General features: G+C 40.6%; 3 protein-coding genes across 4 annotated transcripts; all 3 read left to right on the top strand.

Annotated features, from left to right (window-relative positions):
- Positions 1–9532: 9532 nt before the first annotated feature.
- IL18RAP (interleukin 18 receptor accessory protein) lies at positions 9533–34077 on the top strand. Of its 2 annotated transcripts, XM_055328698.1 has the most exons (10): positions 9533–9687; positions 11576–11894; positions 11991–12177; positions 19853–20003; positions 24788–24853; positions 26507–26630; positions 28472–28623; positions 29768–29905; positions 32568–32741; positions 33423–34077. In XM_055328698.1, the coding sequence occupies exons 1-10, from the start codon at positions 9615–9617 to the stop codon at positions 33785–33787; spliced, it is 1749 nt and encodes a 582-aa protein (XP_055184673.1). In that variant the 5' UTR covers positions 9533–9614; the 3' UTR covers positions 33788–34077. The 2 variants fall into 2 exon arrangements, with proteins under 2 accessions (XP_055184673.1, XP_055184674.1); XM_055328699.1 differs by lacking the exon at positions 29768–29905.
- Positions 34078–57038: 22961 nt separating this feature from the next.
- On the top strand, positions 57039–124133 carry SLC9A4 (solute carrier family 9 member A4). Its single transcript, XM_055328759.1, has 12 exons — positions 57039–57294; positions 63627–64090; positions 89825–90084; positions 91411–91628; positions 94281–94483; positions 95056–95142; positions 98536–98606; positions 105605–105766; positions 110900–110996; positions 115964–116095; positions 117263–117350; positions 123778–124133. The coding sequence occupies exons 1-12, from the start codon at positions 57039–57041 to the stop codon at positions 124131–124133; spliced, it is 2394 nt and encodes a 797-aa protein (XP_055184734.1).
- LOC129511766 (dynactin subunit 2-like) lies at positions 101186–102396 on the top strand. The gene is given in 2 exon segments (XM_055328760.1): positions 101186–101999; positions 102002–102396. Coding segments are annotated over 2 exon segments (1209 nt in total).
- Positions 124134–127528: the final 3395 nt, after the last annotated feature.

The raw sequence follows: 127528 nt of genomic DNA, 5'->3' as shown, positions 1-127528 counted from the left end.
CTTCTGCTTATGTCTCTGCCTCTCTCTGTGTGTCTCTCATGAATAAATAAGTAAAATCTTAAAAAAAAAAGCTGTGGTAGATATTGCTGAAAATTTTTAAAAACCTGAGATTAGATTTTCAGTGTGAGAAAGAGATTTACTTTTTATAGAACTTAAAATTTTGTGGGCTAGTTGGGTGGCTAAAGTAAAAAAATTACTAGTTTAATGTTTTATGTGTAAAAAGATACAGTTTAGGGAAATTTTATTGCTATCATCAGAGTCTCTAATACATAGACTGATTTTGCTTTTATATTATGTATGCTATAAAATGTATTGAGTGTATTTTGTATTAGATGTGTTAAATATATGCTTTAAAAGACATTTAAACCATTGGTCTAGTGCCCTTAATTTTGAGATGTTTCTTGATGCCTTTGTCACTTACGTGAAGATTCCACTTTCTCACTCTCAACATAGATTCCCACCTGTTTTAATAAGGTATGAGTCATTCAAAACAGACTCCTATATCTATCTTCTTCTGCTTTTTTTTAAATGTCAGATTCTTTGTATCTACCTTCTTGTTGTACCTTCCAACCAGGAGCACAAGGAGATTTTCCTCCTACAAAGCCATGAAACCACTCAATACCCAGCACAAGTACTAGTTCTTCACAAGCCAATGCCTTAATGCATGTGGATATTTTTAAGTTTAAGACAAACAGTTCCAACCAGGACCAACAAATAACTGTTACTGATAGAATAACAGCATTCTCTTCTGTGGATTCAGATGACCTTAAACTGTGGGGTCCCTTTCAGAGAATCAGTAAACAGCCCGCTCTGTGAGATGTATAAAATATTCCATGTACATTTATTATGTACTGAAAATGTTTATTAAAATAAAGTTATATTCTCTTAAAGGAAAGAGAGAGCTTATTACCCACATAGTTCAAACACAGGAGCCTGAAATGTGCTAAGTCCAGGGACTTGACCCAGGTCACACAACTAGCTAGTCAGATGGGGGCAGAGAGATGTATTGTCTCTTCTCTTGGGAGTTGCCTTTTGGACAGTGAGTCTTGAGAGAAGTTTTTGGAGGGTGCAGGCACTTTCCTGGGACGGCCCCTTATACTAGAGGTGTCTAGAGCAGAGCCTGCCAAGAAGAAGGATGGCTGCCTAGGACTAGCTCAGAGGAGGAAAAGGAGTATCAAGGATCTTCAGCCTTTCTTCTAGGTTACTACGGTAAGGATGGAGGGTGGGTATGGGAAATAGCACCCAAGACCTCCACAGGATGAAAACGTACACTTGACTGGAGCATGTCCACTATGGCATCTGCCAAGATACAGGGAGTTAGACCTCTGATGGGTACTAGGAGCTCACACTATATTGATGCCAATGGGTTGGCCAGTTGGTCAGTGAGGTGCAGAGAGGATGAGCTTCCCTGCAGCTATCAACATACTTGTCTGAAGCAAGGACAATGACAAAACCAGTGCCCAAGATCAAGTCAATTTGTAGCTTTAAATACTAGGAGGAAATAACTGAAGTGCAGCTCCGAGGAAGGAGACTCAGCCTCTGGGGGAGGCCATCTTTCTGAGCAGAGGCTACTCTGTGAGGGGAGCTCAGGAGCAATGGAGGGCTCTTCAAAGAGTAAGGAAGCCACAGATCTAACAGGAAGCAGTGTGTATGAGCTGTGGGCAGGCTACAGGGTCCTTCCTGCATGCTACACCGGTAATGATCATAGGGCAGGGGACTCCGAGACCAACATCTGTATTTCTGTGTCAAGTTTGTGATGATAAGCTTTTCTCTCTTTACAGCCTATCTTGCAGTTGCTCATATACACCCAAGAGGTGTGATTTATGTTATACCCATTTATACATCAAGATATACAAGCTGATGTGTGTGCTTAATAATTAGTGGTGAACATGTTAAGGATAGACTTCCAGATTGTGTTTTGAATGTCCTGGGGCTCCTCGTGGTGCCTTAGGGACCACCTTGGGCAGTGGGATGGAGTGAGTGGGAACACAGGGACTGCGCCCAGTCTTCTTCCCCCTGCCAGTTCCTTCCAGATGCCTCAATTAGAGCAACACTGCTTTTATATATTTTTATGTTGAGGTTCCACACAGCAACTGTATTTAACAAAACAAAATACCGCTGAGTAGGTCATGGTTTAGATCAAATGAACATAATCCTCTCTAGCTAGCTGAAACAGAAACAGTTCTAGACCTGTTTAGAGAGGGAAAGAAACAGATCCTGGGCTAATCTTCCAAAGCCACACAAAAAAACTGGATTACCAAAGGAGCTGCTGATCCTACCACAGACACGAAGAAATCTGTGGAATCAGGAAGCTCCTGCTGTAGCTGCCAGCTCCTGAGCTAGTCTGGCATTGAAGTTGAGGGAAAGCCCCATACCGTGGAATTGTCAAAGGGTGAAAAAGCCAATTGTTTCTGGATACCTAGGTCTACCAGGAGTCAACATAGTTATTAATTAGCTTTATCCCACAATAAAATAGCCTCAGAATAATTTATAATACTGACATAGCCATCTATATTTTGCTTACTGAAAACAATCCAAGATTTTTGGGGGTGGTACTATTTTATACCTTGAGAATATCCCATTAGAATATAATAAAGTCAAGCTCTTGCATTCTGGAGTCATGTGACATTAGTCCTCTTGATGTAGTTTTGTCAACTCAATAAATAGTTAAGTTTCTTTGATTCTGATTTTTAGGAATTGCTTCTTAAAATTTTGTTTTGTTTTATTATAACGTAATAATGGCCTTCAAGAGCAAATCTGTAAAATAAAAGCAAAGTCAATATGCCCTTCCATTTTTATTATAAAGATACATTCATATTTAAATCCTCTCACTTCTTACAGATAAACAGTAGTGTATTACATACAATTTTTCTACCTTGCTTTCCCATTTCATAATACATTCAGAGATCATTTCCCATTTGCGTGTGGTGCCACTTCTCATTCTTTCTTACAGATACATGACACATGATTTGTGACTGTACAAGTTTATTCAACCAGTCTCAAATGTTTCCAGTCTTTTGCAATTTTACATTATGTTATAAAGAATAGTCTTATGCATACATTTTCTCAAATTTTGGCTAGAATATTTTGGGGATAGATTTCTAGATGTCGCATCTCTGAGTCAGAGAGTAATGCATATGTACTTTGGCTTAATATTGCCTTTTCATAGGGCTTAGGGCTTGTCCTTTTGCATTCCCATTAGCAATGTAAGGAATACCTACCCTTAGCTTTTGCCAGTTTTTCTGTAAAGATATTGATCTTTTTCATCTCTGTTGTTAGAAGATTTTTACATATAAGCTATTAAGACACTGCAATGTAAGTTGCAATGTAAGTTGCAAATATTTTGTTTTCCTGATCTATCACTTGTATTTCTGATTTGCATTGGTATTTATCCATTTCCTGATTATAGAGGAATTTACCCATTCTTCCAATACTTGTATATATTCACTCTTTAACATTTAAATATTTAATCCAAGTCACAAAATCAACAGGGATTCAAGGACAGGGAAAATAGACCCTATTTCTGGACATGTGAGGCAGAATACACATGAGGGGAACAGAGGAATTGATGGCCACCATTTTGGGAGACTATCCCCACAAAGCCTACATTGGGATAGCCCATGTCCTGAAAACCTATCCAAATCCTATTAAAGTGATTAAATTCAGTGTCCAGGTCTGTATTAGGAACTCTACACTTTAGGACTATTCCCACACTCCAATTCACTTAAATCCAGTTCAATTCAACAGTTACTGAATACCTGTCATAAACAACACCTTATGTTTAACCTTCTCCTTCCGTCTACCCATATCTCCTCCCACCCCAGGTCTGCTGCCTTTCTTCCTGCTGCTCCCACAGGACACTATGAGCCTGGAGCTTCACACACCTGAAATATCCTTTTAGCTGCTTCCTCTGACCTCTTTTGGAATAGGTCTGAGAAAAGCAGTCACACTGTTTTGGAATCCCAGGCAGATTTATGATCAGTGGCAGATCCTTTTGGGGGTCCATTTCTGGCTATAGTTGCTGATTCTCTACCTTCCTACCCTCACCTCAGGTCAACACTTATTTTGCCTTCATCCCAAAGTGAATTTAGTCTTCACTTGTGTTTTATGTTCTCCTCTAGTTAGAGGTAGTTGTGGAGCTCTGATGTGCTCAGAGGAATCAACCTTATCTTTATCAGAATATAAGATTCTTGAGGGAAGGTGATCTTGAAGCTTAATCAATATGCTTTCTCAGCAGAACTCTTTTTTTTAAAAAAAAAAGATTTATTTATTTATTCATGAGAGACACGGAGAGAGAGAGAGAGGCAGAGACACAGGCAGAGGGAGAAGCAGGTTCTATGCAGGAAGCCCAATGTGGACTCGATCCTGGTACTCTGGGATCACGCCCTGAGCCAAAGGCTGATGCTCAACCACTGAGCCATGCAGGCGTCCCTCGGCAGAGCTCTTTTGAATGAATGTGATCTCAGGGTCCTTACTAAGTTATTTTAGTTGTTCTATCAAAGGAACAGTAGTGCTCTTAATTATAAGTTATATTTTGAAGCTTTCTCTATTAATAAATAGTACCAAGAAACCTTGGTGAAATTAGACTTTAAGTTTATTTCCCTCTTTGTCAATAAATTGTTGCCTTAGATAAACAGTGTGGGAGAGTGATTTTTTTCCTCTTCCAGAGTTAAAAGTAGTCTTAAGAGAGGCTTAAGCCTTTATCATAGGGGTTACACTTTCAAAGGTTAGTTTTATAAGATGAAAGAGAAAAAAAAAAGTTGAGAAATTGAGTGCTAATATTCTTTACAGGAAATTCCTGTAAAGGAAACAGGCTTACTCATTCTTTCAACTAAGTCTAACCACAAAACCTTATCTAGTTGAGGTGGTTGGTCAGAGAAGAGTTTTAGATGCTTCATCTTCAGGACATTTACTTCTACTGATACAGATAATTAATTTGATTTTTCTCTGTATAACCATAGATTTGGCAATGATAATGGTCATTTGCAAAATAACAAATGTTTTCTTTTTTTTCTCTAGGCATAACTCATTATTCCCAAATATGTGTGAGTTAAATGGTTGTTTTGTCTTCTCTAGGGATTTCTCTGGCTAGGAAGAGAAATATAGTAGAACTCTTTGAAAAGTAATATTCTCCTGTGTTCTTTGGATATAGAAGCTGACAGTTACTGAAATAAGGAGCCAAAGTTCCTTCCTCTTTTTTTATGTCTTAAGAACAGGAAATAAATGTAAGAATTAGTACATTGTTTTCACTAGATTTCCTAACCAGAAAATATAAGTTGAGAAAAGAGCTTAAATAATTTTCAAAGTGAATTTCTCAAATAATTCCTTTTCATGAAATCTTTTTCAAGAAAATTTACATATCTCTATTTATGCAGTCTTCACTTTATAAAAACATCATTGTTATCAAATAAAACTATAGTGACTTGAGCATTTTGTGGAATTGGCTAAGAGTAGCAGGAATCTAGATATTTGCCAAATTCTGTTTGCCTTCACTTGACCATAAGATCAAGTGAGTGAGAATAGGCACACACACTGGATTTTCTGTAGTTCCCAGACAATGAGGTATAAAGCTAACATGGACCATGTGAAAATAAAAATAAAAATATAAAATAAGTAACAAGAGATGGTTGCTGGCTGGTGCAGTGGTGAGGAGGGAAGGATGGAATTCATTATGCCAATGGCCAGACAAGGTCTCTCTGGAGACAAAATGCAAAATAAGACATGAGAGAGCCAAATCAAGTCCCACAGGGTTTTGCAAAGTGTGGTTGGAATGGATTCCTTTTTTTTTTTTTTTGATTTATTTATTTTAGAGAGAGCGCAAGAGTGTGTGTGATGAACAGGGGGAGGGGCAGAGGGAGAGAGAGAAAAATCCTCCAACAGACTCCCCACTGAGCTTACAGCCTGATGCAGGGCTTGATCCCAAGACCCTGAGATCATGACGTGAGCTGAAATCAAGAGTCCAGCGTTTAACCGACTGAGCCACCCAGTGGTCCCTGGAACGGATTTGTTTTCTCAAGTGCGGCTGATGATGACTGCAGCATGGAAATGGCATTCTCAGGTTCACTTTTTGGGAAAATGCCTAGAGGCAGCTAGAGGCTGGAGATGGGGAGATTATTCTTTGAGTTAAAGGAAAGAAAGGTGAAGGGGAGACCACATCTTAAAAGGCAATTGCTGATTCTGCCTTGTTCCTTGACCACAGTTCTTCTAAGAAGAGCCACCAACGGGGATAAACAATGCAGTGACTCTAGTCTCCGTGCCTGGCTCTCTTCAAGATGCTCCACCATCCCATGAAGCCTCTCCTCCCCTGCGCACGCTGTCCTCTCAACAGGTCAGCAGCCAGTACTCTGGTCCCCACCTGGGCAAACTGGTCTGGATGGATCCTCCACCCTGCACGGCTCTGAAGCCTCCTGTCCAAGGGGTTCCATCTCTTCCTACTTCCTTCCTCTCGCTTGTACCTGGCCCACTAGCCTGCACACTCATTCCGCTCACAGCCAAATGGTGTCCAAGCTCTGTCATTGTCAACAAATGCTCAGACACCACGTCTGGCTTCCCTGCACAGTGTAGACTGTGGACTACATGGCTTGTCCTCACCTCTCACATTCCTTCTGCTACTACCTTTTCTTGTGCTTCTCTCCATCAGCTCACCCCGGCCTCCCTGCACAAACTGATTGATCTATTGGAGCCAAATCTAGAGGACACTTCTTCGTCCTTATCATGCCAACTCTGTAGCTCCTGACACTGACATCCCATTTTTCCTCCAGACTTTCTCTGTGCTTAGGATCAAGATGGTCTCCATGCTCTGTTTCTCTTCTTCCTTTTGGGTTTATCCTTTTTCATTTCAGCCTTGGCTCTGACCCACCCTCTCCAGGCTGGTGTTCTTCAGGGAAATCTGTCTGCCCTCTCCTTGCGGCTTACAGAGGCTCCTGGCTTGAACTCTTCCCCTGCTGCTGTGCCCCCAGAAGCATTTCTTAGTTCCTCCCGGCTGCCTTTGTGGTGCTCCAGCTGGATCTCCAAAGGCACTTTAAGTTCAATGTTTCTGTTAGATAAACATTAATTATAAATAAAAAATTATAAATATTAAAATTTCTTCCTCCTGCATCTGAAGATGTTGGAGACATGGTGTGTGTGTGTGTGTGTGTGTGTGTGTGTGTGTGTGTGTGTGTATTCTGTGTATTCTGGTCAGAAATGAAGAATTTCATAAGATGAGGAAAGCCCAGTATTTTATTTCTTTTTTTTCCCAGTATTTTATTTCTAAGAAAAGATAGAGGAACCTGGAAAGAAAGGACCTAGGAAAGTTGAAGGTGGAGGCAGTGGTCACAGGAATATCCAGCGAAGACAAGGAGGGGTGAGGGGAGGAAATTGGCTGGTTAGATGTGGAAAGAGAGGGAGATTGATTTTGTCAGCTTCCTAAAGAACACGGGTATTGTGTGAATGTTTCTAAAGGGCCAGTGGACATTTCGTGTAACTTTTTTCCTTTCCTTCCCTCCCTCCCTCCCTCTTTCTTTTCTTTGCTTCTTTCTTTCTTTCTTTCTTTCTTTCTTTCTTTCTTTCTTTCTTTCTTTCTTTCTCTTTCTTCTTTCTTTCTTTCTTTCTTTTCTTTCTTTCTTCTTTTTCTTTCTTTTCCTCCCTCCTTCCCTCTTTATTTTTTCTTTTCTGTCACCACCATATTGGTTTCTGTCTTGCATTCTCCTATAATTGTTTATTTGCATGTTTGTGTTGACAAAGACTCTTTTCATGACCAAATTTTGGTCAGGCTCTCTGAGACCTCTCCTCCACTAGGCCTTGAACACAGCCTCAGTCATATGTCTGGTCTGCCCAGTCCATTCTTAGGAAAAGTGTCCTGCTAAGCCATCCTCCCACCTTTGATGTCTAAGCCCCTGACACACCTTGCACAAGAACTCTGTTGGGTCAATTTCGTAAGAATACCTCTACACTCGACGCCTCCTTAGTTAATTTTCTAGCTCCTGACTGCCTACCTTGCTCCTTGGTTATATCCTCCCCTATTCTTCTTGAATTTTGAATTGAGCCTGATTTCTCTCCTCTATTGAAATATTCTTGAATAAAAGTCTTTCTTACTATTTCAATTTTTTTTTATTTTACATTGTTCTTCACATTGTGACAGATGCTTGAGGACAGGGACTCTACTATTTGTTTTGTCTCACCCCATTATACACGGGTGGCTAAGCGGTTTAATGCCTGCCTTTGGCCCAGGGTGTGATCCTGGAGTTCTGGAATCGAGTCGCACATCAGGCTCTCTGCATGGAACCTGCTTCTCCCTCTGCCTATATACTCTGCCTCTCTCTCCTCAATTAGGCTACATCTCACCACCCATTACACACTATTCTGGATTGAATGTGTTCACTCCCAAATTCATATGTTGCAATTCTAACCTCCAAAGACACAATGATGATGGTATTAGGAGGTGGGACCTTTGGAAAGTTGCTTAGGTCATAAGGGTAGAGTCTTCATGAATAAGATTAGTGTTTTTATAAAATAGAGACACCAGAGAGATCTTTAGTGACTTTTACCACATGAAGACACAGTAAAAAGGCACTATGCACTAGATACAGGGCCTTCAGCAGATTACAACCATGCTAGTGACTTGATCTTGGACTTCCCAGCCTCCAGAACTGTGAGCAATACATTTCCGTTGTGCATAAGCCACCCACTGTGTGGTATTCTGGTAAAGCAGCCCAAATGGATGAAGACACCCACCCAATGTCCTTATCTCTCATCTTTTATAAATGGCTTGAAAATTCCACTGGCCACCCTATTGATAAGAGAGACAAAAGTACCATGAACACAGATCAGGTTCTCATTCCCTCTCCTCAGGTGATCCTGTCCCTCACTTTTTCTATTTCAGAGGATTGTTTACCCCCTCCGAACCCCATCCCATCTTAACTTTAAAAAGCCTAGGCCAGTATGAGAGTGTTTTAGGGCAGATTTTTAAGTAAAATTCTTTATTCCTACAACCAAGCTGAAGAGTGATACACACAGTAAGACAGTGACAACTTTTCCTTTCTTATTTGGGGAACAGAGTGTCTATTCTCTAACAGTTAACACAAATAATTAGTAAATAAGATAGACACGTGGACATTCTCAAGCTGTACACATATGAGCCATAGCAGAGGCTTCCATAACTGTGGAATCCTGACATTTTTAATTAACGTGGGTCACCTTTTCAGGAAAAGTTTCATTTAACTGTTTCCAAATGACTCATAGAAATACACATTCTAGGTGATAACATAAAAAAAAAAAAAGAAAAAAGAAGAAGAAGAAGAATTCTATGAAGAAAGGGCACCAAAAGAACGTATGGTATGGAGCAGAGGTCCAAGTGTTTCCTGTGAGCTTGCGATACTCTCCCTCCTTCAGACGTATAAGAAATGACACATGCAAAGAGACTGCTACAAACCATTGTGGGCATTTGGGTAGGACCCGCCCCTTTCAAAGCTTCCTGTGCGACTTGCATTTTGGTCACTGGTTCTGATTTCTTCATTTCTCATTTCTTGACTTACAGAAATGAAGATGATTCTCAGGGAGGAGCTCTGAAACGCGAGGTACCACAGCCTGGCAATGCAACAGACTCACTGAAGTGATGACAGGACCCAGGGAGAATGATGCTTTCTTTGGGCTGGATTTTTCTTTGGCTTGTCACAGGAGAGAGAATTAAAGGAATGACTACTTCAGGTAGGGTTTTCGCTTATCATGTTCACTGTGAGTCTTAAAGTCAAGATTTGAAGTGACAGATAGTCTGATATATCAGCAGCTTGACCTATTAATGCAGAGCATTTCCTTTCTGCTGTTGAGATGGGTGCAGGAAGACAGAAATGACTGGGGTGAACAGCTTTCAGCTGATACCAAGCGTCAATAAGGAGCCCAGTTATGGTAGTAGGTGTTCAATGGGAGCAGTTGAAGAGGAATGAGGAGTGGTTCAGTCGTCTTTAATAGTTAAGTGCTGCGGCTACTGGCCAGCTCAAGTCCACTGGGAGGGCATTAGAGCCTGACCTTCTAAATGGAAGCAGTGAAGAAGACAGACAAGGGAGCTTAATTCCTCATTAAATCATATACTCTTTATAAACATAGGTTAGAGTTTGATCTTTATTTCCTCCAGTTTTGTTGACATATAAGTGACATACAGCACTGCACAAATTTGATAGCAAAATGACTTATGCATATAGTGAAATGATTAGCACAATGAGTTTAGTTAATATCCATGATCTCATGTAGCTACCAAAAAAGAAAAAAAGAAACTTCCTTGTTCGTTAGTTGTGATGAGAATCCTTAGAGCGCATTTTTTTAATTTTCAGATCAACCATACAGCAGCGTTAACTATAGTCACTGTGTTCTCCAGTATATTCCCCTTACTTATGTATCTTATTACTGGAAATGTGTGCCTTTTGACCATTTCATCCAATTCCCCCACTTCTCATGCAGCCTCGGGTAACCACAAATCTGATCTCTTTTATTTATAAGTTTGATTTTTGTTTTGTTTTGTTTTGAGACTACGTGTAAGTGACATCATCTGGTGTTGGTCTCTCTGGCGTATTTCATTTAGCATAATGCCCCCAAGATCCATCTATGTTGTTGAAAAAGGCAGGATTTCTACCTTTTTTTTTTTACCACTAAATAATATTCATGTGTGTGTGTGTGTGTGTGTGTGTGTGTGTGTGTAATACATCCCGACAGTACGCAAGGGTTTCCTTTTCTTCGCCCCCTTGCCAGCATTTCTTATCTCTTATCTTTTTGTTGATAAGCCAACCTACCAGGTAGGAGGTGATATTTTACTGTGGTTTTGATTTACAGTCCCCTAATGACTAGTGATGTTGAGCATGTTTTCATGTACCTCTTGGTCAATTATATATGTTCTTTGGAAAATGCTTATTCAGGTTCATTGTCCATTTATAAGTGGCTATTTGGGGGTTTGTTTGTTCTTTTTTTTTTTTTTGGTTTTGCTTTTGAGTTGCATGTATTCTTTTTATATTTGGATGTTAATCAGGCATATTTTATTAGATACATGGTTTGCTTACTTTTTCCCATTCTATAGGTTATCTTTTCATTTTGTTGATCATTTCTTTTTTTAAAATATTTTATTTATTTATTCATGAGAGACAGAGAAAAAGAGAGACAGAGAGAGAGAGAGAGAGAAGGAGAGAGAGGCAGAGACACAGGCAGAGGGAGAAGCAGGCTCCATGCAGGGAGTCTGATATGGAACTCGATCCCGGGATCTAGGATCACGCCCTAGGCTGAAGGCAGGCACTAAACCACTGAGCCACCCAGAGATCCCCCTGTTGATCATTTCTTATGCTGTGCATAAGCTTTTTAGTTTGATGTAGTTCAGCTTGTTTATTTTTTCTGAGATTTTATTTATTTGAGAGAGAGAGAAAGAGGACCCTGAGATCATGACCTGAGCTGAAGGTGGACGCTTAACTGACTGAGCCACCCAGGCACCCAATACTTGCTTATATTTTTTATTTGGTTGCTTGTGCTTTAGATGTCATATACACAAACTCACTGCCAAGAGAGAGATTTGTCTTCTAACGCGCCTCCCTTTCTCTTTGTTCCTTGTGGTTTTCAGATTGCCTCACCAAAAAACTGCTCTGGGAATATTCTTCAAGGAGTGAGGAGTTTGTTCTATTTTGTGACCTAACAGAGTTACAGAAATCCCATTTGTACCACAGAAGTCAAGTCTTACCAACCCAAGGCTCTGAAAACTTGCCCTGCAGTGGTCATGAGGACCTATCTGATGTCCAGTGGTACCTACAACCTCAAAATGGCGATTCATTAGGGGAAATAACTAACAACTTTCCTCACATCACCCAGGACAAGAGCAACCTATGCTTTCTGACCGCAGGAATAAGTAATGCTGGGTCATATATCTGTAGACCTAGGATCCGGTACGTCCCAAATGCATTCTTATACGAAAACATTCCCAAGCCCTGTATTACCTGGATATAACATCTATGTTCATAGGCCTTTGTTAACTCTCCTAGGACCCCTCAGGATGAGGCCTGTTGTATCAAGACCATCTTAGAAGTTAAGCCTAAGACAAATCTATCCTGTATACCAAATAACTCTGTATCACAGCAATACCTTCTTTTTGGTAGCATTGCCAAAATTAATTGCCCTAGCCTCAACTGCCAAAGTGATGCACAAAGTCCAGAGGTGACCTGGTACCAGGTAAGAATGATTTCTCCAAAGAATGATTTCTCAGCTTTGGAGCTTTATGGAGCTTTATGGAGTTACCATAAAGTATCATTTTTATGGTAACCTACCCATAGACACTTTATAGAAACGTGGGTTTGAGGATCTGAGGTCTAGAGCTTTGCAAATACTGACCTTATGCCTACAGAGAAGACCTAACTTTCTAAAGTGGTCACTCTCATAGGTAACCACAGGGAACCATCTTTTTCATCCATGCCAGCAAAATTTCTAAAATTCAAGTGTATTACACCTGAGGTAAGACATAAACTTATGAGCATCAGCCAATGCAGAAAACCAGATAAGTTCCTTCCTATTGTCTTTGGAAAGCAATGGGCATTCCTATGGGGAAGGGAGCTACCAACAAGTAAGTCCTGGAGGGTTTCTGAATAAAATAGGAGTCTGGAATGCTTTCCAAAGAGAGCATATCTGGGAGGACAGTTATGACAAACGCAGATGGCCCAGGTAACAGGTGCCTTGCAGAAGTGAGACTGGGGTGGGGGGGAGGGAGTACAGTATAAAGAGGAAAAAGGGGCAGGGATGAGGAAGAGGCAAGTTTCCTAATGATTTTGAGTTATGAACCACATGTGAATAAGCTTCATGACAAAAACAATTCTTATTGCCATTGTGTCTCACGATTTTTCCAAGTGCTAACAGATACATAAATGTCACATAACCCCATGTCAACATAACCTTATGGTAGTTGACCTCGGGGTGGCAGAAACAAAGAATAGAATTTCCATTGCCTCCTGTAATTGCAATAATTGTTGAAAGTCTAAAACTTTGCCTTAAGTAGTTGTGTATAACATTAAATTCGATTTCAAAACATATGTTTGTTAATATAAAAATATCATTTTAAAATTATTATTTATTTATTCATTCATTCATGAGAGACACAGAAAGGCAGAGACAGGCAGATGGAGGAGCAGGTTCCCTGTGGGGGGCCCGATGCCGGACTCGATCCCAGGACCCCGGGATCATGAACTGAGCCAGAAGTAGATGCTCAACCACTGAGCCACCCAGGCGTCCCCAAAATTGCCACTGATCAGTCATGCCAGTGGCCATGTTTATCTGGTGGCTCTACACACTCCAAGACTCAGCAATCAGAGAGTCCTGGCGGTACAAGACCAGGGTATGAGAAGATATATCCTCACTTGATTCCCTTGAGACCTGCTGACAATGGGTAGACAGGTGTCATCATGTCCACTATAGAATTAATATACAGAGAGAAAACAAGTGATGTGATGTGCTGTAAGTCTCACATTTGTATTTTAAAGTGACACTAAAAAAATGTTGGCCTCCATAAACTCCTAACCTAAGAAACATACAAATTTCATAACCTCTAAAATGAGGTTAGGCAGCAAAGTCCATGGTTCTGTTCATTATTTTCAGTTCTCTTAAGAACTTACTCTTGATTCAAAAGTATTTGAACTTTTGAACAACTTACTCTTGATTCAAAAGTATTTGTGATCTGGGCTGACAGATTCCTAGCCATGTCAGGGTCGGCTGTTCCTAGGCCAGTAAACCAGGCTTGCCCCCTCCCCCACTCCCCCGTCATTTCAGATGAAAACACATTTAAATTTTCAATCATTGTATCCCTGAAGGAAGTTTTCATTTTCAGGTAAACAGAAGCCACACAATAGATGTCAGTTTTCTGCCTGTATCTCTTATAAACAAAATCCTAATGGTGTATGACATTCACAGAAGGAGGTCTGTGGGGCCTCGATTTCACGTCTCTGGAGTCTCAATTGCAATGTCAGGATGTGCTTAGCAGTGAATAGACATCTGTCCTAAAAGTGGGTGAATGATTATGGCTCTTATCAAAATTGTACTTTCTGATGCAGATTTGGATAAGTCATTATTCATGTGATGTTTCCTAATTGCATGTATCTGTGCACACGCATACATGCACATGTGCACACACGTACATACACAGGCACGCACGCACAGACCTTATGGCAGGAGTGTATCACTAGAAGTGGTGATACTAGGCAGCAACTAAGACATGAGGCTCCTTGCCTTCATGCTAAACCCCTGGCACTCAGGTGATGGGTGGGTCACATCCAAGCTATCTCAGAAGAGATGACATATGCTAACACTGGCTGAGCAGATGAAAACATGGTGCTATTGAATTCAGATGAAACTCCTGGTCAGGGATGCCCCCGTCAGATGTACAGAATATGCCACTGAGATAAATCCAGGGGCTCGAGGCTCTGGGGGTTTCAAAAGATTTTTAATTGACCCATCAAAAAAATGTAGGCTTGGAGATTCTTCACTGAACTATTAAGTGACCAAGAAGTCAGAATTAAAATGAATTATCTGTTATTTATTCAAGAAACATTTTCTCTATATTTTGCTGATTTCTAAAAATATAATTAAAAACTAGCTGAACAGGCATCATCTTAAATAAATGAGAATTGCATTGAACTAGAGGACATTTTATGTTCTCTGGCTAAGCAAATCTTGGAAGTAGGCAAAATTATAACAGGGCAGCGGGGTTGGCATTGAGATACAGGTGTTGGTGATACAGGTGTCAGTGACACTGCTGTGACAGTGTCAGTTAGACTTGTGCCCTGAGTAATCTTTCCATTGGTGCTTTGAAACAATCTCACTCATAGGCCACACTCACTGGCCACAATGATGACGGAGCTGCTGCATCATTTGAGCCCTGCATTCCATGGAATGTGCACACACAGACTTGCCACTTCTCTTTCTCAGTTCCTTTATGGCCTCCTCTTCTCATAGTCACTAGTACTGCCTGGCATCCCTTGAGCCTAGTGACATGGGGAACTGCTGAGTTGGTGAGACTGGCTAGACCTAAAATCAATGTGGTTCCAAGTAAGGAATAAGTACCGATTGTTTTGACTGAGTTTCTGAAAAGTATTTTCAAGGTTGATATACTGGCCCATTTGGTGATTCTCACTGTGCAGTCTCAGAGTGCTCATAATCCTGCACAACCTCCTAACATCTGTTCAATGTTATAACCCACATGTTGCCTAACTAATAGGGAAAACAGAGAAACTATTTTTTCTTTGTTCTACACAGTGTATTAATGTGGTCTATGATTGCATTAGCTTTGGGACAGGTCCATTATGTGGTTGATTCATTCTTAGTTGGCAGGTAGGGTTTGTTTTTTTTTCTTTTTCACAAGAACTGCAGTCAGGCCAATTCAGCTGTGCTAACAGAGTAGAACTGTAATCCATGTTCATGACTTTACATGTATTCCTATTAAATTTTGATTTGATGGTCTAAGCTCATCATTCAACATATCAAGAGGTTGGCATTTTGATTTTGAAATCCACCATGTTAGCCATCATTCTCAGATTTGTGTGACTTGTAGATAAGATGCAGACATGATATTCTTAGCAAAAATTTTGAATGGCCTGGTACTGAGCCAGTCAACTCATCTATTAACTCTAGCATGATCCTTTTAGTTATATACAGTCCCTTAATCCACAACTTGGGAAGTATTACTGTTCAATTAACTTTAAAAAGTCACCTAAATGTTGACTCATTCAGCCTGTATGTATCTATTTTTATTTAACAAAGACATTATCAGAGTATTTTCCAAATGACTCACTACAGTGAAGCCAGAACATCTATTATATTTCTATATTCCTCTGAGACTCTTGTCTCTTCATTTTATCATGGGAGAAAATTACAAAACTGGCATGAATGTTGGTAGTGAGTGCAAGCTGGCTGATATTAACCCACTTTTTTAAGGGCTCATAAGCCATTTGTCCAATAATCCATTCAAGACTTTGGCTAGAGATGAACGTCTAGCTTTTCATGATACTTTTCATAATGTACCCTTTTCCACTTAGAAGATAATTATTAGTACAGAATTTATGTAAAAGTACAATGTTGTCAGTTGATGGATAGGGCAAGAGACTGAAGTGCAGGAAAAGGTAGATGGGCAATGGAAGCAGAAGCATGAGGGACACATCGTGTGAATGGTGAGTGGCTCAGCATGGTAAGACCAGAGTGTTCCTGAGAGGTGTGGTTAGAGCTGAACACAACAGTTGTACATTGGTTACGTGATATGGTTATTGGGGGTCCCTGCTGATGTGATTGAACTTTATGAGTGTGAATCCTGATCCAGGGAATGAGCAGTGGGAACAGAAAGAAGTTGGTGGACGCTAGTGATATTTTCAAGAATAAAATACAAGGTAAAATACTTCAGGGGGACATAAAAGAGATGACTCATGTTTTGGGTCTTTCTGGCTCAAATATATTCACAACAATTAGCAAGTTGAGAAAGTAGACATTAATTCAATGAGGAATGAGAAGAGGTCAGGTATGCAGATCTGGACATAATGAGTCATTAAACAGTCATGGAAATGTCAAGTCCATCAGGGAGGGTAGGGCTCGAGATGTCCATATGGGGAGTCCTCCCAGACTAGGTAGCAAAAGCCCCAGTAGGAACTCCACTGTGTTGTCCAATGCTGGGGAGCACCACCCCCACAGAATAGCACCGTGTGTATTGTACTCCCGAGAGGGGCTGCACTGGACAATAGTGTTAGAGCTTGATGATACTGGCTGGAAATATTTCAGTAACTGCTCCTCCTAGAACACATTTTCTGTGCTCTTCTTGCTTTTCACATTCCTTTAGAAGTCCTGTTTTACTGTCTTCCTTGTTTCTGCAAGCTTCGCTTGTGTCTAGAACTTACTGAAACAAGTCATACAGGTTCACCCTGAGATGTTCCTCCTTCTGTATTTTGTTCAAGAGTGTGGCACAGCTGAGCAAAACAGCCCCATCAGCACCTCCCTTCCTACTGAAATCATTTGCTATCATCTTACTGGAGTGGGACTCCCATCGTTCTTGACACAAATTACCTCTCCCTTATCTGTTTTCTTCAATGTTTCCTTTTAGTTCCATCTTATTAAGTCTTAATAATACATATGAAGTCACGTTTACTTTTTTACATTTTTTTAAATTTTATTTATTTATTTGAGAGAGAGAAAGAGACACAACAAGAGAGCACAGGAGCAGGGAGGAAGGGGCAGAGGAAGAGAGAGAAGCAGACTCCTCACTGAGCAAGGAGACCAATGCAGAGCTTGATCCTAGGATACTGGGATCACGACCTGCGCCCAAGGCAGACCCTTGACTGAGCCACCCAGGCACCCTCATACTTAGCTTTTTATGAAAAAAAAAAAAATCAGGGCAATTTTGATTTGACCCATCCCCCCTGTGGCACAGCTGAGATCTCAGCCCACAACTCTGCAGCCCATCACTTCCTTGTGTGATTCATGACACATCTCTGCTCCAATTTCTGCTCTTCGGATGTGATTCTTGTATTCTCTAGAGTTTTATTTCTGACTTTTACCCCATGCCCTGACCCATCCTTTTAAGAGGTCCTTGACCCCTGAGATCAGCTGATTGATATTTAACCTGGTCTGCCTCACTTCTTTGTTTTCTTTTACTTCCGGCCTGCCATTGCTGCTCTCTGACCTGTTCCTTGCCAACCTACTGGAAGTCCCTTCTTGGGCCACAACAACCACACCAGAGACTTGGAGTAGGGGAATCCCTGTTCCTCTGAGTTAGCAGGTGAAGTGGAAGGGAAATTCCTCAACAAGAACGTGAAACTCAAGAGTTAGAAAAATTCACATGGATGCTCAGTCCTCTCAGATTTTTTTTTAATTATGACAGAAATCTTTATTAAAATGTGTCCTTCAGTAATATGTTAGCATACATACAATATACACACATACATCTGTATACTCTTTGACACATCTCACGGATTGCCACCATCAATTTAACCAATAAATTAAAACTAAAAAAAGGAGGAAGGGGTTGGGGGGTAGGACTAAGGGCAAAAATCTCCATGTTTTATCTGGTAAGAAACTGCAAATTCTCAGAATTTCCCTGGGGAAAACCTGTGACCAGAGAATCTTTGAAATAAAATACATAAGTCCCCGCCTCCCCAAAAATTCATTCTCAGTTACTGGCTCTGGGATAGAGAGCCACACACAAACTCCAGAACCTCAGTTTTCTCATAGAGTCTGTGCAATCCAGGTCAGGGGATCCTTTGAGTGAATCATATGAAATAGTCCATGAGAAAGGATTTTTTAATCTGTATAGATAAGAAGTACTTATTTTGTGATTTTTTGTTTTGTTTTGTTTTTTGCTTATCTCTTTGTTTTTGACTGCTGTGGTAAGAGTCATATACTCTGGGGGCTATTTGTTGAAGATTGGAAGGCCATGTGCTACATGGAAGTCAGGGGCTACAGAATTATTGGTACAGTGATACTTCACCATTTAACAAATATTTATTTAGCCCCAACTATGTCCTATCCCCTAGTGATACAAAGGTGATTACATGGCTCTTATGCTTCAAAACCTTTCAATTACACATACTTTATTCATTCATCATTTACAAAGAGCTCCCTGTTGCTGGCCTGTCTGCTGTGTACTAGAGACACAAAGACCCAATCCATCTACATGCATCAGCTTCTTCCCTTTGGCCTTATTTCCCATATAGAAGCTCCATTTCAAAGGTTTCTAAGATGGCACTCAGCTTCAATGGAGTGATTCTCACATATTCCTCAAGGCTCTGACTAGCCCAGAGGGAGCATCCCTGCTTCCTGTGAACAGAGACAAGGCCGCCCAAGTGCATCATACTCTGGCTTACTGCTCAGGGGTCTGCCTTCTTCGACTGAACACTCTCTCAATCCTAGAAAGCAGTCATGACTCTGCAGTCTCTGATTGGAGGGACTTCTGTTTATTCCTGCCAGTGTGTCCAGGAGCAGTGATGTGTCTTGGCACAAAGGCTGTCTCAACAACGATAGAGGAAGAGGTAACCGTGCACATAAATTATGATCAGAAGGCTATGTGCAATCATAGAGGTCTGAGAGCATTACCTCCTGAGTTGGAGTTAAAGACTGAGCTGCAGCCGACCCAGTTGGGGGAAGTAGTGGGAGAGATGTACACACACATAGATGGAGAAAGAATATGGTTATTTAGGGAGTGGCAAGTGGGTGGAGGGGCAGTAGCAGGGAATGAGAGCAGGAAAGAATGGCAAGTTCAGCTGGGGGAGAACGTTAGACCTTAGAAGAGTATCCCTGATGGATATGCTAAGTAAGAGAGAGAAATGTTCCTAATTGCAGTTTAGCTCTCACCTTAGTTTGGGTCCACCATGAGCTCATTGTTTGTCACTCATCGGTCATTCTTTGTCATATCTAGGCATTCCTGTTTAGTTATTAACTTAATATTTTAAATTCAAATTTCACCTTTTTTGAGTTAAATTTATTTAGAGAAGAAACTTTATCTTAGCCTCATTACACAAGAAATTATGTCAATTTCCACAAATGTAAATACACATTTTTTTTTAATTCATTGAGGTATCAGCTACTAAAGGAAATGAGTTTTCTATAATGTTCTCAGAGGCCTGAGTCATGCTTTGAGAAATTCTAGGCTAAATAACTCTTTGTGGGTTAGTCAGATTTGGTGCCTCGATCTTAACAGATAATGTAATTGTATCTGAAAACGCCTCTCATGAACAAATGCGAATCTTACAAATACAGTTTTTGAGCAGAAGCTCTTCATAGCATGGGTGATGCTCTCATTTGTGAAGTTTTTCTGTTGTTGTGACGAATATTAATAACAAATCTCTGGTTAAGGAAAGTTATTTATTTTTCTTGTCCCCTGGATTAGAACGGAAAACTACTCCCTAAAGAAAGGAGCAACCCAATTGTAGTGAATGAAGTTTATGAAACCAACCAGGGCACATATGTATGTGATTACACTCAGTCGGATAATACAAGTTCATGGATAGTCAGAGCTGTTTTTCAAGTGAGAACCATAGGTAAGTGAGATTTTCATTTCAAGATCTGGGATTTGAAGCCCCATTACCCAATTAAAGTTACCTTCCTTTGGCTTAGTAATGGTTTCCTTTTTGGGGAAAATAAAAAGATAATCATATACTGGTAGTCATGTGAAGCCTTAAATGTGGGAAAACATTAATTTTCCCATTAACCTAGATTCCAGCCCCCAGAGAAGGCCTACTTTTGGATCATATTCAAATTGTCACAAGTTGGGTTTTTCCTGCATTGACAGTCCCTGGCTTGTTTTTGTAATAAGTTTAAAGAATAATGTTAAATACTTCATACACAGCAGTAAGTGACACTATGAACCTATTGCCAGCTTTAATACATGTTCAAGTTTTTCCACATGTTTAAAATCTTGCTTTTTCTGTAAAGAAACAAAACATTGCAGGGACAGCTTGAGACCTATGCTTTTATCCTTTCCTGCTTCCTCCCTTCCCAGCTGTAGTCTAATCTTGTATACATTCTTCCATTTATATCTTTATGCTTTTCTAAAAATGTAGGTAGGCATTAAAAAAATAGAATATTGTTTTATGTTATAAAATATGTTTTGTGTTTAAAATATATGTTATTATTCTAAGGTATCAATTTGTTAATTTATACCACCCTCAGCAAGGAACAGATTCCCATTATTCCCAAATAATGTTTGGTGTTGTCACACTTTTTGATTGATGTGAAGTGAGATCTCTCTCTCTCTCTCCCTTTTTATTTTTTTTAAGATTTTATTTATTTATTCATGAGAGAAAGAGAGGGAGAGAGAGAGAGAGAGAGGCAGAGACACAGGCAAAGGGAGAAGCAGGCTCCACGCAAGAAGCCCGATGTGGGATTCAATCCTCAGTCTCCAGGATCATGCCCTGAACCAAAGGCAGTGCTAAACTGCTGAGCCACCTGGGCTGCCCCTTCTCTCCCTTTTTAAATCCCAATTTACATTTCCATGAAGTTTGATATCTTGTTATACGTTTGTTGGTCTGTTAGGTTTATTCTTCCGTGGCCTGCCTAGTCTTTCCACTGGGTCATTCTTACTAGATTTACAAGTGCCGGCATGAATAAATTGTATAATGCAATTAATTTAAGCATGGCTTTTGCCAAAACACAACTGAGTCAGTCATTCATGCTCTGTATTAAATAGCTACAGAATGGTTGACTCAGCTCATAGTAAATACATTGATTATTTTTACCTCCTCTTCTTTTAGTGTAATGTACAAATTACATTAAACATGCTGAGGCCGGGATGCCTGGGTGGCTCAGAGGTTGAGTATCTGCCTTTGGCTCAGGGCATGATCCTGGGATCCTGGGATCGAGTCCCACATCAGGCTTCCTTTGGGAAGCCCACTTCTCCCTCTGCCTATGTCTCGGCCTCTCTCTCTGTGTCTCTCATGAATAAATGAATGAAATCTTTAAACAACAAACACAACACACATACACACACACACTGAGACCAAGTTAACCACTTCTACCTACTTCCTGGATGTCAGTAATTTACATTTATATTATATTGCTCCTTGGGGGAGAAGTTAGAATGCAAGTACCCCACTTGTACCATTTGCTCCCTCCAAGGGATGTGTGATTGTTCTTCACTCCAGGCATGATAACTCAGCCCATCAAATTTTCAAGGGCAGAATGTGGTTTTCTCTTTCTTCCAAGGTATGCCTTACAATATCTGTTGCATCCTTTCAACCAAGCATTCCTGTCTTCCGCATTCACTCCTTCATTCTTTCACATATTCATTTTTTACACAAATATTTGTTGAATATCTAATATGTATCAGGCACTGGGCTTGGTGCTAAGGCCGTAAGCATGAGTATCTGGACATTTTCTGTGACCGCTCAGAACTTCCCACTTTGTGGGGCACACAGGCTATCCCAGTGCATTGTAATGAGTGGAGAGAAAGCAGTGGGGCATATGGGAGGTCCACCAAACCCACACCTGGACCCACCATGTCCAAGTGAGAACTGAGGGGCAAGCCCAGACCAGAGCAATGAAGATGGTCAAGATGCCGTTCCAGGCAGAGGGAACAGCATAGTCAATGTCCCGGAGATGAGAGAGCACACACAGTCTGGGAAGAAAAAGAAGGTCCACTGAGAGTGAGTGTCTGGAAACAAGACTGACATCACACTGTTTTAGTGAGTTTGAACTTCATTTAAGGAGCAATGGGGAGCTTTTGAGGGTTCTAAGCAGGAGAGCATCATGAATAGATTTGCCTTTGAGATAGATCTATCTCCATCTGCTGTGTATAAAATGGGTTTGGGGGGAGCAAGAATGGAGAGAGCAATGACTGATGGTGGCCTGAACCAGGAGTTGCAGTGGGAATGCACTGAAGCAGACAGACTCAAGAAATACAGAGGAAGGGATCCCTGGGTGGCGCAGCGGTTTAGCGCCTGCCTTTGGCCCAGGGCGCGATCCTGGAGACCCGGGATCAAATCCCATGTTGGGCTCCCGGTGCATGGAGCCTGCTTCTCCCTCTGCCTGTGTCTCTGCCTCTCTCTCTCTCTCTCTCAATGTGTGGCTATCATAAATAAAAAAAAAAATTTTTTTAATTAAAAAAAAAAAGAAATACAGAGGAGGTACATCTGAAAAGATTTGGGAATTGGCAGTGAGGAAGAGGGAAGAGGTGGGATCCAGGAGAAAAGAGCTGGGTTTTAGGTTGAGCAACTAGATAGACATTCTGTTAGGTACTGATGGAGGGTAGCATTGCATTGCATAGGTAAGAGCTGACCTAGGGCACAAATGGGGGAGCAGCAGGTTTGATGCACATTCTAAAAAGATGCTCCTGATTGCTCACTGCACAGACTTAGCAAAGGTGATAAGAAATGGCTATTTGTGCGTCAACAGAACATGATGATGGATTTAATGTGTAAAGAGAGAAATGAAGAATGCTTTTGTTTTGTGGCTTAGTTAAGTTGGTAAACGGTGACACCAATTCATGAAGCAAGAAAAGGCTGAAAAAGAAGAGGATCTAAAAAGAAATTAAGGTTTAGTGTTTTTAAAGATTTTATTTATCATGAGAGAGAGAGGCAGAGACATAGGCAGAGGGAGAAGCAGGCTCCCTGTGGGTATCCCTATGTGGGACTTGATCCCAGGACTCCAAGATCACGACCCGAGCCAAAGGCAGATGCTCAACCATGGAGCTACCCAGATGCCCCAAGGATTAGGTTTGAAAGGACTTTCAGTGATCCAAATCCCAATGGCAAGGAAGAATTTGGATAAACCAGTCTGGAGGTGTTAGGGCTGGAGATGAAATTTGAGGGTGGTCAACATGATTATCTAAAGCAAAGAGACTGAGTGAGGTCACCTAGGGAGTTAGTATAGAAAGAAGGCCTGGAACTGAGGCCTGGAACATTGCAATACTTGCAGAGGTCGGAAGGAAGGAGGGAATCCCCAGAGGAGGTGGAGCAGGGGTGTGAGAAGAGAGGAAAACTGTCCCAGGGCAAGTGACTAAAGAATGTCGGGGCAGAGGGAGTGACACTCTGCTTCAGTGGTGATGTTTGAGAACTGGTCATTGGGTTTGTGCAGATGGCAGTCATTCTTTACATAAGCCAGTGGGTGCCAGTGGGAGGAAGTGAAATTGATGACATAGGAGAGAGAGATCGTTTCAAGGTTCAAGACCTTTTGTAGGGAAGAGGCCTAAAGAGTGAACAGCACCACAGCAGAGAAAAGGGAGAGAACTGATATTCACGAGAAGCACAGAAAGCAGAGCCCCCAGACACACACCCTGGAAACGAGCAGAGAGGCAGAAGGTGAACTAGAGAGCAGAGAAGCAGGGAACCAAAGGATGAGAGGGTTGCCAGAGACAGTGCTCAGCAGTGTCCAACGCAGCTGAGAAATAAAGCCGAAGAAAAAACTCAGTTGTGCCCAGTGGATTGAGGTGCCAGAAGGTCACTGGGGACTTTAGTCAAAGCAGTTTCTGTGGAGTGATGGAATCCAACTCCACAAGAAGTGAGAGAATGGAGATGAGCATAGAGCACTGTTTCAAGGATCTGCCTGGGAAGGAAGGAGAATGCGTGCCACAGGGAAATGGGGTGCAGGGATTTTTCTCTGTTTTAAGATGGAGAGACTGAGCATGGATAAATACCAATGGGAAGAAGCCAATGGGAAGATGGGGCAGGTGAGAGAGGAGAAAGAGGCAAATATACAGGGGGAGAGATGGAGTATTTGAGGGAAGGAGGTCCCCAAGAAGTAAGTGGACCATTCCCAGAGCAGAGGTGATGAATTTTCCCTTATCAAGAGATGGGACATAGGAAGAGTTTGACCACAAAGCCCCAGTTTGGCAGTTTGTGGCAGGAAGCTGAGGGATAAATGAGTAATGGAGTTCCGGACTCAACTTTATTTTGAAATAAACCATGTACTTAGTGATGGAGGAGGTGGACTCCAGTCTAGGTGATGTGAGCATTTTCTCAGGTGCGTTCTTCTTCTGGAGAAGTCAGATGGTACCAAAAATAATCTTGTAGGAGAAGACGGGAACGGGGGCTCAGGTCTGCGATGGTTGAGCAGGGCTGGTGTGGAAGTAAAAGCACACCCTGGTGGATGAGGATTTACCAGGATTTACTGGTATTTCGTTAGCACCTGTGACCTGATGTCATGGTCATTTGGGGATGCTCATTTCTCACAAGGAAATCTAAGTTCCCAGCCTTAATAGAATCCGAATCAAAGTTGAAGAGGGATCTGCAAAGCATTTAGATCAAAGTGCCACTTGATGCACACACCTTCAGCAAGCAGGCCTTCAGATTTCCCAGTGCAAATTGTAATTTCTATTTTCATCTTTTAGTGAAAGACACTACTCTCAAACCAGATATTCTGGATCCCATCAAGGATGTGCTGGAAGTAGAACTTGGTAAGGTGGATTGTATTATCTCCGTTGAATGACCTGTGCTTCTGGGAGCAGCTCTAAGTGTGATATAAGGAAAAGAGCCTTGGGGTTTTTTTAAAAAAAATTATTTATGAGAGAGACATAGGGCAGAGGGAGAAGCAGGCTCCCCACAGGGAGCCGGATGTGGGACTCCATCCCAGGACTCCAGGATCACAACCCGAGCCAAAGGCAGATGCTCAACCACTGAACCACCCAGGTGCCCCAAAGAGCCTTGGGATTTTAAGTCAAATAGAATTAAGTGTGAATCGTGGTTGAGCCACTGGCTACCTTTGTGACCTGATAGAGTTACTTATTCTTTCTAAGTTTCAAGTTTTAAATATGTAAATAGACAAAAGAAATCTGGCCTCATCTGGATGCACTGAGAAATGTAGGAAACTGTATGTTAGGTGACTAGTGATTGGACATGATCAGCAGATTTTAGATTCTTTCTTACTCATCCCAGAAACAGGTGTTTTATGTATTAGGTCCATTGGTTAAGTCTGTAAGTTTAACCAAATTACCAATCTGAATAGCATGAATCCTCGCAAACATGGTATTTGGTGTGGCCTTTAAGACAATTATGGAGGAACACTGTATCTCCTCCTCAAGTAACTCATATTCCTAAGTGGGTCTTCTTGTGGGTAGAGGGGCAAAGTGATTTTCCTCTGGTCCCCTTGTATTTTATCAACCTCAATAACATCTACACTTTCTCACACAGTAACATGAGAACTGCTCTATTTAAAATCAAATGCTGGTTGTTCCAGTGAAATAAATGCTCTTTTAAAGGCTAAAATATTTATAATTACAGAAATGTAAAAATAGAGACTATGGTTGAATACCGCTAGATGGCGGTATTAGCGTGTCCTGATTCTGGAAATAGACTGCAAAACCAGAGGCATCACAAGGATGCAAGGAAGGAGGAAAGAAACACAATTAATGATTCAAAAATAGCTGAGCCACGTATGGTTTCAGTGAATTTGAAAGTATGACAGGGTAGGGGGACAGTATTAAGGCGCACAGATGATTTCTGAATGGAGTCTTTAACCGTTTCAAGGTGAAAATTTGAGTTTGAGGCAGTGTATCTGGATACCCCTTATGGGAAAAATGAGTAGAAAGAGGATAAGTGTAATAATATGCTTCCCAACTGTAGTGCTTTGCTCAAGAAACTGCTGAATATCTAAACAATTCCTTCTTTAAACTACATTACAGTAACCTGACAATGTTATTTGAACGTGCAAATATTGGTGAGCAGTAAAATGTTCTTTATGACGCACCTTGTACTCAACATCAGCGTTGAGTGAGTCACCATCACCAGTGACTCCTCATTTTGTGGAGTCAGTGACTGAGGGGACTCCTCATCTTGCTGGTGTCTATCCTTCAGCCCCATCAGAATTCTTAGTGCTATGCCTATATAGTGGCAGGTTTGAGATATAAGTATTGCCCTTTGGAGACGAACAGCCTTGGTCTAATTTGTTTCCAAATGAGAGTCAGGTAGATGTTGGGTTATTTTTGACAGTCTCTTTTACCTGCCAACGTGATTGCAGTAATGAGCGGTCTGTGGTTGGAGTCTTCCTCCTGCACCGGACAAAGCGTTCTCACGGACTTCCTTCCTGTTTTCTGTGTCGCCTTCATTTTTAGGAAAGCCTTTAACTCTTAACTGCAGGGCACGATTTGGCCACCAAAGGGACTTTAACCCTGTAGTGAAATGGTACATTAAAGATTCTGACCAGGAGAGTGAAGTCCCAACACCCGAGACGATCAGGTAAGAAGGAAATCAGCAGACTGTTATTCTCTGCAGCCCACCCTAAATGCTTTCACCTTTGGAAACCTCGAGAACGGCCCCCCAGAGGTGAGCCAACAGGTGCAGCTGACGGAGTGGCCACTCGCGCCACCTAGTGGTGACTAGAAAAGCGCGGAAATAACAAAGGGCAAGTTCATGTTAAACAGCAGTTTCTGACCAGGCCGTATTATGAAATATTTAAGTTGTGAAGTTCGGTTTATAGCAACAGTTAGATGCGGCCGCTTGAAACATCAAGCTGACAAGCAGACAGAGGTAGCGACCCACGCAGCCTGAATAGAAGCAGCACGTCCAACCCATGGGGAAGGAAGGATGCCCTCCTCCTCATTTTCCCCAGTACCCTCCATTGAGAGCCCTGGTGAGTTCAGGGATCCACATGTGAACAGTCCGGGATGTATCCAGAGGAAAGCGCACAATAATGCGTCTGGCCAAAACTATGAGAAGTGAGGAATAGTCGAAGCAATCCAAATGGAAAAGGAGATGCAGACATGGGATAGCTTTCTTGACATCCTTGGAAGCCATTATGTTTTATGGAAACTAGACTTAGTTTGTCACCCTCTAGAGCTCAGGACCCCCATTAGTGGACAGAATTTACTGGGAAGATAGTTCGGCTCAATAGAAAGGAAAACTCCAGCTATTCAGAGCTATCCAATGCCTCACGAAGCTAGATGCTGGTCCCTGGAAGGATTAAGGGAGGGTTTGGATCCAATCTTTCAGGACAATCGCTAAAAAATAGAGTCCCTTGTTTTTCTAGAATGTGCTCCAAGGTAACAGTCTATGTATTAAGCACTTGCTTCTTATTTTTAAAACAATTTCAATGAACAAGTGTAGTGTCATTTTGAAAAGTACATGTCACTGCAAAAAATAAAGACCAAATTTTGATGACAGTAATAAAATCCAGCAAGGACTTCTAACTCACACAAGCCCTTGAATTTGAATCTATTTCCCACCTATTGGCAATTTGACCCTTGACCCCTGCAAGACTCCATCCAACCACATGCAATCTATGGATGCTTACGTCTACTTCACAAGGTCCCTTGAGGGAGCTGCTCCAGTAGAGGTGATACGCTCATCACAGTTCCTGACCAGTAGGAAGCATTCAGTGAATATGAGTTGATATTGTAGGCTCCAAGCAACACAGCCTAAAAACACCATCCATATAAACAATATTCCTCAATGTAAAGACAGACTATAAATCAGCAACCTTAGAAACTCATATTGTGAATAAATACTGACTCTTACAACTTGCTGAGTGGGGCAGAATGACCTAGGTCCAGGACTCAGGGTGCCACTTCCAAGCAGAGTGACCTTAGGCTGTCACCCACCTCTTGTGCCTGGTCTGTGTTGCTGGTTAATTTAGGATGATCATATTCTTACCTCATGGGAGCTCCAGTGAAGTGAGGCATGAAGGAGACTTGATTGTCCACATTTAGTGCTCAAAAGAGTGAGCACAGATACGTGATAAGCCCTTTGTGGAAATGAGTCAGTATTCAATATTATTCTTAAATTATCATTATTGCCTGTTTTCTAGGGAAGTGCTTAGAGTAATGGAGGTCAGATGAGGCCCACACTAAATTAAATTCTGATTAAGTGAGTAAAATGATGCCCAGCAGATTCAATAATCAAAAATGAGCTCCCATCACAAGATGGTCAATATTCTGCTCTTTTGGCACTTCCTGCTACTATTTGATCCCATAGCTCTTCTGAAAGCCGAAACTGTTGGCTGCTAGTATGAATTCCAAATACAGCAAGAGTTGGTCAGTTTATGCTACTGAATGAGTAGGGTATTCATCCTTCTGACCTAGAGTTAAGCACACCATAAAGGATGAAGTCTATGAGCGCGTTATCCACTTGAAAGAAGTTACTCAGAGGGATCTTCGCAAGAAGTTTATTTGCTTTGCCCAGAACTCCATCGGGAACACTACCCAGTCCATCCAACTGAAAGAAAAGAAAGGAGGTAAGCCTGGAAGGTTGCCACACCATGCACACAACTGCTTTTATCTGAGAGAAGGGGAATTTTCCTAGAGATTTGTGACAGTGATGATGGTAATTAATATTTTCTGGATGCTGGACACTATGCATTTTGCTCATATGAAGCCATTTAATACTATGACCAGGGACACATCACTAGTAAGTTTCATATCAGTTATCCAGAACTGGTCCTCTTAACTAAGACCCTGTATGTCGAGGCTGTGTTGGAAAAACCTGTCATTCATTCATTCATTCATTCATTCATTCATTCACTTACTCATTTATTCATTCTACAAATACCTAAAGGGCATGTCCTGTGCAACAGGTATTGTGTTAGGACCTAGCTCCCTTTTAGGGTTTTCTTTTCCTTGCTTCTCCATCCAGAGAATGTGATGGTTGGGTATTGGAGAACCGAGAGAAGAGTCATCTTGCTCACTGCTCCGGGTGGTATGTGTATATCACAGATCACAGCCTTTTAAAACTGCAGTGGAAATGCCTGGTAAAGAAAAGGTTTGAAATTTCTTTAAGAAGATACTCAATGATGAAGTTGATGTCATTCATTCATTCAATTAATAAATGATTCCAAAGACAAGCAAGTTTTGAATCCTGGTGAGGCTTATGTTAGACAGAATCTGTGCTTGGCTATAGTGGCTGCTCTGTAATGGGGCTCCCATCAGCAGAGGTGTGTGGAAGGACTCGTGTGTTAGGTGCCACGGAGGGTGTGAAACCAAGCCACACGTAGCTCCTGGCCTCAGGAAGTTTAGACTTTAGTAGTGATGATAGTGCATGAAAATAATTTCTAATATGCAATGAGAGGGATCCAAATGGGTGGTGTGGAGGTTTATGGGGGGAAAATAATGAGAGTGGCCATGACCAGTTTCCCTGGCCACCTCAATCAGGAATAGCCCATTCCCGTGAATTATCCCCAATTCATTGTAAGACAGTTGCCCCAAGATGTAATTGCATGTGTTTCCAGATTCAAGAGGAAAGAAAGCTTCCAAGAGCAGTGATTTTGATAAAATAATAGAGTCAGAAAAGGTGCTGGGCCAGCCCACAGCATTGGCCGGAATGTGCTCTTGTCCCAGGAAAGCTGTCTCTGTATTTGCTCATGCCTACCATGTTTCCCCCAGTGGTGTTCATATACATCTTACTTGGCACCGTCATGACTCTGGCAGGCATGCTGACGGCAGGTGCTCTGCTCTACATGTACTGGATTGAAATAGTCCTGCTGTACCGAACCTACCAGAGCAAGGATGAGACACTCGGGGGTAAGGTGACCTCAACTTGCCTCTGGCTTTTCCACTCAGAACTGGCTTAGAGGGAGAAGCTCAAGAAATGGATGTTCCCCAATGGAGAAAGTCATGCCCTCTGGCTTTGAGACCTTCTTCCAGATGTGGTGGCTTCACACCTGGGAGAGCTGGGAGCAGGTGGAGAAACAACTGCTTTTTGGTTCACTTACTGGAATCTTGCTGACCAATGGTACTATGGTAGATAGAGCATGTTGGGCTTGAAAATAATCTCTCTGCTCACCAACCTAATGCAATATGACAAATGACCTGACATCTCTGTGCCTTTGCTTCCTCTCCTTTGAAGTGGGATTGTAATCACAATTACAATGAATGCTATGAGCACTCATTGAGTTAAGACATATCAATCATTGAGAACAGCATGTAGTAAACACTCGGTAGATGGTGCCAACTATTATTACCTCTTGAGTGCTGAGGGCATGCAAGTCAGGTGTATTAGCTAGGTGAACTGTCACAGCAATCCTGCAAGCCAGGCAGAGGGACTTGAAGTCTTGTGCCCAAAATTGGACTGCAGGATGGTGTTAGAATCGAGGATTTGGACTCAGGTGGTTTGGCTTAGAGCCCCCATTAGCTATTACCTCAGTTAGCCTCATGTATAAAATGAGGGGTTTGAAGATGGTGTCAATGTTCGAAGAGTGTGAAACTCTATAAAACCCAAGTACTATTACAATAAATGGAATTATCTGTCCACTTCCACAGGAGACAGGATCATACTGATTAGTGTTTGCTTCTTTAGAATAGAAGAGCTGTTCGCATGTTTTCCTAGCCCTGGAGGTCTCTAAGATTAGAAGGTTTGCAGTTTTAGTGAGTGATTCTCTTGCTTGGAAAGGGCAGGATCCCTTTTGCTGGATTCTGGGGAAAATCACTTCCTACACCAGGGCTTGCCCCACACCAGGAACACAGTGAGGAGCTGTCAGATTTCCAGGAAGAGGACAGGTAAAGATGTATCAATCATACCTTTCTTTAGACTAATTATTGAGAATTCATGCAAGAAATCCTGAAGCTAAGAGTGTTGGGTTTTTTGTGTTTTTGGGTTTTTGGTTTATTTCCTTAAATTAGCTTTTTAGCTTTTTTGAATTGAGCAAGCTATTTAACCAATGTCTTCTTCATTCCCCTGGATGACATATATGTATATTTTTACTAAAATGCTGCTTGTCTTAAGATTCTAGAGCTTGTACAGAAGAGTTAATCATGAAATTTTTAAATCTGTACTTTCCCTTTTTACTTTACACAGTGGCTGATGAGGAGGCAGTGCCTGGTTTTAAAGTATGGAGATTTAGCACCCTCTGTGGCCAATCTAAAGTTTTACAGCAAAATGTCTGTTTCCTTGGACATTAATGTGGAATATCCACAATCTTAGACATACATAGACTGTCGGAGTTGAGAAGGACCTAATACTCCCATTCCCGCTAATTTTATTACCAAAGAAATGTAATGCTTCCAGTTAGAGAAAAACCCAAGCTCGCTGGAGTTTCACAGGATTTGGAAGGAATGGAGGTGATGAGGGGGTGTGTCACACATTTAAACCACACAGACCTTCCATGCCCGCCATGGCCCAGGAGCCTCCTCCTCCTTCCCACCTGGGCAATGAGGAGCTTTGCAGATGAGCCCCCTGGGCCTCGGTTTTTTGGCATCCCCCTTTTCTCATCTCCTGGACCTCCCCTCTCCTTCTTTTTCTATTGCTGGCATTTTCATCCACTAAGGCCTCTCCTTATGTCCATGTTAAGCAAGTATGCTGTAATTGCATCAGCCACCTGGGCTATTGTTTGCTATCTTGTAACACTGCTATTTGCCCGCCATGGTGCAGAGGACTGGAATCTGAACCAGGCATGTCCAGATTCCAAAGCCCATAAGTTAACTTTTGAGATTTTCTACCTTTCTTGGTTAGTTAGCTACATAACACATCCCAGTACTCGATGTGCATTTGTAATAATCCACTCAACGGAAGGAAGCATGTGAGACTTTGCAAATATCCTGAAACGAATTTTATAAATATGATTTCCCATCTAGAAAGCAGGGGAAAAAGATATTTATCTTGTGCCTGCTGTGAGCCAGACACCAAGCACTTTATATACATTATATCCCCCAACCCTGGAAAACAGTCCACCGGGGAGTTATTATTACATCATTTTACACAGGAGGATTTCTAATATAGGTACATGTGCTGTCAGCTGTCTCCTGTGCAAGTTGCTGGGTCCTGGCAGTGCTTTGCTTGCTGGATATTACCATGCTTTGATGGAACAGACTCCTTTAGGATGTGTAACTCATGAGATAGCAACAGCACGGTGCAAAGAAAACTCAGAGGAATTCACCCCCCACCTCCCTCATCCCTGTGTACATGTGATTTAATCACAGAAGCCACAGCTGTTTGATCTGAACTCAGTGAAAAGGCAGCAGTGTGTCATAAATTAGAATTCGAATCTGGTTAGACAGTCGATACTACTCAGCAGTGTGATTTTAAAATGGACACAGCTGCTGTGTTTTATTGTTAAATCAGTTCAATAAGGAGCTCAACGCTTAATTCTTGCCCATACATCATAGGATGCAAGCATATGTAGATACATCACGATAGTGAGAAACATGTAAATGGTTGACTGTTTTTTTAATCGTTTCTCTTCCTCAGACAAAAAGGTATTTGATGCTTTCATATCCTATGCGAAATGGAGCTCCTTTGAGAATGAGGCCACTTCATCTTTAAGTGAGGAATACTTGGCTCTGAATCTGTTCCCTGAAGTTCTGGAAAATAAGTATGGATACAACTTGTGTTTGCTCGACAGAGATGTGGCCCCAGGAGGAGGTAGGTCCTGGGTGCCAAGAGGAGATATAGAACAAAGAGAAAAGTTGAGTAAAAGTGCTCTGTGGGCTTTGGTGTCATTCCTTCTGTTGGGATACACATCTTCTGGAAAGTTTCATGAGCTTAGACTATGTTGGGCCACGGCACAGAAGGACATGTGTTGCAGAACATGTAGCAGGCCTTCCCAATCAAAGATATAGCTCCTGGTTCCTCTACAGGAAATTATCTCTGTCATTCGAAACAGATGGTCCCCTGGCTTTGTAGGACTCTGCTGGCCACAACCCTCAGCATTGGGTCAGGTGGGGCACAACCCTGGCCACTCCTCAGAGGTACAGATCTCGTTCAGTTCTCCCCTTCCTCTGCCCCAGGCACCCCACTATGGAGCCTGCGACATCCTGTGTCCCCCTGTTATTCCTAACTATGCCAACTAGCTTTGCTCCTAAAGGAATTGACAGCTTGAGGACAGAGAACACAAAGAGAGGAATGGAAAGTTGAGAATCACTGGACACTAGAGTCTGTCTTCAACTGTCAGTAGAGTTGATGCTGCAAAAGTGACATAGTAAACCATGCTTCCTTCCCTCCTTCCCTACAAGTGCAAGGAACTCTCTGGGTCGATCTGGGACATTCGGGGTTATTAAGACCCCAGGTTTAGCAATAACAGTTAATTGAATTCTTTATTTCCAGTGTATGCAGAGGATATTGTGAACATTATTAAGAAAAGTAGAAGAGGAATATTTATCTTGAGCCCCAACTATGTTAATGGACCCAGTATCTTTGAACTACAAGCAGCAGTGAATCTTGCCTTGGATGATAAAACACTGAAACTAATTCTAATTAAGTTCTGCTCCTTCCAAGAGCCAGAGTCTCTACCTCATCTCGTGAAGAAAGCTCTCCGGGTTTTGCCCACAGTCACTTGGAGAAACTTAAAATCAGTCCCTCCCAATTCCCGGTTCTGGACTCAGATGCGCTACCACATGCCAGTGAAAAACTCTAAAGGACTCAGGTGGAACCATCTCGGAAGTATCTCCAAAGTTTTTCACTGGAAATGACTCAGTAAAACAGAAACCACTGGGAGGAGCTCCCAGCCTAGAGAATGGTCAAGCGGACAGACCCTGAGCCACCTCCTTCCCATCCCTGGGGAGTAGAGATGTCAGTGGAAAGAACACACAGCACGGATCCAGCTGATACAAGATGGGGAGGGCTTTGTCGACACTGAGCAAGTCTGACAGGCCCCAGAATGATGAGGAACCTCTGGTTAGAGCCTCTGATATTCTGTGGACAGAGGGAGAGTAAATTCTCTAGATGCTTGCATGCGTTCAGCACACAGTGCCCCAGAGACTTTCCAAGTGGTCTGAGCAGAATGGGCAGATACAGCCACTTTTGTTCTGTTGCTCTACTCTCATGTCTGTTATTTATTATACGTATAAATTTATATATGTATATATATATATATATATTTGCAATCAAATAAATATTACTTTGTTAGAAGTGAATGATTTAAACTTTGCCTAAAGCTCCTCAGAAAGAAAGAAACACCTAGTTTTATTCCATCCATGTTCACCCATTAACTCTGGAGTACAGAAAACAAGTGCGAAAGGCAGAAACCACAGGGGAACCAGGGGCAGACAGGGCCTCCATCAGTCTCTACTCTGTCCCTGAGGGAAGTGCCCCCTCTGAGCAGTTGAAATAGAGGAAGGAGCCCTTCCAGGGCTGGGGGGGTTGAGGCACAGCCCCGTGCCAGACACAAGGCTAGGGGAGCAATGTAGGGCTAACTTCGGCCCCTCCTTATCCCCTTGGCCATTGGGCAGAGCGTGAACTACACAACCGTACCCTGGACCATGGGAAGTAGGTACAAGCAGGTCAAAATGATCAGGCCTGGGGCGCCTGGGTGGCTCAGAGGATGAGCATCTGCCTTTGGTTCAGGTCATGATCCCGGGGTCCTGGAATCGAGTCCTGCAGCAGGATCCCCACAGGGAGCCCGCTTCTCCCTCTGCCTGTGTCTCTGCCTCTCTCTCTCTCTCTGTCTCTCATGAATAAACAAATAAAATCTTTTAAAAAAATGATCAGGCCAATGAGGAAACAAGGCATGGCCGAGTATTTACTTATAAAGTAGAAAGGCAGTGGCAGGAGTTAGCAGCCCAGATTAAGAGTTCAGGAAGTAAATACATACATTGGTCAAAAGGCAGCAAGAATGGAGCTTGAACAGAACTTTCTGGTCTGAGCCCTTTGCCCAGCGAGGCTGGCACTCCTTGCACGTGCTTCCTGACCTACTGATTCCAGCTGAGTCCCAAGTGACAGGGTGCTATGCTAGAGCACCCAGTCATAGTTTCTGATAGACCAGATGGATCCCATTCTCATGTGTCCTCCTTAGGAGAGTTCAATTTGTAGTTAATGTTCTGGTCACATAGGAATGTAAAATCTTCACACTCTGTCATCCCTGTCTGAGTGGAACGATGCATTTGAGCAATAAGACAAGCAACTTTCTGGACTCATTTGACTGTAATGTGTCACATTCACCATATGAGCGTGATCCCAGTTCAGGATGGACAGAAGTCATCGAGCATCATCTAGCCACCGCTTGGAGCCTGTATGAAATGCTCTGAACTCTTTTTCCACAGAGGCTCCCACATCATAAAAACCACTGTGGCTTTGGCACCAAGCAACATCCTTGTTGGGAATTTCAGTGATGAAGTTAAAGATGAGTTAAAAGGTATAAATTATTCCTGGAGGAAGTTTCTTGTGGGAAGGCTCATTGTAGGGTCTCAGTGGGGAAGAATCCACACTGTCATTGTGTCCTTGTGCCATGGTGATGGCCAGAACCCCTGGTTTTCCTGCCAGCTTCTCTCTCAGATCTAAGAGTCAGAAACCTCTTTTGGGCCAGTTTACCCAGGTTTATTTTATCCTAAAATAAATTTTGCTAAAACTGATCTGTCCAGGGGTCCAGAGTTTTGTTCTTAGCTTCACAGAAATTCAAACTCGGCCTCAGGTGTGTACCTACTCAAAAAAAAGAGGCAGGGCGGGGGGGACTCTCTAAGCTGACATTTATGGAATATACTTTATACTTTTTCCAGGTTATTAGATACATAGAAGACGACAAATTAGCATTTGGAACAAGGGTTGATTTACATTTCTTACATGCAAATCAATCCAAACAAACTGGGTAGCTGAAACAAATTTTTCTGTATATAAGAAACTAATGGTAACCAAACAGTTGAACTCAGTGGACTACAATAAGAAAAGTCTTTACATTTCCCACTCCATTTTCTATATATGGTGACCATATATTCCAGTTTCTGATTTACACCTGTTGTCCAACTATAAATCTCACTCTGAAAATGTGTCTTAGTTTGGATGATGGTCACTCTACCTCTAATACACACTGGAGAGTACTCCTTACTAATTCTAGATGACATCTCAGGCAAATTTCACACCATCCTGGTGTCTTCTGGGTTTTAATAGCTACATTTTCTATCTATATTATTTCCAGATCACAATTCCAGGTAAGAAGGAGTAAGTATACTCTCTCTCACACTCATTGCAGCTATAAAATCTGAATAAACGCTTAGAGAATCAGTTTGAAGATTTTGAAGGTAAATCAGAGCAGAATGGTTGGAGAGGACAAGAATTCAAAGTTTCATGATTTTATTTTCCTCTGATATACCTTGTCTTGGACTCAACACAGTCTGAAATTCAGAAGTAGGTGTTAGTAATGACAGAGGATTCCAGAAGAAGCCCTCTCATTTACCTTAAAGACTGGGAAAGGGGTTTCCTAACACCCTCCTATTTTTTTTCCTTTCTAGGTTCTTTTACTTTCTGGCCCCTATGTAATTCTGCAAAAGCTGAGGCAAGAGGGCCCTTAGGAGCCTGAATCTCTGTGGAAGGGGAACTGTTCACTTTAATACAAGAAGCTGTGGTCCCTAGAGAGTGTGGCAAACCTCTTTTGATTGTCCTTTTTGGGACTCTCTGTCTTTTTACCATTTAGGTATAGACGTAGAAGCAGTTGGGGAAGTGCACTGCAGAGTAGGTACAAAAACACCAACACTCTAGCAAAAAAAAAAAAAAAAAAAAAAAAAAAAAAAAAAAAAAAGTTAAGAGGCCTTTAGAACCAGAAAGTATCCTGGGGATTGCAGACAGAAAGGAGTCCAGGAAAGCAAACCCATGAGGTTGCTTGCAAACCCCTGGTCTCACTCCTATGCCGTATATACACAAATCTGGCCCCAGATAGACTACCATAAATTTTGAGAATTGAACTATAGAATAGGCCATTTCCAGAGTTCCAGACTGACCACTGAAAGGTGTATATATGGAATAAGTCTAAGTAGAACTGAAAGACCGTGAAATAGAACTGACATTGAAACCACAAGGCTGGTTAGAATTTGGGGCGTGAATCCAACTGGGTCAAGTGCTTGTTAAATAAAAATAGCATTCTACATAGGATTTCAACAAGATCCAAAGTTGCATAACAGAATATTTAAAATGTTCAGGACACAATCCACTGAAAGCAAAAAATTACATTTTCTGATAGGGTTAGGTAGATAACCCTCATCCCATCAAGTGCCCCCCTCAGTGCCCGTCACCCAGTCACCAACCCCCCCCCCCGCCCACCTCCCTTTCTACCACCCCTAGTTCGTTTCCCAGAGTTAGGAGTCTCTCATGTTCTGTCTCCCTTTCTGATATTTCCCACTCATTAAAAAACAAATTTAAATGAAAATAGAAGAATGAAATTGTTTAACCCAAAAGAGGGAAGGAAAAGGAAAACAAAGGAACAAAAAACTGAGAAGCAAACAGAAAGCAAGTAATAAAATGGTAGACATAAATCTAAACATATCAATAATTATATTAAATCTAAAATGTATAAATATAGCTACTAAAAGGCCAAGGTTATTAGAATACATTTTTTAAATAATGGCCCAACTATATTCCCTCTACAATAAACATATCTCAAAAGTTAGATATAAATATATTATATGATCAGAATTAAAGGAAAGTTGGATTTCCTGTATAAATATCAACTTAAGTGGACTTCAGAGCAAAGAAAATTACTGGGATAAAGACAATATCAATGATGAATAAAAGCATAAATTTACTAAAAAGATGTAACAATCTTAAATGTGTACGCACCTAACAACAGAGATTCAAAATACACAAAGTAAAAACTGACAACCAAAAGAAAAAATAGATAAATCCACACTTGTACCTGGAGGCTTTAATATTCTCCTCTCAGGTATTGAGTAACAATAAACAAGTAACAAACAAGTAACAAAACAAGTAAACAAAAACTTAAGGACAGAGAACTAAACAATACCATTTCATTGATAATTTCTGCATCTATTTGACGATTATAGCAGAACACCCAATAACAGCAGAATATGTATTATTTTGATGTACACATGGAATATTTTCCATGATAGACTATATCCTAAGTCATATAGCAAACATTACAAAAAATAAAATAATTATACAAAATACATTTTCTATAATGGATTTAAACTAGAAATTAATAACAGAAAGTAATAGGGAAAAATCTCAAAACACTTGGAAATTAGCACATTTCTAGATAATCTCTCTCTAAAACAGGAAGTCTCGAGGGAAATTAAATAGTATTTTGAACTGAAGGAAAATGCAACCTATCAAAATTTGCAGGAGAGCCCAAAGTTGTGCTTAGGGGGAAATATAAAGTATTAAGTGCTTATATTAAAAAAGGAAAACATCTCAAATTAGCAATCTAAATTTCCACTTTAGCAAGAAGAAGAAGAAAATAATAAAGATAAAGTACAAAAAATGATTATATTCATTATACTGAATACAGGAAAACAATAAAAAATTAATAACACCAAAAGCTGGATCTTTGAAAAGATCAATAAGCTTGATAAACCCTGAGCAACACTGATCAAGAAAAAAAGAGAGGACACAAATTACAAAATCAGGAATGAAATAAATAATAACACTACAGACTTTGCATATCTTAAAGAGATGAGAAGAGAATACTATGGATAGCCACACGGTCATGTATTTGGCAACCTAAATGGAATGAACAAATTCTAAAAAAAACCTGCAAGCTATGAAAATATATCCAAGATGAAATAGATAAGCTGAATTACAAATACAATTAAATAAATTGAATTTGTAGTTTAAAATTTCCAAGTGCAAAATCTCCAGAATCAGAAGTTTCACTGTCTAATTCTACCAAACACTTAAAGAAGAAAAACCCTCCACCAACTTTTACACAATTTCTTTCAGAAAATAGAAGATGAGGGAACATTTTATTTTCTTTTTTTAAGATTTTATTTATTTATTTATTCATGAGAGACACACAGAGAGAGAGGGGAACATTTTCAAAGGTATTTTATTTTTTTTATAAATTTATTTTTTATTGGTGCTCAATTTGCCAACATATAGAATAACACCCAGTGCTCATCCCATCAAGTGCCCCCATCAGTGCCCGTCACCCATTCACCCCCACCCCCCACCCACCTCCCCTTCCACCACCCCTAGTTCGTTTCCCAGAGTTATTTTATGTGGCAAGAATCTTCCTAATACCAAAACCAAACAAAGCATTAGAAAATTGTCAACCAAAGCTCTTTATAAACATTGACACAAAAATATTCAAGAAAATATTGGCAAACTGAATCCAGCAATCCATAGCTACAATAAATCATAGCTAAGGTATCCTGGGTAGGCAAAACTGGTTTAGTATTCAAGAATCTTTCAATATAACCCTCCATATTAACAGTCTGAAGAAGAAAATTCACATAATTAATCAATTCCAAAAGAGCATCTGACAATTTATCACCCACCCATCATAAAAATTCTCAACAAACTTTCTCAGTATAGTTAAAAAAAAATGTAGTTAAAGTCATTGATTGTGACACACTGCTTTCTCCATGGCATTGGGGAAAAAAAGGCAAGGATGTTTGCTCTCACAACCTATTCAAGCTTGTACTGAAAGTTCTCACCAGTACAACAATGCAAGAAAAAGAAATAAAATGCATTCAGTTTGGAAAAGAAGAGATAAAATTGTCCTTATCCCACTTGATTTTCTGTATAGAAAGAAAGCTACAAAAAAAAAAAAAATCCTAGGGCTAATGGATGACCTTAACCAAAATCAAATCTCCAGCAAATAAACAATTCAAAACCAAAGATTAAAAAGTACTATCATTTACAATAGTTTCTTTCAAAAAAAGAATGACTTAGGGGTGAATCAACAGAACATGCCAATGTTTCATACACTGAAAATTACAAAGTATTTATGAAATAAATAAAAAATAATTAAATAAATGGAAACGCATAGCATGTTAATTGATACAAAAAAATCAACATATTCTCAAATCAGCAAATCTCCCCAAATTGATTTAGAAGTTTAACACAATTTCAATCAATATCCAAGCAAGATTTTTTTTTATAGATACAGGCAAACTGATTATAAAATTATATGGAAGGTCAAATGATCTAGAATAACCAAAGCAATTTGAAAAAGAAAGTTGGAGGAGTTACACTACTCAATTTTATGAATCAATATAAAGTTACAGGAATGAAGACAATGTGATATTGGCAAAGTGATAGATCAATGGAACAAAGGCAAAAGTGCAAAAATATATCCACACAAATATTGCCTGATGATTCTTTTTTTTTTTAAGGTTTTATTTATTTATTCTTGAGAGACAGATAGAGAGAGAGATGCAGAGATACATGCAGAGGGAGAAGCAGGCTCCGTGCAGGGAGCCTGGTGTGGGGCTCGATCCCAGGACTCGAGGATCACACCCTGAGCCAAAGGTGGCGCTAAACCACTGAGGCACCCAAGCTGCCCCAATTGCCTGATGATTCTTGATAAAGTGTCATAGGTAATTGAGTGATGATAGAGTTTTAAACAAATGATGTTGGTTAATTGGACATACATATGCAATAAGATGAACTTTATACCTTATGCAAACATTAACACAAAACGGACCATGTATCTAAATGTAAAACCAAAACTTGTAAAAATGTAAAACCAAAACTAAAATGTTGAGAAGAAAATATGACCTGAGATTAGGTAAGGAATTCTTAGATATGGAATTAGAGGGACACCTGGGTGGCTTAGCAGTTGAGCATCTGTCTGCCTTTGGCTCAGGTCATGATCCTGATATCCCGCCATCGAGTACCACACTGGGGTCTCTGCAAGAAGCCTGCTTCTCCCTCTGCCTCTGTCTCTGTCTCTGCATCTCTCATGAATAAATAAATAAAATCTTAAAAAAAAAAGATACGGAAATAGAGGGTATTATACTAAGTGAAATAACTCAATCAGAGTAAGACAATTATCATATGATCTCACTCATATGTGGAATTAAGAAACAAAACAGGGATGCTTGGGTGGCTCAGCGGTTTAGTGCCTGCCTTCAGCGCAGGGCATGATCCTCCCTACTACCTCTACCCGGGATGGAATCCCACATTGGGCTCCCTGCATAGAACCTGCTTCTCCCTCTGCCTGTGTCTCTGCCTCTCTCTATGTTTCTCTCATGAATAAATAAATAAAATCTTAAAAAAAAAAAGAAACAAAACAAAGGTTCATAGGGGAAGAGAGGGAAAAATAAAACGAGATGAAATCAGAGAGAAAGACAAACCATAAGTGATCCTTAATCATAGGAAACAAACTGAGGGTTGCTGGAGCAGAGGGGCTGGGGGAAGGGTAACTGGGTGATGGACATTAAGGAGAGCACTAGGTGATGTGATGACTCACTAGGTGAGTCACTGACCTCCACCTCTGAAACTAGAATACATTATACGTTAATTAGTTGAATTTAAATTTTTAAAAAAGATATGACACCAAAAGATGACCTATAAGAAAAGGATTGATAAAAATTAGGAACTTTTGTTTTGGGACACCTGGGTGGCTCAGAGCTTGAGCATCTGCTTTTGGCTCAGGACATGGTCCAGGAGTCCCGGGCTTGAGTCCCGCATTGGGATTCCTGCATGGAGCCTGCTTCTCCCTCTACCTATGTCTCTGCCTCTCTCTCTCTCTCTCTCTCTGTCTCTCATGAATAAATAAATAAAATCTTAAAAAAAAAACTTTTGTTTTAAGAAAAGTGCGATTAAAAGAAGGAGAACACAAACTCTAAACTGGTAGAAAATATTTGAAAATCACATATCCAACGAAGGACATGGATCTAGAATATATAAAGATCTCTCTAAATTCAATAATAAAAATGCAAACTATTCAATTAAAAAAGAAGCAAAAAACTTAAATAGACAATTCACTGAAAAGGATGTACAGATGGCAAGTAAGTACATGAAAAGATGGGCTGGGCAGCCCCGGTGGCCCAGTGGTTTAGCACTGCCTTCAGCTTGGGGCCTGATCCTGGAGACCAGGAATCGAGTCCCACAGCAGGCTCCCTGCATGGAGCCTGCTTCTCCCTCTGCCTGTGTCTCTGCCTCTTTCTCTCTCTCTCTCTTTCTCTCTCTCTGTCTCTCATGAATAAATAAATAAAATCTTTAAAAAAAAAAGAAAAGAAAAGATGGGCAACGTCATCTATTAGGAAAATACAAATAAAATAACAAACTAAAATGGCCAAAAAAAAAAAAAAACAAGAAAAAGAGAAAGGAAGGAAAGAAGGAAGGAAGGAGAGAAGGAGGGACAGAGGGAGGGAGGAAGGAAGGGAGAGAGGGAGGAAATAAAGATAAATCTGACAGTATCAAAATCTACACCGGAGAAATAAAAACTGATGTTCACACACACACACAAAATCCTGTACATTAATGTTTATAGCAGTTCTATTCATCATCAATATCTGGAAAACAAACAAACAAACCTCAGTGACCTTCAACTAGTACCAGTCTGGGTTCAATCAGAAGATGGAAACCACACAGTAATTTTAAAGGGGAAATTTTAATTTAAAGAATTATTTGGCTATAAGAGAGTATCTACAAAAAAATGTGAAAAGAACATCAGAAGTATCTTAGGGCCAAAAAAGAATAGGAAGACAGAGTTGGAAGGGGGTCCTCCTCCAGCTGGGGTGCAGATGTCATTAAAGAAGGTGTAGTAACCAGCCAATGGCAAAGTTCTCCCGGTTGCCTGTGTCTGGGACGTGGCAACCCGAGGCTGGTGGACAGACCTGAGGCAGCATCAGCACACGTCTGGGGGAATGAGATCTGGAACACATGGTGTCCACCCTGATGGAGCTTGAGGGAATAAACTTTGGTCCGCAGGAGAGTGGCTGCTGATGTGGGGGTGCCCGAGGGATGGCAGGAGTGCCACCGTGGGCCTGAGGCCGACAAGGTCACTGAGAGACTGCTTACTCTGAGTGCAGGGCTTGTGTGGGGCTCCACCGATGTCTCACACACCCATACTGCTCAGTGATGTCGCAGCACGAGTGAGGAAAACAGAAGGGGTGGCAGGTGGACCCAGGACCCTCCGGCAATGCCCCTCCAGCTCCCACTACTGATGGAGCTTGACGTTCTTCCCCTGGCCGTGACGCAGAGCAGGTGATGAATGGTCAATTCGGGGCTGACAGGTAATAAAGTGATAATGGGCACAAAACCAATCGATACGTAAATAGTTGTACATGCAGGAAGTTAGATTCACTACTGAGACGCAGTACCTTGGATGAATCTCAAAGCAGCATGCTGAGTGAAAAGAATGAATCTCCAAAGATTACATTTTTTTCATGGATGTGGCATGTTAAAAAAAAAAAAGGCAAATCTGTGGCCAAGGAGAAATCTGTGGGTTCCAGGGATTAGATCTGTGGCTTCCAGGGGGGTGTGACAAAGGGACACTTGAAGCAGGACAGAGCCTGATTGTCTCTGTGGTGATGTGAACCTACATGTGTGTTACCCCTCACGTGGCCGTATTTTAGTATATTTTATTTTTATTTCATTTTATTCTATTATTTTAACTTCTTCTATTTAATTTTAAAACAAAAACTTGAAGTCTAGCCCTGTCTAATATCACAACTTTAATTTCAAATCCAGCTCAAACCTCTCCACTTCTCCTAGTTTACATCCTGTGAGTCTATAGACCGGCGGTGGGATGGGGGACAAGGTCTACTTTTCTCTCCTTGTTCTGCGTCCTCCTGTCTGGTTCTGCCTTTCTCCTCATCGGGTTTGCAGGGGAGGAGAGAGAGGAGGAGGACAGATCTTAACTCAGATGGTGTCCTCTGAAATTGTCTCCAAATGGTGGAGTACCCTCTCTTCTACGTGATGCCAAAGCACTAGCTCCTTCTGGGCGCGGCATTCTAGTGAATTTGAGGGACAGGCTCCCCTCCCCTGCAGCCCCACCGGGACTCCCACGAATTGCCTCCTCTGGACCCCCTCAAACCTTGCCCAACGTGGTGAAGCACCTCACAGCCAGTCCTTTCAGTGTGAGTCACCTGGTTCATGAGGAATCAGATGCCCACTTTCTTGCCATCCCAATGGTCCCAGCTGACCTCCCACTGCCAATGATATTCTGCTGACGGTCAGGCACCAGGCTGATCTTTGAATCCCAATGGAGAAATGTCCCATTTGTTCTCTCAAGATTTTTTTAAACTCTTCATCATCCCAACACCAGGGCTGCTGCTGTGGGAAGGATAATTCTTCAGCTGCCCACACCTTCAGCCAGGGGCAGTGGGGGTATGTCAAATGTTAATTATCCAGCTGGCAGACAAGCTACCCCTCTGAGTTGTCCTTTTAGAGCACCTGGTGGTAGGGCTGAAGTGCCTCTTACCTTGGCTGCTAGGGGTTGTGGCATGGAAGTCCTGCAGGGGTTTTGTCTAACACGTCTGGATAGACCAGGAGGGCACTGTCATTCACTGTCCTTAAATTTGTGATGTCTGCCCAAAATCAGAGTCAACTGGGAAAGCCCCACCTAGCATCTTGCTGCACCCACCATGAGTGAATTTTGGTGTCCTCTTCAAAACCAATTACACTAAGGCAAGTTTTGGACCACAATTTTGCACATTTAAGTACCTCATACCAGCCATTCTTACCTTTCTGATCTGGCTCAGTTCATGTTTAGAGGTTTTTCACAAGCCTCTCCAACTCTAAGTGGATTATTGAACAGTTGCACTTATGAGGATGCCTGCAGGAAACGGCTTTATTCTTGTCCCACCTCTGCTTGCGACATTCCATAGAGTCTCTTCGCTTCGGGTGCTCAGGTCCCACAGGAGGATGTTTATGAATCAACACTCAGCCATGGGTGGATGATCACTAACAGGATTGCACCTTGAGTCTAATTAGAGCTACTGCAGAGGTGTAGTAGATTCTGCTGTGTGTTCTCCAAGATCATCTCGTCTTTTCAAACATACAAGTTGGTCTCTTTTCCCAGCCTCCTTTGTAGTTGGATGAGGACATGTAGACAAATTTTTCTAGAACATGAATGGAAATGATATGTGATTTCTACACAGAGGCAAATACATGCGGGAATAATGTTTCCACACTCCCTCTCCTGCCATTGTGATCTCAGAGTCCACATGCCTGAGATGGCATTGGTGTGTGACAAAGAAGGGCTTCCCAACCCACATTGGACCATAATGTGAGTGAGATGTAAACTTGCTGTGTTGAGCCACTGAAGTTCCAGGATTATTTGCTACTGCGGCAGAACCTAAATTGTCCTGACTAATGTAAGGCAAAAACTTTTCTCTTTTCCTTCTTAATATCTCAGAGTACTCACCTTAGGGTTTGTCATTTGAATTTGTCGTGGCTTTTGGAGTTAAAGAAAATAATACCAAAGCAGGGGTTTTTTGTTTATTTGTTTGTTGTTTGGTTGGTTTTTGGTGGGGAGAATCATGCTTTTCCTTTGTGTTCTTTCACCTCATTTCTCCTCTATTGACTTCTTCCTTTTGTCTTCTTGTTCTGAACAACATCTTTGTGACAGGGTCATTCAGTCAATAGTTGTTGAATCGAACTCTGGGGCTTTGCTTGAGGAACTGCTGATAAGGAAATCCATCCCACTTACACCCAGAGGTATTTGCAACTTACTCTGATAGGAGCTCTCTCTCTCTCACTCTCTTTTTTTAAAGATTGTATTTATTTGAGAGAGAGAAGAAGGGAGGGGCAGAGGGAGAGGGAGAGGGTGAGGGAGAAGCAGACTCCCCACTGCGTAGGGAGTCCAATGCTGGGCTCGATCCCAGGACCCCGAGATCATGACCTGAGCTGAAAGCAAACTCTCAACTGACTGAGCCACCCAGGCACCCCCGACAGGAGCTCTTTTTAACTTTCCCAAACCTGTCTTTTTCCCTTCTCTTAAAATTAACTAAATGATTCTTCTCTTTTGTTGGGTAAGCAGAATATAGACATTTCTCAAAGGGACTCAATTACACCAGAATCACATCATTTAACATATTTCTCAGTAGAATGAGATCCAGTTTGAGTGTGTAGATATGGGTACTCCATTGCAAGTGGACATAATGTTGTAAAAAGATCACATCCTCAGTCCTTTTCTTTTGTCACACACACACACACACACACAGTGTGTGTATGCACACCAACACTGAACTCAATGGAATGAAGCTGGCTGCCCCAGATGGAGCAAATGCAGACTATCTGTGGATGATTTCTCCAGCTTTCTAGTTTTCTATGGATCACAGAAACCAGTCACCTTCTCCACACAATAAGACTTATGTCAGAGTAAAAAGTAGTACCCGGCAAAGTAGCACCATTCTTGGTACCCCACTCATCTTGGTCCTCAGAGCTATGTCAATTATATCACAAGAAACTGCACTGACAGTTCATGACTTTTGTTTAAGGGCTTTACAAACCTTGCATGTTCTTAGTTCTCAAACCAAATTCAACTTTGGTTAGGACACAACACGAGTGGGGAGAAGGTGGAAATAATGTCTAGACCTCTAAATTCACCTTTGCCTTTGCTTTCTTGTGTCCCAGAAGTCCTTTCTTATTTCCCACAGAGAATATTTTAACTCTGAGTAAAATCTCTCTTACCTGGGTGGTTCTATAATGACTTTGGACTAAGAATCATGGGCACAAATTCATTTGACAACATTAAGACACAATCCCAAATGGATTAAAGACTTCATCATAGATGTTTACACCGTAAAATTTCTAGAAGAAAATAATAGGTTCTAAGCTCCTTGACATCAGTCTTGGCAATGATATTTTGGATTTGACTCCAAAAGAAAAGGCAACAAAAGCCAAAATAAAAATCTTCTGCACAGCAAAGAAAACCATCACCAAAATGAAAAGATAATGTACTGAATGGAAGAAAATATTTACAAAGCATCTGATAAATGGTTAGTATCCAAAGTACAGAGAGAGCTCACACAATTAAATAGCAAAACATACTAAACAATGCCATGAAAAATGGGCAGAGGATCCAAATAGACATTTTTCAAGAAGACATAGAGATGATCAACAGGTATACGAAAAGGTGCTCAACATCACTATTCACCAGGGGCATGCAAATCAAAACTACAATTTGATATCACTTTATACCTATTAGAATGATTATTGTCAGAAAGACAAGAAATAACAAGTGAGGATGTGGAAAAAGGGAAACTTTTGTGCACTGATGGTGGGAATGTAAATTGGTGCAGCCACTACAGAAAACAGCATGAAGATTCTTTTAAAAATTAAAGATAATACTCCAATATGATCCAGTAATTCCACTTCTGGGTATTTATATGAAAGAAATGAAAATGGTAACTCAAAAAAATATATGCACCCCATATTTACAGCAACATTATTTATAATAGAAGACATGGAGGAACCTAAGCGTCCATCCACACATGAATGGATAAATGTAGTGTGTACACAGACACACACATACATACACACACAGGAATACATTATTCATTCATAAAAAAGAAGTACATTTTGCCATTTGTGACAATATGGATGGACATTGAGGACATAATGCCAAGTGAAATAACTCAGAGAAAGATAAATATCATATAATCTCACTTATTTCTAAAATCTAAAATAAAAACATGAACTCATAGATGCAGAGAATAGATTATGATTGCCAGAGGTAGTGGTTGGGTGGGGGAGAGGCAAAAATGGGTGCAGGGTGCAGGTGGTCAAACGGTACAAACTTCTAGCTATGAAATAATGAGTCCTGGGGATGTAGTGGCTACAGTTAATAGTACTGCACTGTCATTTGAAAGTTGCTGAGAGAGTAAGTCTTAAAGATTACCATCACGAGAAAAAAGATTTGTAAGTATGTGTGCTGATGCGTACTAACTAGACTTAGTGTGGTGATCATTTGGGAATATATACTCAAATACCAATCGCTACATTGTGCACCTGAAAATAGTGAAATGCTATACATGAATTATATCTGAATAAGCAAAATAAATTTTAAAAAAGACATAATCCTCTCCAAGTTGCTTCAATTATCAAAAAGCTACCTCCCTGTAAGAGCCTTTCTCTTATATCTGAGCTGAGTGTTCGGTATATACCCCAGAAACAGGTCTGATCTTGTGGCTTTCAAGAGGGAATCGCGTTTGGGACTCTTCCAGAGTTGATGAAACAATTCAGCAGCCCCCTCTGTTTCTCTGAGCAGTGGAAAGTTGACTTTGGGGAGCAGGAACAGAGTTCAGCTCTCCTGTCCTGAAAGCAGGGTCAAAGCTCTTGACTTCACTCCAGCGTGGGATGCAGCCTTTCAATTTAGGGGTATCGTCTGCCAGAACTCCATCCAAGGCCATCCAGCTTAATTGCTAGCTATGGGCTTGGAAAGCAAATCATGTTTCTGGACAGCACTGGCCAGTTCTCTAGCTCTGCTTTCTTGTTCTTCTTCCTGGGGGGAAACAAAAAATACAAAGTTCAGCTATGAAAAAGTAACAGGAGCTCAGGGGCAAGCAGCTAATTCAGTCGGTCCCAAAAGTACTGCACAAATAATTTCTGGTAAAGTCAATTACTGCCAGACACTCTGGGAAGGAAGGAAGCAGGTGCTCATCATTTTGTTTGAAACCTGTTCTGGGAGAGAGTGGACTTTCTAACCATCATGCACGCAGGTACAGTGTAGGGAGTCAATGTCACCCTCGTTTATTTTGCAGCTTCTCTTAAGACAAAAAAAGTTGCCTTCGGGAAACAAAACTGAGGGTGAAAGGGAAGAGGACAAAGCCCCCAAAACTCTGCTTCCAGCTATGCACAGCTGGAGCCCTAGGGGAATGGATGATCCCTCTGCTGGGTGCAGCACCCTTAATTAGTCCCATGAGGGTGGACCGGATATGGTCACTTAAATTATAAGGGACCCACTGGGGAGAGGACAGCAGGTCATTCCTCCCCCACCACTGGACTGTGTGAGTAGATGGGTTTCCAAGGGCAGAGGACAAGGATAGCAAGGATTCTTGGCACCTGGCACCAAAGGCCAGAGCAGGCCATGTTTCTACTGCCCATACAGTTATTGGATAATTAGACCAAAAGCATGACACATTTCAGTAGCTTGCTGCTGACCTATAATTCCAGAATAATTCCTTTCATTCTTTGTCTTGCAAGTGAGAGCTGGTCTTTTTCCCTTTACCTTTAAAATCTCTTTCTATGTAGGAGTGCTTCAGTGGCTCAGTTGGTTAAGCATTTGGCTCTTGATTTCTGCTCAGGTCATGATCTCAGGATCATGGAGCCTGCTTTGGATTCTCTGTCCCTCTCTCTGCCCTTCCCCTACTCTCTCTGTCTCTCTCTGTCTTTCTCTCTCCCTCTCTGACAAAACAAAAAAACAAAAAAATAACTCTTTCTATGTACACCAATGGATAGGTAAGTATCCAGTGCCCTACAGTACCCTGAAACTTTCTCAATTGATCTTTCTCAAGGAATTAAATAGGGATCCCTGGGTGGTGCAGCGGTTTAGCACCTGCCTTTGGCCCAGGGCGCGATCCTGGAGACCCGGGATCGAATCCCACGTCGGGCTCCCGGTGCATGGAGCCTGCTTCTCCCTCTGCCTGTGTCTCTGCCTCTCTCTCTCTCTGTGTGTGTGTGTGACTATCATAAATAAATAAAAAAAATAAAAAAAAGGAATTAAATAAACTGATAATTATCATGTGGATTGTATTACAATGTAAACACACATAAGGAAGAATTTGTTTCAACCGAACAATGAGGATATAATTAAAAGGCTCCTTCTTATCAATTGCCAGGACTCTTCCTAAATGTCTCATCTTCTCAGTTCTAGTCTGGGAAACCTGCACAATGCAAAATGTGTTCTTGAAACATCAGAGGGCATGTATCTGAGAGTAGAGTTGCTGAGTCATGTGGTAATACTGTGTTTCACATTTTGAGAAGTCCAAACTGACTCATTTTAGATTTCCAGTAGCATTTTACATTCCTACTATATATCCTTGCCAGCTTTGGCAACATTAGTTATTACATTTCTTCCCCTATTCCTCTTTCTTCTTATTATCATTACTATTTAGCCATTTTAGCAAGTATGAAATGACATCTCATTGTGGTTTTGAATCATCTCTCCCTTTGACTAATAGTATCGGGCCTCTTTCCATGTACTTATTGGCCATTTATGTACAATTTTTGAAGAAATGCCTTTTCAGATCCTTTGTCCATTTTTTTAATTGGGTTATTTATCTTTTCATTATTGGGCCGTAAGAGCTCTTTATACATTCAGGATACAAGTCCCTTATCAGACATGTGAGTTACAAGAATTTTTTCCCATTCTGTGAATTGACCTTATCACTTCCTTGATAGTATAGTTTGGAGCACAAGGTTTTTATTCTGATGAAATCCAGTTTATCTGTTTTTTTTTCTTTTGTTCATTGTGGCTTTGGGATGTGTATATAAGAAAGTTTTGCCTAATTCAAGATCATTAAAATTTATTATTTATTCCTGTTTTTTTTTTTTTTTGTAGTTTGAGGTTTAGCTCTTACCTTAGTCCATACTCCATTTTGAATTAACTTTTAAGTATGGTATAAGGATGGAGTATGTCTTCCTTCTTCTGCTTGTTGATATAAGGTTTTCTAGCACCATGTGTTGAAAAAGTTATTTTTTTTATTTTTTAAAGATTTATTATCTATCTATTTGAGAGAGAGGAGTGAGCACACAGAGGGAGAGGAAGAAGTAGACTCCCCACTGAGCTGGGATTCCCAATGCGGGGCTCAATCCCAGGACCCCAGGATCACAACCCGAGCCGGAGGCAGACGCCCAACAAACTGTGCCACCCAGGTGCCCCCCCAAAAGTTATTTTTTACCTATTGAATTGTGTTGGAACACTTGTCAGGAATCAATTGACAATAAATGAAAAGACTGATTTCTGTTTTCTCAGTTCTGCTCTACTTATCTGTATGTCCATTCTTAATGCCAATATCACATAATTTTGATTACTAAAGCTTTGTAAAGATTATTTTACAAAGATTTATTTATTTGAGAGAGAAAGAAAGAGAGAGTGACCAGGGGGAGTGGTAGAGGGGGAGAGAATACTCAAGCAGACTCTGCATGGAGCATGGAGCCTAACCAGGCCAATCTCGTGACCCTGAGATCATGACCTTAGCTGAGATCAAGAGTGAGACACTTAACTGACTGAGTCACCCAGGCACCCAAACTCTGCAGTAAGTTTTGAAATTGAGAAGTGTATGTCTTCTAGCTTTGTTTTTTCTCATTTCAAGAATTTTTTTGGAGACGGGCTTTTATGGGCACATTCCATATAAATCTCAGGACCAGTTTGTCAATTTCTGAATAGAAAAAAAAGACACAGGATTTTGAAAGAGATTGTGTTGAATCTGTAGATCATTTTGGGGGAATATTCCCATCTTAACAATATTAAGTCTTTTGATCCATGAACAAGGATATCTTTCCACTTATTTAAGTCTTCTTTAACTGCTTTCAACATTGTGTTTTTTTGGAACACAAGTTTCACATTGCTTTTGTTAAGATCATTTCTAAGAAATTTAGCTTTTGATGCTATTAATTTCATTTTGGTATTGTCATTGTTACTGTAAAATACAGTTTGTTATTGTATACTGATGTCATATCCTGCAAGTTTACTGAAGTTACTTATTAGATCTAAGGGTATTTTATTCAATTATTTAGGATTTCCTATATATAAAAAGACATGTCATGTAAATACAGATGGTTTTACTTTTCCCCTTCCAATCTGTACATCTTTTACCTATTTTTCTTGCCCATTGCCCTTGCTAGAACCTCCAGTAGAATGTTGAATATGAGCGGCAAAAGCAGACATCTTTGTCTTGTTCTTGATCTTATGGGAATGTATTTAATCTTCACCATTATGGATGATGGTGGCTGTGGATGGATTTTTTTATAGATTGCCTTCTTCATGTTGAGGAAGTTCCCTTCCATTCCTACACTGTTGAGTATTCTTAAAATGAAGGGTTATTAGGGATCCCTGGGTGGCGCAGCGGTTTGGCGCCTGCTTTTGGCCCAGGGCGCGATCCTGGAGACCCGGGATTGAATCCCACATCGGGCTTCCGGTGCATGGAGCCTGCTTCTCCCTCTGCCTGTGTCTCTGCCTCTCTCTCTCTCTGTGACTATCATAAATAAATAAAAATTAAAAAAAAATTAAAAAAAAATGAAGGGTTATTAAATTTTGTTAAATAGCTCTTCTCAGTCTATTGAAATAGCCTGTGGTTTTGTCCTTTATTCTTTTGATATGATGTTATCCTAAATGACATGTGGATGGTTAGCTTGCTTTGTATTCCTGGGACAAATCCCATTTGTTATAGAGAAGTTTATAATGACTATGTTTTCTTGATAAATTGGCCCTTTTATTTTTATAAAATAAAATATTTTTGTCTTAACATCTATTTTGTCTGTTATTTGTATAGCCATTCCAGCTTTCTTACCTTATTCCTTACGATATCCTTTCTCCATCCTTTTATTTTTAATCTACCTGTGTCTTTTTTGAAAGATTTTATTTATTTATTTGACAAAAAGAGAGAGCACGAGCAAGGCAGGCAGTGGGGGGGGGGGCAGGATCCCCACTGAGCAGGAGCCTGATGTGGGGTTCAATGCCAGGACCCTGAGATCATGACCTGAGCTTTAGGCAGACACTTAATGGATTGAGTCACTCAGGTGCAGTGCCCCCCTCCACCCCCCACCCCCTAAACTACTTGTATCTTTAAATCTAAAAGTATATGTTCAGGGCACCTGGGTGGCTCAGTTGGTTGCACCACCAACTCTTGGTTTCAGCTCTGGTCATGATATCAGGGTCATGAGGTCAAGCCCCATGTCAGATTCCATGCTCAGCAGGGAGTTGGCTTGAGATTCTCTCCCTCTCCCTCTGCCCTTCCCGCCACTTGCTCTAAAATAAAAAAAAAAAATAAAAAATAAAAATAAATATTAAATAAATAAACAAATCTTTGTTTTTTAATATTTTCTGGAAATAGTATATGGTCTTCCATTTTGGTTGTTGTTAAAAACTAAATATTTTAACATCTGGTAGCAATTCTTGTTACTGATTCCTCCCCTTCCTCCAACACCAGGTGTTACTGTGGTTTGGTTGTCTGTTTGTTTGTTTAGTGAATTGGATGGACTATTTCAGTAAAGTCCATTTCCCTATGCAGACTTTAACCATACAATCTTGGGTATACTCATAGCCCCCCTGACTTCTTCCTCTCTCACCTGGGATGACAGTGCCTTGAATAGGGTTCTCTTTGGCTCTTTCACGGATCTCCTTATTAAGCTTCTAGCTGGTCTGTTGTCTCTATTAACATTATACTTAGCTGTTAGCTTCCAGTAATTGCTAGCTGATTGATCCATTGTGTTGAACAGGCCTTAAATTGCTCAGCAAGTCTGCTCTAAAATAAAGTCAGGCCCTTTTCAGGGTAATCTTTGCGGCCAGGCTTTGACACTTCTCTGACCCTATGATGATTTTTTTTTTAAGATTTTCGTTTTTTAAAAAATATTTTATTTATTTATTCATGAGAGACACAGAGAGGAATAGAGAGAGAGGCAGAGACACAGGCAGAGGGAGAAGCAGACTCCCTGCAGGGGGCCCGACGTGGGACTCAATCAGATCCCAGGACCCCAGTATCACACCCTGAGACGAAGGCAGATGTTCAATCACTGACCCACCCAGGTGCCCCTTTTCTTATCTGTTTCTTTCCCTAGTTCTTCCGTAATGCTTCTAAGTAATCTACCTTTCACATGTTGGTGTCAGGGAGCTACTGGCCCTTCTTACTTGTGCTCTACCTAAATCTTCCTTGGGCTTGAGCTTCCCTACATTTTGTTACAAGTAAAGTCAGTTCCCTGAGAAATAACTTGAGGAGTTCTTTGTTCTATGGCCTGCCTTCCCCTTTAACAGAACCTCTGTTCCAATACCCTGGAAAGGGACAGGGATAGCAACTGCTACTACATAAATGAGCTGCTGGACAGGGGCAGTAACTCTGTCTTCTTGGCTTATCTTCCCTGGTGTGGAAACTCAGCTCTGTAAGTGGGGGTGAGAGTGACTGGGGCCCAGTGTTCTTGGCCCACCATGCTTGGGGTAGAATTTCAAGCCTATGAGTGAGTGGGGCTGTATAGGTGAAGGGATCTCTTGGTCATACTTGTAGGCAATACAGCTCATATAATACTTTGCTTGGGGAATGGGGGGAGGGGTGATACTGATGACAAATACTGATATTCTGACTTTCTAAGTAGAATTTGTAGCCCTAAACTAAGATATGGGGTTAGAGGGATCCCCATCCTCTTGTCTGTGCCCAGCTGGAGTAGAGTTTTCCTTATACTGAACAGGAAGGTAGGGGCAGAAACAAGTCTGGCCATAGACTCTCACAGGCTTTACTAATATTTAGAAGACTGTCTTTAATTACTGTACGCCAATAGGACAATTTCTACAGACTGAATGGCTATTCCCTTTATTTTCAATAGTTCTTCCCAATTATGGTTGTCTCCCTAATACTAAAGAGGGTCTATGGAGTTCCCCACACTGCCATTCTGGAAGCATTTCTCCCTTGTTTCCTTTTTTCTCTTTCTTTGCTACCTTTGGTTTGCACCACTCACCTAAGCTTTGTCTCATACTGTTTTCTAGAGAATCAAGATTAAGAAGGCAGTATTAGGGGTGTCTGGGTGGCTCATTGGTTGAGCATCTGCCTTTGGCTCAGGTCGTGATCCCAGAGTCCTGGGATCAGTCTGGCATTGGGCTCCTCGTAGGGAGCCTGCTTCTCCCTCTGCCTGTTTCTCTGCCTCTCTCTGTGTGTCTCTCATGAATAAATAAATAAAATCTTTTTTTTTAAAGGGAAGGCAAAAAATAAAAATACAAATAAAAAAATTAAAAAGGGAAGGTAATTTCAGAAAGAATATTTCAGGCAGCTGTGTGAAAGCAGTATTGCATGGATGGAGGTGGTGCCAAGGGTTGACAAGGGGGAACAGCAAATCTTAACCTGGAAGACAAGGTGGTTGACTGTTATAGAATTCAGGTTTTCCTCTCACTATCCCCTGATCTTGGCATCACTTCTCTGATAGTGATTGTACCCTCAGCTACCAGTTGAGTGTAAGGCAAAATCTTTGTTTCACAAAGATTTGAAATTTTAGAGCAGGAAAGGATACCGTATGGACAGCATCTTCATTTTATAGATGACAAAATTGAGGCTCAAAACAGGTAAAGTGACTTTCCTGGACTGAACCAGGTAATTAATGCCTGAGAACAGAGTTTTTCTGATTCTTACTTTTGGCCTTGGCATGGAGCACCATGGGAAATTCTCTCCCATTTCTCTTTAGAAAACAAAAGTAAAATAAAAGTGCAAATGAAAAGATAAAATATATATTCTAAAGAAGTTTTCCATTACAAGGCTATGCATGTCATCTTTTCTAAAAAAAACAAAATGAACCAATATGGTGACCTGCTTGCTATCAACATAATGGTCTCAGTTTAGTGACTAAATCAGATCTATCTTAGGGCCAAATTGTAAAGGAAAGAGGAAAAAAACCCATATGAGAGCTTTTAATCCTTGTCTTACTAAGATGTTGCATCTAGATGCTAGCCTCCCTCAACACCTCCTACCCCTGCTTCCCAGTGATCTTTGCTGAGCATGTGGTGGGGGGTGGGAGTCATCTACACTCACTAACATGAACCAAAAATATACATAAATCTTCCTGCACTTTGATATGGAAGAGGCATTGAGACTGTTTATGAATAATAATTCTCATTTTCTGTTGAGTACTATTCCTCATTGCAGCAGAGCTCTTAAAAACCAACATTTAAGTGCCAGTTAAATGCCAGATACTTTACTTGCTTTATCTCATTTAATGCTTCTAGCCAGTTGATGAAGATATCATCATCCCTTACAGATAAGGACGCTTTGAAAGGTATATAATCTGGTTAAGGCCACCTGGCCAGATATAGAAGAAACAGAAGTAGATAAACACTCTGTAGTACTGCTCTTTCTGAACAAATAGACCATAATAACAAAATTCTTTAAAATGAAAAACTTGCATGTGCCATGGAGGGTTTTTTTAAAAAAAAAAAAAAAAACTAGGTTGTAGATGTATTTCATGAAACTTGTTCTTTTGTTTGTTTTTTTTCCTGTATAAAGTTCATGGAAATCTAGAACTTTCTTTGAATTACTGCTCATGAGTTCAGTAATGTGTTACACCGCCTCCTCTTCCTTCCTAATTTGCAGAGACCGTATGATTCCAGGACCATCCTGACTGACACCTAGAGTCTGGCATCATTATTAATCGCTTTTCTCTGCTCTCGAAAATACCCTGTGTGGGTGGTAATGACAAGACCACCTTAGTCGTTCATCATTAAAGACCCCGAAGTGTCATATTGCAGCTGCCCACTAGGTGTCAGCAGAGTAACCCCCGGAAAACACTTCAAGGAAAGCATTTCATTACAAAAGTCCTATCAGAGCAAATAATTAAGTGTGGTGCAGGAGCTACCTGCAGCCTTGCCCATTCAAAACAAATGCGAGGCAGGGGGAGGAGAGAAGGAGCAGGTGCAGGCCAGGTAGCTCCTTTCTGAGACCTAGTGGAGAGGGAAGGACTCCCTTCCTCCTCGTCAGAAGGACTCCAGTGATATCTGGAATGAACACCGTGGTAGCCTTTTTAATTTTCACCCACAAGATGAAACCAGTATGCAGTGAAGTGAGGAAACAGCTTTGAACGAAGACATACCTTTCCCCTTCCTAAACTGTTCTTCAAATCATGATCGATCGGATGAAGGTCACACAGGTGACTTGGGCTTTAACGAGTCTACTGAATGACTGATGCATTTGAGCGAGAAGCTGAGTTGTCTGAACACAAATCCTTTAAAGGTGATTTGAAAACATCGACACGCACAACTCCATGACATGCTTGGACTCTTCTTGGAATGACCCACAGACTGTGCGTATATTACCTTTGACCCAGGTAGACGCCTCTGCTCTCTAGAAACCCTCCTCGACTGCGGATGTGTGGCACACAGTGACACAAGGGGTACGAGAAGCCCACAGGATGGGTTTTCAGATGCTCGTGCCTTTCAGTCCTTGGAACTGGTTGCTACTGCTGGTGGCCTTCAAGTGTTCTGAAGCATCTTCAGATTTGAACGAATCCACAAATTCCACTGCCCAGCATGAGCCTAATGTTCGGTTTGCTGCTGCCAGCTCAGAGGCAGATGAGAAGATATCTGTTTTTGAACTGGATTATGACTACGTGCAAATTCCTTATGAGGTCACCCTGTGGATACTTCTAGCATCCCTTGCAAAAATAGGTAAGTCCCCAAACACCTGCTTGTGGGAGTTGTTCTCCATGTGAGATAATGATGTGAAAATGCCTTGTAGGTGGTGAACTACATGGATTTTAACTGTCATTGCTATTACAACAAAAAAGAAAATATGGTCCTTTTAGTCAAGGGGAAGTCATAACTGCTTTTTTTATAAAGCCGTGTAATGCTTCAGGACTGTGCTTTGAAATTTGAGCATACTTTCTGGGTTCTGGGTTGCTTTGATTTCTTCTTATTTCAGGGTGACACCCATGTGACATTATTTGGCATGTAAAAATTTCAAGTTCTATGCATTAAGATACAGAATGAGGCAGGTAGACCTCAGAATGATGCCCATTGGACATTTCAGGAGCACATAATGATTCTTCTGTACAATATTCTTTCCTCATTCTTGACCATGTAAATGTGGGCTTCTTCAATGACTCCCATTGTTTATTCTTTAAAAGTGACATGTGCTCTTTGCAGAATGACAGAAAGCAAGGAACAGGACAATTAGAGGCTACTCTTAATGTTACTCAGTGGTGGGCTATGGGGGCATAGATGATAATGTGTCAGTAAGATACTGGTTTATGCCTGAGTCAAATGGCTCCAGTGCCCCACTGGTTTCCTTTGTGAAATAAAGAGAATTCAAATTCATAGATTAAATTCTAATCAGGGTTATTTGTGCCAAAACCTCAAATAATGGCTTATACTCTGTTATCATTTAATTCCTAACTCCACCCCTTGTCTCCTTAAAACCAGCTTATTCCAAAGTGAAAGACTGATACAGTTATCTCAATTATTAAGCTTAACATCTCCTTTGCCTTTGTTATGAACTTTGTTACTTGAGTGGACAAGTTGTCCTACTGGGATAGAATCTATGAGACATTTTGATGCTTATGTATAATTTCCCTCTAGCATGGGTGTGAAATGTGGGTTGAGCTACGGGACCTGGCAGTTAACTCCTTGGGATCAGGACTGTTGGCTCTGTCTACTCATCGAACTCCCTCCCCAGGGGTGACGGAGGTACTGGTGTATTTAATAGATGCTCCTTCCAAACTGCTATTCATTTTGAGCTAGGAAAGTATGAAGAGTGATGGGAGATTGTTAATTTGAAGAACTCCTGTGTGATTTGTCAAATCGTGAAATTACACAAAGGATTTCACATTATTTCTAAAAAGCCCTCATGTCGAAACGGCTTCCTAAGCGGATGACATTCTCAGTTCAGAGCTCGGGTTCTAGGACCTTCCGTACAACCACGTGGGCATCGATCATTCAAATGGTCTTGTGCGGATCTTGAGTTTTCCTTTGTGAACAATACTGTCCCCACCCACTCCTTCCCCCTTCATGGTAATGGGGGAAGTTGGTCTGCAAATGAAGGAACTAGAGCTGCCACTGACTAGCTGGTCACCATGTCTTTCTAAGTCTCCATGTGCCCAGCTATGAAATGATTTCTAAGGCCTCCTTTTGGTGCAAAGCAGGATTTCTTAGTGGCAAAGAGATTTACATTCTACGTCAGTAAACAGCCCAATGCAGAAAGGATTTTTTTTTCTTTTTTTATTTATTTTTTTAAATAAATTAATTTTTATTGGTGTTCAATTTACCAACATACAGAATAACACCCAGTGCTCATCCCGTCAAGTGTCCCCCTCAGTGCAGAAAGGATATATTTTATCTTTGTTTTATATTAGCATAAAACACAGATTGTTTTTTAGAGTATTGCATTGCCCAGACTCACCACATCTAGAAGTTCAGAGGATGGTAAGGACACTGTTGTTCACAAGACTATTGGCTTAAATGTTCTTGATTTTCATTTCGATGGACTTCAACATACTTTAGATAAAGAAAAAACTTCAGTAGGTTATTAGTTGGATCATGCTTATTCAAATACATTTTCCTATTTGCTAGTCATTAAGAACTCAGACTATTTCTGTACTGCACATGGAAAGAAGGCTACAGTTAGTGATTATTATTCCTCATGTGTCAAATACTGGGCTCATAGTTTTATACATGGTGGCTCATTTGTGTGGGGCAAGAGAAAAAGACTCAAAACTTTAACATGTAAGAAATCTATAAAGATTTCTTTAGATTCTATATTGTAAAAGTTGAATCAAAATATAATTAATATTCAGGATGCCTGGATGGCTCAGCGGTTAAGCTCTGCTTTCAGCTCAGGACGTGATCCTGGAGTTCGGGGATGGAGTCCCACATCGGGCTCCCCTGAGGAGAACCTGCTTCTCCCTCTGCCTGTGTCTCTGCTTCTCTCTCTGTGTGTGTCTCTCCTGAATAAATAAATAAAATCTTTAAAATACATATATAATTAATAATCATTACATTTAACATTCATTCTTTCATTCAGTCATTCTATCAAGACACATATATTGAATGCCCATACCACATGTGGGAATGACCATGGTTCCTGGCCTCAAGATATTTAATTTAATGGGGAAAAAAATGAATCTAGCACTGAATCTAGTAGGCACTCTGACACAAGAACATCACAACTTTCCTTCAATCCTTTTTATTTTTTTTTATTTTTATTTTTTTTCCTTCAATCCTTTTTAAAACAGCCAACTATGTGTATTAGAGAAGAATAATATTATAGAACAAAGACAACACAGAGTTGCCTCAGATTTTGTTGTTCATCTTTTATTTTAGTTCCACCTCTTGGCACATTGTAGAAGGGTGTTTCAAGAGTTATTGGGCAGAATGGAATCATAGGGCCATCTTTGACTTTCAGGCCAAACCTTGTTATTGGTGGCCGTTCAAATTTCAGGCGCTGGAGCTGTAAACTCTCAAAGTGACTAACTCTATTGTCCATTATGAAAGGGAAGGAGAATTGTAAAGTGTGAATGCACTTGGCGTTTCGCTTTACAATGCCCTACTTTACAGTGCATAGTGCCTCTTCCTGCTACCCCTGTGTAGGTGTAACTTGGCATAACATAGGTACACGTTAGATCCATCTCAGGAAACTCAGTTCCTGGAAGAAGGGCCAAACTGGGGAGACATGGGTCCTGAGAAAGTCACACTAGAGGCTCTTCTACTTCTTTTACCTGTTAAAAAGTTCAGGGTAGTTAAAATAAGTACTAATTAGAGAAGAGGAAAAAGAAGGAAGAGGAAGAGGAGGGCGGAGAGGAGGAAGAGAAGGTTGTCATTAGGAAATGGAGAGAGCAGGACTCCCAAGCTCTTTAAAGAGGACTTAAACCGATCTTGAAGCAGTAGGTAAGATTGTGGTTTTGGACAAGTATCAAATATCCTTTGATTCTAATTATTCTGTAATAATTAGAATTATATTCTATCATAATAATCTGTCTGCTGATAATAAATGAAATTCAAAGCTGTGATCAGGGAACCCTACATAGATTTTGGATGAGTGTACTTAAAATTCCTTTTTGAATTTTATTTTTTAATTTCAAGTTTTATTTAAATTTTAGTTAGTTAACATATATGTTTTTTTTTTGTATAGAATTTAGTGATTTGTCACTTACATATAACACCCAGTGCTCATCACAATGAGTGCCCTCCTTAATACTTATCACTCATTTAGCCCATCCCTTACCCACCTCCCTCCATCAACCCTCAGTTTGTTCTCTATAGTTAAAAGAGTCTCTTATGGTTTGCTTCTTTCTCTCTCTCTCTTTTTAAATTTCCCTTATGTTCGTTCATCTGTTTTGTTTCTTACTAAATTCCACATATGAGTGAAATCATATGGTATTTCTCTTTCTCTGACTGACTGCTTTCACTTAGCATAATACACTCTAGCTCCATCCACATTGTTGCAAAAGGCTAGATTTCATTCTTTTCGATGGCTGAGTAATATTCCATATATATTTATATATATCTCACATCTTCTTTATCCATTCGTAGGTTGATGGACACTTAGGCTCTTTCCATAGTTTGGCTATTGTTGATAATACTGCTATAAACACTGGGGTGCATGTGCCCCTTTGAATCTGTATTTTTAATCCTTCGGATAAATACATAGTAGTGCAATTGCTGGGTCATATGGTAGTTCTATTTTTAACTTTTTGAGGAAACTTCATACTGTTTTACAGAGTGATTGCACCAGTTTGCATTCCCAACATCCCAAAAATACATAATCCAGATAAGAAATGGACAGAAGACATGAACAGACATTTTTCCAAAGACTTTCAGATGGCCAACAGACACATGAAAGGATGCTCAACATCACTCATCATCAGGGAAATACAAATCAAAACCACAATAAAATACCACTTCGTACCTATCAGAATGGCTAAAATGGAATTAAAATTCCTAAAGAGACATTCAATGGCTCCGAGTGGCCTGTGGGGGAAATCTACACTCCTTAGCCTTGAACTCAAGACCTTCTCTCTTATTAGGATCAATCATCTTCTAACTCTCCTTCCAATATTCTTCCCAATTCATAATTTGCTCCAGCCAGGTGGATCTCCTCAATGAATGTCAGACCACTCATTCATCTGACTCAGCCATTCCCATCTTCCTTCATTTTTGTCTTGGAGTTCTCCCCACCTAATATATCTCTTCTCTTCTGCTGTCCAACTATGTAAGTCCTAGTCATTCTCCAAAACCTGTTCAACTTCTTCTCATATAAAAGCTTGTCTGGTGAACACATAAACCAATCAATCATTCATTTACACACTTATAGATTCTTTCAGCAAATAGACCAGCTATTGTGTGCAAGGCATCTTGCCAAGTACTTTGGGGAGATATAGAGATGTACATCATTCTGTCTGAGTTGAAAGAATCTGGAGGTTAGCAGGGGAGATAAGTCATGCACAGAAAATGAGAGAAAGAGAACATTGTTGTTAGATAGTGATAAAATATTATGGCAATTCAGAGGAAGACATATGATTTCCTTGGAAAGCAGTTGGGAAAAGTTTAGTTTTGAAGATTGAGCAAGACCTAGATAGATTGAAGAAAAGAACAATCCAGGCAGCAATAAATGAAGACAGGAAAGGGGAAACACAGGGAAAAGGTATGTGGTTGGTTGTAACATAGGATGCATAAGGATGGTGGTGGGTGGGAGGGATATTGACTTGGAGAGAACCCCAGAGTGGCCTGCTGTGCTCTGATCTCTTCTCATGCATGTCAATATAGTCAATATATACTTCACTGCATACTTACGCTTTGCTTTGTGTTTGTCTTCTTATTTGTTAATGTCTTTATCTGAAATATGATTAATAGTTGGAATTAAAATAAACATGCTTGGTTCTCCATGTCACACGCAGTGCTTAGCAGTGTGTTGGTCTTGGCTCAAAGATGCTTCACAAATGCCCTTTAGTTTAAAATCTGTGAGATGCTTTGTGTGCCTTCAGAGTCTTAGATGGTGAATGAGATGAGCAGATAGACGTGGTTTGGAAAAGTCATCTGGCATCAGGAATGGGCTGGGGGAGTGAGGGTGAGATAGAAGATCAGGAAGCCAGTACAGAAGACAGGATGGAGAATGGGACCCCTTACATAAAGGCAGTGACTGTCAAAATGGGGAGGAGGAGATGATCTTTAGGGGCAGCTACCGAGAGATATATATGATAAAATAAGAAGCTATTACACGGGGGGCCAAGTGATGGAGGTTCAGGGAATGCAACTTGATTTCCTGCTTTCTTTAGGATTTATTTATTTATTTGAGAGAGAGAGAGAGAAAGAGAGAGAGAGAGAGCACATAGGGGGAAGGACAAAGAGAGAGAATCCTCAAGTAGGCTCCCCACTAAGCATGGAGCCCAATGCATGCAGGACTCCATTCCCCAACCCATGAGAGATCATGACCTGAGCCAAAACCAAGAGTCAGGAGCACAACCAAGTGAGCTACCCAGGTGCCCCTTGATTTCCTTTATACCTGGCTGGCCTGATGGCAGTGTCATTGGTTAAATAAGGAAAATAAAATAAAAGGCTGAATTTTTCTTTTACTGGTTTTGTGGAAGGGAGGTTTGGAAGAAGCTGATGTTTAGGTGACTGTGACTGACTCTGAATGAGCCTCAAAGGTGGGTTTTGCAGGAATGCAAAGGAGCTCCACGGTCTTCATTCCTCTTCCCCCACTGCCCTCTTGGATCCCATAAGGTAGGGAAGCAGGGAGGAGGAAGGGGAGGGGATGGCTGGCTGAGGACCACTCTGAGACCTTCACTGGGCCTGGCATGTTAAGTATTTGACCTCATCGAGACTCCCTGCAGCACTTCCAGCCCCTGCTACAGATGGGGTCCTGAGGCTCAGGGCTGCATGCCAGCCTACCCAAGGTCCCCTCAATTGGTTTTAGAAGGCTTCTTTTATACCAGTCTCCTGGTATCTTAGTAGCCAGAGCCATCGTATTTGCAAACCTCTAAATGTGGTTCTCTGCTCTTCCCTAGGCTTCCATCTTTACCACAGACTACCAGGCCTCATGCCAGAAAGCTGCCTCCTTATCATCGTTGGGGCTCTGGTGGGTGCCATCATCTTTGGCACTGACCATAAATCTCCTCCCGTCATGGATACAAGCATCTACTTCCTGTATCTCCTTCCACCTATTGTCCTGGAAGGTGGTTACTTCATGCCCACCCGGCCCTTCTTTGAGAACATTGGGTCCATCCTGTGGTGGGCAGGCCTGGGGGCCCTGATTAATGCCTTTGGCATTGGCCTCTCGCTCTACCTCATCTGCCAGATCAAAGCCTTTGGCCTCAGTGATGTCAACCTACTTCAGAACCTGCTGTTTGGCAGCCTGATCTCAGCCGTTGACCCCGTAGCTGTGCTGGCTGTGTTTGAGGAGGCACGTGTGAATGAGCCACTCTACATGATGATCTTCGGGGAGGCCCTTCTCAATGACGGCATCAGTGTGGTGAGATATCAAAGCGAGTCCCCAGGGAGAGGAAGGGTCAGAGTGGAGCTGGAGGTGGGAGTCTGTCCTCAGGGCAAACGGAGAAGGTTGAGCGGGACTGGCCCATGGCAGGGCAGGGATAGACTTCGATAAGGATAGTTGATGGACTGTGGCCCAAAGTTTGATGACCTCTGTTAGGATCTGCATCAAGTATGTGATTGCTCGCTAATGCTGCTTGCCATTCACTAGCCAAATGGCTTCTTTAAAGAGAGAAAAAGGAAAGGACATCTCCATCATTTTTTAGTTAAATTCACATTTTCACTTAGCATGAAGAAACAGTTGCCAAGGGCTCTTCTGGTCTTCACACTAGGATGAACAGTACTTAGCCATTGTTCATTTCTCTCATTCACTGGAACTCATCCTCCTCTTTATATACTTGTTTTGTTTTTAACATATTGCATGAGATGATGATGGTAAATACAAGATGGGGTAGGAAGGGCATTGAAAAGGATTTGCAAAAAATGTGTTAGCTGATCCATCAGTCTTGCATAACTCCTCCAGAATATGTGACTCCTGTAGAAAAGCTGAGAAAAACTTACCAGGCTAAGTCAACATGTAACCAAAGGCCCAGAAGATATCTTTGGTGCTGGGATATTCAGACTAGCCACTCCTATTCTTGGTTGTGTTACATTACTACAAACAATCACCAGATGTCAGTCTATGAGATTTTTATATATAGTTTGGTTTACTTTTCTTGCCTTTAAATTTCTATCACATCACAGAAGTGATACTAGAATGATTTTTTTAGTGTAGAAGACTCTAACAGTACAAAATTAAACAACATAAAAACCTCCTTTTGTCCCTCTCCTCACCTTCCAAACAACCTCTTTGATCAGTTTGGCATTTTTCTTCCTTGTTTTTATTGTGTGTGTGTGTGTGTGTGTGTGTAGGTGTATGTTATTTTGCATAAATCGATTCTATGCATTGCTTAAATATAATAAGTCTTGGAGTCCATTCTATATCATTTTAATTGTTATATAGTATTTCAGAGATTATACTGATGATAATTTATTTAACCATTTCCTGATGGATGGACAGTCAGGTTGCTACCAATTTTTCACTTTTAAAAAATACAACGTTGTGGTGAATATTCTTTTTTCTGCATGCATTTTTGTATGTGTGTTTGTGAGTATTTCATAGGTTATATTCTTGGAAATGAAATTTTGAAAGTGCGTACCTTTAAAAATTTGAAAGATGCTGCTGTTTTAATCACCTCCTCTTTATCCGGTTGATAAGGGAAAGATTCCTCTTCCAGGGATAAGGAGTGACACCCGAGGATAAAGAGATGAAACCAATTAGATACTGTACTCACACCCCAGGGGAGGAGGACACCACATACCACGGGGGCTGCATGGGGGCTGCATTTGGGAACAGAGGGATCAGTCAGGGGTGTAAGAGTAAGGTTTTGTAAGATCAAGAAGAGAGATACCTCTTGTTCCCTCAGGATGACATGATTGGCTTGTTTTGAATAATTCTCTAGGCCGTCAAGAGACTGACATCTAATACTCAGGGATGGGCAAGTATTGTGCTTGGTCCCATTGGTAAGGAGGGCTGTTCGGCCCACAAGTGGTCAGACTGGGGAGGAAGACTTGCAGTTATGTCATTCAGGACCCTCCCAGTTTTACTAAATGTCAAGGTAGCACGTAATATTGGATCTTAATTGTAGGTCTTTCATCAGAGCTACTAGAATTTTCCAGAAACGCTTTATGGTCTTACATTTTCCATAGAGTGTGTTAAATGCATTTTTCTTTATCGATGCCCACAGGGGACATTGCTTTGTAATGTATTACAGTCGAAAGAGCAAAAACGAGTTAGTCGTGTTTGTTTTAATTTGTATACATCTTTTCAACAATCTTGGATCATTTGTGTTTCTCATTCTGTAAATTGGAAGTTCATTCCTCTTAGGGTTGCCAGACTTAAAAAAAATTCAGGACACTAAGTTAAATTAAAATTTCATATAAACAATGAATTTTTTATATATATATCCCAATTATTGTATGCAGGGATCACATCCTGTCCATTTTTCTTTGCTGTCTTTTAGATTTTTTAATTGATTTGTAGAAACTCATTAAATTATCTAAATTTTAAACTGTTGAGTATTACATATAAATCAAAGATTGTCTCTCATTCTGTCACTTAATTTTTTTTTAGATTACAGTATCTTTTATCCTATAAAAGTTTTAAATTTTTATGAGCTCAAACCTAATGTACTCTTTTATTGCCTCCAGGTTTCATATTTTGTTTGCAGAGATTGTGTCTAACCAAAGAACATGCAAATATTATGGGTTTTTAAAGATTTTTTTTTTTGAAAGAGAAAGGGTGTTTGAGCATGAGCTGGGGGAGCAGCAGAGGGAATGGGAGAGAGAATCTTAAGCAGATTGCATGCTGAGTGCAGTGTCCAATATGAGGCTTCCAATCCTAGGACCCTGAGATCATGACTAGAGTTAAATCAAGAGTCAGCGTTGGAGCCAACTGAGCTATACAGGCACCCCACAAACATTATGTTTTTGTATTTCTCCCCTTTTACAATTAGCTATTTAATTAATCTGGCACACAATACCTTATGGTGAGGATTTTATCCAAAAATGGATAGTGCAGGAGGTAAAAGGCTCCTAAAAAGTAACCCGAGGACACCTGGGTGGCTCAGTGGTTGGCCGTCTGTCTTTGGCTCAGGGCATGATCCCAGTTCGGGGATCGAGTCCCACATTGGGCTCCCTGTGAGGAACCTGCTTCTCCCTCTGCCTGTGTCTCTGCCTCTCTCTTTGTCTCTCATGAATAAATAAGCAAAATCTTAAAAAAAAAAAAAAAGTAACCCAAGATATCTATTGTGGATTTGTCAAGTGAAGGAGACCCATCCTTGAAGTCGAAAGTCAATTTATTGATACATAATGTGAATCTCTAACTGTTCAGCAAGATGCTAGGCTCATCAAGGCTACACATTCTTTCTTTCTGGGCAAGTTCCACAGGGAGCCAAGTTGTCTGAAGCTGCGAGGGGAGGCTGGGACTCCAGACTCCCACCAAGTGCCTCAGAATCACCTCAGTGGGATTGATGAATATTTGGATGTCCAAAGCCCATCCCAGACTCTCTGAGAATGGAACCTGGCCATCTGTATTTTAACAGGGACCTCAGATGATTGCTGATGTTTGAGAACTAGTGGTTTCTTGCCTTTACGTTGAAAATAGCTGATGTATCTTGACCTAAAACAATGCTGTTTGGAACAAGGGCTGTTCTCTCCTCAGATTGGGTCAAATTAACCTCTGAGATCCTCTTTCCTCACCTCATTCTGTCTTTAGATATGTTCGTATTTTCAGTTTTGTTGCAGTGGAGTAAGTGGCCTTGGCTGGGAACCTATTCCACTCCTAAAGTGGTCCATTTGAGCCATGATGTGTTCCTATCATGGTTCGTCTCCTGAAGATTTCACTTAAATCGAGGTGTACTGTAACCCCCACTCTTGGCAGTGTCGTTGAGGAGGCTTATCTGTGATAACATCAAAGCCACCTCTTGGCAGCCCATTCTGAGGTAATTAATTCTTCAATCTTTCCTTCACAAGTGACTTTCTAAATACTACTGCTTGTAACTGTCACAGAACATGCTATTTATAACACTGGGCTCTGCTATCTCTTTGGTATTGCCTCTGAACTTGGGAATCTGATGTCCCCCTGAATTTTCTCTAGATTTTACATCTAGAGCCAATCACAGCTTGGTTTCTGGTTGGGGTTTGTTGGCTAGCAACATTTGTTTGGCTTTCCCAAAGTTTAATTGTTTCCACTTGGTCATTTTTTTTTAAATGATCATTTCAAAAAAAATATAATTTTCAGCTGACCAGAGTATCTGCTAAGGGCACTGGTGTGACCTCCAATGGGCAAAGCTGTCGTTGTGTTGGCTCCAGGGGGGTTGCCCACACGTCACTCCCGGGTCACTCTGTGGTCACCCACAGCACAGTGAGTATTAAGTGTGTGCTGGGGCACTTCTGTGGCCCTACATGAAACCAGAGAAGCTCCAGGGCCAGATTTAGAAAGCAGTTTGAAAGCAACTGGTATTTAATGCAGTCCAGTTGTATTTTGAGCTAAGAGCATTGAACTCACCCTTTCATTGAGGAAGGGGCCTTCCCAAGGGCAGCAGTCACAAGCATGCTCTTTCAGCAGAAAGTCTGAGTCATCTGGAAAGCGATCTGTGATTTGTGGGCTACATGTGACAACTCTACAGATCTTTATCCACTAAACAGTTGCTTTCTCACTAAAGAGGAGCTGTTGCAAAATTGTCGAAATACCAATGAATCGGATTCTCCAGGTCTCCTGTCCCATGTATTTCTCCTTCTTACTGAATACTTCTCCAGAGCATATCCTTAATGACAGGCAAAGGGAGCAGAGACAAAACCCAAATAGCTCTGAAATGATAACTAGTATCCCCGGTTAGATCTCAAGGCCAAAGTCATAGCAGGTGACTATATCCAGCTACTATATCCAGTCCCTGCATGGAGTCACTTTGACCCTTACTATTTTATTAAATTCTCGCATTTTAGTATAAGGCATGGCCTAATAACTTTATTTCACGGATGAAGAAAACAAAGCAAAGGAAGCTAAAATTGGACAAATGTATGCTGCCTGGTGAAGGACAGCCTGACACAGACACACAGCTTAGTCTCATTCCAATATCTTTCCTTATATTCTTACCTCTTGAATTTTCTTTCTTTTTTCTTTCTTTCTTTCTTTCTTTCTTTCTTTCTTTCTTTCTTTCTTTCTTTCTTTCTTTCTTCTTCTTCTTCTTCTTCTTCTTCTTCTTCTTCTTTCTTTCTTTCTTTCTTTCTTTCTTTTCCTTCCTTCCTTCCTTCCTTCCTTCCTTCCTTCCTTCCTTCCTTCCTTCCTTTCTTCGTTTCCATTCTTTCTAAACATTTTATTTTTAAGTAATCTCTACACCCAACATGGGGCTTGAACTCACAACCCCAAGCTCAAGTTGCATGGTCTACCAACTAAGCCAGTCAGGTGCCCCATCCTTTTGAGTTTTTAATTCGTGGAGCCCCGAGGGTTACAAGAGAATTCATGTGTTACTGATGAGTGCACTGGGCTTGAGTCCACTTAGTGAAGCCAGTGGTTTTTATCAGAATTGGCTCACTGGGCAAAATCCAATATGTGGCTCCAGGAGAGATTCTGATCATCTCTGTGCCTCATTTCTGTAAAATTGGGATGATGATATTACTTAGCTCATAGGGTCACTGGAAAATTCATACTAAATTTTTAGTATAGTGAATACCCAGCATGCAGTGAGTGCTCAGTGAGTGTTGGCTGCTATCGTATCACAGCAGCTTATGGACATAGCATAGGGGTTGGCTAGCTCTTAGTAGGCAGTTGGTTTTAAATATGGCATGACTTCATTTACTGTAGGCAGATGGTTCTTACTGCAGATGCATTGTTTCTCCCTGGTTTTCTTGGGTCAATTTGCTGAATAAGCAATAAGGCGATACTACCAAGGTTTCTTTTGTGTCCCATCTCTCCCCAGCTGCCTCTTCCTCCATCTCTTCTGAGAGGTCCAGGAGGCTAGCATGGGCCAGGACTGAGACTTGAGCTGAGGCCGATGGCTCCAGAGCATGTCTGCTTCTGACTGCTACTCACCTCTCCCTTACCACTTTCTTTCCCTCTGGTTTTCTTTCCTTTCTCTAGTGATATATTCACTTGGCATCTTGCTGTACTGGAATCTATTCTCCAGGACTATAGTGAATGAAAGAGTAATAGAGAGGCAAATGAAAATGTCTGAGCACAGACCTTGGGCCACGCATATTTACAGGGCTTCATTTACTTTTCCTATTCTATGTGGCTCAGTCAGTATCCAAAAGATAGAGTGAAAAGTTGCCCTTTCAGTGCTTCTGCAACGTGCTTTTCAAAGCCAGCAATCCATAGCAATTTCTTCACAAAGAGCCTTTACCTTTCATTCAATTTGCCCCTCTTTTTATTATGCATGCCTGTCACTGGCCTTAGATCCTAAATTGCCAGACCCCTTATGCTAGAATTCCCTGCCCTCCTCTCACCTCATCTTGCCATCCCTTTGCCAGGATTTCTCTCCAAGGATCTCCTGTTATTCTTCTAGGACCAGCATGTAACTCTGAGCCTTGTGAGGCTGCTGAGTCAATGTTTAGAATGCAGGAATGAATGACACAAGAATGGTAAATAAATAAATGCCGATGGGGATGAGGACTAGGAGAGATTGTGCAGAGGCTGTGTTTGCTCTGGGGCTGACCAGCCATTCTGGTCGTCTCAGGGGACCACAGCTTTCCCTGCCTCACTCCCAAGAGTGACACTCAATTTGAACTTGGGTTTGTCAAAGCTATGAGAAAACTGGGGTGTTCCTCTTCTGACACACTGGCACCACTGAAAGCAGAATTGCTCTGTGAGCCTAAATGCTAGAGGTGGGATGACACCAGTGAGAAGCATCCCAGTGTCCTTCCTTCCCACACCTTTAGGGAGCACCATGCCACACTGAGGCTGTCATGGGCATTGGCACATGAAGATGAATGGTGGGCCTTTGACCCTTAGAGCAATCACTCTATGGAGGAGGAACAGCCATCAACCTTACTGATTTTGAGGACAAGATGGCAAGTTTAAACCAAGCTAGGATGATAGTGAGTAGCTTGCCAGAGGAAGCTACGTTAGATCTGGGAAAGATTTCTAAAACAGTTGTGTGGGGGTGAATTTCCCTTCATGATTTTCTGTGGTTTATTATTTTCCTCCCTTAAAAGGGTCCTACCTCCAGTGACATCATTTAAAAGGCAGTGAAGTATGGCCCAAAAGCATGGATGTCAAAGCCATACGCCTTAATTCAATTCCTGGCTGCATGGCTTGCAACTGTGTGACTTTGCACTAGTTACTTAACTTCTCTGGGCCTCAGTTTCTTTTCTGTAAAATGGAGATCATGCTGTGTGGGAATTAAAGAGAGTTAATACACGTAATCATTAAAATGGTTCTTGGCACAGAATAAGTACAGAATATTTGGTGCTTGTGATATTGTGATTTATAATAAATATATGTTTGGTTTTCATCCCCATTCAGGGCACAGAGCTCATAAAACCCTTGGAATTTCCAGTTATGACAGCTGTAAAGATGTCTTTTTTATGTTAATGAGGTGGCTTTTGGAAAGCCCTTAGGTCACCTAAGGTTGGGGGCCAGTTGTCAGGGAAGCCAATCCTGTGATTAGAGGGTTGGAAATTTCAGTCCCACTCCCAGACTTCAGGGAGAAGAGAAGGGCTAGAAATTGAGTTCATTCATCAATACCCAATGATTTAGTCAATCATGCCTATGTGATGAAGCCTCCAAAAAACCCAAAAGGACTAGGTTCTGAGAGTTTATGAGCTGGTGAACTTGGAGATTCAAGGACAGTGGTGTATCTAGAGAGAGCATGGATGCTCCACACCCTGTCCCCACACTTTGCCCTACACATCTTTTCTATCTGGCTGTTCCTGAGTTATATCCTTCTATAACAAACTGGTAATCCAGTCAGTAAAATGTTTCACTGAGCTTTATGAGCCGTTCTAGCAAATTAATCAAGTCCAAAGAGGGGGTCATTGGAACCTCCTTTCTATAACCAGTTGATCAGAGGCACAGGTGACAACCTGGACTTTTGATTAGCAAGTGGGGGTGGGGAGGACATTCCTGTGGGACTGAATCCTTAACCTGTGGGGTCTGACAATATCTCCAGTTGAGTTAATTGCATGGTGTTGTTGGATAAAGCACACACATTGATATTGGTATCAGAGTCAGGTGTTATTAATAATACAAGTCCACCTACATGAGCGCTTTGGAGCCACAGTGCTCGCCTCACATCCCAAGTGAGGCTACATTGTCCTGTCCATCTGGCTGGACTTTGCCATCTCAGCTTCTCCTAGAGAAGTGCTGTACACAAACTTGATTCTTTGGAGGGGTGGGGGATGGTGGTTGGCAACTTTTTCTTGTCCTCTTTTTACCTCTTTTACCTCTTTATTTTCTTTCATTTTATTTAGATTCCTAGGATAGAAGTGAGAGGCTCCAGACACAAGTATATATGGTTTGCTCTGGCCAAGAATGTAGGGAGCTCAGGGTATAAGGCAGAGGTGAGTCTTACAAACTGTACAGTCTTGAGCAGGAGACTCAATCCGCGTGTGCCTCCATTTTCCCATGTGTAAAATGGGATGATTAATCTGACCTCAGAGAGTGGTCTCAAGGAGGAAGTGAAAAAATACACATAGATGTCTGGCACCTAGTAGGTGATGAATAAATATCCCTTTGCCCTTCCTGTATTTGAGAGGAGGCTCCACACAGAAAGGCAATCTGGATGACAGCTGTTGGCCTAGAAATGGGAATAAGGCCTAATCGTCAGACAAACTGGGCTGTGGAGGCTTAACTGGCTGGCTTTAGTTGCCTGGGGAGTGAACTTCACCCCCACCCACAGGGCTCAGCAAGTGCACCTGAGCTGTGAGACATTTCCCCCAGAACAACTTCTGACACATGGTGAGGGAAGGGCAGGTGTCTGGTGTTCACCCAGCCCAGGACCCAGGCATTTTCCTTCAGAAATGGACTCTCAACCAAACATTTGGAGGTTAGCCCACAGCTGCCATTGGCAGTAAGATATGGTACTGACCATGGGGGCCTGCAGGATATGTGTGTGCGCCTACCCACGCACGTATGTGTCTGATGCAACAATACAAATAGCTTGGGATAATGCTTGGAGCAGGCTGGAGAAATGGAAAAAAATGGAAAAACAGAGGTGCAGAAGACACTCCCATGCAAACAGGACGTTGGAGGTCAGAGATTCACAAATCTGGAGGAGGCAAATCTGACTCCTAAGTGTCTCCAACTGGATGACACCTTTACCGCTCATATCCAGGGTCTCAGCTATAGATTGTTGTTCACCAGCATCCTGAAAGATCTGTCCCTTAGATCCATGTTACAATTCAGGAGCTTAAGCAGTACAGGATCAGAGAGGGACACTATAATCCCTATATCATTGGAATTCCTCAGATTTGACTCACAAACACTTGTTTGGTTCATTTTCTTTGGGTTAAAGAAATGATGATTGAAGTTGGAATTGTATAAATCAATTTTCAACCAGCCTATGCTGTGAGCCCTTTGGGGTGGTTAGAACTCCCTCCAGTTTACAAGTGCAGGAAAAAAGAACAAAGCCTCCCTGGTTATCAAGCTGTCCTTCCTTTGTCAGGAGGGTGGGCTGAGCTGCTATGGAAATGGATTTGGAAAAGAAACACTTAGGGAGAAAAGTAAACTCTTTAAGTCTTTAGAGAACAATCAGAACGATCACTGAAAAGCTTGTAGAAGCAGTTCTTTCAAAATCATAACAACCGCCCACTGCACACCAACTGTGCTAAGTGCCCGGGATGCAGAAGCAAACCAGCATTGCCTTTGAAGAACCACAAGCTATCAACATTTGCCGTGTTTCTTTTCATATGTAAATTATTTTTCTTGCCCTACAGCCAAGAACCTACCTATTCTGTATTTTCGTTTGTTTTTTTTTTTTTTTAGATTTATTTATTTTAGAGAGAAGAGAACACTCAAGTGGGAAGAGGAGCAGAGGGAGAGAATCTCAAGCAGACACCCTGCTCAGCATAAGCCCCACATGGGGCTCAATCTCATGACCCTGAGATCATGACCTGAGCTGACCCTGAGATCATGAAACCAAGAAACCAAAGACCCGAAACCAAGATCATTTGTTCAACCAACTGAGCCACTTAGGTGCCCCCTTCTGTATTTTTTTACTGCCCTTTCAAACCATAGAGATTTCTTAGGAGATTATACAATTCATTAATAAAAGTCACTGATTGGGAGAAAAGCCTAGAACTACAAAAAGCCAAAGGAGTTTCCTAGTTCAGAGGTTTTCAATAGACCTCACCCTCCTCAACAGCATGTGTGCATGCATTCTCAGGGGTGAGTTGGGTGTGTCAGGCTGGAGTATGGACAAAATATGCCCAGTATCATGTGAAAAGTCCCATGAGTTGGCTCAGATAGTTTCCCTATAGCTTCCTCAATGATTATGTAAAGTGAATAGTATCCAGCAGAACCTGTTGTACAAGCCTGCTCTGCGACTTTATATCCAGGTCATGGGTTAGAGAGGGGAAGCCACAGATTCAATCTCTGGGCTGTGTGGTTCTCCAGACCCCTCACCACCCTGGACCAGCTACAGTCCTTAGTGACTATGAGACTTACAGCATGGGAGAAAACTGAAATATGAAATCCAGCACCTTAATTTAATTTAATTTATTTTTTTTAAAGATTTTATTTATTTATTCATGAGAAACAGAGAGAGAGAGAGGCAGAGACACAGGCAGAGGGAGAAGCAGGCTCCATGCAGGGAGCTCGACGTGGGACTCAGAGCCCAGAGCCAGAGGCAGGCGCCAAACCGCTGAGCCACCTAGGGATCCCCCTTAATTTTAAATATAAAAGTTCAGTCCTGTTTGATTGAGCCACAGTCTCCCTGAATCTGAATTATCCATTTACTCATCATTCATTTATTCACACAAAAATATTACTGAGCAACCATTTTTGGTTTCTGAAAGTTCAGTTTCTCCAAAGAAGCAAATCATCACCAAGCTAGCCTTCACAAACACTCTACTGGTCACAGCTAATATTTGCTTTTATAGTTAAAAAAAAGTTCTGAGGTTAATAGCCTCTAAATGACTTTTCCTGCCATATTGGTGTAGCAACACCAGATGGTGAAAGATAGTCCTGTGGGCATTTACTCTAAGCTGATGAGAGGGTGGGGGAGGCCAAGGTGACATAGACTCAGGGGTGCTAGGCTGCGGCCTTCCTTGGATGGTATTTTTGGTGAGAACAGGTGTTGGTGGGGGCCGGGTGATTACTATTAGGTTGGTTTTGACCTGCTGACTTTGAGATATCTATAAGCCATTGAAAAGAATTTTTCCATAGATTTAAAAATAGGAGTCTGGAGCATAATAAGGGAATGATCTAATGAAGATATGCACTTGGAAGCCATTGACAGGTAGGTGGCAATTGTAGCATTGAAATCTGGCAGTCCTCCTTCCTACCATTCTTCAAGCTGAAAAGAATTGTCAAGCTTTTGAAATGAAAATGAATTTCTCAAAGAAGTTTCTTTGCTGTGCCCTACATCAATAAAATCCTGCCACTCACACTTCTCTTGATTAAATTTTCTGACATCTGTTTAGGTCATCTTCCTGGCCTCTGTTCTCTGAGGTTCTAAGCAACACATATTCAAGGATATCCAGCCTCAGAGAGCTGGCAAATCCCATGTAACATGTCCTGTCAGGGGTTGCAGATCTTCTCTTTCCTTTCTTTGGGAGTGAGGCTAAAGCTTCATCCATTCTTCTTTTATATCATCAGGCGGTGCCTGCTAGGTCATTGCTGGTTTCCTTAGTTGGTTTCCTTCACTCATGAGAGCAAGTGGTTGTCAAGGAAATGCTCTATGACAGAGTTTAATGTGTCCATGACTCTTCAAATAACATAGAAAATTAGCTGGGTTAATTATTTAATTTCCTGTAAGGTCGATGGATACAGCTCCCTCTGACATTCTCTGTACCTTTCTGGTATCTGACATACAGTAAGGATCATTTTTACCATTCAGCACCATGATTCTGAACTTTCAATGCTTTGTACTTGTGTACAAAGCAAAGCTCGAGTAATGAAGATTAATTAAAAAGACACACAAGGTGACCAGGAAGACATAGGTCCCATAATAGTCCTTTAGGGCCACCATAATAAATAGCACTGATGGGGGATGGCAGCTTCAACAACAGAAATGTACTTTCTCACACTTCTGGAGAAATCCAAGACCAAGATGTCAGCAGGCTTGGTTTCTGGTGAGATGTCTCCTCCAGGTTGGCAGTTGGCTGCCTTCTTGCTGTGTCTTCGTCTGTGCACCCTCTTGGTGTCCCTTCCTTTTTTTTTTTACAAGGATACCAATCCTACTGGATTGGGACCCCACCATTATAGCCTCCTTTCACCTTAATTACCTTTAAATAGACCCTGTCTCCTATCCAGTCAGATTCTGCAGTGCTGGAGGTTAAGACTCACATAAATTTGAGGGGGACACAATTCAGCTCATAGAAGACCCATTAGGAACCCCTCAGGAAGTGCTTTATGATCAGGCCTCATAAAAGCCATACTTGGAACCAAACAGGTTTTAAGGATTTTAGAAGAACCCAAAGTCCCAAAGGTAAAATCAATGAGTCACTGAAGTAGTTATAAGTTTATTGTTCATAGACCCAAAAAAGATGTTTGCAAACTGGGAGCCCTCAAACCAAAACATGGAATGAGGATGATGGGTATATTGTGAGAAAGCAGCTTATCTAATGTGAAGGCAGGGACTATTTGTTCTTTATAGTGATTAGTTACAATATTAGAATTTTCTTAAATGAAAGGGAATTGGAAAAAAAAAAAAGAAAGGGAATTGGTTGGCAATTACTTCATATCAATTTTAGGGAACTATTTAAGTTTTGCTAGGGGCGCCTGGATGGTTCAGTAAATTAAGCATCTGACTCTTGTTTCAGCTCAGGTCATGATCTCAGGGTCGTGAGACTGAGCCCCTCATTGGGTCCAAGCTCAGCAGGGAGTTTGCTAGAGATTCTCTCTCCCTCTCTCTCTGACCCTCCCCCTGCTATCTCAGTCTCTCTCTCTCTCTCAAACAAATAAATAAAATCTTTAAGTATTGCTAATATTTTTGGAAGTCTATGCCAAAAGTGACCCAGGTTGAGCTTGCCCGGCTTGTCTTAAAAATTAAGCTAAATTAAGATTTTGCTGACTAAACTGGTTTTGTCTTCTCAGGAAATTCCCAAGTCTGGCTTCCATTTGTGTTTGGTTTTAACAGAAACAAGATTTCATAATCTTCTCTGATAGTCAGGAAGGGCCAGGTTATGCTGTGGTAGTACCTTCTAAACCTCTGTTGGCCTAAAACGACAGAGATGTATTTCTTGTTTACACTATTTGTTTCTCGCTGACCAGCAGAACACTATTCATCATGGTCACTCAGGACTGTGGACTTATAAAGCAGGCAACATATTGAGTATTGCTGGGCACTCTGCCAGAGGGCAAAAAATTTATGGAAACTCACTTCAGCAAGCAAGTGCCCCATCTCATAAGTAATATCTATCACTTCTTCTCAAAAGTCATTCAAACTCAAAATTTGCCCTGGCATAGTCACATGGTACAGCTGGAAGTGCCATGCTACCAGGTGCTTAGAAGGAAAAGAAATATGGGCTAATTGGTGCTAACAACTATCACATCATAACTCCAGAGCCCTGCCATGGATGCATCATCAGTCAGCTTCCCAGAATCTGCTGCTTTTTATAGATCTTTCTGATTTCATCCCAACTAGCCTCACCATAATCTACTCAGTTATCTTTCCCCTATTCCTTAGTGTTTAATATTCAGTTTTTGGCCCTTATAACCCATACTTCTTTGTGGCCCTTTATCATCTCTTTATTGGTTTCATGGTCCACACCTAGCCTTGTCTCCTCAAATTTCTCAGAAAATACAGTTGCCATAGCTCATACCCAGGTAGAAGGTTTCACTGACAGTCCTCAGTCTATGGACAGCCTTCTCAAGGATGTGTCTGCTCCTGTTCTTGAATGGAAAGTCTCATGTTGAGAGTTACATGGGGCTACCCCTTCCTTAGATTCAATATCATAGAAGTTACCCTTACAAGGAGCTATAAGCATGGTGGGGAGTATGGCTATGATGTCTAAGAGGGCTTGTAGTCACAAAACATCCAATAACTTATCACTACAGCCTCAGCCATCAGTGTCAGAGGAATCCAGGAGATTTAATATTGTGGAAACAAATAGCTTTCTTACTCTGAAGAACAGTTAAGAGTCCGTACATTTAATGGACTTACATGATTTTAAGATTTCTTATTTTATGTGAAGTGGTATAATGTTAACATAAAGAATCCTGTACAAAGTTGAGAGTACCAGTGAACATAATGCAAAGAGGTATGGACAATAATAATAAAATTAAAGTAGAATTCTACAAAGTATTCAAATAAAATGAATGTTAAAAAGCAGAGGGAAAAAAAAGGAAAATAAGTAATAAAATGGTAGATTTAAATCTAACCAATGCAAATTGAACAAACCTTTCAGAATCTCTAAAAGAAATAAAAAAGAGTTTTATTCAAGCAGAAGACAGGAAAGCTGCCCCCAAAACAGGGAAGAATGTGCTTCAGGGAATGAACTGTTTTTACAGGGTTATGTAAAAGCTCAAAATATTATAGATTAGCTTATAGGCAGAAACCACGAGTTTTATCATAAAGAAATGCAGGGAGCAAGGGCATTGATTGATACCTCAAGGACAAGATGACTTTTCTTTAGGTTACTCATTCACGAAGCAGATGTACTATACATGCATGGTGGCCATAAATCAGGCTTTTGGTTGGAACAAAGTCTATGTGCAGTCATGCTGATGTAAAAATCTAAAATGACTTCCCTTGTATACTAGGCCTTTAGAGTTTTTCTCTCATCATAGTAATTACATTAAATGCTATGGACCAATGCTCTAGTTAAGAGCTAAGATGACCAGAACTGATTCCAAAGCAAGATTTAAATATATTCAATTTATAAGAAATACAATGTAATTATGGAGATACAAATAAATTGAAAGTAGGTAAATGCAAAAATATACACCAGCAAATAGTAAGCATAAGAATGCTGGTGTGGCTATATTAATATCAGTTAAAATAGATATTGCAAAGAGTGATCACTTTCTAACTCATATTGTGAAGCTAACTTTGCCCTAACACCCAAACCAGGCAAAGATAATGCAAAGAAAGAAAACTACAGATTAATATCTTTCATGAATATAGATCAAAAATACTTAAGCAAAATATTAGCAAATCAAATTCAGCAATATGTAACAAGAATAATAAATCATGACCACAAAATGTATATCCCAGAAATGCAAGTGTAATATCGGGAAGAAAAAAAAATCTATCAATATAATTCATACTGTAAATAGAATTAATGATTGTATCAATAAATGCAGAAAACCATTTGACAGAATTCAATGCCCATTTATGATAAGAAACTCCTAGCGAGGTGAAAAGAGTAAGTAACTTCTTCAACAAAGCATATTTATGAAAAACCAGAGCTAACATCATACTTAAAGGTATCACTCTCAACACTTCTATTTATTAGGCAAGAAACAAAAAAACATCAAGACAAAATCCCTAAAGAAATAGTACGTCTGTCTCTATTTATGGAAGATATGCTGGTTTATGTAGAAAATCCTCAAGACAAAACAGCTACTAGAATTAAAAAAGTAAATTTAACAAGGTCATAGGACATAGGGCTAATGCGCAAAAATCTGCAGTACTTTAATATAGTAGTGACAAATGACTTTAAATACTAACAGCAAGGGGAAATTTCAAAATTCTATTTAAAAGTACTGTCAAATAAGTAAATAAATAAATATTTTTTAAAATACTGTCAAAATGAAAATTCTTAGAAGTTCAACAAAGATGTGCAAAAACTTTTCACTGAAAATGTAGGTCATTGCTGACATGAATTAGAAGACCTAAATAATATTATATTTGTTAATGAAAGATTGCATATTATTGAAGAGGACATCTTTCTCTTAATTGATCTGTAGATTCAATAAAATCTCAGTCAAAATCCCAGAATGTTTTTGTAGAAATCAATGAGCTAATCTTAAAATCTGATTGGAAGTTCAAATGACATTAAATAGACAAAGCAATTTTTTAAAAGAAGAAAGAAGACTTATTGGAAGACTTATTATAATGCCACAATAATAATAAGCAATAACATCACGATATTGATCAAACAATACATACAACATCATCAAGGAAAAATAGGCCAGAAATAGATTTACACATTTTTAGTCAGACTTATAAGTCTCCTGAAAGAAAAAAATCTTCATGACTTTGGCATAGGCAAAGGCAGAAAAAACACAAACAACAGAAGGAAAAAGGTAGTAAGCTGGATTTTATCAAAAGAAAAAATGTTGCTCTTTGAAATACACAAATAAAGAAAAATATAAACCACTGGATGGGAGAAAATGCTTGCTACTCCTATATTTCAGAAAAGACTTACACCCAGGATAAAGAATTTTGTAACTCAATAATAAGAATATAAATAACTCAAAAATGAGTAAAAGATTTGAAAAGATATATCATAAAACATGACATACAAGTGGCCAATAAGCACATGAAAATTTGTTCAACATCTTTTGGAATTAGGAAAGTGAAAATTAAAATCACAATGAAATATCACTACACAGCCATTAGAGTGGTTAGAGTTAAAAAGACTGACAGTATAAAGTGTCGACAGGGATATAGAACAACTGCAAATCTCATAAATTTCTGCTGGAAATGGAAATTATCCAGTGACTGAAAGACAGTTTGGCAGTGGCTATAGGCTAAATGTTCATGACCCCCCCAAATTCATATGTTGAAACCTAATTCCCAATTTTATAGTATTAGGAGATGGGGCCTTTGGAAAGTGATAAGATCATGATAGTAGAGTCTTCATGAATGGAGTTTGTGCCCTTGTAAAAGAGACCCCAGAGAGCTTACTTGCCCTTTCTACCACGTGAGGACACAGTGAGGAAAGAGCTATGTAAGTACCAGGAAGTGGGCTCTTACCAGACACCAGGACCTTGATCTTGGACTCACCAACCTCTAGAACTATGAGAAATAAATTTCTGTTGTTTATAAGCCACCCAGTCTATGACATTTAGGAAAATAGCATCCCATGTGCACTAAGACAGCAGTTTCTTAAAATTGTGACTTGTCTGTACCATACTACCTAGTCATTCCACTCCCAGGTATATATCCAAGAGAAATGAAAACATAGGCCTACACAAAAGACTTGTATGTAAGTGTTCACAGTAGCAATATTCTGATAGTAGAGCCCTGGTGGGGGAAGCAGGGAACACCTGTCCTTCAACAGGTGAATGGATGAACAAAATGTGTCGTGACCATATAATGGAATATTTCTTGGTATTAAAAAGGAACGAGCCACTGATACTGGTACAACATGGGTAACTCCCCAGAACATTATGCTGAGTTAAAGAACCCGAACACACAAGAGTCCATACTTTATTATTCGATTTATATCAAACACAAATTAATCTAGGGATGCCTAGGTGACTCAGTCTATTAAGTGTCTGACTCGATTTTGGCTCAGGTTATGATCTCAGGGTCATGAGATGGAGACCCATCAGGCTCTGCACTGGGTGTAGAACCTGCTTAAGTTTCTCTCTCCCTTCCCCTTTGCCCTTCCCACCCATCTGCCACCCCCCCCCCAATAAACAAAAAACAAATTAATCTACAGTGGTAATAACAGGTCAGTGGTTTCCAGGGGCCATGGTTAGAGGGAGGGATGGGCTTTAAAAGAATAATAAGGAGTCTTTCTGGGTTCATGGATTGTCTGGATTTTGAACATGACAGTGATTTTATAGATATATACAATGGTCAGAATTCATTCATTTTTAGATGCAACTTATCAGATGTTAATTATCAATAAATTTGACAAAGAAAAAAATATCAGCACATTTAAAATCAACCCTCCACCTCTTCTAAGCCTTGGTCAGTGGGCTGGTGTCTTTAGCCATTATTTTGTGTATTGAAAGGGTCTTGCAAACTTTTGCAGTAGTTTCTGTTATGATATTGGGAGGTTTCATGAAGTTCTTAAGGATCACATACAAGTACCATTTCCTGAGCCACATTCTATGAACTGTTTTGCTTCACAACACCATTTGTGACAACAAACGTGTGGGTGTGTTTCCCTATATCAGCCAATTCTCCAACTCTCCAGACCCCAACTTGGTGTTCTACAATTTAATTCAATTCTGACACTAATTCTGAATTTACACGGACCCCATAGATTAAGGGCTCAGTCCCATTAGACTGCCCTCACTTCAGACATCAGTTGCAAGTCTGGGCCACTCATACTTCTGACTGACTGGCTGTAAAATTGGGGGTCCCATCCCCTCAGGTTTGATAACTTGCTAGAATAGCTCACAGAACTCAGGAAAGCAGTTTACTTTTGGTTACTAGTTAATTATAATGGATGCAATTCAGGAGGAGCCAAATGAAAGAGAGGCACAGGGCAAGGTATGAGAGAAAGGGTGCAGAGCTTCCATGTGCTCTCCAGGCATGCCACCCTCCTGGTACCAACCTGGATGCTTTCTGACCCTGATAGTTTAGAGTTTTTTTGGAGGTTCCATTTCATAGGCATGATTGATTAAATCATTGGCTGTTGGTTATCGAACTCAATCTCTATCCCCTCTTCTCTCCCTGCAGGTCATAAGGTAGGGATGAAAGTTGCAACCCTCTAATCACTTGGTTGTTTCTTTTGGCAACAGCCTACCTCCAGAAGCTCTCTGGGACCTAGGCAAGAATTATCTCATTAGCATAAACTCAGCTGTGGTTGAAAATTGTCCATTACAAATAACAAAGGACGTTCCTCTCAGGAAATGGCAAGGTTTTTAGGAACTCTGTGCAAGGTACTGGGGACAAAGACAATATATATATACATCTTATTATATCACAATATTGCACTTCCGCCCTGACTGAAGACGGTAAATCTAATCTTGTTTCCATGAAAGCCAGGGACATGTTTGAGATTTAGTATTGGCTGAGATTTCCCCTCCAATATGTGAAAAATATGCACATGATTGTGATTGAAATGAATCCAAAGAAAACCTTTTACAACTGTAATGACATCCAGAGCCATGTAATTTGAAAGATAAGAATTGTTTTTCATGTAGTCATATGGATTGTGTCTGTAACTGTAGTCTTCTTAAATTATATGTGCTACTTTAGCTTCTCAAACTACCATGGCATCTTTTTGGCAGGGCTTACTGGTGTCCAGAGACAGTGCTGGCCCAGCTGACTTTCCCAGGCCCTTGGAACAGACTGGGTAGTTACTTATAACACAGAGAGCGATGCAGAGGAGTTTTCGTTTGTGGCAACAACATGCAAATCTTTGAGTCTTACTTATATTCCCTGTGTTTCCTCTGGATTTGATAGTCAAATAAGCTCCCAGGTCCCACTAACACTCAGTCAGAACCTGCCTTTGGGGGCCTTGTGGAATGTCTGGCTCCTTATCTTGGCTTCACTCCTTGGAATATGAGCACATCTGTAAAGATTCTGCAGGGCTTCTAGGACGTTCAATGTCGGGCATGGGACTAAATAAACTCACTGAGTTGGGATAAGACCCCTCAGCCAAGATTTTTCTCAGAACCTGGCCTTACTTTGCTTAAATAGAAGAGACCAATATTATAACAGTTTTATAAAATATGCTTGGTACCCAATGGACAGATTGATAGATATTGTCCAGGTCAGCCAACGTACCAGACATTCAAAGGGCAGTGAGATGCACAATGTATCAGGGGAAACCCCTGTGAGACAAGATGGGGAGGGAGCTCGGAGAAGTGGGGAGCTTCAGACCACCAAGCAGAGTGACCGCAGGTGAGGGAGAGGGAGCTGACAGGATGGATGGGACTGGCTGACCACATTTCTGAGAGTTTATCAAGCCAAGCAGGAGTCTTCAGGCTAAGAACACCCATCAGAGGAATCCTGCACCTTCCAAGATGGAGCCTGCCTTCGTGCCCTGCCACACCAGGTGCTTGGCTGAGGACAGTGATGGGAATCCAGGTGCAGCAGCTGCCTGCTCAGATTGATTCTCTGCAGTCAGAGACCCGAGGGGGCCTGACTGCCACAGATGGAGGGGTAGATGATAGTTGCCATGCAGATAGATAGATGATAGAGGGATGATGGATGGATAGATAGATGATAGATAGGCAAACAGACAAGCAGAATTAGAAAGGATATATATTATATATATATTTAAATAATATTTACAAATTTACATATGTATTTATAAATGTACATACATATACGTTTACATATATACTATCTATAATATTCGGAGTGGCTTTCTCTGGGAGGGACTAGGAGACAATTGTGGGGATTCTCCTTTGTACTTCTATATTTTCTAAAATTTCTGTGGATCAGCATGTGTATTCTTAATCAAATCTGGTGTGAAATTTCAGTAAGTCTTTCCCCCTCTCTTTTGAAGGCAATCCCTTTCCTAATTGCACAAACGTACAGTGCTCCTGGTGGGTCTGTGAGTATGCATGTCCTTGCTTGAGCCAATTCGCACCAAGCTTTTTGCTTCTTTTTCTTTTTTAATATTTATTTTTTAGAAGTTTTTAAAAAAATGTATTCATTAGAGAGAGAGAGCAAGCATGAGTGGGGACTGGTGCAGAGGGAGAGGGAGAACAGATTCCCCACAGAGTGGGAAGTCCCATGTGGGGCTCAATCCCAGGACCCTGAGATCATGACCTGAGTTGAAATCAAGAGTTGGCTGCTTAACCTACTGAGCCCCCCAGGCGCCTCTTTTTGCTTCTTCTTATTTATCTTCTTCAGCTTCTTCTCCCAGAAGATGCACTAGAAACATCTCTTTGGGGGGGAAATGAACCTGTTGATAATCTTCTGTCCATATCCCCTTATCTAACCAAGCTTATTGGTTACTGGCTACTAATCACGTTAAAAAGCGGGAACTAACCCAGACACTGAAAACATGTGTCCTAGGGTCTCTAAAGAAATAAAATGGATCCAATCTGAGGACAGGTCACAGATTAGGGCTTTATGAAAAATGAAATTGTGGCCTGAGGGAGGTAGAACAAAAATCAGTCTATAATACAAGTCTATTTATTCATTGTAAGGTCATTTGAGTTATAGAAGCTGTACTGGATTGTAGAGTGTTCCCCCAAAACTCATGTTGACCTAGAACCTTAGGATGAGATCTCATTTGGAAATTGTTCTTTGCAGGTAGTTAAGAGGAGTTCACATTGGATTGAGATGGGTCCTAGTCCATGACTAGTGTCCTTGTAAGAAGGCAATGTCAAGACACGGAGAAGGGGACACACAGGGAAGGCCATATGTAGACAACAGTGGTGTATCCGCAAGTCAAGGAACACCAAGGCTTGCCAACAACCACTAGAAACCAAGAAGAAGCAGAGAAGTGTCCTCTCCTAGAGCCTTCAAAAGGCACTGACAACGCTTTGATTGCAGACTTCTAGTTGCCAGGACAGTGAGAGAGAATAAATTTCTGTTGACGTAAGCCATCCAAGTTTGGGGTATTTTGTTACAGCCACTCTAGGCTTATATGGAGGGCAATGTGACAAAGCCGCACTGGGGAGGAGAGATGCCTGTGGACGGGGGACCTGGGAGCAGAAGGGCCACTAGACACCCTCCTCATGTCCTCTCTCCCCCTTCAACTAAGTCCATTAGTGATAAAGCATCCTATGTGAGGATTGGTGACCACTGAGCTATTTTGAGGACTGACCTCTCTGCCAACTCACATTCCAAAACCAAAAGCCATTTTGTACTGGATAAGATTTTTTTTCTCAAAATTCTCCTTACTAAAGGTCTTATCATTCCCAAGGCTAGAGGGTGTAGAGACTGAAATTTCCATTTAAAGGTAAGTGCTCACAGCTGCGAGGGCCATGCAGGAACAGGAAACCACACAACACATTGTCATTTCCGTAACATCAGGGCAATATAAAAGAGTCCAAAAAAGGTCCAAAAGGATCTTTGAGGGAAAATTAAATGGAACAAAATTGGAGGCTGTAAAATGGTATACTGTGAATGCATGAAAATTCCTCATACACAGAGATAGCATCGTATTTTAAGACCCATTATTAGGAAAACCCCAAAACAACAAATGACTTTCAACTTTTAACTAACAAATTCCCAGAAAAACAGAAACACTTGTGTGGGTTTTTCCCCCCATGTATTGTTATCTTTTGAATTGAATTTTTTCTGTTTAACTTTTCTTCTTCGTAGGTTAGTAAATGAAGACTAACTGTGAAAAATCGTCACTCTTGCAATATCTTATAGCAAAACCCTAATATCCTTCTGTTTGTTTATTTTGAGAGAGAAAGAGAAAGAGCACATGTGTGCAATGGCAGGAGAGAGGCAGAGGGAGCAGAGGAGAGAGAGAAACTAAAGCAAGCTCCACACCCAGTGTGGAGGCTGACACAGCACCTAAATTGGGGCTGGATCTTATGACCTTGAGATCATGACCTGAATCCAAATCAAGAGTTGGATGCTTACCCCACTGAGCCACTCAGGAGCCCCAAAACCCTATCTTAAAGAAGGTGGTATACAAGTCTGTGATTCAGAAAGGAAATTCAAGTCCAGATGTTCTGTAGGGAAAAGTAGGGCCAAAGTAGAGCATTTTCCCAATGAGCAGCTCTATTTGGCACCTAGGAATCCAAACCAGTGTAAGAAAGAATAGAATGGATTTCCAAGAGAAGGAAGCAGGGAGAAAGATCTGAAATATCAGTGTAAGAAAGAAGTTCTCTCCACTTGATTGGATTAAGTGCACCCTGCTTTGTGTGGGAGGGGGGCCAGCACCCAGAGAACGGTATTTAAGTGTTGGTTGCAGTGTAAGCATGTTCTGTGGTGTTCTTGGAGTGCCCATAGTTATAGCAGTAACCGGCTAATTATGTAAAACTTGAAAGAAGGAATTATTTAAATTCTTCTTGGGAAAAACGAACACCAATTCATCATTCAGAGATGTAGTACAAGGGTACATTTTGTAGACTCCCAGGGAAAGGCACGACGTGGGCATAAGGACCCATCCTGCTCCAGGTGTCACTGGCTCCTGCCCCAGCCCCTACCTCCTATCTCCAGAAAAATGACTTATGTATAAAAGTAGGAGAAATTACATGTTAACAACTGGACTCAAGAAGAATTCCATCTACACTCCACAAACTTTTAAATAATTCTGCTGAAAAAGCTTTCAGATATACCAACTGCAATTTAAAACCTGTTGCAGGGGCACCTGGGTGACTCAGTCAGTTAAACGTCTGCCTTTGGCTCGCTCATGATCCCCAGATCCCGGGATCGAGCCCTAAGTCAGGCTTCCTGCTCAGAGGAGAGTCTACTTCTCTCTCTCTCTCTCTCTCTCTCTCTCTCACTGCTTGTTCTCTTTGTCTCAAATAAATAAATAGAATTTTTTTAAAAAATAAAATGTTGCAAATCCCATATTTCCTTACTTTTCTTCCTTTCTCCTCCCAGCTTTATTGAGATATAATTGACATATGCCTTGTGTAAAGCTGGATAAGATTTCTTTGTTTTGTTTTGGTTTTGTTTTGTTTTAAGATTTTATTTATTCATGAGAGACAGAGAGAGAGAGAGAGAGAGAGGCAGAGACACAAGCAGAGGGAGAAGCAGGCTCCACGCAGGGACCCTGACATGGGACTCGATCCCAGGTCTCCAAGACCACGACCTGGGCCAAAGGTGGCGCTAAACCACTGAGCCACCCAGGAATCCCTGGATAAGATTTTTCATTTCCACACAGAAATCGGTAGCAAAGTGTGTTCACAGTTGACATCGTCGCTCTTGGGCATCCATGAACAGAGATACGCATTGCCACAGACCAGCTGCTTGTTCTGTTTCTGCTACTGCAGAACAAACTCAAACAAATGTGAGGCACTCCTTAGAAAAAAAAATGCAAATGAGTTGAAGTGGGACTTTGCTTGAAATGCACCTTGATAGTTTATGATTGTGAACATAACGAGAAGCCAGCCTAGGCCCCTTTGCTGGCCATCTCTGTCAGAAAACAACAAACTTTTATCATAAAGGTGATGTCATGGGGCGTCAGCAGAGGTGCTGCATAGAGCAGACCTGGAGGGGCCAGGACTGGGAAAAGAGCTGGGGAAGATCAAAGACCATGGCCAAGGGGTCAGCATGTACACAAAGCAGTTCTGGTCAGCCCTGTGGGCGAAGCCAAGGCCGGTCTCCAAACACTGTCAGGGCACGCTGAGGCACACAGGTGACACTGAATGTCTCAGCAAGGGTAGATAAATTGGGGATAGAGAAATCAGAGTCATGCAAGAGGTTTGGGCCTGGGCAAGTCCTGCAGGTCACAAAGCATAGGATTGTTCCAGGGGTAAGGCAAGAGCAGAATGCAAATCGGGGAAATGAATGGGATATAGACCTGACTATTCTGGAGGCTCAGTCCACTCCTGTGGTCCCACACACAGCAGATAATTGACTCTCTTCCCTTGAGTTTTAGCTTCTGCTCCTGCTCTTGATATTCTCCCTCCATTTTTCCAGATATAGCAAACAAAGGCCAATGGATATGTGCTGTGGTTCATCAGGACTCTTCAGGGCTGGACAGCCTCAAAGGTCTTCATTTTCTGCAGAGATCTTACTTTACCTGTTTTGTGTGTCTCATTAACTGTGTGGCTGCTGCCAGTTTTCAGGAGCTCAGTCTAAGTTCTGGGTTGTCAAGTACATGAAGTAGTGATCCCTAGATCACTGGAATTTCTTTTTTTTTTAAGATTTTATTTATTTATTTGAGAGAGAGAGAGAGGAAGAGAGAAAGCAGAAGCGGGGTGGGGCAGAGCAGAGGGAGAAGGACAAGCACACTCCATGCTGAATGCAGAGCCCAACTTGGGACTTGATCCTACCACACTGAGATCATGACTGGAGCCAAAATCAAGAGTCAGAGGCTTAACTAACTGAGCCACCCAGATGCCCCCACTATGATTTCTTATACATGTTGACATGAACAGAGAAATAGCAGGAAAATTGAAGTGTGCGTCAGGGAGGCTCAAGTGGTTTGGGGGATTTAATGAGATGACAAGCATGCAAAAAGTAGCAGGAGAGAGAAAGCACACAGTAGGTCAAGTGGAAATTTTAACATCAAAATGATTGACTGTAACAAAGGCCTAGCTACAAGGTATGAGAACTCTTCCTGGAACCCTAAGGCTGAGGGACACTGCTCCCCTCAGAGGACAAACTTGGAAGGGGTTCAGACCTCGCTGGAGGTGTGGATGGACCACGAGGCAGCAGAGGAGCTGCCTGGTTTAGCTAGAGGAGCTGGTATGGAGCTGCTAGGTGTGCAACAGGCCACCCTCCAGAGGGCAGGCAGGGAGCAGGCATCAGGAGCGGCCGGCACCGGGTGTGGAGTGGGAGCCTGGGCTGGGGACGGGCACAGAGCCTTCAGAGGAGCAGGCTGCGTGGACACGGCACAGGAGAGGGTTTACACAAGAGGGCTGCTCAGAGGGACCCCGGATGACAGTTGTCCTGCATGAGGGCTTTGCCTGGGCTTCTTTTCTTCATGTCAAGAGGTCCAGGGACAGGTTATCTCCAGCTGAAGCTGTAGGGTTATGGAGGAACCTCCTCCAAGCCCTAGGGCCCTGGCAGGACCTAACGGAAGTCCTCCCCATCACCTGACTGACCCTTGCCCCTCCCACTGGAAGTTGCCAGAAAGCCCCTTTCTCCCACACTGTCTTTCCAGCGCCCTCTGCTGACAGAGCTGTAACTTTCTGCTCCATTGAAGGGAAAAATCCTGCTGAAGGAATTGCATTGTTTATTATAGGGCCCATATTGCAAGGTGCATTAGGAGCTGGGAGGAAGTAAGTTGATAACCGACACAGAAGCTTCGCAAAGAGAGTGGCACAGAGTGGGTGCTCAGTGATTGAAAGTGTTAGACTCTTACCCAAGGTAAATGAATAAAATTACATAATTTGGAATACATTTAAAAGTTAGGTATTAGCCATGCTAATACTCATGGTCACCATTTTATGCTAATATTTATGCAAGTCACTGTTGTGCATTCTTCAACTAGACACAAGTTAAGAATGTCTGTGTTAAATATTTCTCAATTCTAATTCATGTTTCTTTTCTCTCATTTTCTTTTTGTCTAGGTCTTATACAATATATTAATTGCCTTCACAAAGATGCATAAATTTGAAGACATAGAACCTGTGGACATTTTGGCTGGATGTGCTCGATTCATTATTGTAGGGGTTGGGGGAGTATTTTTCGGCGTCATCTTTGGGTTCATTTCTGCGTTTATCACCCGTTTCACTCAGAATATTTCTGCCATCGAACCACTCATCGTCTTCATGTTCAGCTACCTGTCTTACTTAGCTGCCGAGACTCTTTACCTCTCTGGCATCCTGGCGTGAGTACAAACCAAGGAGCTACTCTCACAGCAATGAGGGAATGCAGGACCACACCGTGTGGACTAGCATCTGCAAAAGGCAGAACTTCTGACACTAACCCACAAAGGTGTTGCTGGATTTGGGTTTTTTTAACTTTTGTAGAATCCGATTCGGGTCCTTTTGCCAAAGGAATGTTTTCCCCAGTGTTTGTATTTGCTCTTCGCCTGAATGGCCAGAGCAATTACAAGGTCAATTTAAAAGGCTCAGAAGAGCTGATGCAGAGAACAACTAGAAGTTCAAGGTTAAAGTCTCATTTCAATAGGTTTTTTTTTCCTTGAAAAATTCACTATTTTAAAGGTAAAGGACAACATGCCATTCCTGAGCTCAGCCTTCTCCTATTTCCCTTAAATCACAACACAGCTCCAGGACTTATCAGTGTGGAATGGAACTAGGTAGATGGGATAAGACCAGAAGCCCCCATTTTTTTTTTCCTAATGACAATATTTGTAAATGTTTATCCTTCCATAGATCTTGGAATGAGACTTCTTAACTTGGTTTGCTGTGTCTGGTCATGTTGTTTTTTCTATGGCATTATCCTCACACCCAGCTACTTAGGCAGAAATATTTAATTTTATTGTATATAAATATCTATTTTAATTAAATATAATAGTATAAAATCTAAAAACTCATTATTGTCCTACCTTAAAAGTAATCAAAATTACTTAGACAAGCCAAAATTTTTTCTCTTCCCCTGTCCCAACTGCCACCCTCACACTCTCCCCTCTCACCAGACTTGCTAGTGATTCTAGAACAAAAATATTTTATTTTATTTTTAAAAAATATTTTATTTATCTATTCATGGGCAGAGGGAGAAGCAGGCTCCCCATCGAGAGCCTGATGCGGGACTCCATCCCAGGATCCCGGGACCACAACATGAGCCAAAGGCAGACACTTAACCACTGAGCCACCCAGGTGCCCCTAGAACAAAAACATTTTAAATGAAAAATTTCTCATTAATTTTTTTAAGAAATATTGCTCAGGTGGAAGAAATGAGAGCCTCACTGGATTAGTCTTTCCAGAAACAGTTCTGCTTTGGGTTGGTACCTGGTTGATACCATTTTCTTGTGAAAAAGCTGTGTCATGCCCACCTTCCCCAACACACTCAATCTGAGCAAACCTCTGGGAGAGGGAAAAGAGAAAGAAAGAAAATCTGTGGGGAAAAAGAAAGGGGAGAAGACATTCTCTCTGAATAAAAACAGGATGTGTGTATCTGTGGCATTGCCAGAAGGAAGGTTTTCACGGAGGGGCAAAGTCTTGGGACTTCTGAGACCCTGTTCCTTCTGCAGGATCACGGCCTGTGCAGTAACAATGAAAAAGTATGTAGAGGAAAATGTGTCCCAGACATCCTACACAACCATCAAGTACTTCATGAAGATGCTGAGCAGCGTCAGCGAGACCCTGATCTTCATCTTCATGGGCGTGTCCACCATTGGGAAGAACCACGAGTGGAACTGGGCCTTCATCTGCTTCACGCTGGCCTTCTGCCAAATCTGGAGAGCCATTAGTAAGAGACAGCAGGACCCAATGAGGCTTCTGCTTGCTGCCTTTTTTTTTTTTTTTTCTTATCCCTTTCTGCAATGTAATAGCCTAAGCAGTGAGCTGACACTAACTGGTTTTACTGGTTAGGGAAGGATAGGCACCTTGTAGGGACTAGGAATGTTGTCTGTGTGCTCCCCCAATCAGTTCGGAGTACTTAGAGGCTGATAAGCTTGTGCACCGAAGCAAGACTGGAGCAAGGAATTTGTTTTTCTTTTTGATTTGAAGAGCAAACTTTCACATCTGCACATTTAAATATAACTCAGTAAATTTATCCCTTGCTCTTCACTTCTTTGTCAATTTTTACCCTCTTGCACCTTAAATCAGATACAGATTATACACTGTGAGCATTTACACTTTTATTATAGGAAAAGTGAGATCTCACCAAGTGTATTCTGTGTAAGGCAGGTACTGTTAGAAAACATTCCCTTAAGACACACAGGTGGTTTTAGTTGAGGGTTGAGTTTGATGTTGAAACAACCAAGGACCAGAAAGTAAATCTTTATTTTTAAAAAGTGCTTGTCATTAATTAGTAAAAGCAACTCTACCATGTAACTGACATCATCCCCATAAAATATGCCTAATTTAAAAAGAAAAAAAGGTGTCTTGACTAATGGCTGCTTATTTATCTTGTACATTTATGTTTCCAAGGCCAGCGAGAACATTAAGTACTGAACTACATTGTATGTGGTGCCTTTTCATTAGAAGCAGTTTTATTTTAAAATGATTTTGACCAGGGTTTAAAGCATTTGCTGAATTGACTTTGCTCCATATTTTCAAACCAATTACAATTAAAGAGAAATTGGAGGAACGACAGAGAACTTACCTTGAACATATCAATTCTAAATTATTTAGGGTGGGTTTTAGAATCTAGGAAAGAATAACAAGAATGCAAAAAATATTAAAATATTTATAAAACTAAGTCTGAATATATGTCCCTGTTAGGTTTCCTGGGGAGAAAAGAATGAAGGAAACTGCGCTCTTTAATTATATAGATTTATCATTTCAAAGCAAATCTTGGCACTGCTACTAACTAGCTATACTCAAAATCTTCTTCTTCAACCACAAAATGGGAGGTGTGAACAAATTTCTTAGGTTCCCTTCAGTTCCAGTACTCTCTAATGTTGAGAGAAGTAACATTACTGAGCTTCAGTCCAGCCAACAGGAATATAAACGATCTAAAAGAGTATTAATATTGTGGCTATCTCAACATTGTTGGCCCTTGGTGACAATCCATTCCAAGTCCTTCATATTCTAGCTGATGAGAGAGTCACTAAGAGAATGACTGACTAGGTCATGTCACAGTGAGGGACAGAGCCAGCTGTCAGGCTCCAATTCTCTCTCCCAGCTTCTTTTCATCCCGAGTCTGACTCATTGTGGCTAGTAGTAGTTCACACTCATGAAGCCTTATAATGTCATTTCCCTGCTTTCTGTTAGATATAGATATTAAATTTATGTAAATGTTCCATCTACCTTCTGAGGTAAATACTATCAATACCTCCTTCAGAGAGACTGAGCACAAAGATTAGAACCTTAGTCAAGATCACATGACAGTAGGTGGAGGAGCCAGAACGAACAAAAGAAAATGAAAAAAAAATTTTTTTAAATATTTTATTTATTCATGAGAGTCACAGAGAAGCAGAGACATAGGCAGAAGAAAAAGCAGGCTCCCCACAGGGAGCCCAATGTGGGACTCAATCCCAGGACCCTGGGATCATGACCTGACCCAAAGGCAGATGCTCAACCACTGAGCAACCCAAGTGTCCCAAGAAAATGAAAATTTTTAAATGTTACAGTCTCTCACACTATCCATGTGCCTGTCATCAAAGATTGCTTGCTGTTAAGTCTGTGTGATTAGAAGTCACATGTGGTTACTGAGAGCTTTATTCTGCAGTAAAACCTCCTCTTTAGTCAAAGCGTTAGTGAAGGGACCTTACCCACCAGGAAGCACTGCGTTGGTGGTAAGCTGGGTTATGTGGGCCTCTCAGGGATGGAAAATCAGTGTGGTAGAAAGCACCTCTGTGTTTTAAACAATCTCTGCCACCATTCACCTTCCACTTACTGGAGTAAGAGCCTCCCTCCACTTTGAAACCTTGCCAGCTTTCTTGTTTGCATTGAACCTCAAGAAGAACCAAACCAACCACAAAAGTTTTGCTTACCCAGCACAAACCACAATCACTAAGAGACTCCTCTTCTGTTTAAAATTATATACCTCCTTTGGTTACTCATTGAGAACATGACAAAAACGTTTCTATCCCCCAAGTAATACCCTTGCTTTACCTAGTTTTACAAGGCAGAGCAAAAATTATGAGTATCGATTAGAATATATATGCCATTTCTTATATCAAATAATATCAAGATTTTACTACTTTATTACTTTTATTACACACACACACACACACACACACAAGCTAGGAAGCTAACAACCTGAAGCACTACTATTCACAACCACTGAAGAAGTGAAGTTTTATAAGATGTTCTGTTTAGGATGGACAATAGTGGGTGTGATGAAATTAGATTGCATTGTTCTGTGGGCACATGCACACAACTTGGGTTCACTATCACTGTGTATCCACTCATTTATGACTCTCTGCTCTAATATATATTTCTCCCTTTCTAGGCGTCTTTGCTCTCTTCTATGTCAGTAACCAGTTCCGGACTTTCCCCTTCTCCATCAAGGACCAGTGCATAATTTTCTACAGCGGTGTCAGAGGAGCTGGAAGTTTTTCACTTGCATTTTTGCTTCCTCTGTCTCTTTTTCCTAGGAAGAAAATGTTTGTCACTGCTACTCTAGTAGTTATATATTTTACTGTATTTATTCAGGTTAGTAGATTTCTTCCATATTTGAAATAAATAGATTCTTTCAAGGTGATGTATTAAATTAGCATAGTACCAAAAAAGTGATTCTTTATCTAATATTTCAACATATGTGCAATACTCAAATTGAATTCCCAAATATTTCTAGATCATGTTTGTGTTCATCCTTTAACCTCTAAAATATGTTGCCTTTTAATCAATAAAACATATTGATCAAAATATTCCTGGATAGCAGGGGAATGATACTCTATTGTGTTTTACTGAAAACACGTTTCCAATTAGTACTGGATAGCATAAGTTTTTATTCTAGCTGGAATTTCTTCTCAGCAAACTAATGAGAGTTTATTTTAAGGGATGACACAAAATTCTTGTTTTAAAGCAATGCCCATTTTCACTATACAATTTAAAAGAATGAAATAAGAACTAAAGTAAACACTAGAGCATTTATCCAGTAGAAGCTAGTACAAAACAAAGATATGAAAATCAGAAGGTCTAATAGTTTTGCTAATAGAGTTGCTCTCTATATAATGACAATCATCACTACAACAAAACTCTTTATCTTCTCATTTGTGGTCTAGGGAATTACAATTGGCCCCCTAGTCAGGTACCTGGATGTTAAAAAGACAAATAAAAAAGAATCCATCAACGAAGAACTTCATATTCGTGTAAGTTATCTCTGTCATAATTAATAAGTTAATATGATGTTCTCTATTTATCATTGATAGGAATAATCTAGAGCTTTGATGAGATGTTGTGTACATGGCATTAAAGGTAGCCTCTTTCCTCACCAGCTACATCAAGAGTGACTGTACTAGCTTCTGATTGCTACCGTAGGAAATTACCGCAAATTTAGTGGCTTAAAAAAACACAAAGTTAAAAAAAAAAAAAACCCAGAAAGTTATTATCTTATAGTTCTGGAAGTCATAAGTTCAAAATGAGTCTCACTGGACTAAAATCAAGATATTACTGGACTGCATGTCTTTCTGGAGTTTTTAGGGAAGACTCTGCTTTCCTTCCTTTTCCAGCTTCTAGAAGCCTCTTGAATTACTTGGCTTGTGGACCTCTCCCATCTTCAAAGCTAGCAATGGCCACTCAGGTCTTTCTCAGGCTACATCACTCTGATACTGACTTTTCTTTCCTCTTCTTCCATATCAAAGACCTTTATGATTATATTAGCCCCATGTGGCTAATTTAAGATATTCTCTCTATCTTAATGTTATCAACCCTAAGTCCAACTACTATCTTAATTTTCCTCTGCATATAAACCAACATATTCACAGGTTCTGGGGATTAGAATGTGGACATCTTTGAGAACCATTATTTTGTCTATTACAGTCTGATCTCTGCCCCTCAAAGATCCATATCTATTCCACATGCAAAATACATTAACTCTATCCTGACATTCCTAAAGTCTCAATCCATTACAGTGTCAATTCAAAGACCAAAATCCCATCACAATTTTATCAGCTCAAAAGTCCCAAATCTCATCATCTCAATCATCTAAATCAGGGATGATTGAACCTCTGATATTATCCATCCTGAAGCACAGCTCCTTTCTAATGCTGAACCTGTGGAATTCAAGAAAAAAATTATCTGCTCCCAAAATACACTGGTAGGGTAGTCATAGGATAATGGCTATAGATATTCCCTTTCAAAAAAGAGGGAAATAGAAGGGGAAAAAAATCATTTCCAAGTATACCTGGAAAAACTATTTGGTTTCAAGGCCTGGGAACAGACTGTTCCACCAGATTGGAACTCCAATCTGGGTTCCACCCTCTGGGTTCTCAACTCCACCCTCTGAGTCATCCTTCCTTTTTCATGAAAGATAGCCTGTGTTTTCAGCTCATTCCTTTAATCAGCCTATTCCTTGCCTACAGAACTTTGGATTCACCACACACACACACACACACACACACACACACACACGCACCTCCCTACCTCCCGCTTACATTTTATCTTTTCTTCTTGTCTTTTGGTCCAAGCTGCCAGTGTTTCTGTCGGGCTCAACAGGAAAGCAGAACTGGAACAAGATATATATTAAGAATTTTGTTGTAAAGAATTGTCTTACCTACTGTAGGGGCTGATTAGGCAAGTCCAGAATCTATACGGCAGCCCTTTAGGAAGGATAGACCAGAACTCTCAAGCATGAGCCACAGCTACTGTGCTTGACTAGCATTTTCTTCTTCATTAAGGAGGCATCAGTTCTACTCTTCAGGCCTTTAAACTGATCAAATTGGGCCCACCCAGATTATCTAGGATAATCTCCCTCACTTCAAGACAACCGATTATGGACTTTAGTCATATCTGCTAAATACCTTCAGAGCAACATCTAGATTAGTGTTAATAATACCCAGAGACTAGCTTTGCCTAGATGACACCTCAAAAGATGCAGAGTGACTAACGCTCTGAATTGCCCTATTTGCTTTTCAAATCATTGCTCCAAAAGAACACGAGATCCTCTGCTCTTTCTGAACTTTTCATTAGGAAGGGGTAAAAACTTCTACTACTTGCAGATATAACCTAGAGCAGTTTTCAGTGATAACATTCAACTGACAAAGATGAAAATGAAGTTGAGCATGGTTTCAGGCTGCTTTCAAGTTCAGCACAATATTAGAGAGATGCCATTTTGTATGGCTCCAGGGAATAAAAATGAGAGAGAATACCCAGAAGACAGAGGGAAAGAATGCTTTCAGCTCAGTTAATGAAGAGCATTATGGCAATTGTTTTTCCTATGGCACATCCAAAGATGAAATGGATATGTACAAACAATGACTGGGGACACTTGGTATAGCTGCTGTACAGGAGATTAAGGCTGGGAGGGGATGTATGATTGACCCAGATAATTTTTAGGTTTATCACTGTAAATTCATGATTCTAATGTTGGAGAAACTGATGAAGTCTTTCAAAATCAGCCCTGAATTATATGACCAAAGTCATCCAAAACCAAACCAAAAATTTTCAAGGCCATTTAGAAATATTCAACAGATGGGAGTAGGGAATGAGTTTTCAAATAAGAACTGCTTTAACCTGATTGAAGATTTTTGCTTCTATCTTTATATCCTCTGTTCTTTATTTTTAGAAATTAAATAATATACATAAGACAATGGAACTCAGATACTTCATTGTTTTCTTATTTATTTTTTTCTCAGATAAAGCTGTAACTATTGTTAGAAAGTACAATTAGGTATTTCAGAATTAATTTAGTATTTTGATCTATTTTGCAAAAAATTAGAAGTCAGCATAAATTCAATGATTACAAGTTTAAATTATGAAGACTGGGATGCTTGGGTGGCTCAGCGGTTGGTCGAACGTCTGCCTTCGGCTCAGAGCAACATATCTTGGGATCCAGGATGAAGTCCCATATTGGGCTCCCTGTGAGGAGCCAGCTTCTCCCTCTGTCTATGTCTCTGTCTCTGTCTCTCTCTGTGTCTCTCATGAATAAATAAATAAATCTTTAAAAAAATAAATAAATTATGAAGACTAATTCATAAATTTTGAAGAGATTATGCTTTTTCCTGAAATTCCTATAAATAATTTGGGTGAAGCCAAGTGTAGTATAATTGGCTTAGATGGTGAAATATAACATTGAGGCAAAATAATGAGAAATAATGAAGCAAATAGGTAAATGTTGTTATTATTATAGGATATCTGTAGAATTATATTTTCAGAAACTCTATAAATTGGATACTGGCCATGTTTTTCTTTTGCAGTGAAATTAAAAGTAATAATTAGCTATTATATTCGAGTAATTTCAGTAATGAGACATTTTCTAAATCATTCTAGAAAAATATTATTCAAAACAAATGGCAGATACCCTGTTTTCACTGAGAGTTATGTGCATTATTAAGAAGCTTATCAACAGAGTGTGAATCATGAAACTAACTCGAATTACTATGAAAGGCATTATAAATTTCACTTACACACACAGAGTGATAGAAAAGAGTGCATGTTCCAGGAAATTAAAACTTCCTTGTTTTCCAAAATGTGTTAGCTTTCCTTGTGTGTCTTTTAGAGTTAACGTTTCACCAGCAGTCATTTTCCTGTATTTGGTTTGGCAGCTGATGGATCACTTGAAAGCTGGAATTGAAGATGTGTGTGGGCAATGGAGCCACTACCAAGTGAGAGACAAGTAAGGAGGCCAAGGGTTTCACTGCCTGGGATGGTTATTTGTGACATGAGGAACCTGAAAATGTTACATTGAAAACTGAGCATAAGACTAGAAAGAATCCAGAGGAACAGGACCAGGAATATGAAGGGCCTGGGAACCATGGCAGAGAAGAGGCAGGTGGAAGCCATGCAAAATGGAAAGCTGCAAAATGGAAAGCTTTTTTGGGGGGGAGGGGGTGGTAGTGGTGCTATAGACTTGGGCTAGGTTGCATCAGAGAGAACTAGTGCAACATTCAGATTGAAATTTTCAGATCTAAATTTAAAACAAGGACAAGTTTCCCAATGAAAAGAGAAGCTCAACCATAGAATGACCGGGAATTTGGTGAATCATCAGGGATCCTGGGGAAGATAGTCCTCCACTGGGGAGGGAGGCTGCAGTGGAAGACCTTCAAGGATCCTTTCTATATAATGATTCTATAAGAATGCCAAAATCCCTTTTCTCCACCACATCTCTGATTTCAGAACATATTCTCTCCCTGAATTTTAGTCTACAGCATGTTTCTTAAGTAGCCCTGAGGAGAGTTTCCTTCAAGATAAGGAAGATGAGAGTTTGGGAGTTAAAGACAGCTATTAAGCAAACATAGGAGTTAGGAATAGTTGAGTTAACCAAATGGTAAAAGTTTTCTCTCTAAAGCTTGCCCACATATTGATGTTGATGATGCCGAGAGAAACTAGGTCTTTAAAAGTCTAGCTGTCGAGGCAGGTAGTGGCACCTAAATGAGAAACTGAGAGCTTTGGGTGGCCTTTTAAAATTTTATTTTACTTTTTATTTATTTGTGTGTGTTTGTGTGTGTGTAATCTATTTTTAAATTTTAATTCCAGTTAGTTAGCATGCAGTGTTATATTAGTTTCAGGTGTACATTATAGTGATTCAGCACTTCCCTACATCACCCAGTGCTCATCACAAGTGCACTCCTTAATCCTCATCACCTATTTCACCCATCCTCCCACCAACTTCCCCTCTGGTAACCATCAGTTTGTTTTCAATAGTTAAGAGTTTGTTTCTTGGTTTCTCTCTTTTTTTTTTCCTTTTTCCCTTTATTTTCTTTCTTAAATTCTACCAGTGGATGAAAGCATAGGGTATCTGTATTTCTCTGACATTTCACTTAGCATTATACTCTCTAGCTTCATCCATGTTGTTGCAAATAGCAAGATTTCATTTCGTATATGTATACCACATCTTCTTTATCCTTTCATCTATAGATGGGCACCTGGGCTGCTTCCATAGTTTGGCTATTGTAAATAATGCTGCTATAAACATAGGGCTTCATGTATCCCTTTGAATTAGTGTTTTTGCATTTTGGGGGTAAATGCCCAGTAGTAAAATTCCTGGATTGTAGGGTAGTCTTATTTTTAACTTTTTAAGGAACTTCCACTGTGTTTTCCACAGTTGCTGCACCAATTTGTAATTTGAGTGGGCTCTTTCTATGAGATAAAAAGACAGTTTTAGCAGTCCTCATTGTGTTAAAATAGAATGCTTAAATTATGTAAATGTCTACCAACCTAGAACCTAGGTCATGGATTTTTTTAAAGTCTAAATCCTTTAGTTTTCTGAGTGAAAAATCACTTGATATTATTCCGTTTAGCCAAACTTATACCAAATTTGCTAGACACTAAGGAAGAGCAGTAAGGTACACTTAATGCATTCTAGGTCCTCACAATATAGTAGACAAGGTCCTGGGGGAAAAAAGAGAGAAAGAGCCTGAATGAGTAATGATGATCCATATAAGAAATGCTATAACAGAGGTAAATTCATGGAACTATAATAGTACTGAAAGGAGAGTATATTTTGAAAATAAATGAGGAGTTCTCCAGGCAAAGAAGAATAGAAAACATGCCAAGCAGCAGCAGTGACAGCAAGATATTTCAAAATGCAAAGGCAAGAAAGAGCACAGCATGGTTTGAACACAGAAAGAGAGAGAGACATGGTGAGACAAGACGTTGAAAAGACAGAGATATGGGCAGCCCCGGTGGTTTGAGGCCGCCTTCAGCTCGGGGTATGATCCTGAAGACCCGGGATCGAGTACCACGTCGGGCTCCCTGCATGGAGCCTGCTTCTCCCTCTGCCTGTGTCTCTGCCCCGGTGGTTTGAGGCCGCCTTCAGCTCGGGGTATGATCCTGAAGACCCGGGATCGAGTACCACGTCGGGCTCCCTGCATGGAGCCTGCTTCTCCCTCTGCCTGTGTCTCTGCCTCTCTCTCAGTGTGTGTCTGTCATGAATAAATAAATAAAATCTTAAAAAAAAAAGACAGGGATATGCTTCTATTCTGTAGTGCTAATGGCTATAAAGCCATTAATGCTATTAAATTCAGCTTGACCTTTAATACTCAGATCAAAAGATTTTTAAGTAGAAGAGTAGTGGAAACAGTTGACAAAACCTAAAGACAACCTACAGAATGGGAGATGATATTTGCAAATGTCATATCAGATAAAGGACTACTATCCAGTTTAGCCCGGGACTCAGACCCAGCCTCTCCCCTACCCGAACACCAGCCCCGGCTCCACCGAGGCCCCCGTCCCCAACCCTGCCTCGCTGCCGCCATGGCAGACCCCAAATACACTGACCTTCCCGGCATTGCCAGGAACGAGCCAGATGTTTATGGAACCAGCGACCTACCTGAGGATGATCAAGCAGAGTTTGATGCAGAGGAGCTGACGAGCACAAGTGTGGAGCACATCATTGTCAATTCCAATGCTGCCTATGACAAGTTCAAAGACAAGAGAGTGGGGACAAAGGGGCTTGATTTCTCAGATCGTATTGGAAAAAACAAGAGAACAGGATATGAATCTGGAGAATATGAGATGCTTGGAGAGGGTCTAGGAGTGAAGGAGACACCCCAGCAAAAATACCAGCGACTACTGCATGAGGTCCAAGAGCTGACAACTGAAGTTGAGAAAATCAAGACAATGGTGAAGGAGTCAGCCACTGAAGAGAAGCTGACCCCGGTGGTTTTGGCTAAGCAGCTGGCAGCCCTGAAGCAGCAGCTGGTTGCTTCCCACCTGGAGAAGCTGCTGGGACCAGATGCAGCTATCGACCTTACTGACCCTGATGGAGCTCTGGCTAAGTGCCTACTGCTGCAGCTGGAAGCAACAAAAAACAGCAAAGGAACTGGTTCAGGGGGAAAGACCACCAGTGGGACTCCCGTAGATAGTAACCTTGTCACTTATGAACTACATTCTCGACTTGAACAGGACAAGTTCTCTCAAGCTGCCAAAGTTGCAGAACTTGAGAAGCTCCTGATAGAGCTGGAAGCCACTGTACGCTGTGATCAGGACGCTCAGAATCCTCTTTCAGCAGGTCTACAGGGAGCCTGTCTTATGGAGACCATAGAACTGTTGCAAGCAAAGGTGAATGCCCTGACCTTGCAGTTCTGGACCAAGTGGAGGCTCGGCTGCAGAGTGTCCTGGGCAAGGTGAATGAGATTGCCAAGCATAAAGCTTCTGTAGAGGATGCAGATACACAAAGCAAGGTGCACCAGCTCTATGAAACCATACAGCGCTGGAGTCCCATCGCCTTCACCCTTCCTGAGCTGGTGCAGAGACTTGTCACCATCAAGCAGCTGCATGAGCAAGCCTTGCAGTTCAGTCAGCTCCTGACACACTTTGATACCACACAGCAGATGATCCCTAGCTCCCTCAAGGACAACACCGCCCTCCTGACCCAGGTGCAGACAACCATGCATGAGAACCTGTCCACAACTGAGGGGAATTTTGCCAACATCCATGAGTGGATGAAGCAGCTGGGAAAGTGAGCACCTTTAGGAGATGGAGAAGAGGGGTAAACTCTGCGCCTTTGAACTCTGTTAACAGCTTACATAGGGCTCCCCCTTCATTATAACTCTCGCATCCCCATCCCATTTGACACTGGGGTAAAGGGGTTCTTCTTGAATGTGGGATTTACACCCCTCCTCTGACGAATACAGAGTGGTAGCTGGGGGACTTTAGATGGTGGTCTCCCCTCAGGCCCTGGGGATGTGGGCCCAGCCACAAGGCAGCTCCTATCCAGTACTGCTTTGCCTGGGGTGGGGAAGGACTGTGTCCTGTCCTCCAGCACAGCTCCTGTGGCTGGCTGTACTACTATACAACTGTTTCTGACCATTAAATGCTGTTGTACTCTGAAAAATTAAAAAAAAAAGGACTAGTATCCAGGATCTGTAAAGAACTTATCAAACTCAACACCCAAAAAACAAATAAACCAGTCAAGAAATGAGCAGAAGACATGAATAGACATTTCTCTAAGGAAGACATACAAATGGCCAACAGACCCGTGAAAAGATGCTCAACATTACTGGGCATCCGGGAAATACAAATCAAAACCACAAAGCACAATGAGATATCCCCTCACACCAGTCAGAATGGCTAAAATTAGCAAGCCAGAAAATGACAAATATTGGTGACAAATATTGGTGACAAATATTCAATTGGTGAATATTGGCGGAGAAATGGGAACACTCTTACTCTGTTGATGGGAATGTAAATGGTTCAGCTACTCTGAAAAAAAGTATAGAAGATCCCCAAAAAGTTAAAAATAGAGCTACACTATGACCCAGCATTGAACTAGTAGGTATTTACCCAAAGGATACGAACATTGTGATCAGAAGGAGAACCTGTAGCCCGGTGTTTATAGCAGCAATATCCACAATAGCCAAACTATGGAAGGAGCCCAGTTGACCATTGACAGATGAATGGATAAAGAAAATGTGGTCTATATGTACAATGAAGTATTACTCAGCCTTTAAAAAGGATGAAATCTTACCATTTGCAATGACATGGATGGAACTGGAGGGTATTATGCTAAGTGAAATAAGTCAATCAGAAGAAGACAATTATCATATGGTTTCACTCATGTGGAATTTAAGAAACAAACAGGATCACAGGAGAAGGGAGAGAAAAAGAAAATAAGACAAAATCAGAGAGGGAGACAAACCATAAAAGGCTCTAAATCAAAGAAACAAACAGGGTTGCTAGAGGGGGTGCAGGAGGATATGGGGTAGCTCAGTGATGGGCATTAAGGAGAACACATGATGTAATCAGCACTGGGTATAATATGCAATTAATGAATAACTGAATTCTACATCCAAAACTAACCATACACTGTGTTAATTGATTGAATTGAAATAAAATAAGATAAATTAAAAATAAATGAATAAATAAATGGAGTAGCATGACCATATTTAGCTTTTAGAAGACAAACAACAGTGATGTGGAAGCTGAATTTGAGACAGATACTATGGGGCAGGAGATCTCTAAGGGATATCACATGGACTTAAGAATTTCATCCTAAAGTAATAAAATAAGCCTCAAGTACTATGTTAGCTCTTTCATATATTATATCATACATGATCTCCTGAATCTCCTGTGTTAGCACTGTTTTTCTCATTCTGAAGATGAAGAAACCAACTCTAGATCAACTAACCTACAGCAGAAACTTGATTGAATTCGGATCTGGCTTAAGAGTCTCTTCTGTTTTCAATGGACCACAGAGTTTTCAGAATCATAGGGATGAGGAACTAGCAGAAGGGGCACTGAAATATTTCTGAGGTGGACATGGTGACTGGCTCTGGGCATAGGAAGAGGAGAGTAAGGGAAGAGACAATAAGAATGACTCTCTGATTTCCAGATAGTGAGTCTAGGAGGATAACAATGCTATGGTAAAATGTATAGACTATAGAGGAGCATTCAGGTAAATAATACAAGGGTGTGAAGAGGGGAAGCCAGGTGAGGACAGGACTCAGAAGCTTCAGGTAAGGAAGAGAAAGAGCCTTTATTTGGAAGAAGCCTTTAGGGAGGCTGGAAGGGAAGCAGATGGGGATCAGGATGTGGAGGGCACAGATGAAATGACCTGGCGGCACATCAGGAGAAGCCAGGTGGCATGTAAGGCAGGGGCACCCTGCCTGGCACCCACTGGCATTGAACGGTAAAGGTCAAGGTGAGCTCAGTGTGAAGAGTGTCAGAGAAGTCCTGATGAGCAACAACAGTGGATTGAGGAATAAACAGGAACAACAGCCTCTCATGAAGAAAGGCAGAAAACAAGAAGGCTGACGGGTTGACCCATTTGGAGCAAGAGCAGGCCTGGGATGAGCTGAACATGAATCATAGGGAATCACAGCCTGCTAACCCTGGAGGAGACTTGACTGATAGAGTGTCTGTCTGCCTCACAGACCAGGAAACCAATCACCAGATAATAAGCCAACAGCCCTGGGAGTTATGTTCCCCTCCAAAAAATAAAGCAGGCACACATATTACTCTTTGAATGTAAAATGATTGGAAGTATTGAAAATTCCTACTCCAAACAAATGGCCGACTCTGAAGGCACCATGTGCATATGTGCAGCTCAGTCTAATGGGTCAGCCAGAGGTTTGCTACAATAGTCAGCGGCCATCAGTGTCTAGCCTATTCAGATTCTCCATCATTCAGACTGTCAGGATATATGGGTTCTCCCCCCACCCCTTAATTGTCAGGATTCAAAATGATCTGCAGCACAATGGGCAAAACTACTGTAACTACTGGGCCATTTAAATTTATTGGGTTCTGGTTGAATAGGCCAGTATTACTGTAAGTGCAGCTGCCACTGTTAGGAGCTATTAGAATGGAACATTTGTTCAAAAGCCTCAACCCCTCATTTCTTCTCATACAATTGGAGCTGAGCTGGGCTGGGCCTCCCCCGCTCCCCACTTATGCATACTTTCTGCCCTGATTGCAGCTTGTCCCTTCCTTTTGTCTAGTTGATTTTCAATGTATTCAGGCCACTAGGCTATTCTTTCTTTATTTAAAAAAAAATTCTATAAATCCCATGATTTTTTTTTTTCCCCAAAAAATGTATTCAAAGACTGAATTCTCAGCCTCGTCCTGGTGTTCGGGATAAAGTGAAGTAGGAGTTTGTTTAAAAAAAAAAAAAAACATACTTCCATAACACACACAGGGATTAAAGATTTTCAAAATGTTGGTTTTCATTTTTAGGTTTAAGAAGTTCGATCACAAGTATTTACGGAAAATCTTAATCCGAAAGAACCAGCCCAAATCCAGCATTGTCTCCTTGTACAAGAAGCTGGAAATGAAACAAGCTATCGAGATGGTGGAAACCGGGATTCTCAGTTCCACAGCCTTTTCCATACCCCACCAGTAAGTACAACATGCCCTTTGATCTGGACTTTACACATCAGAATTCCTAAGAGCACTAACTCATTGTTCAATTTAGAGATAATATACTAGGAGTGAAGAGGCAAAAATTTGAAGGAGGAATCATGATAGATGAATGACCTAAGTCTGTACTTTGGCCCATGCTCAGCCTCTCTCACCCCGTTTCTGAACATTACTTTTCTAGCCAAAATTGCGTGCAAGAGTTGTATGATACCTTTCCTTGGAAAGGAGGGCAAATGAATTATGGTTTACAAGACTTTTTCTCTCTCTTTTTGATTAATTTCTACCCTTTCACCCCTGTTCATTTGATTTTGCTAATCATACACTAATAATAATATGCATTTCTCCCATAAGTCATTTCTCTTCCTCTCTTGCATGAGGAGAGACCCCATCAGCATTTTGTGATGCTAGCTGGGATTCAGGGTTGGAGTGGTGGTAACAGGAGGTAGGGTGATTGGTGGGCTGGTAAAATTTACCCCTCCCTCCACAAGGATGTTCCGATTTCTTTCAAGAAGCAGTTTATGAATTAAGAAAATTGCAGCATATTTAGGATAAACAACACCTCCATCCTGTCATCTTCTATAGGTAGGTAGTTGATCATGAACTTCAATTGTGTTCTCAATGTTTGGAAAGCAGGTTGAGATAAGAGCTAAGAACAGATAGCAATAAAATTGTCACTAATGCCAGAGTGTTATCTCACATCCCTTAGGTGCTAATGAGTCAGAAACACCCTTCCCTTTCTTCTATGGCCTGGGAAGAATCTCAAGTAGGGTCCCTGAGAATATCTCCATATAAACAGAAAAGTTTCTGTCTTATTTCTCGGTGAGACTGTTTTCATGCTGCTTCGTTGCATGGCTTGCTTTAAGGAAACTTTTTCTTTTCTTTTCTTTTCTTTTTTTTTAAGGAAACTTTTGATACTGAACTGGCAATGTGCTAACAAATATTTATTGGCAATGCCGTACGGAGCCATATTAAAGCCTAAGGCAGAAGAAAAAAATCAGTAATATCAATCCCGTCTTTATTCATTTAAAATGTTGATATTTTATTCCTCATGATTTTTTTTTTCTTTTCTGCACTGACCCTTTTTCCTAAAATATTGCATTTGCATCCCCCTTAACTTGATTGAACTTTTTTGGCATCATCTTAGGCCCAACCTGTAATAACTCACCAATTATGTGCTGGGAACTATAAAGCAGACACAGTCACTGGCCTCATGAAGTTCCTACCCTAGCAGAGTCATGGCATCAATAAGAAAGGCCTCACAAACATACATTTGTGAAGTCTAGGGAGCTAGGAGAGTGTAAGAGGTGGCCCTTTGGTCCCCAGGCATTAGACCTGCTTACTGAAGGGTGAATGGGAGTTCATGCACTGCAGGAGGGCTGGTAGGTTGAGGCACTTTAGGCCATTAGGAACTTCCTCAATCTGTTTGCTTACTAGTTATGTGAGCTCTTGGTCTAAGAATGTAAGGGTGCTTATCTCAAGTGAGAATCAGTCTGTCATGTGCTAAAACATATTTGCAATCTCTGTATTACATTGCATTAGTTGTAAGCAGTGGCCCCGTCTCTAACCTCAAGGCAGTTTTCAAGCCAGCTTTATTTGGGGGGAGTCTTTCTGTTGAGTTCATTAGTTTTTAGACATCAATTCAAAAATTACTAAGAGAGCCTTATAGACTAGAAACTATTTTTCCTCTTATAGCCCAGACCAGTTAGTTAACTGGAGTAGGAGAGGAGATTCTTTTACCTGATATTTAATACAAGTTTAACTGTAAATTGCATTTATTTGATCTCATCAGAAATCTGTACGACATCAAGCAAAAAGGAATTCCTCTCCCAAGATCAAAGCAGCTCATTTCTTAAAAACAAACCTTCATACAATAATAGGAAAAAGAAGTGTGTACTCAGCTCGCTTTTTATTTTTCTGTATGAGATGATAACAAAATGCACATATATTTTTTTCTTTAGAAGTTTAAGCAATTGTTCTACAAGAGGTTTAGTTTTCCAAACTCTGTGAGCTGCAGGAGAACACTACCACCAGAAGTTGTCAATAGCTCGGTGCAGACTGTGTTGTTTCTATGGAATTCCCTTACTTTTGCACACATTATGCTATTTGACCCTCTAAACAGCCCTATGGAATGGGTAGGGTATGTACATGGACTATTATTTTAAATAAGAAGCACGTCATTTTCCCACAAGTAGTAAGCTTTTAGAAATAACTGACGACAAAGGCTCAAACCAATTAAAAGTGTCAAACCTTTAAAAAGTATTTGGTTAATATTAAAGAGATATTAACGTGTGTTTAAAATTTAGAGGCATAACAAACTGCAACCATAAACTTCAAAAGATCGTCCTTAAAAAGTCCCAAATAATTTTAACATGTCATTTATTTTAAAAAGCGTGAATTACTTTATTGTAGTTTAAGAATTTTTTTAATTGATCACACATTGACAGGCATAGGTTTACACTTATGCATTCTTACACCAAAGATTCTGAAATGAAAATTCTGGTACCATTTTCACTTCCATAATGGAACATTGTGTTGTTCAGAGCCAGGCTCTCTCCTGTGCCACTCTTGACTCATTCTAAATGTTGGTCATTTTGGTGACCTTTCTAGAAAGACACAAGGAACCCACACACAGAGAAGAGCAGTTGGGTACCATTGGTCAATCAGTGGGCACATTCTTCACTCACCTTCACTCACCTTCATGCGCTTCTCATGGATTTCATGTGTAAAGCTATCACAAGAGAATGGATTCTTCCAAATGACTCAGGGTATCACACTTGATCTTTTAGGAATTCATATTATGCCATGAATTGAATATCTACTAGATTTGATATTTATATTTCTGTGTTTAGAACTGAAGCATCTTTTTACATTATTATAGCATCTGATTTTTAAGAAGTTAAGAGAAATGTGAAGCTTTTATTTTAAATACATTTAGATTCAGATTTTCCCAGTTTGATTTTAAAAGCCATGAAATTACCACAGGACTATTATTGAAGATGACAGTAATTTCCTTTATGGATATTGAATAAATGTTCTAGTGACAAGAGTCTTTCAGCTTGTAATTTTACTTTTTTGACCTAGAGATTATTAACATTCAGGTTTTCTAAGGATTATATCTTTCCTGCACTCACAATATGATCACTTTAGGGATGATTTTGCTAACGAAGTGGCCCGTAGAAAAATATAGGCATCACCTTGCCTAAATGAATAATTCCTCTGTATAATTTCATAATTGTTGCTTCTCAGTGTGGATCAGTACGAAATAGTGCCTTTGAGATACCTGTATTACATATCCAAGTAATTACATATCAACACCCTGAATGCACCTTTATTAAGTCTGGTCTTCCCCAAAGTGCTCAATCACAAACTGGGAAGAGCGCCAACTACTGCTATCTAGAGCTTAACTTTACCATTATTTTATGGTTTTTGCTATTTGGTTATAAATATTATTATGAACATAAGAAATGTAACTTTTTGATCAGCTGTTGTTTCTGCTCAGCCAAAGATTGCTTCCACCATAATAAAGAAATGTGTTCAGATTGTGGGAATGTGTAGGTGTATCTCAATCAGAATAAATTAAATTTCAAGGACTTTTAAATAGTGAGGTTGAAATGCCCTGATAATAATGTTTAGATCACCAAGGGTGGTAACTGAATATCAATAGTGTTGACATTTGCACCTCTGAGATATGGAAACACTGATTTCAAGGATTTTGTGGAAAGGGCATTTGTCAGTCTAAGATAGAATTGCTAAATAAAATCTGGCATCCTGTGATACCCAGTATCCAAGTCCTTAAAAATATTTTACCAGTTGTACTTACAAATGCACAAAAAGTACTCACAAAATGTCCTTGCTATTTATGCCTATATTGCTACTAATGTTTGGGGGAAAAAATACTTAAAAAGTGGCCTGTATTGAAACCAATAATTACTGATCTCTGTGATCACTACCCTAAGACCTTTGCGAGCAGGTGGTGGCATCTCAGTGCCTTGATGCATTGAGAAGAGCTCCAGTGAAGAAAGAAAAAAAAAATCAACACTCTGTAAGGTTTTATATCAAGATATCAAGGGAGGTGAGAGTATTAAAAAATGAATTTGATTTTCTTTAGTTCTCTCTTTTTTTGTTCTTACTTTCAACAGTGAACATATATTATTCATACAATGAAATGTTTTCTAGAAATTCCTGCCACTAGGTTGAAATGATCAAAATCAAATATATTTGTCACATGAGAATTCTACACATAGCAGTGTCATGACCTTGAAATCCTCAGAAGACAATCGTGCATTGACTGATAACCTGGACATGACTTGAGTTTTAAACCCTTTCGGAGGCACTGCAAGGGGAGGGAGGGTTCATGGTGAAGGAAGCCTTGGGGAGCTGGTGATGCGGAGGCAGGGAGCAGTCAACTGCTTCTAGAATCTCACAGAGTACCCAGTGTCTCAGAGCTGGGCTGGCTTTCAGAATAGAAATAGTCTAAATATTCTTGTAAAATAGGATTCTAGTTTCTTACAATTATTCTTTAACTAATGATAAAAATCCCTAAAGGGACAATTCCAAGGTAAATGTACTCACAAAATTTTAATATTCCCTTAGATCAGTATTATTCAAAATGTGGTGTGCGGATGGTGTTGTCCATGAGCTGTTAGTCACCTGTCTGTGCAAAGAGATAACTACAGATCTAGCCAGAGTCAGTCTTAACTGAGTAATCTTACTTCTATTGAATCTAACAGTAAAACATTTGTTTCTAATTTCATGGTATCTTTTAAAAAATTTATTTTCTAGCAATTGATTTTTATTGTCTTTTACCAACGTGTTTGTTCACAACAAATATGGAGGGAAAAAATACTGGTTTGCGACCACCTTAAACCCCTTTTTAAAAATGAGTTAGAATAATTCCTATGTAGCAGCTTTAGGCAAGGAAACCATATTTTCAAAATATTAAGTCAAGACACATATACTGACATTTCATAGGAACTTAGTAAAACAATAGAAAAAATTATGTTAAAACAGGAGTTCTGGAACTTAGAACTCCCACACATGTATTGATACTTTTATGGCACTCTTGCCAGGATGTTAGAATAATGCTTGGCTTCCCTCCAATGATGTTTCCAGGGCCCAGAGGATACACGGAACCAAAAGGCTTTCCCCGGAAGATGTGGAGTCCATGAGGGACATTCTGACACACAACATGTACCAAGTCCGACAAAGGGTGTGTATTAGCTATCTGACTTGTCCCATTGCCTGTCCTTCGAACCAGTCATTCAGGAATCAGTTCTTGTTCACATTGTCTCCTCTATATCAGCCTTCTTGCTAAACAATTTCTTTCTGCTTAATTTGGGGAACAGAAAGTTAATTGTTTACCTTTCTGCTAAAAAAAAAAAAAAAATTGGCACATGTGGTGTAAAAAGGAATGCAAATCCAATTGCTGGCCCTAGGGGTCAGGCTGCCCTAGCCCTGCAGCCTGGTACTTTCCAGAACCAACAGGTCTCCCTCTCCCTCCAAAGATGAACAAGTGGTGGAGCTCATTCACCGCACCATAGAAAAAGATGGCACTGGGACATCAATGAGAGTATCAATCTGACTGACTGTAATAGAGCTTAAAAAGTTGAGATGGTTATTGAAACTGCAATGCTGAAAGCCTACATTAAAGGAAATATATTGGGCATATTATTTTTAATTTTGGAGAAAGGAATGGAGTCTATACTACCACTTGGGAACCAGGACAAAGTGTATAATAAGAACATTCCTGGGGGGCAGTGAGTGAGTCTTTCTGAAGTTTTGATGTAGTTAAATAACATTTAAGCTTGTGAACTCTAAGTAGGAATTTTTTTTTTTTTTGAAGTTTGAGGATTCAATTGAACATCCCAATTCTTGAGTATGGTATGATTACAAGTAAATGCATTGTGAGGGCCTTGGTTTTTGTGACTACATTATATATCAGTCTTGATGGGCCAAAGAAATCCATCAGGCTCAAGTGCCTCGCTTTCAAGGAGAAGATGCTAAGGTTGGGAGAGTTATTTATCTGACCTATTGAAGGTCACACAAAAAGTTCCACGTTAAGAACCCGGGTCTGCCAACTGTCTACCCAGTGCTCTTTCCATGACTCCAAACTTACATGATCCAGTTAAAGTGAACGTTTTCTGGCTTCCTGTTTTGGAAAGGTCAGTGATTAAGGCGTGTGTGTCAGCTAAAGGCTCTGCACCTGCTGAAGGAATATAGGTCAGCATCAATCATAGCAAGCTTAGAGTAAATTCAAGAGCTTTCAAATCATTCCAAGTGAAACTGTTTCAGTAAGACTATCACATTCTGATAAATAGTTAGATAAATTGTTAAGAACTTCCTGGCTAAAAGAATGTTGGCTGGCTTAGAGGGGCCAGAGGTCAAAGGCTGCCTGAAACTCAGCCTTTTCCCCATGTTGATGAAGGTTGAATTTAAGGAAGGTCCAGAATGGAGATGGAGATGCTAGAACTCCAACCTAGTCTAAAGTGAGGTTAAGTTCCCATTCTATCTTTTTTGCCTTTCATGCAGGTTCCAAGAGAGCCACCTTCCTGCTTTCATAAGGGTGCCTGTTCAGTCTATCCTCTGAGTTTCTCCCTTCTAAGCTATGTAACATATCTTCCTTTCTCATTGCCCCAAATAAGCAGATGGGTCATGGAAGGTCTTATGGGGAGAACATAGGTAATAAACAGAAGGGACTTTCAAGCCCCTGAGATGGCTTTTGCTTCCACTTTTGTTGCTTTGAGAGAGTACGCCTCATCACTCCTTCCCTTCCTGTCCCCTTTCGCATCCCACCGTTTACATGGGTCATGTGACTCCTCTTTTCCCCCATGGTCCTCTTGCCCTCTTGAAAGAAAAACTACTCTAGAGATGCAATGCAGGACAACTGCCTCCTAGGGTTCTAGTGGGTGATCTATAGCTTTGAGGATTGTCAGAAGGTGGCATCTGTAATCTCTAGCCTGGGTGATAGGTCAGTGGACCTCACACGGTGCGGGGCTGATGGCTGGGGCATTTCTCACAGTCTGCATCTGAGAAGAGGCCATTCTGAGAGTCAGGAGTCACTTCAGGGCAAGGTTAGGATGAGTGCACAGTCTGGGAGATCCTGATTCATAGTTGATCTAAAACTGGGCTGGTCCTGCCTGGTCTGTTGCACCTGGAAGGGCTCGGGACACTCCTGTTTGAAGCCACTCCTCTCCAACTGCTGGGCAAGTTGATTAACTAACCTCTGGAGGTTCCCAGTGGGACAGCCCTCCAGGTTGCAGAAGCTCTTTGGAATGCCCTGGGTATGGAGATTGAGAAATACTCTCTTTAAATTTACAAGGGAAGAAACTGACTTCAGCTCAGACTCTCAGTCAGAGATTGATGGGCAGCCCCCTGGGGTGCTCCTAAATGATTCAGGTCACACTCAGAATCCCCACACACTTTCAAAGAAATAAACAATTTATCTAACTTCAGCGAATATTTAATGCACATTTAGAGCTTTGCCCCATAGAACTCAAGTTCAAGGGGGAAATACAGTTTTTTAACGATGCACGGGACCTACTATGCTCCCTGCAGATAGGCAAGGAAAAGCACATGGGTGATGTGATATGAGGTGAAATAGAACAAAAATATCCAAACATTCCTTAAAGTACAGCCCTCAAGTCAAGGTGTAGGAAACTCCTATTAGCAACATATACATATACATATATATACACATACAGACACATACATATATGTGTATATATAAACATACGTGCACATTGAATTCACTTTTACATGAATTTAACACTGATGAAAAATTGTGAAAGTTTGTTTTGGTATTCTAGGGATTTAATTTAAAAATCATTTTGTGGTAGTGTCATATGTCATTCTTTAATAGTTTCCTGTATACAATGTACTTAAGTTGAAGTCCATCATTAGTGATGGTGGATGAGAGCCCATATTTCAAACCATCTTCAAAATTTAAGTGTTTTTGCCAGGTTTTTATCAGATTGGTTAATTTGTCAAGAGTGGCTGGTAAAGATCTCCTATCAGGTGACGGTGAAAGGTGGCTTTGCAAATTCCTCATTGTTCTCTTGGCCTCCACCTATACCTTCTTTATGGAACTTCTTTTAGACAATTGTCTGTTTTGTGAGGATTATTAGTTAACAGATAATAAAGGCCACAAATCTACTTAAGTAGCTATATATAGACTTAAAACAGAATAGACTAGGGATGCCTGGCTGGCTCAGTTGTTGAGTGTCTGCCTTTGGCTCAGGGTGTGATCCTGGGTTCTGGGATCAAGTCCCACATCGGGCTCCTTGGGGGGAGCCTGCTTCTCCCTATGCCTATGTCTCTGCCTCTCTCTCTGTGTCTCTCATAAATAAAAAATAAAATCTTCATAAAAAAAAAACACAAAATAAACTAAAAGCCAGTGAACCAGTGAGGACACTGTTGTCAACCTCTCCTCTTCTGTTCTGACAGGAAACTGGACCATCTTGTATATCAACCAAGCAGGGGTCTGTTATAAATCTGCATATTAAGTACAAATAAAGCTTAATTTCTCTTGTATTTTTTATAAAAATGAATGGAAACATAAGTATTAGCATTTTTTTCCCCTCACACGGGGGATCATCTTGTGGTGTCTCCTGGAGTGTGTTCACCTCACCTAAAGGACCCTTGCCCTGGAGATGGAGTCTCCTCTTTTGTCCCCAGCTACCTCCTATACCTCTGTCCCACTTCTCACTATATTTTGAATAAAGGACTAAATCCTCCTGTGGTAAACAGATTCCCAGCTCTGACCCAGGTGGTCCTTCTATGGCCCATAACAGTTTTTCACAGCTGTGTCTTTTTTTTTTTTTTTTCACAGCTAGGTCTTATCTCATGTGTTCCCTCTTTCTGAAGGGACCATTTACTCATCTTTCAAGACTCAGCCCAGTGCAATGCGCCTTTCCCACCCAAGACTGGATCAGTGCCCTTTGCCTAGACTCTATAAGTCCCTCCAGATCCCAATATCTTCTCACTTCCTGAGTGTGTAACCATATATGCTTGTTTGACTCCCCAACTAGACCATGAGCCCTTTGAAGACCATTCTTCAAATGTATCCATTTTTTAAAAATCCTGCACCTACCATGGCACCTGACATATAGAGCATTTGCTATTTTGCTATTGAATTGGAAATCCTTATCATAATATCCATTAACTGGGAATGGTAGCACCTGCTGTCCTGAATCTGTTATCCAGTGGGACCAGTATATATCCTGCTGCAGAGTGAAAGTAGGGAGAAAAGAGGTTCCAGTTAAGCACTCTGTAAACATCTGAGGACCAAGGTTGGTCTGTGGTTTGAGACAGGTTACCACTGACCTGGTAAGAATAAGGAAGACATTTTTTATAAAGATAATTGATTCAGTTTGAAGGACTACTCTTTAATCGACAATTGTGTCCTTCCTACGTTTTGGTGTAAAAATCTCTTCCTGGGGTGCCTGGGTGGCTCAGTCGGTTAAGCGTATGCCTGTGGCTCAGGCCATGATCCTGGAGTCCTGAAATGGAGCCCCTGTGTCAGGCTCCCTGCTCAGTGGGAATCCTGCCTTTCCTCTCCCTTTGCTGCTCCCCCTGCTTGTGCTCTATCTCTCTCTGTCAAATAAATAAATATTTAAAAACAAACACAAAAAATAAACAAAACCTCTTCCTTTTTGAACTGATAATGGTAATAGTAATCTGTTGATTTTTTTGAGTGTATCTTTAATTGGCAAAATGTAAAAATGGCAACCTTAATGAAATTCCCAAAGTAGTTTTGACATTTTTCTCATCCATTAGATCCAAACACTCAGTAACCACTGTCCAAACATAAAAAAAAAAAACAAAAAAACAACCTGGGAAAGGGTGTGGGTATGGGGCAGCCGAAGTGCATGGGTATGTGAGGACCCGACTGCTGCAAGATTACAAAAAAGACACTGCAGGTGGGCAGCAGGGCTCCATAAGCCAGAAGGCATAGGCTCCAAGCCACAGCTCTGTCCTGGTAGGGGTGGCCTCAGTCACAGTCTTTTCTTCTCAGGGGTCACTACTTGCTCCTCTGTAATTGAGGCAAAGGCTCAGGTGGCCTTTTCAGTGTCTTCTTTCTGTATAGTCTTAGTTGGTGAGATGTCCATCCATGGTCTCTGAAAGCCATGGTTGGGTGGAGATGTCCTTACCTTATCTGACATTCTGTTCTTTCTGCAGACCCTGTCCTACAACAAATACAACCTCAAACCTCAAACAAGTGAGAAGCAAGCTAAAGAGATTCTGATTCGCCGCCAGAATACCTTAAGGGAGAGCATGAGAAAAGGTCACAGCCTGCCGTGGGGAAAGCCGGTAAGGTGGGGGCTGTAGACTCACCCAGGAGCAGGTGACTACAGGCGGGAGTAACACGAAACCACCACCTTGTTGTCAGAGTAAAACAAAATAAGAGGGCACAAGACACTAGACAACTCCCCTCTGGATCCAGAGCCTTCGGGTCCATGGTCGGGATGAGCCTCCAGGATGGGTCAGTGACTGGAACACACACACTGGGCTGTGAATCTAAACCAGATGCTAACCAGGTACTGACCGTTCCAGGGGAACCTCCATGGACTGGGGTGCTGGGCTTGAGGAAGCTTACTTCTCTCCCAGGGAGATATAGGGAAGGATTTGTTCTTGTTCTGGGCCTCATCTTCGGATTATTCCCTGTACATTGGAACTGTTCTATTTGAGGCCATATCGAAACAACTTCTGGACAAAGGTTAGGTCTGGAGTAGATTCTAATTTCTACCCTAATCTCAGTGGCTAAAATATAATGATAATGATGAGGATAGTAATCATAGCAACTAACCACCTGAGCAGAGGGTTAAGTGACCTTGTTCAAACATTTTAGTTTCACAATTTATCATTTTCAAAATAAAAATCAAACTATTCAACCTGTGATCTTGTAGGAATACCTATCCTAAGCTAACACTGAGAGGTACCCGTGAAATTACTAATAATGTCATGACACAGCATGCATATTTTGTTTTTAAAGCAGACACATGCTTTCTAGTGTTTTCTTTATCCTCACTTTCTGTGAACAATGTAACCCAGGCATTTTATCCCCTTTTTCCAGACACAGAATTCAGGCACAAAAAGGCTAATTGGCTTATCCCACTTAATTATAATTATTCCTGTTATCAGTGACTGGAATGCAGATCTCCTGACAATGGACTAAATAGTTTTTGGTTTTCCTATAAAAATATATATCTCAATAATCCATAATTCTCTTTTCCTTACTGAAAAACAAATGCTTTCCAAAATAAAGTCACTTTGAGAGGTTCATAATGGTCTATTTTATCATGAGAGGGAAAGGAAACACAAAGAAGCATTCTGCTGTCTCTAAACCAGAGTAACGGGGGTACAGGCGAGCCTGTAATCCTAAAGGGGTCCTCAGTGTGGGCCTATGTCTCCCAGTTTCTCATAGGACACTGAATCTCAGACTCATCTCTGCTATTCCTTTCTGCTTGTTACCCACAGGCCGGTACCAAAAATATCCGCTACCTCTCCTTTCCCTATGGCCACCCTCAGCCCGCAAGAAGAGATACAAGAGTTGATGATTTCACAGGTAACCTGCCTGCCTGGCTGTTCTTCTTTGCCTATAAAGGGTCAGATGACAAATATTTGGGAGCTCGTGGGCCAAAAGACAAAATCAAAAATATTATGTAGGTACTTATATGATAAGAAAAAGAGAAAACTTTTTTATTAATCTAATTCAGAACTTGATTTATAGACACTGAAATTTGAATTTCATGTCATTTTTACCTGTCATAAATAGTCTTATTTTTTTTCAGCTGCTTAAAAATGTAGCAATTATTCTTAGCTCACAGGCAATACAAAAAGAGTCAACAGCTGGATATAGCCCACGGGTGATAATTTGCTGATATAAAATTGGCACTTTTTGAAATATTTGAAAATTCTAACTCAAATTAGTTAAATATTTGAAATATTTAAAACTTAACAGGATTCTCCAAAGTTGGTTAAATTTTACTAAAATAATTTCATCAAATTTACTGATAACTGTTTCCTGTTTAATATCTAATCCTTAAGTAGAATTCTTAGAATTATTGAAACTGCCTATTGTTCTATTAAAAGCCATTATTTTTTAAGTATATACATATATATATATATACATATATATAAAATGATTTTCTCTTAGCAAAAAGTGATATATAATATATGCCATATTACCTATTTTAATTTTCCCCAAATTTTAAGACTTAAAAACACATTTGAAACTCAAATAGGCTAAACATATAGGATTTTAGTATTAAATCTTTGAAGAGTGAATATAATTACTCTTTAAAATGGAATTTTATTTCCTTCTGATTTAAAAACATGCTTGGTATAAAATAAAAACCAATCAGTAGAAAAAAAGCATAAAATAAGAGTGTTAAAAGCACTTGAAACCCCAACACCAGATATAATCACTAGAGAACATTCTGGTAAATGTTCTTCTATAGTTCTCTCTGCACCATCTTGATCCCTACCTTATTTATATGTATCTGATACAAGAAATAAAGAAAAAACACACAACATCATGTTATCCACAAAATCACTGTATCATCGTTGTTTTGGAATTTTTATGAATTACCTAGTTCACTCAACCATCTATGTGGACATATTTCCATTCAACGGATATAAACTAAATAATAATTTTTATGAGTAAGCAATAGTCAATTATATAAAATAATCCTAGCTTTGTTAGCTAAATCCTTATTAACAAATATTAAAGTATTTTGCCTTTATATCTAATATGAGCAATGATATATAATAAGCATCTCAGATCACTCATGATTGATTTTTGCACAAATAATCTATTTCCTTAGTATGTTTCCTTGGAAGCAAAATTTGGGCATCAAAAATCACACATATTTAAATTTACCCTCACACCAACAGTCTGTGAGAAAGGTCATTTCCAGATACTTTACCCATCACTCAAACTTTTGAGTAACCTATGATGTGATAGGATAAAGTTTATATACCATATATACCATATTAATTTGCATCTGAGTCTCTGATTTTTAGTAAGGTTAAACATCTTTTCGTATTTTTTGGAAGCAACTGTGTTTCTTCTTGGGAAGTTTCTGTTTCTGTCTTTGGTCATTTTTTTTTCTATTCCATTGTTTATTTTCTTAAAATGAATTGGAAGAACTCTGTATAACAAGGATATCATCTATTGTCTCATGTTTGTTGCCAATGGTTCCTCTTCCAGTTTCACATTTATCTTTTAGTTTTTAGATATACTTGCCATTTAGAAGGTTTTGTTCTGATTAATCAAATCTGCTCCATCCTCCACAGAAAAATTAGAAAACAATTTACTCAATGTTTTTAAACTTTACTAGTTTAATGATTCTGTTTAAATTTCAAACCTTTTGAGATGTATCTTTATGTGGATTAAGACAGACACTTTTCAGATTGTTTTCCAATGGCCATGCACCTGTCCCTACACCATCTTTTCCTCCAAGATGAGAAGCCATCTTTGTTGTGCTAAAGTCATTTATCCTAAGAGAGTTTGGGGCTCTCAGTTCTCTTTCATTGTTCTAGCCATCTATTCCCAGAGCACTGTCTTGAAAGTAGTGTCATTTTATGTTATAGAAGAGCTAATACACAAATAAAAGCAAACAAAACAAAAGACCACCACTGTAGGGTGTATAATAATTAATTTCTAAAAATATTCCTGGTAAAAACAATCTGGTGCTATTTACATTGTTTGAATGAATAGAAAACATGAAATTCTCACAGTCATTTCTTATGATGGACCTCAATATCATGTGATCCTGTAGCAGATCACCATATAGCAATCCCATTTGAGCACAAATGTGCTATTCTTAAATAAAGCATTATAAACAAATACAGTAGAACATTAAAGAGATACTATACCTTACAAAGTGGAATTTATTCCAGAAGTAACATTGTTTAACATTTGGAAATATGCTTACATTTTTCACCAAATGAATAGGTCAAAGGATCCTATTCTTTGAGTAGATACCCTAAAAGGCATCTCACTCATATTTTCCATAATAATAATAAAATCTGAGAAAAATATATGTAGGATTTATATGAAGAAAACATAATAGCCTGTCATTTTCTCTGTCATTTTGTTTCAGTAAAGGGGAGAATATTGGTACCTCCCAGAAACAACAATTTTGCCCTGAGGTGAAACCAGGCAATGCATACAAAACTCTTAGAACAGTGTCTGGAATCAAATAAATGAGAAATATTACCCATTATAATTAATACTACTGAGGAATATTGAAGAAGACTTAATTTGTCAGTTGAACATGAATTAAACTAGGCATGGAATGACATCTTGGCCTAGTGCACTTTTTTTTTCTTTCAAATGTGCACAACTGGTTCAAAATTTTATTAAGTGAGCAAAAATAGACCTAGAAATATGAAAAGGGAAAGTAATGAAATGGGACCTATTTTAAAATGCTTGTTTTTAATTTTAATTCCAATATACTGAAGATACAGTGTTATATTAGTTTCAAGTGTATGATATAGTGATTCAACAATTCTATACCTTACTAAATGGTCATCAAAATAAATGTACTCTTAATCCCCTTCACCTATTTCACCCCCCCACACACACACCTCTTCAGGTAACTACTAGTTTGTTCTCTATAGTTAAGACTTTTTTTCTTGTTTTGTCTCTTTTTTCCCTTTGCTCATTTATTTTGTTTCTTAAATTCCACATATGAGTGAAATCATATAGTATTTGTTTTTCTCTGACTGATTTATTTCTCTTAGCATGATACTCTCTGGCTCCAGCCATGTCTTTGCAAATAGCAAGAGTACATTCTTTTTGATGGCCAAATAATATTCCATATATAAAAATATAAATATATGTATAATCCATTATATTCCAACATATTCCATTTATATATATTCTAATATATATAATATGTATTATATATACCATTATATATATGTGTGTGTATATATATACACACACACATACTCATATATACACATACACACATGTGTATATATATATATATATATATATACATACACGCACACACACACACACACACACACTCCCCACATCTTCTTTATCCATGCATCAATCAATCAGTGAACACTTGGGCTGCTTCTATAGTTTGGCTGTTGTAAATAATGTTGCAGTAAACATTAAGATACATATATCCTTTCAAAGTGGGACTTATTTTATCATTCTTAATAAGTTATAAAGCATTATAATAATCAGGGTTAGACTGAGGTCATTTTCACTGTGTCCCTGGGCACAACTATTTGAATCCATATTCTCTCCAAACTTGAAGTCCTTCTGCACTAGGACTACTCAAGGAGAGGCCAGAGGGCCTTTAGGGGAGAATATGGAGGAGAGCCAGCCTCCTGCAGGCAGCCTTTGGCTAACCAGGCTGTGACTTGGAGAGCATTCTCCTTTCTTACTGTCCCCTTGTTCTCCAGTGTTGGAGTATCACTTACTCTAGATGTCTTGGGGTCCGACATATTCTTCCAAGGCTCTTTTGCAAGGAACCAAGGCTCACTTGGTATTATAAGTAGAGAGATCTTTCCTGGACACTGCTCCTCTGCTCTCAGATGGCTTACAATCCATGTGGGTTGGAGAGGAGGGAAGAGTTCTGGAGATGGACACACAACAATGTGAATGTACTTAATGCCACAGAACTGTACACTTCAAAATGGCCAAAATGGAAAAAAAAAGTTAAAATGGTAAATTGTATCAGAATTAAAACAGAACTATGAGGAGAGGGAGAAGAGAGGGCTGCACCCAAGGTCTGGTTCTCTAAACAGCATATATTGTAGGAGATCGTCCAGTGTCTCCCCCTGGGAATCAGGCTCTGCCTTGCCCTGTGCAGAAGCACTTCCTGTTTTCCTTCACCCTGCCCCTGGGTGCCCAAGTCCAGAAGTCAAAATGGAAGATAGAAGAACAGATATTCAGATTTTGCTGCCAGGTCTCCATTAATGCCTCCCTGGAACTGCCTGCCTAGCTGCTGACCTGAGGGAGGTTGTGCATTTGGGACAGAGCCCAGCCCCCACTCTTCCTCCTTCCTCTTCCGCTTTCAACTGGCTTCCTCCTCCCCTTTTGGACAGATTACTGACTTAAATTGAATGGCATCTTGAAAGTTGCCCACTCAAGCCTCTTCCTAATGTTTGGAAACTACTTTTCAAGAAGCAGAGGTGGTCAGAAAACGTCAGCTATAATTTGTTTGTCAATGGGGAGCATATGCTCAGAAGAACGGATTGGAAACTAGGTTGGGGGAGAGGGGAGTGGGCCAAAGGACTGCTCCTGGCAGAAGCATCCAGGCTATTGTTTTCTTAGGTAACATTCCAAGCCCCAAAGGATCAAGAGGAACTCTTGTTCCAGGCCAGGTCATAGAGTACAAATTAAGGGGAAGTAAGGACAAATGGACAAATATTCTTAACTTTTTTTTTTTTTAATTCAAAGAAGTTGATTCCTGTCCCTTACTCCCCTCAACTTCTAGAACAGATTATTTTACGTTTTTCTGATGACTAAATACATTTTGTTATATATAAATCTATGTGCATCTCAGTTCTAGCTGTGGGGTTTTTATTTAGTTTTGTGTTTGATTTTTTAAGAGGGAATAAAGAGTGGGAGAAAGAAGCCTGCTTTCAGATTTAGGCATAAAGTTCTTAAAATACTTAAATTCTCAGGTGAATATTTAAAGGGCAAAAAAAAAGTATAAGGTTAAAATTTGAGGAAGTGAGAATCAATGGGATTTGTGAAAAATACTCCCTTAAAGATGTATGCACAGTGAAGTAAGGAAAAGGCAATGTTGTAGGCATGAAGGAGGTTTTTGGAAGGTCATTTGAGAAAGGATGTTACATAGATACTCAGTGGCTTGCTTCTGCTCTTGGCATAGCCTCCCGACCTGTGTATGCACGTATCAGGGAGCCAGACACAGTCTGGTGGAGAGCAGATATGCAGCTGGTCAGACTCTGTTCAAACCGCAGTCCCATCTTCACTGTGTGATAATGAAACTCACTTAACCTCTTGAAAGGTTAAGTGAACCTCAGCCTCCTTACCTATGAAATCTTCATTCACTCATGAAGAGGTAATCCATTCACTCATCTTCAAGGGTTGTCATAAGGTTTAAATGGCAAAGGAGATGTAAAATAGCACAGTGACAGGTATATAGTGAGTTTCAAAATATGGACATTTCCACCACTATCATTGTTCTCATGTGCCAGCAGAAATCTGTTCACCCTCTTACCTCCTTTGAAGGGAGGACATCTAGTCACATTGATTTTGCCACACATAGCTCTCTACTCTGGCTCTCTCCCATCCCTGTTTCTCCAAGATGGGCTATTTTAAGGTCAAAGGGATGAAACTCAGATTTAGTGCTTTCTGGTAACCACTGATTAAAAAGCCAACCAACCAGAGCACCTGGGTGGCTGAGTCAGTTAAGTGTCTGCCTTCTGCTCACGTCATGATCCCAGGGTCCTGGGATCAGGCTTCCTGCTCAGCGAGGAGTCCGCTTGTCCCTCTCCCTCTGTAGCCCTGCCCCCACTCATGCTCTCTCTTAAATCAAGAAATAAAATATTTTAAAAAAGCAAAACCAAAAACAAACAACAACAACAACAAGAAACCAAACCAACCGTGTTCATATCACAGTTACCATAGAATCTTCAGTTAAGGATTGATCTCTGACCTCTGACAACACAAAGCATCTTTGTGCCTTATGGCCTAATGCCTATGGCCAGTTGATCTGATTTTGAAAAAAAAAAAAAAAAAAAAAAAAACACTTCCTTACTTCCCTGAAGAAGTCTAGCCTGATACACAGGTCTCCATGCCTTTCTATTTATTTATAACACAGCACATAAGCTTCTATTCTATGCCCTCCTTGGGGTGGGGAAAGTCAGACAGATGAGTGTAAGAGCTAGAACCTCAAGAAGAACTCTGCTTCACTCTGAGTTCTTGCCATCCAGATAGGAAGTCTTCTATCTGATGTTAAGTCATGTTCTTTTCTCCTCTTGTATTTTCTTAGATAATGACAGCAGCGATTCAGAATTCCCGTCCATTATGTTCAAAGCACGCTCTCGAACAGGGACACTTCAGGAAAGACGGTTGACACAAGAGGTAATCCCAATGAAGAGCTTACCCAGAGGAGGGAAGCCGCACCACTTCGGTTATCAAAGAAACACAAGCCAAGAAGAGCATGTTGGTGTGGGCAGAAGGGAGGCACTACGGCCCAAACCAGTGTTCCACGCAGTAGATGAGGAGTTTGAATCTGGAGAGGAGAGTGAGGAAAAAATCTCAGCAAGTGAGTCCCGATGGTCAGCAGAGTACAGACCCAGCAGGCAACACCACAGGTCCCACAGTCCTTTACTCCAAAGAAAATAGTTTCATTGTCCACATGATTGTCTCCATGTATTTCAAGAGTCCATTTTCCTACTATTATCGAAGAAGGATTTTCAGAGTTACAAAGAGAACTACTGAATTCATTTTTTTTTTTTTTTTTGGAAGCTGTTAGATATGCATCTATAAGAGGAAAGGAGATTCTTTTGGAGAAAAACTTGGAACAAATTTGCAGGCTCTGCTACATTCCTAGTTGGTGTACTCTGTAGATGAATTCCCTGTGAATGATAAATGTTAATCATCACAGGAATTATTACTAAAATTCCTGAGAGTGTGTGATCCATGAAAATTATTGAGATATAAGCATGATTGGTCAGTAATTCACCTTGACTATCTGCATGTGCAGCCTGTAATCATGTTAGAACTGGGAAGGGCCTGGAAATCCTCTGGCCCAATCCTCTTGTGTTTACAAATAAGGACGCCTTGCCCAAGGTCATGTGAGTTGCTGCTTTCACAAGCTGGCTGTCCTCCCTCCCAAGAGAATGCACTCAATAATTATATTTCTGGGGAAAGGTAAAATTTGCCATAATGCGGCTTTATTTAATCAGTAGCAATAATAAATGGATGTGACATGTACTAGAGGATTAATCTGCGAACAATGGGTTCATAGTCTATTTTATAATTGGAATATTTATTTTAAAAACAAAATAGCTATAAACAGGCTTTAAAAGCAGTGACACGAACAACAGGTATTTATTAGATGTGCAGTTGGAGGCTGTGGTACCGTGCCCTAGGATTTGAAACTGTTTCCCAATTTAATTTTCCATCCTCATCACCCCCAGACTTGACCTTGAGCCTCACACTCTATCTAGCTCACCAACTTCGCTAGATGATTTTATCTTTCCTCCCTCCTTGCCCTCTTCCTCTTCTCTCTGCTGGTCACTGTAGATGAACACATATTTATTAAGTGCTATTTATTATGCCAAATGGCTGATCTATAATAAACAATTAACCGTAATATCCCTTACCATTGCTATTTTTGTCATCCCTAACAACTGATTTAATGCTATGCATCTCTAAAGTATGCTTTCCAATGCACCCAGGTCCCTACACCTGCCCTGATCCTCTTACTCAGAAGCAATGAAGTGATCTCCCTCCTCCTCGGTGCACCCACACCCCACTGAGAGTGTTACAGAACTTATCTGGGAATTACACTTATGCATGTGCATGTGCATGTGCATCTACCATGATCTGAAAGACAGGGAGGATTGTCCCTTCATTTTAAATTTTATCCATTCATCAATTGCATTCTTTATCTCTTGGTTTTATTCTTTTTCTATTACTTTTAACTTGTATCCATTTTTGGTCTTAGTTATTACAGTGCCTTGTACATGGTAGATTATCTATAAATCTTGAGGCATCAGTGACCTTTTACATCAGGAAAGGACATTGGAGGAGATGTTGTCAGACATCTTATTTTCCAGGTGACAAAAATGAGGTGTGGGAAACTGGCTGGTGCCAGCTCAGCGTTTTGAAGGGCATGGACTTGTTCTCTAGTATAACCCATGCATACCAGTGACTGACAAAGGATATATGACTTTCCCTGGATTTATAGTTTGTGAATGGCATTTATTCAGGTTCCTGCTGCAGTGGTAGAAATGGCAATCAAAAGAGCCCACTTGGCTTTTCTTCTTTTGCATCTGAAGTATAAGACTGCTTCTAGGTTGTCTAAATATTTTAAATTACATACTACCAAACAATCAGCTGTAAGAGATAGAAGTATATGTAAAACCCAGGGATCTCTGGGCTTTGGGTTTGGTGTGTGTGTGTGTGTGTGTGTGTGTGTGTGTGTGTGTGTGTGCTTCTTTATTATTGTTTAAACAAACAAGCAGTCAAAGCAACAGTTTTATGAGTTTTTTCCCTCCCATGAGAGGGAGTCAGTGAGCCATTATCCTCAAATTGTAGGTGAAGATACAGAGACAGAGTAAGGGCATCAGAAATCACCTTTCCAAAGCCATATGCAAAACCAATTCTTGAGAGGTAGATAACGCTGTGTTCCTTGCTGGATTATCCATCTAACAGAAATCCAAACTGTGAAGGCCCCTTCCCAGAGTCACCAGCAAAGTCTAAGGATCAATGGAATTTATCTAATTCTTTTGTTTTCTCTGACATGCTGGTGCCATTTGAGAGAGGGATGGTGGGATTTAGTGAATGGATGGGAACTCACCCCTTTAATTGGTAAAAACCACAATAGAGTTCTTTGCCCTGAGGCCATTTGTTTACCTAGACACTGTCTAACTCTGGCTGCCTGAGTTGGGAAAGTGGCCCTGCAGTTCCTTCCTGAAAAGTATGACAGGTTGAGGGCTCTAGGGGTCCTGGTAGCTCTGGTATAGACTTGGAGAGCTTATGGTGGAAATGGTCTCTTTCCTTAGTCATCCAGGATTGTTTCAAAATGCAGTGTGATCTGATCTTCATTCCACTAGCGACAGTCCACTCTGGGGATTGGCTGAGGGTGTGATAGGTACCCAAAGAGTGCTCTTGGATATCGATATCACATCATTTGTTTTTCTAACAGGCACCAAGCAGTGCAGCAGAGAAAGTTCTCTCTTGAGTGTTGAGAAAGATCTGCTTCTTGCTCCCTACTCAGCTCAGGGAGGGGTTAGAATCCCTGAGGGTGCTCTCCTGCGCCTGGCCGAGGGTCCACTGAGTATCACATCTTTTCTGCCAGTGGCAGAATTTGCCCTTTTGTCTTCAACCTCGTAAAACCAAACATACAACCCACAAAATCCAATTTTCCATTTATAAGTTTTTGTTTGTTTTGTTTTTTACTTTCTCAAACCTGTTCCTATTGCTAGCCTCAGTGGTCTTAGGTTTTAGTAAATTCTGAAACTGGGTAGAGTAGCATTTCCTCTTGTTTATCCTATACAGCAGCTTCCTGCCTAAAAGGTTTTCCACATGTTTGTTGGTGTTTGGGATGTGGTGAATATTTGTGCTCACTTTGCCCAAACCTGACATGATGCCATGGGACCTCTCCTGTCTTTCATCAACCTGCTAAAAGAGAAACATTCACTGTAGAAGAGAATCTGCTATGACAAAGTGGGGATGGCATGCTGGACACTTCCTTGTGCTTCCCTCATGCTTTTTTCTCTCATGAAGGCCATATACTTCTATGCTTCTCTTCTGAGAAAAAGTTAAAGGGTCCTTGGGAGTAGGGCTAGAATTGCCACTCGAATTTAGTGATAGAATTACCATTTCTAGGTATAAGAGGTGACTACTACTACTGTTCAGGTCTTTAGCCTACATCGTTGATTTTAGCCTGCAGGGAAGCTCCTAGAACACTTCCTCGCCTTTTCAGATGCCAACCACTCAGATCATTTAGATTTTTAAATCAATATCATTAGTTCAGAGCTCAGGCTCTGGAGTGAGATTGCTTTTAGCTG

The sequence above is a fragment of the Nyctereutes procyonoides genome, unplaced genomic scaffold, assembly GCF_905146905.1.
Source record: "Nyctereutes procyonoides isolate TBG_1078 unplaced genomic scaffold, NYPRO_anot_genome, whole genome shotgun sequence".
NCBI classification, from domain to species: domain Eukaryota; kingdom Metazoa; phylum Chordata; class Mammalia; order Carnivora; family Canidae; genus Nyctereutes; species Nyctereutes procyonoides.
The sequence above is the reverse complement of the archived record's forward strand: the minus strand, read 5'-3'. Positions and strand labels throughout refer to the sequence as shown.

Bases quoted from the DNA above. Each gene is read 5' to 3' on its own strand.
- IL18RAP (XM_055328698.1), top strand. From the start codon at position 9,615: ATGATGCTTTCTTTGGGCTGGATTTTTCTTTGGCTTGTCACAGGAGAG. The intron at 20,004-24,787 runs GTAAGTGAGATT...TTCATCTTTTAG, and splicing joins TTTTCAAGTGAGAACCATAG to TGAAAGACACTACTCTCAAA. The intron at 32,742-33,422 runs GTAGGTCCTGGG...CTTTATTTCCAG, and splicing joins AGATGTGGCCCCAGGAGGAG to TGTATGCAGAGGATATTGTG.
- SLC9A4 (XM_055328759.1), top strand. From the start codon at position 57,039: ATGGGTTTTCAGATGCTCGTGCCTTTCAGTCCTTGGAACTGGTTGCTA. The intron at 90,085-91,410 runs GTGAGTACAAAC...TTCCTTCTGCAG, and splicing joins TACCTCTCTGGCATCCTGGC to GATCACGGCCTGTGCAGTAA. The intron at 94,484-95,055 runs GTTAGTAGATTT...TTTGTGGTCTAG, and splicing joins ATTTTACTGTATTTATTCAG to GGAATTACAATTGGCCCCCT.